General features: G+C 43.1%; 6 protein-coding genes across 13 annotated transcripts; 2 read left to right on the top strand and 4 right to left on the bottom strand.

The window, feature by feature from the left end:
* Nucleotides 1-5,331: 5,331 nt before the first annotated feature.
* LOC141019667 (integrin alpha-3-like) lies at nt 5,332-35,588 on the bottom strand. The gene is given in 27 exon segments (XM_073494651.1): nt 5,332-6,559; nt 8,303-8,428; nt 8,570-8,668; nt 8,939-9,049; nt 9,451-9,588; nt 12,599-12,775; nt 12,847-12,949; nt 13,035-13,112; nt 13,206-13,285; nt 13,453-13,558; nt 13,774-13,968; nt 14,901-14,998; nt 17,812-17,955; nt 19,119-19,255; nt 23,320-23,387; nt 23,536-23,613; nt 24,694-24,827; nt 24,904-24,992; nt 25,186-25,379; nt 25,489-25,642; nt 25,737-25,796; nt 26,156-26,248; nt 26,346-26,452; nt 26,529-26,665; nt 27,423-27,508; nt 29,998-30,125; nt 35,431-35,588. Coding segments are annotated over 27 exon segments (3,264 nt in total). The 3' UTR covers nt 5,332-6,373.
* An 11,836-nt stretch (nt 35,589-47,424) lies between these two features.
* Nucleotides 47,425-56,887, bottom strand: LOC141019505 (globoside alpha-1,3-N-acetylgalactosaminyltransferase 1-like). Of its 7 annotated transcripts, none has more exons than XM_073494449.1 (11): nt 56,805-56,887; nt 55,735-55,893; nt 55,199-55,231; nt 54,921-54,962; nt 53,451-53,501; nt 53,187-53,219; nt 52,966-53,100; nt 52,751-52,883; nt 51,922-52,114; nt 50,434-50,653; nt 47,425-50,341 (listed from the first exon to the last, which is right to left on the bottom strand). In XM_073494449.1, the coding sequence occupies exons 2-11, from the start codon at nt 55,791-55,793 to the stop codon at nt 50,200-50,202; spliced, it is 1,041 nt and encodes a 346-aa protein (XP_073350550.1). In that variant the 5' UTR covers nt 55,794-55,893; nt 56,805-56,887; the 3' UTR covers nt 47,425-50,199. The 7 variants fall into 7 exon arrangements, with proteins under 7 accessions (XP_073350550.1, XP_073350544.1, XP_073350546.1 ...); XM_073494443.1 differs by lacking the exon at nt 56,805-56,887 and adding an exon at nt 55,980-56,765; XM_073494445.1 differs by lacking the exon at nt 56,805-56,887 and adding an exon at nt 56,022-56,765.
* A 2,061-nt stretch (nt 56,888-58,948) lies between these two features.
* LOC141020024 (interferon a3-like) lies at nt 58,949-61,236 on the top strand. Its single transcript, XM_073495058.1, has 5 exons — nt 58,949-59,071; nt 59,928-60,002; nt 60,347-60,499; nt 60,951-61,028; nt 61,117-61,236. The coding sequence occupies exons 1-5, from the start codon at nt 58,949-58,951 to the stop codon at nt 61,234-61,236; spliced, it is 549 nt and encodes a 182-aa protein (XP_073351159.1).
* An 8,011-nt stretch (nt 61,237-69,247) lies between these two features.
* ifnphi2 (interferon phi 2) lies at nt 69,248-71,333 on the top strand. The gene is made up of 5 exons (XM_073495056.1): nt 69,248-69,376; nt 69,730-69,822; nt 69,929-70,081; nt 70,410-70,481; nt 71,181-71,333. The coding sequence occupies exons 1-5, from the start codon at nt 69,248-69,250 to the stop codon at nt 71,331-71,333; spliced, it is 600 nt and encodes a 199-aa protein (XP_073351157.1).
* Nucleotides 71,334-76,024: 4,691 nt separating this feature from the next.
* On the bottom strand, nt 76,025-78,921 carry syngr1a (synaptogyrin 1a). Its single transcript, XM_073494836.1, has 4 exons — nt 78,662-78,921; nt 77,655-77,892; nt 77,431-77,576; nt 76,025-76,541 (listed from the first exon to the last, which is right to left on the bottom strand). Exons 1-4 carry the CDS (start codon nt 78,761-78,763, stop codon nt 76,452-76,454), a joined length of 576 nt encoding a protein of 191 aa, XP_073350937.1. The 5' UTR covers nt 78,764-78,921; the 3' UTR covers nt 76,025-76,451.
* Nucleotides 78,922-79,568: 647 nt separating this feature from the next.
* Nucleotides 79,569-110,768, bottom strand: itga2b (integrin, alpha 2b). 2 transcript variants are annotated; one of them, XM_073494683.1, is made up of 32 exons: nt 110,692-110,768; nt 110,279-110,367; nt 101,045-101,175; nt 100,751-100,851; nt 100,001-100,166; nt 99,778-99,827; nt 99,441-99,486; nt 99,070-99,189; nt 98,647-98,691; nt 98,514-98,557; nt 98,219-98,284; nt 92,352-92,404; nt 92,157-92,229; nt 91,744-91,879; nt 90,813-90,998; nt 90,648-90,693; nt 90,471-90,572; nt 87,555-87,610; nt 87,314-87,465; nt 87,075-87,188; nt 86,901-86,968; nt 86,196-86,331; nt 85,994-86,086; nt 85,807-85,886; nt 85,242-85,322; nt 85,025-85,130; nt 81,759-81,914; nt 80,983-81,069; nt 80,752-80,871; nt 80,573-80,674; nt 80,309-80,431; nt 79,569-80,117 (listed from the first exon to the last, which is right to left on the bottom strand). In XM_073494683.1, exons 2-32 carry the CDS (start codon nt 110,284-110,286, stop codon nt 80,040-80,042), a joined length of 2,925 nt encoding a protein of 974 aa, XP_073350784.1. In that variant the 5' UTR covers nt 110,287-110,367; nt 110,692-110,768; the 3' UTR covers nt 79,569-80,039. The 2 variants fall into 2 exon arrangements, with proteins under 2 accessions (XP_073350784.1, XP_073350783.1); XM_073494682.1 differs by lacking the exons at nt 110,279-110,367; nt 110,692-110,768 and adding an exon at nt 102,038-102,233.
* Between the last annotated feature and the right edge of the window lie 9,232 nt (nt 110,769-120,000).

The following is a 120,000-nucleotide window of genomic DNA, read 5'->3' as shown; positions in this document are numbered from 1 at the left end:
CCTGTTTCAGTCCCCTAACCTAACCCTAACCCTAACCCATACCCTTTACCTAACCCTAACCCTAACCCTAACCCCCTAACCCTAACCCTAACCCCCTAACCCTAACCCTAACCCCTAACCCTAACCCTAACCCTAACCCTAACCCACCCTAACCCTAACCCTAACCCTAACCCTAACCACTTCCCTTTCCCTAACCCTAACCACTTCCCCTTCCCTAACCCTAACCACTTCCCTTTCCCTAACCCTAACCCTAACCCTTCCCCTTCCCTAACCCTAACCACTCCCCCTTCCCTAACCCTAACCCTAACCACTCTCCCTTCCCTAACCCTAACCACTCTCCCTTCCCTAACCCTAACCACTCCCCCTTCCCTAACCCTAACCACTTCCCTTTCCCTAACCCTAACCACTCCCCCTTCCCTAACCCTAACCCTAACCACTCCCCCTTCCCTAACCCTAACCACTCTCCCTTCCCTAACCCTAACCACTCTCCCTTCCCTAACCCTAACCACTCCCCCTTCCCTCATCCTAACCACTCCCCTACCCCTATAAGATATAAGGGATCTATAAATACATTAATTTTAATAATAAAAAAATAATTCATAAATACAATAAATATATTTTATTTACTAACATTAAAAGTCCTATTCAATAAATATAGTTGAGAAAATTTAAATACATAGGGGAATGGTTGATTAAGACATTTATACTTACCATAAAAATATACAATAATAAAAACAATACTTACCTTAAATTAATTACAACAATTAATAATATACTTACCTTTAAAAACTAATCCATAATATACTTACCTGTATTAAATCCATTAACCTTTAAAACCTAAAAAAACCAATTCAGAGTTAAGCTTGAATTAAAATTTCACAAGACAAACAGAGGGTATAAAAGGGAGGAGCTCCAGCAAGAGCTCATAACTCACCTGGACTCCGAGCTGATCACATCGCTCTCCAGCTATCCAACAAAAAGAGTAGAAAATTAGTTTTTTGTGTGTCATTGGCCTGAGGAAGACCCAGAGAGGGTCGAAACGTTGCCGACACACCTTCCTTATTTGTTTAATATTAAAATAGATTTTTATTTTCTTATTTATTTTCTAAAAAACAATTATTGGACACTCACCAGATGAGTGAATTCAATGATGACTGGACCCTGGTCCAACGGGGTGGTCGACGCCGGCCGGCGCGCCAACCGTATCAGGCTGAGAGAGGAGGGTGGACGGAGAGAGCAGCCCCCGTTTCCTTCCGGAGATGGGATGATTTCCCAGTCTCCAGAGACTGGAGACGGGATCAGTTCCCCGCCCCTAACCCCTAACCCTAACCCTAACCCTAACCCTAACCCTAATTGTGGCCTAACCCTAACCCTAATTGACCCCAGCCCCATTTGTGGCTCTAACCCTAACCCTAACCCTAACCCTAATTTGATTCTCACCCCTAACCCTAATCCCAAACCCTGACCTTAACCCGCAAATTGACCCTAGGAGGTCGGACAACCCTAACACGGTTACGATAAGGATTCCGTATATAGCCCACAGAGAGGCAAAAAGAATATATACGAGGTACGTAAGGATAATTTCATCGCCGGTTATTGGTAAAGGATGGAGGATAGGCAGTGGAGTAGGGAAATGAAGAGGGAAAAGGAACATGGGAAATAAGGATTAAGGACTAAATTAATTATGAATATATAATAAATATATAAATATAAATATTTACATATAAGTTAAGAACAACTATATAAAAACAATTAAGTTAACACTAAGTTAAAAACAACTATATTAAAAACAAGAAAGTTCATAGGAAGGGATAACACTAAGTTAAACATAACAATTTAAAAACAAGTCAGTTCATTAAGGGAGAGTATAAAAGGGAGAAAGACAAGCAGATCATTCAGTTTGGCGTTAGACTTCGGAGGAGCAACATCTCCCCAGCTAATTGGAACAAGGGATACTTACCTGTATGTCGTGGCTTATGCCTGAAGAAGTCCAAGTAGGACGAAACGTCGCGAGCGCCACCTAGAGGACATACAGAACAAAAACAATAAGGTTAACCAACTCAAGTATGGGAGGGAATTATAAAAAACAATAAAAGCCAAACAATAAAAACCAAAAAAATGGAAAAATATAAAAAACTAAAAAAATAGAAAAATATAAAAACACAAAATATTGTTACAGCGGTACTTATACTTTATATAAACTTTATTTTATGATAATTATATCTAACCTAGAACAACTATAAATATTATTATATAAATACACCGCGATCAACCTAAATAAAGAAGATGGGGATGGGGGAGTGGCCTGTCTGTAGGGCGGAGAGTGCATTTACTGGGTCTGGAACCACGTAAGTGGAGCCCAGGTCAGTCCCCTCACCTAACCCTAACCTAACCCCCCTAACCCTAACCCTAAACAACTATATAAAAACAATTAAGTTTATATTAAGTTAAAAACAACTATTCTAAAAACAAGCAAGTTCATTAAAAGGGACAACACTAAGTTAAAAACAAGTTTATGAAGGGAGAGTATAAAAGGGAGAAAGACAAGCAGATCACTCAGTTTGGCGTTAGACTTCAGAGGAGCAACATCTCCCCAGCTAATTGGAAAAAGGGATACTTACCTGTATGTCGTGGCTTATGCCTGAAGAAGTCCAAGTAGGACGAAACGTCGCGAGCGCCACCTAGAGGACATACAGAAGAAAAACAATAAGGTTAACCAACTCAAATATGGGAGGGAATTATAAAAAACAATAAAAGCCAAACAACAAAAACAAAAAAAAGGGAAAAATATATAAAAACTAAAAAAATAGAAAAATATAAAAACACAAAATATTGTTTTAGCGGTGTATACTTGATATAAATTTTATTTTATGATAAATATATCTACCCTAGAAAAACTATAAATATTACTACTTAAATACACCACGCTCAAACCTAAATAGAAGAAGATGGGGACGGGGGTGTGGCCTGTCTGTAGGGTGGAGAGTGCACCCACTGGGACCACGTAAGTGGAACCCAGGTCAGTCCCCTTACCTAACCCCTAACCCTAATCCTAACCCTGCCTCCCATCCCTCTGGCACCTTCCTGTCAAAAGATATTCATCAAAAATGTCTTGCACCGGGGTGCACTCCTGCTAAAACCTCTTATCCTGGAGCTCTCGGCTACAACCAGCAGCACAGGTGATGCGAGACCTGAGGAGACAAGCTGCAGCACCTATGCTGCCTCGTCTGCCTGTCTTTGCCCCCTCCTGTGGCGGCCCAGGAGCACTGCAAAGAGCGACGCACTTAGTTTTTGTCGGTGGAAAACCGCTACTGCGAGCAGCACAGGCGATGTCTGTCTGTCTGTATGTGTCTCTGCAAGTCAGTCTGTCTGTCTGTCTGTCTTACCCCCTAACCCCTAACCCTAACTTGTTCTTCTCAGTTCAGATGTAACACTTTACACGGTCTTGTGACACGAGCCAGTTAAATATATCAGGGATGTTTCAGCACAAACACACAAAAGTACAGAAAATATTTTATAATGCCTCTAAATAATATTTATTAAGTAACACAGCCAGTCATTTAACTTTATCATAGATATTTTTCCAAAGGAAATAATATTAAATGCCTGCCTGCCTGCCATAAGCTAAAAACATCTCTGTTGAGCCGAGCCATCAAACCTCCCCGGTCTCTTCACGCACCCCCAGTGAGCTGCAGGCTGCAGAGATGAGGCACAAAAGGTTAGCTAAACAAGCTAGGCTAATCTCTACAGACTTGTGCACCATGGACAGGGGAAAATCACAGACGACAGGACAGGTTGCGGCACAGAATATTGAGGATCAGGTGACTTCAGGCCTCAACAGAGCCTGAAGGAAAGGGAGGAAAAGTAATAATGTTGTAATCATCTTGCCTTCATAGAGCTGCAATAAAGTCTTCAATGGTTACTTGTGTATTTGCCTTTTACTCGGTACATTGTTTCACCACAAAAAAAAAACTCTATGAACAACTGGTTAAATACTCACCTGTCCTGAACACCAGGGCTGGATTCAGGAGGCACCTACCAGCTCAATCCAGCAGGGGTCATCCTTTCACCATCAATGAGTTTTTTCACCTCCGATCCTGCTCTCCTAAGGCATCACAGGCCAGTCTGCACGCCTAAAAAACAAAAACAGAAAAACAAATCCTGTACAGTTCATGTGGTGTGACAGTTCTAACTTTGAATATACCTACTATCTTTGTGTTCTACAGGCACTAAATGACACAGTTACACCTATGCACAATCCAATGGCACTCTATAGTACTATGGGGAGTGTGGGTACGCGCAACCATATGCAGGCATCTGTGCCAGCGCACTGGACCAACACCTCTGGCAACTTAAGAATCATTCTTTCACACCTAACCCCTTGGCCTGGGCTGTGATTTTCTGTCTGTTACCTGTTTAACAAACATTGACACATTGATATTCTGATTGTGAAATCTTCATTTAATAACCCACAATGTGATTATGGTGTCTTCTGAACACTGGAAACTATCTTTTAAGCTACATGTTTCAGGGAAAACTACAATGATGTTACATATGAAACCCGACATTAAATAAGAGAAATGACAAACACTTCTATAGTTTGTCTGTGTTGCAGTCTCCAGTATGTAGGAGAAACAGCTAAAACTTTATTAACAAGACTCAACAACACATATACAATATCAGGGATCAGGTCACAGGTCTACAGAGATGTGCACTGGGGTGAGTGGGGGGGAGACAGGAGAGTTTATGGGTAAAGAAATGGTTCCTATAGAAATTTATTTACCTAAAAAGAGAAAAGATTGAATCAGGTATTGTGCATTTTAACATTACAGCCACAGATCATATCTTCACATGTAACTTGTTTTTTCGAACATCACATCGGGTGTTTTTCGTTATGCCAACATGTCTCCTCGCTTCCCTCACATCTCGTTTGGAAAAACTTCAGGTTTTCTCTTACAATTCTTGATTCTGTCACCACAAACACAGCTTGTTAAAAATATCCAAGGTTTCTCACTTCAACATGTTGAAATGCCGCCTCATCAGTGGTCTCTGGCCTAGTTGCGATGCCATCACCACCCTCTCCACCTCCTGACATTAAAGTCAACTCATACACGTTATCGGAATGTGATATGACATATATTGTACAAATGTCGTTCTGGTAAATATGACATGTTAAATGTCAACATTTTATCTTGGCGAGTTGATTGGCGGAAGCAAGAATTAGCATAAAGACAAGCACTCATAAATCTTACAAATGTGAAACAACAGATTTCATTTACACACAACACAGTCTGTCCCTGAACACATCATGGCAGGTAAAGCACACACCAGTTCACTATCAAAAAATACTTTAATATCTTCAACACACAGGAAAACATACAAACAGTTCACCACAGTGATGATGACCCACATCCACGAGACTGAAAGATGCTGCTTTCAAGTGATGTCAGAAACATCACAACTATATAAAAACACCTCAGAAAAGTCAGGCAAAGGACACATGAAACAGTTTTCCAAATGCATCACTCTTACTGACAAACTTTTTAGAGGGGGAACACTGAGTTAACAAGGAATCCTTGAAGGCCACATTTAATCGTGACATCACAACACATTAAAGCTGTCAACATTGACCGCTATTTTGTTTTTAAAGGAGCATTCGACTTTTTTCATTCTCAGATTGATTTCTTTCCTCAGACAGCTGATGATCACAGTACATGTTGTGTTTCCACCGTCCACATTAAATCTGATCTGAACTGACAGAACGTGTTTATATGAAGACAGTTTCTTTAATCATTTCTTTTAAATAATTCACAACACTGACTCCTGACATCACTTCAAACAAATTGTCCATATAATTAATGGCTTTATATATGACGTCACTCAGACACCAGCAGGATGCTGGGAAATGCTTTTCACACAGGAAATCATACAGATATGAAAACGCACATTAAAAACAAAATATTACAAATACAGATTAAACAACATGTTTTGTTTACACATGAATAATAATCTGCGGTTTACAACTAAACACAGCTGTCAGCTGAAAACCTTCTGTCTCCAGATTTCTGTTCTGAATTGAGTGTAAACATTTTAAGAGCTTTTCACAGCCCACACACAGTCAGGCAGTTTTGTGGTCTGGTTCGGTCCGGGATGTGTTGGCACTGTCTGGCCAGGTCTGGTTGAACATGTGGCATTCCAGTCTGGTCCAACTCTGAATTTTTAAGTCTGGCTTTGGCAAAGTTCAGGACGTCTTGGTCCGGTACAAGATGTGTTGGTCCAGTTCAGAAAGTGTTGATCTGGTTTGGTCTGGTCTAGGAAATTTTGGTCCAGTTCGGTCAGGTTCATCATGTGTTTCTTGTATCCCATCCGTCTCTCAGTGTGTCTCACTCCAGGAGGTGACCCAGTGTTTTGGGGACTTCCGGTTCCTGGACGAGGAAAGATCGTCCTGGATTAAGAAACCGTCAGTGTCCGTATACTGCTGCTGCTCGTCCTTACCCAGAATCCTCCCCTGGTGGAGCGCTGCGGCTTGCCACGCCCTTCGGTGCACAAAGAAGCCACACTGCAGACAAAATACAGAAACCTCATATGTCCAACACAGCAGCAGGAAGGGAAGACACGTTTATATTTACTGTGACGTCGCTCCGTGTTTTCTGTATTTGTAACTGATTCTGTTTTTAACATGTTAGCTCTGTAGATGCTAACATCAGTCTGTCACTCTGATGTGAAAAGTGTACTCAGATGTTCATGTTCCCCTGAGAATGAACTGTAATAACTCTGGTGATCCCCTGACTTCTCATCTAGCGCCATCATCGGGTCAACATATGGGCATTATCCATCAGAAGGGAAACATCACATCCGGGACATTACATGTTGAAAACCGTCCCCTCAGGCAGACTCAGAATGATTTGCACACGGACTGACGGACTAAGAAACGGCTTCTTCCCCAAAGCTGTGGACAAACTTGTGAAACCATAACCTCGTCTCTCAAACAGACAATAACGGCTAAACGTTTAACGCCTCTTGCGCAATTACTTATTCATTCACTCTATTCATTCATTTCAGAAGGCTGTTGAATGGGATTTCTACAAACAGTTTCGTTGTGCTCTATTCTAACATGTTCATGTGTCCAATACTTTAGTTTATGACCAAACACCTGCAGAACTGCTGACATCACATCAGCCTCAGCCGGACTTTGTTTACTGAGAGTTAGCTAACGGTAGCATGCTAGCATGAAAAACCTAGATGGTGGTAAACATTATGCCTGCTAAACATCAGCTTGTTAACATTGTTAGCCTGTAAAGTCAAACAGGTGATGCTGTGATCATACAGTCACTTTACACAATGTTCAGCTTTCAACGTATGACTGAACTTCTTCAGCCTGAGGGGGATTTTCACAATAAAAGCTGTCTGTATCATGAAGACATATCAAAGCAAAAATCAACATATTAATCATTAAAGTAATACTGATCACAGATATAAATATATCAACAAACACAGAGGAATAAAGATAAATTGAGTTATTGATTAACTGATCGATCAGATGCAGGAAGAGTCAGAAGAAAAGCTGGAAAGAAGGAAGTAAAGAAGTTTGTCAAAGTGAAGGCCCTTCCCCTCTGACTGAAAAACAGTCAGTAAACTGTCATTACAGCAGGGCTGTTTGGCAGCAGTGTGCCCAGCCTCAGAGTAAGTAAACAGTCAGTAAACAGCCGGTCCTTACCGCAGGGCTCTCTGGCAGCAGTGTGCCCTGTCTCAGAGTCTGTATAAAGTCAGTAAACAGTCAGTAAACAGCTGGTCCTTACAGCAGGGCTATCTGGCAGCAGTGTGCCCTGTCTCAGAGTCAGTATACAGTCAGTAAACACTCAGTAAACAGCCGGTCCCTCTGGCAGCAGTTTGCCCTGCCTCAGAGTCAGGAAACAGTCAGTAAACAGCCGGTCCTTACAGCAGGGCTGTCTGGCAGCAGTGTGCCCAGCCTCAGAGCTCCTCGTCCAGCCTGTCGTTCTCAGACGGCTGGCTCTTCATGTGGGCTTTCTGGGTCTTTGGCTGGTACAGTTCTCTGGCACTGGCTCTCCTGAAGAAACCACACTGAATAGCAGGGGGTGACACAACGGCACTTTACCAACCAGGAGGTGATGATGACATTACTAATAAATTATGCTATGGTGACGAGGAAGCAGTGCATTATAATAAAGCAACTTCAGTGGATATCAGTCCGCAGCAGAAACTACAGGCATTGATAAAACAAAAGTCTTCAGTTGACTTTTCTGTCGCGTGATGTCTGTCTCTATGTTACAGCTCAGGTTACCTTCCAGAGCAGCAGGCAGATCAGAGCCAGCAGTAACACTCCAGCCAGGACAGACACCACAATGATCCACAGGGGGGCACTAGAGTCCAACCACTGCCCCGGGTCAGGATAAATGTGGATCTCAATCTGCAGAGAAGAGTACTGCAATTTAGGAACTAACACAGGAAACTACAATCACTCCCATTTTCATCTCTAGTAAGAACAGATATGTCATCATGTTGTGTTGAAGTCTGCAGCCTGTAGGGAGCGCTATCAGCAGTTTCTTACCTCTGTGCTGTGAGAGTCCATGTTGATGGTCTGTTTGTTAGTCTGTAGCTTCAGAGTAGCCCGGCCTCGAACCAACACACTCCTTGCATCACTGTAGTCCTGAAACACACGGGCAAGATCCGATTTAAAGAAGTAATAAATCAATAATATCCGTCTTTTTAGCTGCTGAATGCTTCGCTGTGTCAACCAACTGGTCTCTAACTGTGTCTGTCTGCTGTTGTGTGCTGGGGGTTTGTCAGAAAACAACTGGAAACACTGATACTGAACTAAACAGGAAATGTGAAGCCAAACCAAAACTAGGAGCTAAAAGGCTGAAAAGCTTCAGCGATGGAAACAGTTGTTTTCTAAGTTAATTAAAAATGTTTGTACCTCGATCATGGTGGAGTTCCACAGTCTGGCTCTGACAGTCAGAGTGGCTGAGTTGTTCATGTTGAGTAGCGGACACTCGAACGTCACACAGTTAGCCCCGTGCACACAATCCTTCACAAACAAACGCACACATTTGTTCTTGTGAGGACCATCATTTAAAGCCCCTGACTCAAAACAGAATCTCATTTTAAATCAAGTCCCAACCTTTAAACAGCTCTTTGAAGAAGTAAAGACAACAAAATGTCCTGATTTTACAAAAATGTTTTTACTTTCCTCAAATGTCCTAACTTTGTTAAAAGGTCCTCTTTAAGACAGTCACACACTAAAACATGACAGATCACATCAGCAAAAGCCAAGTATTTTTACACAGAACAAAAGGTTGTGTCTTGAATGGGAGTCTTTTTTACAGATCTATTAAAATAAGTTTGTTTTATCCCTCAGAGCGCCCCCTGTTGGTGGCTGCAGGATTGCAATAACAACAGACGCTCCTGCAGACTTAAGTGTGTTTGTACCAGAGTGTAGGACTTCTTCTTCTGTCCCTGCCGGTGGAGGACAGGTAGAGGTGTTTCTCTCTGCTCCTCCGTCTTCCCCTTTGCCTCCTCCTCCAGACTCCTCCTTTTCTTCTTCTTCTCCTCCACCTCTTTTGAGACCTAAGCAAACAGGAAGAGTAAATGATTAACAGAATAGTCAGTCAAGCAGTTCAGGATGAAATTTATGAGCTCAAAGATAGTTTAAACAGTGGCAGGAGAAGTGTCTCTGTTGTGACAAACGGACTGTCATTAACAATTTTACAAAAAATTTATTAAAAATATTATTTTGAAGTCACTATCAATTAGAGGTGTCATGAATTCAATTCTAAATTTAAATTTAAATGATTGAAATCAAAATGGTGTTTGAGATGTTGGGTGTATTTTATTTTCTAGAGTTTTTTTTTGCTAGAATTTAGTCATTTAGTGTACAGCACATGAGGGGGTCAGCTACCAAAGAGGTCAGATTAACTCAGTTTTGTTCTATTTTAACAAGACAATAAAATAGTTGAAAACATGCCTGTCAATAATTATTGTGGGAATTGTGTACATTTTTGCTGTACATGAAAAAAAGGTGCACAAGAGGACCTGCTACTACATATTAACCCTGTCACTAACGATCAAGAAGTTTCTGAATCACAGATTTTCAAAGAGCACAGATTCGGTTTTATTGCCCATTTTACTGATCTGAACAACAATGGCACTCAGTAGAGCAGTTACCGCCGCCAAGAATCAACAGTCCCCTTTTCTTCTCAATCATAGATACCAGCCACCTAAAATACCTAATTTTTTTCCATCAAAATCCATGCATTTCCCCGCCGAGAAATTAATGAAAATGTGGAAAGTCACCCTATCTCACAGGCACTTACATTATAGACAGTAGGCGATTTGAGGGGGGACGAGGGGGGGTGCCGTCCCCCTTGTTAGCAAAATTACCAAAAAGCATCCCCCTTGTTAATCTGCCATCACTCCCCATCCCCTAGTAGCAGAAAGTGTGTTACAAATCACAAGCGGCCACGATCGACGGCGCACAGCGGAGTCAAGCCGAGCACAGCCGCTTTGCGTTCCGGCTGATTGTATAAAAACGAAAAATGACCAGATCAACGAAATCTGAGCAAGTCAACAAAAGCGGGCGGGTAAAAGGCTCCGCTTCTGAAACGTTCCCGCTGGGTTCTCTTTATACATTCATGGTATGATGCCGTGCGGAGGGCGGAACAAAACCTGGAGCAGACGCGACGTCATAGAGCAGCTTCCGGTGGATTCCCAGCGTCTCTCATGTAAAGGAGGAGCACAACAAGTTTGCTTGTTCTAAACTAAAATGTGACTTTCTGTAAGCGTTTTCAGTGCCTGTTCAGAACATGGTGGCTTGTGTTCTGTTGGTAATTGTCATGTTTGTGCTGGTTTACAGTTTAACCCTCTAGGCGCCAGAGTTTATTTAGGAAAATATTCCGTTTGGATTTTAAGATTTCAAAAGGCTGTAGCTTGGAAGTGGTGAGAGATAAATCCATAGTGTAAATGAGAAAAATATTCATAATGACCTAAAGTTTGTGATGGGAGTAAATTTAATCATCTAATTTGCATATTGTTACGTCACCAGGTGACTGAATGTAACTTTAAGTAAAACTGATTTTTGAACATATTTACACAGAAAAAAAATATTTGTATTGTCATCTCATCCTCAAAATAAAGGAACAGGAGTTTGATTGGAGTAAATTTACTAATCTAATTTGTATGTCACCAGGTAAAATTCAGTAAAACGGAATTCTGAACATATTTACACAGTAGATTTTTTTTCATTTCATTTCATTTTTTCATAGATTTTTTTCATCCTCTCATCCTCAGAGTAAATGAACAGGAATCTGATAGGAGTAAATTTCCTAATCTAACTTGTAAAAAGAAAAGAAAACTCTCGCCGTGATCAGTGTGTGTTGCTTGTGTGACAGTGTGTGCAGCTGCAGCATCGTCAGTCACTCGTCTCTGACGAGCGATCAGCAAAGATCTGTGCAAGCACCTCATCCGCACTGTAAAGTCTTTTGGGCATTTTGTTTTTTATTACAAAAATCGCTATCTGTCTCTCGATCTGTCCAGCACACTTCTGCCACCGCTCCGCGGCTCTCTCCTCTCCCACTCTGCCGTTTAGCCGCTGCCGCTCTGACAGCTGGTGTCAGGTTTCAAACTTTTTTTTCTCAGGTATTTTGCATAGAAACACACCCACAAATGACATCAGGATTGAAGCTGAATCTATTGGCCATCTAGCGGTAGCAAGCAGTAACAGCACAAGGCAGTAGATTTAAAGATATGGGCTGTTTTATTCAGCAATGTTGCCTGTCGCAATAATGCGACTTTGGCGCCTAGAGGGTTAACCATTAGTGAGGTAGCTGTTACATTTCCTGACACCAGCTGTTTTATCCCCTGTTGAAGCGCACTCTGCTGGACAAACTATGTCATTACACCAATTTTAAATTACCCCAAATATATTTTTTTGCATTATAGTTTTTAAATATGATACCGATATCATATCGGTGCATATCGGACAATATATACACCGATACTGATATATCTGTGATAGGCTAATATTGAATATAAAATCATCCAACCGATGAATCGGTCAGGCTCTAATATTTTGCACAATGTTCATTTTGTGTCCTTCAAGGAATTCAGATGGTAAAAAATTCCAAGGGGTCATGTAACTTAAAATGACCCTGCTTGTAGTGTATTGTGAGAAACATGAGAAAACCCTGCCTGAATAAACTCAGTCCACTGCGTACAGTTTAAAGGTGTATTTACTCATTACTTTAATACAGTTATGAAAAGACAATTGTAGTAGGGAGAGAAGGAAGATAACTGGATCAAATGGAATTGTAGAATTAGAAAAGTCACAGTTATGGTTAAGGCGTCAACAATGTCCTTTGGGAGGCGTACATACGTGTGTCAGGGCAGGGTGGTGCTCCCATTGAGCCATCCCCCCTGTTAAAATTTAACAAATCACCTAGTGATTATAGAAGCTCTTATTCTGTCAGACAAGATACTTCAGTTAAAGATTCTGATTGGAATAACTTTTCTTCTGAAATGTGTGTGCCTAGGACATTTATTTTGAAAGGAGTCAATGTGAGGCAGATGTTGCAATAAATACCATGAGGCCAAGGGGATTGATGATGTTGCTGGGCAGGGCACAGTGACGCTCTGATGTGCCATTCACTTGGATATCGGTCAGGTATAGCAGCCACTTCCCGCTGGACACTTCCATCGGCCAATCAAACTCCACCTGCATGTTGGCTTGGCGACCCAGTGGCTTCCCTTTGATGTGCACCTATCAGACGAGGTAAAGGGTTAACACCTGGTCTGTTTACACTCTGAGGAGTCAGATTGAATTAAGACAACCTGCAGGGTGAAGAGAAGCAGACTGCCGACATCCTCCGTCTTCTTCATGGCTGACTCACCAATCACATGACCACTGAAGGAAGCAGGGCCTGGCGGATTGATTCTATCAGGACACAGGGAGAGAGGTGTGGTCATCAGGTAAAAGGTCAGAGGTCAACAATAAAGCTGTTACACAGTATGTTACTCACAGAGTGAGAGATGCCTGCAGTGAATATTCCACCAACATGGACACAGAACGCGGAAACAGATCAAACTGCTCACTGAGCCTGAAGACACACAGAGCCACAAGTCAGCAGCTGCATGTGTGTGAGTGAGTGTGTGTGTGTGTGTGTGTGTGTGTGTGTGTGTGTGTGTCGTACGTGGACAGCTGCAGCACAGACTGAATCTCTTTGGTGTGTAAACTGATCTCAGATGGCTGAAATATGATCAACACCTGAACCTGAAATATAGACAGAGACACAGGAACAGACAGAGTCTCAGCAGGAGTATTACAGTAGACACAGTAATACGCACTACAGAAACTGGTACTCGCAGTACTACAGTACACACAGTAATAAACAATACATAAAACCGTATTCGAAGTATTGTAGTGCCGACAGTCTGTACCTCCTGGTTGCTTTTGAAAGGGTTTCCCAGCTCACATAGAAGATCAGTGTCCTTGACAAAACACTCCACCCTCGCATGGACATCACCCTGAAGCACAAACACAGGACTAACTGGAGGAGGACCTGGTCAAAGTTGAGTCCCAAGTCTCAAGTTGGTCAGTCAAGTCCAAGTCTCATGCATACTGTAACATATAGTGTCCCTTGAGTCTCAGTCCTTGTTTCTTCTCTACCTACATGCTCATAAACTTAAGTCACAGCGTCAATATTCCCTTCTATGCAGACAAAACTCTTCTCTAAATCATCATTGTCTTTGTTCCCTAACTCCTAAAACACCTAAAGCTTCACTACCTGTGTTCGGACTCCAGAGTATATGAGTAATGGTGGGATGCTAATGTTCAAAACAGCATTGTGCGCATCCTCTGCTGGTCGGCCCGGTGATGGTGTGTTACTGACGTTCACCTCCAGAAACAATCGGTTAATACTACCACTGTAGTACAACACCTGCCTGTCCTTCTGCCTGGAAACACACAAAAATACACAAATTACAACATGACCAATGAGATGAGAGATGATACATTGGCCTGTTTACGCTATGAAACTTTTGTGATGTAAAAGAGTGTGACTCATCTATTAAACCAGCCGTGACTGCAGAGGTAACTGTCTGAAATTTTTCAGTCTTTAAAAGATCCAAATCTCCAGTCAAGACCCAAGTCCTTCAGGATGAGTCAAAGTCAAGTTCAAAATAAAGTCAGATGTCTGGTCTCAATTCCCTAAAGACAGCCATTCATGCTTGTGCTTCCAGTTACCCAGATTCAAGTAAAAATGCATGTCAAATAGTCAAGTTTTAGCGATCTGTTTTCCTTACTATGGGAGGTTTATTATATTTTGGTTCATCTCACATGCATTCCTGTCTCATATACACCCTGCTCCAATCCCAATCCTATTTTACCTTCTTTTAAAAATGACGATGACGCAGAAATACTAGATGGCACAGTGTTACAGGGAAGTGGTCAGATGGTTCTGTTAGAACTGGCTTTGTTTAGTTTGTCTTCTTTGTCTTTTTACTTTGTAAATCTGGTGAAACCCCTGCTTCTTGCCACAACCTCTGGTCAATTAATTCCTGGAAAGAACTCTAACCTATGACTCCCACAATGATATATACATCAAATGGACTGCATTTGGTTTAGTGCTACGTGCTACCCAAGTACCACTGGAAAGGAAAGTCCAAGTTAAGTCTCAGGTCCTTTAGGGTAAGTGTAAATCAAGTCTCAGGTCAAGTTGTCAAGTTCATGTGGGTGGGACTTGAGCATATTCATGTGACAAAATTCAACATTTGCTCATATCAAAAAAGTTGTGCTAATATTAGCTCAAATTAATGAATCATGTCATCCGTGGAGGCAGTGTTAGAATTAGAAATCACCCTTAAATTCAGCAGAGGAATTTACTCACATGGGGAAAGGGTTCTGGTTGTCATCTGTGAACTGGGCGTTAATCTGCAGGTTACTCTGGCAATGGTTATCAGAACCACAGGCCTTCTGGATGTGGATCTGACGGATGATGAAATTAAACTTCAGACAGGGAATGTTCAAACAGTTCTCCTTAGTTCTCAAAGTTGTTCTCAGGAGTTTTTCTGCAGGCTCTGCTTGTTTCTTAGCTTGATTTGGATTCGTACTGACCCGGCTTCAGACTCAGGAATTGAATCTAATGCAAATTCAAATTTAGAGCCCACTTAACATTTTGTGGGGTCCAGGTTCTGATGGGTGATAGTCAAAAGTCAAAAGTTTGGACACACCTTCTCAGTCAATGGTTTTTCTTTATTTTTTGGGGTTAGAGTTACACATTAAGAAGGCCAGAAATTACACAAATTAACTCTTGACAAGGCACAGCTGTTACTTGAAAACCATTCCAGGTGACGACCTCATGAGTCTGATTGAGAGAATGCCAAGAGTGTGCAAAGCTGTCATCAAAGCAAAAGGTGGCTACTTTGAAGAATATAAAATATAAATCTTATTCTGGTTTGTTTAACACTTTTTGGTTTACTGCATAATTCCATATGTGTTCCTTCATAGTTTGGATGTGTTCAGTATTGATCTACAATGTAGAAAATAATAAAAATAAAGAAAAAATATTGAATGGGAAGGTCTGTTCAAACTTTTGACTGGTAGTGTATATGCCTATTACTTTAGCTATAAACTGAGTTCTACCGGACTTGGGTTCTGATGTGTTCTGTGGATTTTATTTTATTTTATTTAACATTTTTTCAGTTTATTTGGTTTCACATCTTCACAACAATTCCATATTCATCTTTAGATATGTCCTTTCATAGAGTGAAAGATTTTTTCAGTTTTTTAACACAAAACAAAACAGACAGAACACGGGGTGTCTTGAGTTTGAGAAAATGAATAAAATATAGACAAGTTATAAAGAGATGAACAAACTTTTCTTTTTTCAACAAAAGAAGGGCGTTGCAGGGAAATATATATTTTCCACTTTATCCAAATTTAAAAAGCCTGCCAACTCCTCTCCAGCTAGTTTAAAATGACGAAGCCTCTTGGATGAGAGGTGAAACGTCTTCAAGGAACTGAAACAAGTCCAGTTGCCTACAACACAGCACCTAGATTTACCATGATGTGGATGACTGAGAATCTTCATTGACTGAGCAGGTGTAATAAAAAATCTACAAATACTGTTCCAGCCAAACACCCTCCATGTAATTGAGCCCGATATCCTCCAGTGAAATTCACAATATTCCTTCCAAACTTCTTCTAAAATACAACTGTTAGTTTCCCTCTCCAATTTTTGTTTTATATGGTGGAGCTTGTTAATTTAATCTCCTGAAGAGTCCTGTAAAGTCTTGAAATTACTTTAAGCCCTGAATCTGTTTTCTAGGCACTAATAAGTACCTTCAATAAGATATTTTCAAATGCCCTTTGACTCTGCAACATAAGGCTGTTTATATGGTGACGTGAAGAAATCTAAAAAACTCACTATTATTTAATCCGTGTCGTCTTTTCAGTGCCTGAAAGTCACTCAGTGTCCCCCGATTGAAAAAGGTACAATATGAGGAGAGGCATCGATGAGCCCGTCCCTTGTAACTTGTGTGTAGTTTGTTTGGGATAAAATCGAGGTCATGGGGCCAACAATTCAGAATCTTAATCTTTTCAAACAGACAATTTTTGTTAATAACATTTAGCCAAGTTTTCAGAGATAAATTAATCCATTTATTACCCGTTGCCCTTAAATTCTTAATAAGTCTTTCATCCCCTAAGCGAGCCTGAATTGGATCAGCTCCAGACATTTTCTCTTCAATTTTTTTCCATCTCGCCTGGTCATGACGATTGCACCAACAAAACAAAATCATCAGTTGGTCCGATATATAATAGTCTTTCAGGCAGGGGAGTGTAAGTCCTCCCTTGTGTTATGTCAGTTGAAGAGTTTGAAATCTTATCCTTGTTTGTTTCCCTGCCAGATGTATCTAGATAATAATTTATCCGATTCATTGAGTTGTTTATCTGTTATTTCAATTGGAACAGTCTGAAACAAATATAGCACCCAAGGCAATACATTCATTTTTACCGACTCTATCCGTGACTCAAAACTTAATACTGGGATTAAATTCCACCTCCTTACGTCTTCCTCTATCTTTATGGCTTAACAAGTTAAAATTTAAATCATACACATTGGTTAGCTCTTTAGGGATGTTTACTGATATTTAATAATGATCCAGATCCCAATTTAATATGATCTTGGAGCTGATGATGTGGCTAGGTCTATAATTGAAATATAGTATTTGGGACTTTAAAATATTTGATTTGTATCCTGATACAGAGCTGAAGCCGTCTAAAAATGACAACAATTTCAAAACTGAAAACTCTGGGTGAGACAAGGAGACTAAAACGTCGTCCACAAATAAGGAACTTTTGTGTTCTTGGCCGAGCATTGTAATGCCTGACAAAAATTGCAAACAGTTAAGGACTTAGTGGACGGACCTGTCTGGTCCCTCTTTCCAGGCAAAATGAGTTTGACACTGCTCCGTTTATTTTTACTCTTGCCTTTGGGTTATTATATAAGGCTTTAATAGTTTTAATAAAGGTCTGATGAAATTCTAATTTTCCAAATACACTACATAATAATTCCTAACTAACTAGATCAAATGCCTTTTCTGCGGGTTCTATGGATTTTGGACTGTGTTCTGGCCTGGGTCTGATTGGTTCAAATGGGTTCTGATCTGGGCTCTGATGGGATCACTGGTTTTTACCTTGATTTTGTGGGTTTTGACCCATTTTGTGAATTATGACATGGGTTTTGATGGGTTTAGACCGGGGGTTCTGTGGGTTGACCCAGTTCTATGGGTTCTGACCTGGGTTCTGATGGGTCGGGGTGTCTGGCTCAGCACAGGGAGACGTTTGAGGTCCTGAACAGCGTTTCTTTTCTTAGGAAGCTTCTCAAACAGAGAGACGTTCAGGGAGAACACCAAAGGTTCCACTTTGTTTCGGATTGGACTCTGTAGAACACAAACACACAGAACACAACCTCAGCAACACCTTTAACACGGGTAACTATTCTACCCTTCCCTCAGTCCATGGTTGTTGTCTGTCATTTGATCCATTGATGGCAGCTCGTCAGGGCATCAGATGACTACAGAGTTTCTCCGAATGCAGCACAGTGACAGTTTTCACGTGTCTCAGCTGTTAACAGCATTAGGACACACAATGACGACTTCACTTAAAGAAGAACATAAATGTGACTAAACACTGAGGGTGGAACATGATCTCTGTGCAGATTTCAGGTCTCTGCAGGCTGATTTAAATTAAGTGAAAAGAGCTGCTGCCTGAAGAGAAATCAGACTGAAAGCAGAAGCATGATCTGGAGAATGACCTGCAGGAATGTGAAGTAAACAGGATTTACAGTTAATGGATTAAAAACATCAGGCCTGATGTGACATGTCTGAAACACAATGTCAGTGTCACAGGATATTCACTGAGTCATCTGCGGGCAGAACCACTAACATGTACTGATAAGACATAAACGAAGACATGACAGGACGAGCCCAGAACATTGTGTGAACTTTAACTCAACTTACACAACTCAATAATGTATCTGCATGTAGACCAACTGAAAGCTCAACGTGCACCTATGCTCTTTAAAGCAACAGTCAAAGGTCCTCCTGTTCTCTGAACACTGTAAAAAGCCAAACTTTTGCCCTCAGATGCTGTCAGCAGTTTGTTACAGAAACTTGAACACTGATGGAGAAGCAGGATGTAAACTGTCAGACTGATTAGAAGAACCAGTCAGTCTTATCTCACACAGCAGAACTTCCTTTAATTAAAATATCTCAAACTCTCAGGAAACTTTTGCATCTTCATCAATAAAAATGTGAAACAACTGCCTGTCTTGCAATGTTAAAGAAAGAAAAAAAAAATCCTGGATCCGTCTCTTTATCTGGATCAACACCAAAAGTTAATGGGGTCTATTCTGGGCCAGAGCCCATCCTCCATCCAAGTTTCATTACACCCCAACCAACCAACCAACCAACCAACAAACAAACCAACAAACAGATCAAAAAACAAAAAATAAACATTGAACTATGAATGTGGCTGTCATTAACACTGTAACCTGTAGGCGGCGCTAACAGGATGTCAGACTGTTATCTGTTTAATGTCTCACCAGCAGTCCCACTCTCAGGGTTTGACAGTGTTTCTTTGGCAGCGACAGGTAACCAGAGTAAACACTCTGACCGTTGTCCTGGAAACGGAGGCGGGACTTGAGGCTGGTGACATCAGCAGCTACAGTGAGGTGGACAGCTGACAGACAGACAGACAGAGAGACGGAGAGACGGAGAGACAGACAGACGGAGAGACAGAGACATACAGACAGACAGAGAGACAGAGACATACAGACAGACATACAGAGAGACAGAGACATACAGACAGACAGACAGACATAGAGATGGAGAGACAGACAGACGGAGAGACGGAGAGACAGACAGACGGAGAGACAGACAGACAGACAGACAGATGGAGAGACAGAGAGACAGACAGAGAGACAGACAGACAGACAGAGACATACAGAGAGACAGAGACAGACAGACAGACAGACAGAGAGACAGAGACATACAGACAGACATACAGAGAGACAGAGACATACAGACAGACAGACAGACATAGAGATGGAGAGACAGACAGACGGAGAGACAGACAGAGACAGACAGACAGATGGAGAGACAGACAGACAGAGACAGACAGACACACAGACAGACAGACAGATGGAGAGACAGAGAGACAGACAGATGGAGTGACAGACAGAGACACAGACAGACAGACAGATGGAGAGACAGAGAGACAGACAGATGGAGAGACAGAGAGACAGACAGATGGAGTGACAGACAGAGACAGAGAGACAGACAGACAGACAGAGAGAAAGACAGATGGAGAGACAGAGAGACAGACAGACAGACAGACAGAGACAGACAGAGACATACAGAGAGAAAGAGACACACAGACAGACAGACAGACAGAGACAGACAGAGAGAAAGAGACACACAGACAGACAGACAGACAGGTGAACAACACACAGTAACAATATATTTTTAAATGTCAACATCACATTTATCTCCAAATGTAGACTTAATGTGTAAAAGTGCAGTTTTAGGAGAATATGACATCATCACAGTTCAAACATGAAGTCACAAAATGAGCTAGAACAGGAAAACACACAACGAGTTTATTAACACAGTAAGTGTATTATTATTTTTACATATTTCTGGATCAAACATGATCAGATCTGAAAAACTGCTTCTTTCTCAATGTTTTATACTTAATAAACATCAAATTGTTCAGTTTATTTATGTTTATTTCAGTAAGACTCGAGGCGTTAACGGGGCATCTGGAGGTCAATTTATACTTTCAACAATATTGTACAATGTTATTAATGCAGATGAATGTTGATATTAGTTGAAAGTATGATGTTGTGATGAGTCATGATAAACACTTTGTTGTCTGTTGTTTCTTTGTGTTTTAACTTGTTATGATTTTAATCTGCTGTTTATATATTTTGTGTGTGTGTGTGTGTGTGTGTGTGTGTGTTTGTGCGGAGGTTTGGTGTCATAGTAACAGTGTGTCCTTGTCTCTGATTGGACAAATTAATGAGACACAACCGGGATACACACACATACAGCTCCCCAATGATGTGTGTGTGTGTGTGTTTGTCTCAGATGTAATAATATCAGTTTCTGTAATGTGATTTATCATTCAGAGAAACACAGAAGACAAGGACACAAGGACACACAAGGACACATTATGCCGTTATCTGGTGTGTGTGTGTGCACCTGTGTGTGTGTGTGTATGTGTGTGTGCGCCTGTGTGCCCATTTGTCACTTAGCTAATTAACAGCAGTCATTAATTGACAGTTTTGTCCTGTCAATCAATCAAACTGGACAAATTAGCTGAGCGCGCGCGCACACACACACACACACACACACACACACACACACACACAGAGGAAGCTATTAATGATAATGGCTCCTGACAATAAACAGACTCGTTAGCATGTGTGCTCATAAACAGTCCATCTGTCAGGTTAGCGACAGAAGCTAACAGAAGCTAACAGGCTGCAATGTTTTTGGACTCGGAGACACTGAGACATGGGGTGTTTTTTATTAGTAGAGAGAGAGAGAGCGAGTGTGTGTGTGTGTGTGTGTGTGTGTGTGTGTGTGTGCTTAATATGTCAGTAACTATCAGCTCTGTGAGGTTGTACAAGCAACATGCTAACATCAGCATGCTAACAATGCTAACACAGTGATGGTTATGGTTTGTTCCAGTTTTAACTGGAGCTCCCCCTGAAGTCAGACAGACAGTCGGACGCACCTCACCAACCTGGGACTCTAAAACTTTGGTGCTCGGCCGGGTGTTGGTGGTTTTCCAGGATGCAGCTTCAGTGAACTCTGTGACCGTCTCAACCCGTTGCACGTTGTGTTTCTATAATTTGTGTATTTGACCTCATCTATGTGTATGGAAGGTGATAATCTGCCTTGTACGATCACTTGGGTGGTTTTATGGGGGGATTTCTGTTAGAAAATATATATTTTTGAAAATGACTTCTGTGTGGGTGACCAAAGTTTGTGTCCCGTGTGTGAAGCGTTTTACTATATAAGACTCAGTGAATTTATTGTTTCAGGTATTAAAAGCAGGGTTTCTGCAGGTTTGAACAAGTCAAATTTAAGATTTTTTAAGACCTTTTTAAGACCATTTTGAACTAAATTTAAGAACTACACAAAGTACGAAACAGTAAGGAAAAATAAAGTCCCAGAATTACTTTCAAAAATAACTAAATTTATTGCCATTCACAGAGCAACTCAAACAATGAAGAATGGAGTGAGTGTGTGTCAGGGTTATTATAGTTTTTAAATTTCATTAGTTTTTATTTTAATTTGGTTTTTCAGCTTGCTTTTTATTTCAGTTTAGTTTTAATTAATTTAAGAAGTGATTAATAGTTTTAGTTCAGTTTTTATCTAGGAATTTAACCTAATTTAGTTAACTCTAATAACCCACACTTTTTTAAAAAACTGCACACACACACACACCGCACACACGGTATTCAAAATCTAAACCACCTCAGCTTTCAACGTCGGAGTTGAAACGAAGATGGTTTGAATGTTGCTCGACTGCGAGACGGCAGAGGCGGCGCAGAGTTCGGGTCGAGCAGAACTGGACGAACTTAGACCGGGAACTGGTGACAAAGGCGTACAAAAGCGTGTGATAGCGTGACTTCACTGGAGACTTTAAGAAGCTAACTGGTATTTATCCGATTTTGTGTGTGACACCAGCGCTTTCACACCAAATGTGCCCAATTTGAGGGTCCTCTTGTAGAGCGTACACTGCGCTTCAGATTCATTATTATGCAGCTTTTAACCAACTGAATTCTGGTTGTTCAAGCCAACACATTAAATTTACACTTTCCCATAGTGTGGCAGATTCCGCAGTCGAAGTCTTTCTGGAACTGGCGTGTGCGGCGATAAATTCCGACCGGGCTGTTGGCAAAATGCCACTTACGTTCCTGGATACTTCAGAAAGAAGTACAACACACAGAGCTAACCGTGAATCTCACCAACACATTTCCCAAAAACAAAAAAACAAAAAAGGCGATGACGGAAGCAGTAAATGAACGTTCATATTTAAGACCTAACTAAATGTCATTTAAGATCTACATGCAATATATGGACGTATTTAAGACTTTTTAAGGCCTAAAATGGAGATTGTCAAATTTTAGACTTTTTAAGACCCCGCGGAAACCCCGCAAAAGTAAATGTCCATGTTTAGTTAACGTTAGTTAAGTTTAGGCAATAAAAGTACTCCGTTAGCTTTGGGAGAAGACCATGTCTGGATTAAATTAATAAGTCAGAGTTCACAGCAATGATCAACAAAAATAAAAATCATCTGTGTTTGACGTTATAAGTGACGAGACGCCCAGTGTGAGTTAATGTTAATGCACATCAGACACACCACACTCAGCTGATGCGAATGTCCTTAATTCTGCAGGTATTTGGTCATAAATCAAAGTATTGGACACATTAATATGGAAAGTGGACTCTAAAGCTGAACTATATACAGGACACACATTTTATTTCTGTGTGGACATTCAGTCCAATGAGAATAGCTCGCCTGGCGCATATGTGCCGAGTCACAGCTGAACCTGTTTGCAGGTGAAGGTCTTTTATAACGGAGCTCTGTGAGGAAAATGATTTTTGGGCCGCAGGAGAATATCTAGCTGCATCAGCATTGTCATGAGGACATGATGTCAGAATATTGAGTATTTAGAAAATGATCTGTCAGAAATAAAAAGCTGAGTGGAAAATCAGCTGTTCACTCACTGATGTTGTCTCTGTCGCTCTTCTCTCCGGCGCTGAATATGTACGAGAAACACACCTCCACCTGGATACTGACACACACACACACACACACACACACACACACACCACACACACACACACACACACACACACACACAAACACACAGACACACACAGACAGAGTGAATCAGCCTGTCAGCTGTTAGCTGTTAGCATGTTACCAGGGCTGAATCTCACCAGAAGTCACAGCTGTTTGGGTCGACAATGTCCGGAGAAACTTTGAGAGTTTTATTGATGTGAACGACTGGACGAGTTCTGAGGAAACAATCAATCAATCAATCAATATGAAACAGTAAAACATGTTTAAGCACTGCAACAGTAAGAATGAAGTCAGTGTCAGAACAAACAAACAGGTTCATGTGAGCAGAACTGGACAGTTAACTGAGAGTAAACAGTTAGTTGTGGTTATAGTTAGTATGACAGTCGATACTAGAGTTTAGTTTTGGTGATACAAATAAAAAGAGAAAACTTGAAATGGACACACTGGTCGTTACAGATCATTACGTACTGGTAGTTTGGACTTGCTGGTAGTAACTGGTAGTAAATATCTAAGTAAACTTAATTTCAGTAGCTCAGTATCTTTACAGCTACAGATTCACAGAAAATACTAAACCATGAAATACAGCAAGAATTTCAGGAAGTGGCTAAACATGAAGAAATAAAATATAAATAGAACATAAAATCACATAAAACCATATAACCACCTGTATAAATGTCTGACGGATGTTGGTTTATACTTTACATCTGAGATGGCAGCATGTGAGGACGCAGCAGCTTTTTGTTTTTTTGGTTAGTTATCAACTGAAGGCACAACATTCATTCCCCAAAGATTACCAGTGTAGCAGGACAAGCTGCTAACACATTCGATCATTAATGCCCATGACACAGAGGAATCTAACCACCTGCTGCTTGATTTTAAAGAGACGTGACTGGACAGCACCACTCCGGACCGCCCGGTCCACTGATCCAACAGTACAGCAGCGTCTGGCAAGAAGATCAGTGATGGCCGTTGGATTTAAGTCGCTGTTTTGTTGCACAGTGACGATAAAGACCTGAATCTTGAATCTTGACAGTTTCTTAAAAGTGGCTCACTGACTAACATCATGATGTCATCAGTTCTGAGGAGTCTCCCCGCAGAATAAAAGGTTAACAGCTGCATGATTACAGCAGCCAGCACAATCTTAAACTGAATTTGAGTTATCAGTAGATCAGAGATGTGTTCACATGAACCGTGTAATCGGACCAAACTGTTTTCTATGATTTAAATAAAGATTTAAAACTTGAACACTCAACTGTCAACACAGACAGGTGATGTGCTTGGAGGGTTTGAGGTACCTGAGCAGAGCGATGGTGTCGTCCAGAGAGCCGACCAGCAGGTCTGGATATTTGTTCCCATCAACATCCAGACCTCCAGACAGAGAGTACCCGAAAGTCCTGAACCCAGGAGAGACCGCACGGCCCAGGATCACCTGCAGAGAGACAGAGGGGAGTCACAGGTGTGACCTACGGCTGACCGTCATCATACAGGTGTGTTCAGTGTCAGACCTGGCTCGGTTCTGTAGAGACCCCCTCACTGCTGCCGCTCCAGATCATTACACTTCCTGTTTCATGGAACGGAGCCCCGACTGCAAAGTCTGACACAAAGAGATCAGAGTCTTCATCACACATCAGAGTCTACATCACACATCAGAGTCTTCATCATACATCAGAGTCTTCATCATACATCAGAGTCTACATCACACATCAGAGTCTTCATCATACATCAGAGTCTTCATCACACATCAGACTTTTCATCACTTCATCCTCAGTGTTTTATCGTGTCCTCACCCTGGAAGCCATCTTGGTTGAGGTCTCCGGCGGCGGTCACAGACATACCGAAGGCCGACCCGGCCGGTCCTCTCAGTACCACACTGGGCTGAGAATCAAACCGACCTCCTGCATTCATGTAGACATAAACTGCCCCGCCCACCTCCTGCTGACGATGGAAGTAAAAAGGAGCGCCCACCAGCAGGTCGTTCCACCTGCAGCAGGAATTTAACCAATAAATGTGACCGTGTTTTATTCAGATTTTAGGATCTCGCTGTGAGAAGCCTATTTTCTGATTGGGTGTGAGCTGTGTGTCTTTGTTACCCGTCGTTGTTGAGGTCGGTGGTTGCCACGGCGTTACCGAAGTACGAGCCCGTCTGCTCACCGCGCAGAGTCTGCTGAATCATCAGTTTATCAGAGCGTTTGACCGCCAACAGCACAGAACCACGAGCATCGTCTTTACTGTCCTTTGGAGCTCCTGTTCATCAAAACATTGATCAATACATCAATCAATACGTCAGTCAGTCAATCAAAAGATCAATAGATCTGTTCAATACTTTACAGTCCATCACCTGTTACTATGGTTTCATCTTCCTGAAAGAGGAGGCGACGAGCCTGAGTGAGTGAATATCCTGCACACACACACACGCACACACACAGTTCATGTTATTTAACTCTACATTAGTTTCCTTTTAGTGATAATAATAATAATAATAATAATAATACATTTAGTCTCCATTCAGAGAGCTGAATGAGCTGTTAGCCCCTCCTGTCTGCAGTGTACTCATGAATGTAATAGATTACTTTGATACTAACTTAACTTGAAAACACGAAGATTCTCAGATCAGAGATAATGATGTCATCAGGAAGTGACGTACCACTGAATCACATCAACATGTTTCATGATTGATTGATTGATTGATTGATTGATTGATTGATTGTGTTTCATGCCTTCACTCAGTCAGGAATCTGACATAAAGGGACAGTTCACCTATGTAAATGTTCCTGCGCTGCAGGTTGGGGAAGGAGCTCCTCCTGGTGTCAAAGAGGACGTCTGGATTCATCCAGGAGACGTGGACGTTACCTACAACACACACACACACACACACACACACACACACATATAAATAATCAGAAGAACAGATGTCGTCTCAGAGAGAAGAGGTGATAAACAGTCTCACCTTGCCATTCGAAGCTTCCAGGTGAGCCGACAATGACTTCAGTCTGAGTGATGGAGGCAGAGATCCCCATGTTACACATGACCTGACTGCGGACATCACCCAGGTGACTAAACACACACAGAAACACAGGTCAACTGACAGGAAACACCATGTGTCATGTGACCTGCGTGTCATGTGACTCACCTGCAGGGCTGGTCGAGGTTCTGCCAGTCGATGTCTGTGTCGTTGTACTGCAGGTCGTTTCCACGGAGATAACAGTGGCCAATCATATGTCTGAGTTTGAACGCTCCGTAGAGTTTAACGAAACGATGACCACACGTCTGGAAGGAGAGAGGAGTGACGAGAGCTAGTAAGTTAATTGGTTATACTTAGTTAGTTCGTTGGCTAGTTAGTTAGTTAGTTAGTGGGCTAATTAGTTAGGTAGTTGGTTGGTTGGTTGGTAGGTATGTAAGTTGGCTAATTAGTTAACTAATCCATTAGTTAATTTGCGTATTAGTTAGTAAACAAATATATTCAGTAGTCATTAATAAATCAGATTAATTAAACAGTCAGTTTGGTAGTTGGGAGGGTAAGTTGACATTCAGTGCGCTAGACAACTGGTAAGTCAGTGAGTCAGTTAGCCAGTAACTAATGAGCTGATCAGATTAACCAACTAGTTGTTTAGCTGTGCAATCAGTCAATTAGTCAGCCAGTTACAATTAATTATTTAGTTACTTATTTAGTCAACATAGTTAACCAGTCAGATATTTAGGAAATTAAGTCAGTCAGTCAGTCTTAGTTTGGTTAGTTTAATCACTTAGTCAGACAATTTTGGTATCAATTGAAATAGTTAGGCATAATAACTGATTTAGTTAATTGTTTAGTCAGTTGTTCTGTAGTTAATAACGAGTTGAGCAAGTTAAGTAAGGTAATTAGTTATTTACTCATTGGATTAGTAAATTGGGTCACCGATCGACTGTGTGTGTTCAGGTATCTCTACAGTTAACATAAATGGTGAACTGAGCCTTTAAAATCAAGATCTACATTAATGATTGAAAATAGAGACAGCTTGATGAGCCAATGAGAAAACAGACTCACCAGGACCCGCCCCCCAGGTCGACCCTGGCTGGCTACTGAGACACCCAACCACATGTCCTCAATCAGGTCCTCAGACAGGTTCACGTCTGAAACAGAGAGGAGAGGTGACGGACACTAAACTGGATTACAGCCACTCAGACAGCAGCTGCCACGTCTCACTGAGGAGTGGACTACCCATGATGCACCAGGAGAGATACGATCACAGATCAGCTCGTGAAGCACAGAAATGTTTTATGTGAATATAATAACAGTGACTGAGCAGATCTGTTACTGGTAATACTGCATAAAGTACCAGTACTGTACTGTAGTACTGATAATATACTACTAGTACTGCACATATAGAGTACCAGTACTGTACTGTACTGTACTGTACTGTAGTAATATGTAAAGTATTTACACTACCGTTTAAAAGTTTGGGGTCACTTAGAAATGTCCTTATTTTTTAAAGAAAACCACTGTTTTTTTTCAAAGAAGATAACATTAAATTAATCAGAAATACAGTCTAGACATTGTTAATGTGGTAAATGACTATTCTAGCTGGAAACAACTGATTTTTAATGGAATATCTACATAGGTGTACAGACCCAGTGAGCAAAAAGTGGTCTAGATCACGTCTTTTAGACGTCATTTACGGACATCCAAGACGTCTAAAAGATGTCCCCTGGGGAGCCAGAATGAAAGTTTTTTATACGTCTTTTCTGGACGTTGTATAGACGTTTATATGTTGTTTACCAACTAATTCTGGCTGTCAGTGGACGTCCAGATCATAGCCAGTATGAACTTCTATTCTCAACTAATTCTGGATGTCAGTGGATGTCTAGATTATGGCCTGACTATTGACATGGCCAGGCCATGATCTGGACGTCCATTGACAGCCAGAATTAGTCGATAAATGACGTTGAGAAAAGACGTCCAGTCAGGCCATAATCTAGACATCCACTGACATCCAGAATTAGTTGAGAATAGATGTTCATACTGGCTATGATCTGGACGTCCACTGACAGCCAGAATTAATCGATAAACGATATATAAACGTCTGTACAACGTCCAGAAAAGACGTATAAAAAACTTTCATTCTTGCTCCCCAGAGGACGTCTTTTAGACGTCTTGGATGTCCATAAATGATGTCTAAAAGACGTGATCTAGACCACTTTTTGCTCACTGGGGAGACCCATTTCCAGCAACCATCACTCCTGTGTTCTAATGGTACATTGTGTTAGCTAATCGTGTTAAAAGGCTAATTGATGTGCAATTATGTTAGCACGGCTGAAAACTGTTGTGCTGATTAGAGAAGCTATAAAACTGGCCCTTCTTTGAGCTAGTTGAGTATCTCGAGCGTCAGCATTTGTGGGTTCGATTATTCTCTCAAAATGGCCAGAAAAAGAGAACTTTCTTCTGGAACTCGACAGTCTGTTCTTGTTCTGAGAAATGAAGGCTAGTCCATGTGAGAAATTGCCAAGAAACTGAAGATGTCCTACAACGGTGTGCACTACTCCCTTCAGAGAACAGCACAAACGGGCTCTAAGCAGAATAGAAAGAGAAGTGGGAGGCCCCGGTCAGAGGACAAGTACATTAGAGTCTCTAGTTTGAGAAATAGACGCCTCACAGCTCCTCAACTGGCAGCTTCATTAAATGGTAACCGCAAAACGCCAGTCTCAACGTCCACAGTGGAGAGGCGACCCCGGGATGCTGGCCTTCTAGGCAGTGTAGCAAAGAAAAAGCCATATCTGAGACTGGCCAATAAAAGGAAAAGGTTAAGATGGGCGAAAGAACACAGACATTGGACAGAGGAAGATTCAGGAAGAAAAGTGTTATGGACAGACACATCTAAGTTTGAGGTGTTTGGATCACACAGAAGAACATTTGTGAGACGCAGAACAAGTGAAAAGATGCTGGAGGAGTGCCTGACGCCATCTGTCAAGCATGGTGGAGGTAATGTGATGGTGTGGGGCTGCTTTGGTGCTGGTGAAGTGGGAGATTTGTACAAGGTAAAAGGGATTTTGAATAAGGGAGGCTATCACTCCATTTTGCAACACCATGCCATACCCTTTGGACAGCGCTTGATTGGAGCCAATTTCCTCCTACAACAGGACAATGACCCAAAGCACACCTCCAAACCATGCAAGAACTATTCAGGGAAGAAGCAGTCAGCTGGTATTCTGTCTGTGATGGAGTGGCCAGCGCAGTCACCAGATCTCAACCCTATTGAGCTGTTGTGGGAGCAGCTTGACCGTATGGTATATAAGGTTGCCCCCAAGTTTGAAAGACAAAATTGCAACCCTTGCAACTCATTTGATGAATAAAAGTGAGTTTTCATGGAAAACATGAAATTGTCTGGGTGACCCCAATCCTCAGAGATGTAGTGAAGTAGAAGTAAAACGTTAAATTAAATGGAGATACTCAAGTAGAGAAAAGTACCTCACATTTGTATTAGGTTAGGGTTACTTGAGTAAAGTACTTAGTTACTTTACACACGTTACAGGTCAATCTTACTGTGAAGATACGATATACTTTATTGTCCCTGTAGCGAAATTCGTCTTGGATTCAAGAGTGTGGCACTAGAGGTGAGTCTCACCTGGGTCAATGAGCTTCATCCTGCTGCAGTCTGAGTGGTCAGCAGTGATCTGACAGCTGTACACTCCTCCTGTTCGATTGGCTGGAACATTAGGCTCCGCCATCTCCCTGGGTGCTCCGACCAATAGCCTGTCAGGATGAGACAGGATCAGACAGGTGAGAAGGTGCGTTACCTTCAGAGTAAACTTTCTCCCTGGAATGCCTTGAAGGACTTGAAGCATCCTGGAACTCTTTCAAGGACTCCAGGACCTTTCTAAAGCAGCGTTTGGTTCAAACATTTAACTTCTTTTGTGAAGAGAACCCTCTGTTCTTCTGACGGTTCTGGAATAAATGAAGAGATGTGTGAAGGACGTCCAGGACACACACACACACACACACACACACAGACACAGACACAGACACACACACACACACACACACACACACAGACACAGACACAGACACACAGACACACACACAGACACACACAGACACACAGGACAATCTCACCCAATAATTGTCTGGACTAACTGGACTATCTGGATTATCTGGATTATCTGGACTAACTGGACTAACTGGACTATCTGGACTATCTGGATTATCTGGATTATCTGGACTAACTGGACTATCTGGATTATCTGGATTATCTGGATTATCTGGACTAACTGGACTAACTGGACTATCTGGACTATCTGGATTATCTGGATTATCTGGACTAACTGGACTATCTGGATTATCTGGATTATCTGGACTAACTGGACTAACTGGACTATCTGGATTATCTGGATTATCTGGACTAACTGGACTAACTGGATTATCTGGACTCCCCTGCAGATCGACACTCAATCCACACGGAGCTTTTAGACTTTTGTTCATTGCAGATTTAAATGCTGTAAAATGATATTTTAATGAGTTAATAAGTCTCCCCCCTCACACCAGACCTCTAACTGAACTGGACCGGACTGGACTGGACTAACTGGCCTGTGCTGGTCCCTGCTGAACTGGACTGGAAACACTGAAACAATGTGTGAAATGTGTCCAAACAGCTGAGAATTCGTTTAAAGTGTGTGTGTGTGTGTGTGTGTGTGTGTGTGTGTGTGTGTGTGTGTGTGTGTGTGTGTGTATAATGCTCTCTGAATGAGTTTCATTTCCTGTCACACACACACAGATGTGGGATCAGTGCTCCAGCTGAACACACAGCAGTTGATCCAGGTATCTGTGTGACCTCTGACCTCAGATCTGATCAGGTGTGTTACCATGGTGATGTTTGATCAGACGTCATGTGACCTGACAGACTGATATTAAAGCAACAGTTTGAACTCTTCAAGGACTCCTGGAACATCCTCAAGGACCACCCAACCTCCCAAGGAGCCCTCAACCCTTCCCTGTCATAATTATTGATCAGCTATTGATTTCCAACCAATCACAGAGAGAGACACCTGATGGGATGAGCCAATCAGAGGACACATTTACCTCTTGACGCCTTGAACTCCCAGAGGGAATGAGATTAATGTGTGTGTGTGTGTGTGTGTGTGTGTGTGTGTGTGTGTGTGGTCCATTAGCAGCCAATCCAATTAGAGAACATAAAGAGCCAGTCGTCATGGTGACTGTAGAGACAGAGAGCTGTGTGACCTCTGAGTGACCTCTACACTCTGGACCAGTGAGAGAGACTGTGAGGGGGAGACGAGGGAGATGGGTGAGTCAAAGACACTGTGACAGGTGAGACAGGTGGGACAAGTGAGACAGGTGAGACTGGTGGGAGAGGTGAGACAGGTGGGACAGGTGAGACAGGTGGGACATATTAGACAGCTGAGACAAGGACACTGTGACAGGTCAGACATGTGAGACTGGTGGGACAGATGAGACAGGTGAGACTGGTGGGACAGGTGAGACAGGTGGGACAGATAAGACAGGTGGGACAGGTGAGACAGGTGAGACAAGGACACTGTGACAGGTCACAGGACCTGAGGTGAACCTGAGGTCACCCTGAGGTCATGTGACCTGTCAGCATCAGTTACAGCAGCAGCTGCTCAGACTCTGAACACTGACGTCTGTCTCTGCTGACATGTCTCCGGGACCTGAACAAATCCCTCCAGGACTCCTGGAACAAACCCAACGACCTACAGAAAAGGTCCTTTCTAAAGATTCCTGTACCCTCCTCTCGAAGGCCTAACACTTTCTCAAGATTTCCCCAGTGGCTCCTGGAGTCTCCACAAGGACGCCAAGAAGTTATTCAAAGAGCCCTGGAACTAAACACTAAAGACTCTCTAAGCACGTGTTGAAGAACATCTACAACCTCCTTGACAACTCATCAAACCTCCTCCAGAACCACTTCGCACTTCAGCAAAGACTCCTGGAACTACTTTAAAGACCCCTTGAACCTCCACTTGGCTTTCAAGGACCACTCAATTTTTCTCAATAACCCTGAAACTTCCTCAATGACTCTTCGAAGCTCCTCCAGTTTCAGCCTCAGCCTCAGCTTCAGTTTCAGCTTCAGCCTCAGTTTCAGTTTCAGCTTCAGCCTCAGCCTCAGTTTCAGCCTCGGCTTCAGCCTCAGTTTCAGCTTCAGCCTCAGCTTCAGCCTCAGCTTCAGTTTCAGCTTCAGTTTCAGCTTCAGCCTCAGTTTCAGCTTCAGCTTCAGCCTCAGTTTCAGTTTCAGTTTCAGTTTCAGCTTCAGCCTCAGTTTCAGTTTCAGCTTCAGCCTCAGTTTCAGTTTCAGCTTCAGCCTCAGCCTCAGTTTCAGCCTCGGCTTCAGCCTCAGCCTCAGTTTCAGTTTCAGTTTCAGCTTCAGCCTCAGTTTCAGCTTCAGCTTCAGTCTCAGTTTCAGTTTCAGTTTCAGCTTCAGCCTCAGCCTCAGTTTCAGCCTCGGCTTCAGCCTCAGTTTCAGCTTCAGCCTCAGCTTCAGCCTCAGCTTCAGCTTCAGTTTCAGCTTCAGCCTCAGTTTCAGTTTCAGCTTCAGCTTCAGCTTCAGCCTCAGTTTCAGTTTCAGCTTCAGCTTCAGCTTCAGCCTCAGTTTCAGCTTCAGCTTCAGCTTCAGTCTCAGTTTCAGTTTCAGCTTCAGTCTCAGTTTCAGCCTTGGCTTCCTGCTGCAGCTGATGTTTTCTCAGACAGGAGAATCAAACACATTATTAACACTGGAGGGCATTCACCTGACTGAGTGTGTGTGTGTGTGTGTGTGTGTGTGTGTGTGTGTGTGTGTGTGTGTGCGTGCGCATGCACTGCAGTGTAATAATGTGTTGCATGAGGGGTTCTGTAGATGAAAAATACACTATTACCCGGTTACACAAGAGGAATTTACTCTGTCTCTCTCTCTCTCACACACACACACACACACACACACAAATAACCTGTGCCGTTGTTGTTGATGTCGTTCTCTCCATCTGTCTGTCTGTCTGTCTGTCTGTCTGTCTGTCTCAGCAAGCTTCTCAACAACTTTCATCAGATCAATAATAAATGAGCAGCATCGTCACGGTAACAGTGTGTGTGTTCACAGCTGGTGTGTGTGTGTGTGTGTGTGTGTGTCACCATCAGGCAGCGTGACAGGTCACATGATGTTAACAGGATTTAGATAAACGGACTTAGCATTCGTCTCAGCGATCAAAGGGTTTACAACACAGTCGGACATGTTGACGTGTTGACTGCAGGTTGGGAATTGAACCATTGACCGTCTGATTGGCGGACTCACATTACAGACTGAACACTGACTCAGATTAACAGACTCAACAGTGATTCAGATTACAGACTCAACACTGACTCAGATTAACAGACTCAACAGTGACTCAGATTAACAGACTCAACACTGATTCAGATTACAGACTCAACACTGACTCAGATTAACAGACTCGACACTGACTCAAAGCCCTAGGCCTCTGACTCAGGCCTCTGCTCGAAAATGACATGCCCATAATGAATAGAGTATATCTCTGCAACTGTATGGTCTATATGAATAATCTTGGTATCATAATAAAGGTAACACTTGTGAGATTTCTGAAAAGGTGTAAGCATTAGTATAGATGTTACTGGGTCAGAGTAAATGAAGAAGGAACACAGCATAAATGAAAGATTTCATTTCCGCCTAACAAAACTGTACACTTTTAGAGTAAATATCCCCTTTGAATCATGCAGTTGCAGCCCAAAACCTCCAGCAAATAATAGCAAAAAATCTGAACATTACCTGTGCCAAGACTGATGCTAATAAAGTAAAGCAGAGCAAAGTTAGAGAGGTTTTAGTAGAGACATTTTTCAGGCGGAAATTAGCCATTTGGGCACACCCATCTAAATACTGTTCTCAAAACTGTTTTGGCTTTGTTCTGAAAAATCAACCAGACCTACATACATTTTCCCATTGAAAGAAAACCATACAAAGGAACTGAAGTTTGACTCCAACTGGAGCAGAAATAGTCAAATCTGATGTAGAAAGTGAAGTGAAGTGTAGAAACTGTGCGCTCTGTGTTTTGGTGCGTAATGCCGGCGGAGCTGTCAATCACCCACGACAGGTTAGACGTTAGACATTTTGGGAATGCATTGGTCAATTTGGATGATTGACACCTCTATCGAACCGTCAGAGCCAATAGAATTGAGGTGCATTCTCCAAATCCATGACAACAAAAACTATCCGCCAGCTGATGGCCCTGGCTGAGGCTGTGGCTGAGGGGGTGGGGCAGATGGGGTGTATTTACTACTCTACTCCACACTATACCTGTCCTCCTGGAACCGAAGCCTTTCCTGAACTGTCAGGAATCATTTCAAAGTGACACAGACACATTGGATTAGCCGGTGGAGGCGGTGTAATGCACTTGAACACAATTTATAATCACAAAACAGCAAATGTAAGACATAATTCATGATTATGTCTGTATAAAGTGATGTTTATTTTTGCTCTTCTTCGGCTGCTGTTTCAGTGAGTTTGGGGCGTAGAGTGATGAGACTTATACAATTTGAATCTGCAGAGTCCCAGCTTTCATATGACATGCTGTTTGTATCGTTATCATGAAGTAGCGTAATCGCTAGCGCCAGTTTTGCGGGCATGCGCCGTTAGCGTGTTTTTTCTACGTGCTCATTTAGTTGCTTGGTGTCGGAATTGTGTTTCGATTAGGTGAAAATGGTTATCATGAGCTTTTAGCAGAGCTTCTCCCCGTTAAGTGGGTGTGCTGCATGAATATGTTGCTACATGGTTAGCATGCCCTTATATGGTGTGTGTTGCAACATGCGCAGCTGCCCCCGGTACCGGGGGCGCTCGGGTTCAAGAGGTTTACAGACTCAACACTGACTCAGATTAACAGGGTTAGGGTTAAATATAAGTTCTGGGCCAGCAGACTTGTAGAAATGATTTAAATCATCGTTAAAGTTTAGACTGAATAAAATATGCGCGTGTGTTCAGTTCAAAATGATCTGTCAGCCAATCAGAGAGCAGCACGTGTTTCAGACAGGTTGAGACAGACAGGTGTGTACTCACAGGTAGCTGTCTGTCTTCAGGTCCTGGTGCAGAGCCACAGACAGTCCAAACAGACTTCCGTCTCTGCCCATCTTCAGCACCGGGAACGATGTGTCGAGGTTCAATGCCACGCACACACCCACCCACACACTCAGCAGCACACACACACCTGTCGCCATGGAGATGCACACCTGAGAGGACGACAACAACAGGTGAGTGTCAGACGGGTCACAGTAAACTGAACTTGATGATAGACAACACTGTTGTGCAGCATTGATTGCTGATTGGCTGTTTGAGATCACGTGACCTGCTGATAAAGGCGATCCCACGCCTGACTGACTTCCTGTCGCTCTGCCCGCTGGCTCAGATAATAAAAAGTTATTCATCATTACGGAGCCGACAAATCATTGTTTAATTCTTTAAGATTATTTTTCATCTGGCAGACAAACGTTGGGCCTTCCTGGTTTAAGTGAAGGACGGTGTTCACATCAGCTGCTTTGACCTTTGACCGTTCCTGAGATATCGTCTTCACAAGAGTGGGACGGACAGATGACCTGACAACATGACGGCCCCGAACACGACTGTCACTGACAGGGAAGAATAAAAATAACAATAACTGCTGAGTATCTTCACTCAGGTTCTAACATAGTTTTGAAGTACTTGTACTGTACTTGAGTAATTTCTTCTGTACTTCCACTGCGTCACATTTACGTCCTCACAGTTAATGTTTGTGAGAACATGATGACAAAGTGAAGTTTATATAAAGAAGCTCATCTGCTGCAGTAACACTGAAGCTTCAGTCTGTAACAGCTGCAACCATCTTATTTTCATTCTCCACTGATCTGAACATTATTTCAATTATTTATCAAATCATTTGTTAAGTCTATAAAAAAGTTTGTCATAATTTCTCAGTCTTCAAATGTCTTATTTTGTTTCTTCATTTACTGTCAGAAATATCAAAGAAAAGCAGCAAATCATCACATTTAACGAGCTGGAAGCAGACGACCGGACGGATTCTGGGGACGGCTCGTTATTTTCAACCCTAAGGGTTCTGGGTCAGGGGTTAGGGGTTAACCCAGAAATACTCAAACGCTTCATGCGACTATGGTTCTGTCTGAAAAAAGACTTGCATTGTTTTTTCCCGGTGGCTGGAAGAAACCGTTATGATATATTTAATATAATTATTACAGGCCTTGGTCGACTGGTGTTATTATCTTCAGGCTCCAGTGAAACGTGTGTCGAACACAAAGACAGCAGAGCTTTGAAGAAGAACCATCAGAACACATTTCAACTCATTTTCTGCAGACGGACTGATCGATGAACCGACCAATCGCTGCAGCTCCATCACAAGTCATTTTGTACGATTAGTGAATCCACTGAAGTTAAAGATACTCGTGAGAGAAACACAAGTTCATGTGATGAAATCAGAAACGTGAAAGATACATTTGTTGATTCAGAAACATGAATAATTTGAGCTCAAATTAAAGAGTAGAAGAAGAAATTCAAACCTTTGTCTCTTCCTGTCGTTTGTAATAAAGATTGATTCAACGTTCCTCAGCAGGTCGTCGGTCTGATGTCTCCTCCGTCTGCTCACTGACTGATCCTCCTCTCTCTCTACTCCTCCTACAGGACTCTCCACCCTCCCCCCTCTCTCTCTCTCTCTCTCATTCTCATTCTTCAGTTGTGCTCGCTCGCCCTTAAATGAAATCATGTCTCTCTCTCTGTGTTAACCCGCCCACACACACACACACACACACAGGTCATAAATGGATTCAGGACATTCGGGCGTGCGAAGGCACCTTGATTGTCTCTCTCTCCACACACACACACGCGCTCCTGTTTCTAATGTGTGTGTGTGTGCGTGTGTGTGTGTGTGTGTGTGTGTGTGTGTGTGTGTGTGTGTGAAGGTGAATGTGAATGTTTGACTAATGTTATGAGGCCTGAACTCACACACGCGCATGCACACACACACACACACACACACACACACACACACACACACTTAGGGCTTATTTCAGCTTCCTGTATTTGTGATGACTTCCTCGTTTTACCCTTTATCTGATTTTCACACACACACGCACACACAGCTATACTCGAGGTAAAATGAAAGCGTGACGTGATCGTACGCAGACTACAGAGTTGACTGGAAGCATCTGAACAGTTTTGTGCTTCAGATTTAAATCTTTTTTTGACGCCACTCTTGAATCATTGAGAGGCAGCGAGCGACTTCAGAACTTCAACCTGTGAAGCCGACACAAAACAACTTGCACTTCCTCTATTGGCCACTTGAGGCTCCACAGTGAGTCAATCCCCATAAGGAATAAACACCCGGAGTCAGGGGTGGACTGGGACAAAAATACAGCTCTGGCATTTTCTGTCCAGACCAGCCCACTACATTATCAGCGGACACCACGTAGAAGTCCACAAATCTCGTGGCGTCCTTTCTCACACATACTACAAAGGAGAGTCATATTCCTTGATAGCAGTTAACAAATAAAGCACGTAGCTATGAACTCAAGGACTAGAACTGACAGCTATAGCAATCAACCAATCAATCTTTGTTCATTATAGTGTCAAATCACAACAGAAGTTATGTTATGACCAGGGGTGGGACGAGACTAACGGGAAGAACCCAAAACCAGAGACGGGGTGGAGTTTTTCTCACATCATTACTTACATTTGCACAACAGTTGGTGCATTTCTCAAAACAATTAGTACAAACTGCAAAACCTTGTTGATAACCTGCAAAAGCATGTCACATGCTCAAAATAGAGGTCATTCCTCAAAACCAAGTATTCCTATCAATGAAAGTGTGTGTGTGTCATAAAAAAAAGTCCTGACACCATCATTTATGAACAAGGTAGTCAAATGGCTTTGTCGTGTTTTCATTAGGACACTTTACTAGTGTTTCCCAATGCAAAAAAGCCAGATCTTTGTGACCTGAAAATGCTCAAGACTATACACTAACACTATACACAGCCATTTGAAAACTACAGTAAAAGTAACACATTTACACACAAATTATACCTATTAGATAGTTATCACCTCAGTAAACAATAAATTAATTGAAAGATTACAATAAATTCAATGGTAAATATTGCAAATTAAACTTATTATTTCCTACAGGTTTACTTGTGTTTTGTATCTCTGTTTACAGCTCATCAGGCCACGTGAATGTTTACTGTTGCTATGGCAACAAGAGACCGCTGACGTTAGCATCTGTTAGCTAGCTTAGCTAAATCATCTGAACAATAATAACCCATAATATCACAATTTGGCGTATTTGAACAAAATCAACCACAACTACCAACAGTCACAGCCCTTCAACTCTGGGCTGATGTGCTGCCACATGTTAGACTGTCAAAGTTCGAACAATAACGGCTTCAGTCCCTGAGGAGCTACGTTAGCATTAGCGGCAGCTACGTTAGCATTAGCGGCAGCTGCGTTAGCATTAGCGGCAGCTGCGTTAGCATTAGCGGCAGCTACGTTAGCATTAGCGGCAGCTGCGTTAGCATTAGCGGCAGCTGCGTTCATCAGTATGTTAGTGAGGTCACATCACATTGAATGTAAAAACGTCTTTTACTTTGTTTTGGACGTGTCTCAAACATTTAGCCGAGCCAGCCCCAGGCTGACGTTACTCACCCTGTCTGCCTCCACTCGCTCATCATCGACAGGTCCTCCTCCCTCGTCTCCCGGCGCAGCAGCACCTGTGGCTGCTGGCGGGTCGGTGTCACTGGTCCCGGCACCAAAAAGCTCCGTCAACTTCGCACATTTAGCAGCCTCCACCTCCAGAGACTTCAACTTTTTAATCGCTGTTTCTCAGCTGTTTCTTCCTCTTATCCATTTCAAGTAGCGACACAGTTTGGAAGACGCTCACTACCACTACACACTAACGGTACTACTGGCTCAGCAGCAGCCCGGCCCGCCCATCGAGGTCCCGCCCCCCTGGTTCGTGTCGTGATTGACAGCACTGTCAGCCCATGATTGATTGACAATGACAAACAATAGACCAATTATATGTGTCGATGCTGGGAACACACTGATAGCCCTCTATAGCCAATGGGAGGGAATTCAGAGAAGAAGAAAAAACAAAAAAACAAAAAAAAACATAGCGGACCGGACCGGACCGGCCCACATTGGGTCAACGGCCCACCGGGACGATGCCCGGTATGCCAGATGGCCAGTCCACCCCTGCCCGGAGTGGAGGAGAGCACAGAGTGAGTGAGTGAGTGAGTGAGTGAGTGAGTGAGTGAGTGAGTGAGTGAGTTAGTTAGTTAGTTAGTTAGTTAGTTAGTTAGTTAGTTAGTTAGTTTGTTTGTTTGTTTGTTTGTTTGTTTGTTTGTTTGTTTGTTTGTTTGCACATTATCAAAACTCAGTGGTTATTAATGCATCAATAATAATAATAATAATAATGAAAAACTGAACAGTGTTGATGTCAAACACGTCTCTGTTCTGTGTTCTGCTGAAGTTAGCATGCTAACCAGCTAGCTGCTAACAGCACTGTGTAGCTCAGAGGTGATAGTCTGACAGCCTGTAGTTTATAAAGCAGTCAGTTCACTCCTGAGTCGAACAAGTCGACAACATAAACTCACTAAATGTTTCTCTCTGTGACTGAACTCAGACAAGCTTCACTCAAACTGGACACAAACTGAACCACAGTCACCAGAACAGTGTTGGTTTGTCTCCACAGTCTGTTGGGAATTGATGGTAGGGCAGGGGTGGTTATTAGAAATTAATAATTATTGATAATAATTATTAAAATTAATAAAATAAAAATTCATTAAATACATTTTCAAATCGTTAAAACGGGGCACCACCCTGGAATCAGGGACCAATAACCAGACCAAAATTAGTCTCATAGAAGGGTTCACTTTAAATGTAAATATTTGTAAAATATTTACAATTAAAGGAACAATGAAGGAAATGAATCCAAGCACTGACCATCACAACCAGTAAATGCCACAAAACATATGCACAAAATAATCACAGAAAACTGCTATAGACTTTATTATTGTTAGCAAATTGATTAAATCAATAATATTTTCAATAAACAAAAATCAATCACTCAACCAAAGCAGCTAAACTAGAAAGTAAACTAAGACAAACTCAAGCACAAATAACAAACAAGCATGGGTGTGTGTGTGTGTGTGTATCAGAGAGACAAAGAAAGAGGAGCCAAGATGGCGGTTGTAGTCAAAGAAACAAGATGGCGGAGAGCCAAAATGGCGGTCACACTCTCTTGGAGGGTGACATCACGGAGTGTTACATTGAAAGGACTACAAAAATGGCCTAACCGGAATTGGGGAACTCAAAATAAAAATATCCTCCTTCTGCAAGTGGGGGGAAAGAGGCTGGTTGCACAGCATCTTTTCTGGATCCGGAGCGTGTTTGGTGAACACGGCGCAGTTTTGGCTCGTCTGGCGAGATGAAAGACTGCGGCCTAGGCGGGAAAAATCCAGGCATCTGTATGCTCCATTAGAGTAATAGTTGCTCAGGCGAAAACTGATGCTTCCAACAACTCTTGGACTGCGTTGAACTGGGTCTGACGCGTTCAGGTGCACTTGCAGACAATGGGAGATGGGAGTTTTCCAACCTGGGGGGCCTGTGACAAGCAGGCGCCACCTACTGGACATTAGGGTCAGTGCACTTTCCTTTGTTTAGCAGGCTTTGCTAGTGCAAGGAGACCGCATTTAAGCGTTGAGCTACACGCGGGCCGATCTGATGTCAGAACCATGTGGACAGTCCCAACAGTCACCTCTGGTTCTGTCCAAATGAATCCTCAGTGCACAGAGTAATGTGAAAAGTTCAGTCCAAGTCTGGTGTCCACACGGGTTCACTGGAGGTGAATACAGCTAGCAAAGAGCAGCAGTTGTCAGTTATTTTTGAGCTTCTGATTCAGGTCACATTTTACAGATTAACCTTTAAGGTTTTTTGGAGGAGTTTGTTTTCTGAGTCAGGCTGTGAGGAGGGACGAGGTCTTCGTCTGGACAGACATTGAAACACCTGAGGAACATCTGAAGTTGTGATTCTACATTAATAATCCCACAGATTACTGCAGGTCTTTATTGTGTACCTGTGAAAGTTGCTGTACCAAACTCCATTTAAAAAACTGACAAAAGCAGATTCTTTCAAAGACATATTTATAAAATATACTCGTGAGTTTGGCATGAATCCAGTCCATCAAACAACTTTTCTGTTAATAAATGTCAAGATTTGAATTTAATATATTTCTGACCGTCTGTACATGACAATGATTTTTGTCATGAATTAACTAATCAATATTAATTAACAAAGGGGATTGAGTTTGATCACAAAGTAACCCTGTGACCTGCTGTACACGCCACATTAATACACATTTACATTTTATTATATTATATATATATTTCTTTACTTCTGTTGTTCATCAGATCATTGTGGTGATTTTCTCCACACAAAACACACACATACACATACACATACACACACACGCACGTTATCTGATCCTGCTGTGGTCACGTCTACAAAAGTCAATCAGAGGCAACAGCCTGGAACAGACAAAGACGAACTGATCAAAGGCTTCTTGTCTCAAGCTGCACTTGAATGCATCACGAAAACGTTCAGAGATCAGACTGAGATAAAAACTTCCTGCAGCTGAAAACATGAAAACAACCTGCAGTGAATGAGTCTCTGATTGGCTGAGCTGAACAGCCAATATATATGTATATATATATATATATATATATATATATATATATATATATATATATATATATATTTCTACCTGTACATAATTGAACAACATATATCAACACTGTAAATAATATAATATAAATATACTTAAATATATATTTATATATTTATAATAGTCCGGACTTCTGAACACCTTTTAACTCACTGTTCTTTGTTGTTCTTGTTCCTTCTAGTTGAATGTTGTTATGTTTGTTTATGTTCATGTCTATGTCTATGTACATTGTGTGCGAAGAAAAAACCAAGTCAAATTCCTTGTTTGTGTTTCACATACTTGGCCAATAAAGCTGATTCTGATTCTGATTCTGATTCTGATTCTGATCAGAGAGCTTTCTGTCACACTGTTACCTGAAATTGTTATTGTGCCTGCAAACAACCTGCAAAGAGCCGGCAAACATCCTGCAAACTACCTGCAAACAACCTGCAAAGAGCCGACAAACATCCTGCAAACATCCTGCAAACAACCTGCAAACAGCCTGCAAACAGCCGACAAACAGCCGACAAACAACCTGCAAACAGCCGACAAACATCCTGCAAACTACCTGCAAACAACCTGCAAAGAGCCGACAAACATCCTGCAAACATCCTGCAAACAACCTGCAAACAACCTGCAAACAGCCTGCAAACAGCCGACAAACAGCCGACAAACAACCTGCAAACAGCCGACAAACATCCTGCAAACTACCTGCAAACAACCTGCAAAGAGCCGACAAACATCCTGCAAACATCCTGCAAACAACCTGCAAACAGCCTGCAAACAGCCGACAAACAGCCGACAAACAACCTGCAAACAGCCGACAAACATCCTGCAAACTACCTGCAAACAACCTGCAAAGAGCCGACAAACATCCTGCAAACATCCTGCAAACAACCTGCAAACAGCCTGCAAACAGCCGACAAACAGCCGACAAACAACCTGCAAACAGCCGACAAACATCCTGCAAACTACCTGCAAACAACCTGCAAAGAGCCGACAAACATCCTGCAAACATCCTGCAAACAACCTGCAAAGAGCCGACAAACATCCTGCAAACATCCTGCAAACAACCTGCAAACAGCCTGCAAACAGCTGACAAACAGCCGACAAACAACCTGCAAACATCCGACAAACATCCTGCAAACTACCTGCAAACAGCCGACAAACATCCTGCAAACAGCCTGCAAAGAGCCGACAAACATCCTGCAAACAACCTGCAAACAGCCGACAAACATCCTGCAAACAACCTGCAAACAGCCCGCAAAGAGCCGGCAAACATCCTGCAAATATCCTGCAAACAACCTGCAAACAGCCTGCAAAGACCGACAAACAGCCGACAAACAACCTGCAAACAACCTGCAAACAGCTGACAAACATCCTACAAACATCCTGCAAACAACCTGCAAACAACCTACAAACCCACCAAACAGCCTGCAAAAAACCTGCAAACAACCTGCAAACAGCCTGCAAACAACCTGCAAACAGCCTACAAATACCTTGCAGACAGCCTACAAACATCCTGCAAACATCCTGCACACCAACACTTCATCTCTTCTCCCCCACGCTGATGAAAGTCAGGTCCATAAAAACTGATCTGAACTGATGTTATTTACAGCCTCCAAATGCGGTCAAGCTTGAGCATGCTAACACTGTTAGCTAACACTGTTAGCTCAGCAGCTCCAGTGAAGACTTCATCCTAATAAAGGGTTAAATATCGTCTCCTCAGATCAGTGAAGCATCAGTGGAGAATACTGTGAAGCTCCAGAAATGGTTTGTGAACTACGAGACTTCACCTGACTTTCATCCACATGGAGGGAGGAGACGATGACTGGACTAGCCTTCTTCAGTGAGCTGTTCCTCAGGCTGACCTTCCTGACTGTTCAGTTAGTTAACTAGTTAAGCAGCAGTCTGAGCTGTGGCTGTACTCGAGTATTCGTGGATTACCAGATGTTACTGTATTGATAAGTGCTGCCCAGCAGGTTATAATCACAGACAGATCTGAGACTGAGTGCTTCTGTCTCTGACTGTAAATCACAAATAAACAACATTAATTCAGTTTGTCTGAAAGCTGGAGCAGCTGTTTTCCGTCTATCAGCTGTTTTGATCAGGACATGATGAGAGAAGAAGAAGAGAACATCATGTTTGAAGAATGAATGTGTATCTAGAATCATAAATCATCTCCAGTCTTCATTTGTTTTCAGAACTGACAGTATATCATCAGATGAAGCAGGAGATGCACAAGATGTTGGACATTTTATAATCGTAAAGAACGACTGGAGGCCTCCTGCCACAGCTGGACATCTCAAACATCAACAAGAAGAGATTGTCATTAGTTAGTTCTGTAGCTAAACCTCCGTTTCAGTCTTTCCAGGTGTGTAAAACCTGCAAGTGAACATATCTGTTCGCTACTTTTCTTTAGCATTGTTAGCTCGTCTGTTAGCCCGTACCGTAAAAGAAGAAGTGAAGAAGAAAACAACGCTCCATGGTCGCAAATCATAGTGACGTTGTTGTAAACCTGAACGATCAACACACAATACGTCATTTCTGCCTCGAGGAGTCAAAACAAACAGAAGACGTTTGCTGAGTGGAGGAATAAACACCTGGAGTCTCATCAGATTCTGATCCGGAGCCGTTCACCGACTGGAGGCGAGCTCAGAGATTATTTTGTAACTTCTGGGATTTAAAGTGGATTTATCTTTACTCCTGTTGATCAACCTGACTGCAGCAGTGATCCGGAGGTGACCTCCAGGTTCTGCACTGTTGACTGCTGACTGAAGCTGGAGGGGAAATGGACTTTACTTCATGAACGTAAGGTTACAGAGAGGAGAGGGAACAGAAGAGGGTCTGATAATGTGCAATTAATGAAACTATTTACAATTCAACTGTCGGGGAGACATGAAAGAATGTAACTCATTACATTTAATCAGTTTGCTTCAGTATTTCCATTTTACTCTACTTTGTTTCTACTCAACATCTCAGTGGCAAATATTTTACTTTTTACTCCATTACATTCGTCTGACAGCTTTAGTTACCAGCTACTTTTCAAATTACAATTTTTCATCACCTTTGTGTCCAGTGAAAACCCTGTATCTCCAGATGTGTTGATGTTGAATGTCTGTGATGAACTGAAGGATGAAGCTAAATAAACTCTTATAGACCATGATGCATTGCTGCAGATTAAAGCAGTCAACAGTATATAAGGAAGTTAAAATGAGCTCAACCTTAAACATCTACAGCAGTAAAATGACACCTTCAAAATCTTCTTTGTGGTGTCCATGCTGTCTCCACAGTAAGAGCTAATGAAGCTAATTCAATCAACAAAGTCAGGCAGAGACACAAAAATGCAATGAGTATTTTCATGGGAAGATTTTTAAGATGGCAACAATCAAATCAAATCAACGTCTGCAAGGATGAGCCCGCCTGTGGTCTCTGCCAAGTGGATCATCTGCGGGACAACATGGAGCGTCTCCTCAGAGTCCTGTCCCTGGGAAGGGACAGTCACACGAGTGAAGGAGACGAACACATGAGGGAAGGAGACGAACACATGAGGGAAGTTTTTTGCTCTGAATTGTGTCACATAATCACTTCCATTCATTTTCAGGCAGAAATGTGACGAAGAGTCGGTCAACAGACAGGGTGACAGACAGGGTGACAGACAGAGTGACAGACAGGAGGACAGACAGGGTAACAGACAGGGTAACAGACAGGAGGACAGACAGGGTGACAGACAGGAGGACAGACAGGGTGACAGACAGGGTAACAGACAGGAGGACAGACAGGGTGACAGACAGGGTAACAGACAGGGTAACAGACAGGAGGACAGACAGGGTGACAGACAGGGTAACAGACAGGAGGACAGACAGGGTGACAGACAGAGTGACAGACAGGAGGACAGACAGGGTAACAGATGTGGATGGAGCGGTATAGATGGAGATGTGGATGGAGCGGTGTGGATGGAGGTGTGGATGGAGCGGTGTAGATGGAGGTGTGGATGGAGCGGTGTGGATGGTGTAGATGGAGCGGTGTGGATGGAGCGGTGTAGATGGAGGTGTAGATGGAGCGGTGTGGATGGAGGTGTGGATGGAGCGGTGTAGATGGAGGTGTAGATGGAGCGGTGTGGATGGAGGTGTGGACGGAGCGGTGTGGATGGAGGTGTAGATGGAGGTGTAGATGGAGCGGTGTGGATGGAGCGGTGTGGATGGAGGTGTAGATGGAGGTGTAGATGGAGGTGTAGATGGAGCGGTGTGGATGGAGCGGTGTAGATGGAGGTGTAGATGGAGGTGTAGATGGAGCGGTGTGGATGGAGCGGTGTAGATGGAGGTGTAGATGGAGGTGTAGATGGAGCGGTGTGGATGGAGGTGTAGATGGAGGTGTAGATGGAGCGGTGTAGATGGAGCGGTGTAGATGGAGGTGTAGATGGAGCGGTGTGGACGGAGCCGTGTGGATGGAGCGGTGTGGATGGAGCTACTGATTCTACATCGTAGCTCAGCAGAACTGACTCACTGATAAAGTTAACGTTAACAACAATATTTGTGATAACTACGTCAGCTACTCAGGTGAAGCGAGGACAAACACATGAGAGCATTAAAGCTTCTCACACAACAACAACAACAACAAATCTGGTTTAACATTAACATCAACCCTCCAATCACAGCACGGCGAGCTGAGAGGACGGCAGGAGGGCGCTGCAGGCTTCGTTCGCATTACTGAGTATGTTACAGGAAACCGCTTGTATGTCACCGCTTTCTTTGTGTGGACATGAATTATTAGTGTGTGTGTGTGTTGATTCCTGTCGTGAGCAGACAGGAAGTCCCTCCTGCAGATAAAGAAGATAATTGGTTGAACAGGAAGACACTGGTGGAGGTTTGTCGTGTGATCAGTGAGATTATTATTGGATGTAATTAAACCAAAGGAAACACACAAAGTGTGTTTTCAGGAGGTTGTTATGACGACACACAGCTGTGAATGATTGAGTGACAGAGGAGGAGACAGCAGGCATCACAAACACGGTGCATGATGGGAAGTTAGTGTAAAGCTAATGATGTTTGTTGAAGTCAGGTCGTTGTGTGTGATTTGCTCATTAACATTCATATATATATTTCTTAATAACAGCATAATAAACATGTTTATTGTGCAACACATTAGTTTAACATTTTAATAAGTGCATAATAACAGATTTATTAACCTTCATAAGGGTTAGATCCAGTTACCTGCTACTACATGTATAATAAAAGGTGTTTTAATCTTAGGTTTAACAATCTCATTAAAGTCAAGTTGAACTCAACGTGTTTGTAATAACGATCACGAGGAGCTTCAAGTGTTAGACTTTATATTTCAGCTGCGAGGCTGAAAAACATAAATCAGAAAGCGAATCAGATGAAAATGATTAGATTGTTTCTTTACACGTCATGTGAACTCAGATGTATTATTACATTCAGATGTCTGAAATGTTTTATTTTTCAGTCTTCATCTGACTGGAGCAACTGTTGTAGTTTTCTGTTGTTCACCAGGTCTTCATCGTACAATCAAACATAGAATAATGTTGATAAAAACATGATTCTTAGCTCAGAAGAAAATGTGAAATCATTACTGAGGAGAGCAAGACAGGAAGTGATGTCAGAGGTTCAAACATCCCTGAGTTGATTAATGAAAGATGAATTTCAAAGAGCTGTTCCTGAACGTTACACAGAGAAACAAACAGATGGAAGTGGTTTTTATAAAAGTCTTCAGAGATGAAAAGAGGGACGGAATCACTGATCCTGATCATCAGAGCCGAACACGGTGTAACATACATCAACTGCAGTCGAACATACGTTATATAAACCTTTAATAAGATGTCAACGTGACCGTGGTTGTAGTTGTGATGTGACTCCTCCACCCACTGCAGCTGGAGCGACTTTTAAAATCATGTCATTGTAGTTTAGTTTTGGTTCTTGTTGACGGCCTTTGACTCAGAGAGACGCTGTGACAGGTCATTCTTCACATGACGTTAGCTCACACGCTAACTAATATTAGCTTGTTACACTCATCTAAAAGTCAGAGTGCAGTCGGCTTAACAGAAATCAACAGTGAGTTATTTCACTGACTAACGTAGTAAAGTTAACGTCACATACACACTAACTAACATAACTTAAGTTACCGGCCAGACGTAGTAATCTGAATCAAACCACACTGTGAGCGTACCATGAAGATCTGATTGGTCGTCTGCTGAAGTCCAAGACGTGTCGGGGAAAACACAACATCTACAAACAAAACGTGGTCTTTCTGCTTTCTTTGTGCCTTTTTAGCTTAGCTTAGCTAGCAAGCATCTCTCCACCTGTTTACTATCCATATTTACAGCATATTCAAATAATAATTAATTAATTTACAAGTTAATGTTTTGAACTACATCGAGTCATATGAATTTTCTGTTAAAAGCTAAGATGGCAGCCTTCTGCTCTGCTAAGCTAGTTAGCTTTAGCGGAACCAGATTTAGATACGTCTTTATTTAAGCTAGTTAACAAACAGAAGTACAGATATGTTTAAACTCTGTTTCTTAAACAAACAGCTGGAGAAAAGCAGATTGTGTTTTAGCTTCAGCTCAGGTTAACCTGAAGCCATCGCACTAGCTAGCTTTCACTTAGCCTTCCTGCTTTAGCTCGTCTTCTTTCTTCTCTGCTCTCGTGGAAATCACGTTTCTGTAGCGTGACAACATTTCACATCATGACACAGAACACAAGCCGTCTGAACCTGAGAGCCTGAGTCTGGACCGGACACAGGCTGCGTTCAAGAGCGTAAAAGGTTCTCTGTGGAACTCTTGTGTAGCGTCTAAGCAGGTCAATAGTTTATGTTCACAGACTCCATTTCTAAACTAAGGTAAGCTACTGTTGCTCTCTGTTAGCGGAGCGGAGAGAGGCCCTGAGACGAGGCACTCGGGAACATGAATGAAGTCACATCAGACTGACGCAGAAAGAAAAACACCGTAGGCTTTGTAGGCAACAGAGAGAGATGGGGAAGGTCTCATTTTCACATCACGTTACAATCTGCTCACAATGAGCCAATAAAAAAGTGTTTGATTAATTACATAGAGCCCCAGAGTGATGGCAGAGTGTAGGTCACCTGAGTTGTGTACGTCATTAGAAAACAATCAGCGCTGAGATTAAAACTGAAGTAAGACGTCCGACTGGAAACTGATCCACTCACTCCACCGTCTGATGCCGTTTTTCCATCGCATCGGCCGGCCTGGTTCTACTCGGTTTGACTTGGCGCGGCAGGGATTTGCATTTCTACTACGACTGGTCTACCTGTTGGAAGGTGTGTCTTAAACCAATGACACGCTTGTCCTACAAATACGTTTCATTTCCTATAACTCCTTCAAAAGCCCCCCATTATTTGGTCATTTAAGTCAGGTCAGCAGTAACTGAACACGACTCCTGAACCAGCTGAAAGTAAACAAGAAACGATAAAACACAGCCGATGTTTGAAAGAACAAACAGGACGAGAGAAACTAAAGAGATTCAGTTAGAAACTACAAAAGTACTGAGTATTGATTTGAGGGGGAGGCGGGTGCTCATCACGGGTTGGCCACAGTCGTGAGACGTCACCGCAGCCCGTTTTTTAGGCGGGACGGGCCTGGCTTGGCCCTATTCCGGAGCAGGTCCATCTCCGGCGCGGGTCGGCTCAGCTCGGCGCAGTAAAACTGGTGATGGAAAAACAAACCAGCACAGCTCGGTTTGACCTGGCGCGGCCAAAAGTGCTGGTGGAAAAACAGCATGACAGATGTTGTGAGTGAGGCCTCATTCAGACAGCAGCAGGAGTTAAAGTTCACAACATGACGTCACACAACAACCAAATGACACTCACACCGCCGCACATCGCTCAGCGCCGGTCTGAATGAGGCCTCCAACAAGAGATGCACATGCTCAGTAGGGGTGATGCTACTTTGACTAAAGGTCCTGAGTGTTCAGACCTGAAGATTCAGACAGAAGACGAGGTGCTTTGTGGAAAAGTTCAGTCTAGTCGGGTCCAGTCCAGTCCAGTCCAGTGCAGTCAAGTCCGGTCCGATCCGATCCGGTCCAGTCCGGTCCGGTCTAGTCCAGTCCGGACTCTCAGACGTTGGGTCTGATCTCAGCGTAGTTCTTGACGACTCCAGAGAATCTGATGATGTGAATCTCAGGCTCTCTGGACTTGAAGTCCTGCCACAGGTACTCAGGTGACAACACCTTACTGGGTTTGTTGATCCACATGTACCTGAACCAACAGGAAGTACAGTCATCAGAACACAGCAAGGGTCAGCATCTGTTCAGGTGACTGCGTTTACCTGTTCAGGCGACTGCGTTTACCTGTTCAGGTGACTCTCCTCCTGCCAGGCAGCCTCGATGTTCTCCTTGGCGTCAGCCTCGAAGTTTTTGCGGCAGGTTTTGGCGAGCAGGTGTACTTCCTGTACCAGGCCTCCAAACGCCCCCCCGCAGTAGTAGAAGTCGCCCTCACCTGGGGCCAGGTAGGCTCTGGACTCAGGCCTCCGCTCGTAGGGGAACCTGCTGCGGTCATCTTTGTAGTAACCTGCACACACAGGTAGAAAACAACAAACCTTAACATGAGGTCAGATCACACACTTCACCTGGACAGCTAGAGCCGTGAGCACATTACAGTCATCTGACAGTGAGTATCCCTCCGCCTCAGAATATAGTCCCAGGAAACAGAAGTTCCTGGTTACCTGCTGACATTCAGAACAGTTTTAATTAATAGAGAGCTTCACAGATTAAGTATCTTTGTAGCTAACTGAAGTTAGCATCACTCTGGTTCTGTGGGATTATCACAGAAAATAATCTGTGTCAAACACAAGTTTCTGATCCTTCCAGGTTCTGTTCATCCAGATAATCTCCACAGATGAACTCCACTCTGATGTTTGAAGTGTAAATTAAATGTGTAGCAGTAAAAAGCTAATGCTAGGCTACAAACAGACGACATCACGGTCACATGACTTAAACGTCTCCACCACTGAGCGTCTTACTGCACAATTACTATCCAGGTTTTCTATAAACTGATCAATGTACGAGTTGTAAAGTCAGTCAGAACAGTGTGTAACTAAAGTGGGCCTGTAAAGACGGACTAGTGAGTAGATGAGTCTCCGTGTTCGCTGTGAGGACGTTTAATGTCCCTGACAACCTCTGTAGTCTCATTTAGACACTTGTTAGCCATTTTGAGTAGATCTCTTCAGCCTGTGTTCACAACAGACTTCAGGCAACAAAACATCGATCGAGATGAGGAAACTGGAAGTGCAAAAATGCAAAAACATATTTCAGGGTTTAGGACTCATTCCTGCTGCTACCTGGCAGCTAAGCTAGCCAGAAACTTTACTGAAGACAGACGCAGGTGTTGTTCCTGTCGCTGCGTTAGCATCCCAACAGACTTCTGCAGCAGCTCAAAGTGAGAAACAGAATACGACCAGATCAGCGGCCTGCAGTAAAGCAGAAACCTTCACTGTGAGGTAACAACAGAAAGACTTCCTCATGAGGACGGTCCTTTACTTGATTCATCTTCTGACAACGCTTCATGGAAAGATTCAACACAAGCTCGTATAAAGACGTGTGTGAGGACAGGCTGCAGAGACACTGGACTGACGTTATATCCAGCAGACACTTCCTGGAGCTGTTGCCTGATCTGATGAGGTCACTTTGGGATGTAGATGTTGGCTCTATTTGAACCATCTGAACATCTGTGACAGTCGTATTGACACCAGCAGGTGGCAGCAGACACGCTGACGGTAGTTAGAGGCAGACTGGATCAGGACGGTGGACTCTGCTGGAGGTCCAGCATCATGTACTGACCTGGATGTATGACGGCAACCAGTCCGCCCAGCGACTCGCTGCCCCAGCGACCGTGGAACTTGGAGTCCACGTCCAGACAGAAGATGTAGTCGGTGTTATGAAGCTCCTCCTCGATCAGCAGCTGGATGAGCTCCATCCGTCGAGCTGAGATCTCCTGCCAACGCTTCGAGCTGGGCACAGCCCGCACTGTCAGCTGGACCAGGAAGAGGAAGAGGAAGAGGAGGAGGAGAAGGAGGGAGAGGAAGAGAGGGAGGACAAGGAAGAGGAAGAGGAGGAGGAGGGAGAGGAAGAGGAGGAAGAGGAAGAGAAGGAATAGGAGGGAGAGGAAGAGGAAGAGGGGAGGACAAGGAAGAGGAGGGAGAGGAAGAGGAGGAAGAGGAAGGAGAGGATGAGTAAGAGGGGGATGAGGAGGAAGAGGAAGAAAGGGAGGACAAGGAAGAGGAGGAAGAAGAGGATGAGGAAGAGGCAGAAGGGGAAGAAAAGGAAGAAGAGGAGGAAGAGAAGGAAGAGGAGGAGGGGAGGGAAGAGGAAGTGGAAGAGGAGGAGGAGGAGGAGGAGGAGGAAGAAGAGGAGCAGGAAGAGGAAGAGGTTATTAAACATCCAGAACAACAGCTGCTCTTATGACTAAAACATGGACGACAGTTAATTTCTCCAGAAGGTGGATGAATTTAAAAATGATGCTTTTACTTCTTCTGATTTCACCTGAACTGACTTTTGTTCAGTAACGACGATCACCTGTCTGATTTCACCTGAACTGACTTTTGTTCAGTAACGACGATCACCTGTCTGATTTCACCTGAACTGACTTTTGTTCAGTAACGACGATCACCTGTCTGCCGGCGGCCATCTTGACTTGGGGCACCTCCTTCGTCCGGTCGGTGAACACGTACACGTGCACGTTGAAACCAACGAAAAAGTGCTGCTCTGCTGTCTCCAGGAAGTTTTTCAGGAACATGATGTACCTGTCCAGAAGGTCAAAGGTCATACCATAAATGCTGCATTTAGGGTGGTATGGAAACCACAGCGTTGTGATGTCATACTTACTTTCCAACAGCGAACACGGTGACTGCCACGCTGATGTTCTGAGGCTTATAGATGCTGTCGAGTAGAACCGGGTTAAAGGTTCCCTCCCAGACCACAGGAGCCAACCAGGGCGTCACCGACACCACGTCGCTACGACTATGAGCAGAGATACAGAGTGACATCATCAAACACATGTCGTCAACAACAACAAACAACAACAAACATCAGTGAGTGATACTCACCCGTGCTCGATGCTCGGCTGTTTGTACTGCAGACTGAAACACAAACAGTTTCCTCATCACAACACAAATAAACAAACAGTCTGTTACCACTGTTAGCTCTGTTACCACTGTTAGCTCTGTTACCACTGTTAGCTCTGTTAGCTCTGTTAGCTCTGTTACCACTGTTATCACTGTTAGCTCTGTTAGCTCTGTTAGCTCTGTTACCACTGTTAGCTCTGTTAGCTCTGTTAGCTCTGTGATGATGGAGATGACGCATATACTCACTGGTCAGGAGACACCAGGTGGAAGCTGCGACTCTCATGGACTTCAGCAAATCTGCAGGACACACACACACACACACACACACACACACCCACACACACACATTTTGTGACACTTAATAATTAATTATTAAAACGATTGTTTTCTCCTGACAGTCTGGTCTGTATCATTTTCTCATTCCAGGTTCTCCAGGACACCTGGAAACAGTTTCAGTCATCAGTGATTGGCTGAATCTGTTTTTGGGGCCAGTTTCATTGATTGATGAGAAGAACGAGACAGTGAACCCAAAAATCAGAGAACTGCTCGTCTGATGGATCGTCCACAAAACTGTTGTTTGTGTGTGTTGTTGTTTGCGTGTGTTGTTGTTTGCGTGTGTTGTTGTTTGCGTGTGTTGTTGTTTGCGTGTGTTGTTGTTTGTGTGTCTTCACCGTTGTGTCTCTGACATTAGTAAAGCTCTCGGTATATTCAGTAAGATATCAGTGTCTACATTGTAGTTCTCCACATCTGCCACCAGGTGATCACACCTGAACCTGAACCAGAACCAGAACCTGAGCCTGTGTGGCTGATGGACTGAGGACAGGATGTGTTTGAACAGTCAGTCAGAATTCTTCTGTTTTCAGTTGTTCACAGATTCACTTTAACAGTTTGAGTGAAAAACGTCTCAGTTGGTCCTTCATGACCTCCAGCTGCACGGACTCCACAAGTGAGTGTAAAACCTGCTGACTCATGTTATCCAGCATGATGTGACAGTGTTGTCACAGAGCTTCTAGTGAGGTCACAGAGCTTCTCGCGAGGTCACAGAGCTTCTCGCGAGGTCACAGAGCTTCTCGCGAGGTCACAGAGCTTCTAGTGTCGTCACAGAGCTTCTAGTGTCGTCACAGAGCTTGGACACTGATTATAGATGGTTGAATATGAAACTAAGCTTCCATCAGAGCTCAGGTGACTTCACTGAACAAACAGAAGTCACGTGTCATGTGACATGTGTGTTCCTGTAGAGGACTGTTTGTTCGTTTGTTTGTACAGGTGGAGACACATCAGGTCGGTCCTGTTCTGATCCTGACAGCCTCAGACCAGATAATGATCCAAGAGTCTGAGCTGTCATCAGGAACTCACTGAGGAGTTCTGCATCACTGAAAACCCACAGCAGGAATGTGCTGGTGGCACCTCCTGTTGACTCATTAATGGCCTCCACCCTTTAAACACACCGGAGTACAAACAGCCTCCACAGTCTGAAGACGGAACGAGGAAACTGTCCCAACACTGATGTGACTCGTACAGATTTAAAAATGTTTAATGACGGGTTTTAAATTGTATGTTAATACACTGAGGTACAGCTGTAGGGGTTCAGGTGAGCAGGTGAATGGGTGAACAGGTAAACAGGTGAGCAGGTAAAAGCTGCTCTGTGTGAAGGTCAGTGAGCTGATAAACCTTTCAGTCAACACCCAGGGCAGAGACAGTGTTCGTGTTACTGACCGGAAGTCAGCTGTTATCTCCTCTCGCTCCACGGACATGAATCTGAAACACACACACACACACACACACACACACACACACACACACACACACACACACACACACAAACAGTTATACCATCTCTGTGTGAGGACTACAGCTGTAGTTTTATCATTTATATCAGGGTTGTGTTTCCTCCTGTATGTATTCAACAGCAGCACTGCTACTATGCTTAATGATTAGGGTGTGTGTGTGTGTGTGTGTGTGTGTGTGTGTGTGTGTGTGTGTGTGTGTGTTACCTGTGGGACTGGTAGATGTAGCAGTACAGAACTCTGTGGATTCAAATAGAAACAATCAATCAATCAGTGAGCATCAATCAGAGGAGGTAATCAGAGTGAAGACGACTCAACACATTTCTTTAATTGTCAGTTTTTAAAAAAATGGGATTAAACAGACGCAATAAGACGAAACAAAGACGTAAGAAGACGTAAACAGACAGAGAGGGAGGCTGGAATGGGGAGAAAAGGCGTGTTAGTGTCTCGTATCTGCAGGGATTTTCTTGTTTTCTCACTTTGTTGCTGCTCGGGACGCTTTACCAACCCAACATGTGGCTGTTTGACGTCCTGGGAATGAGACTCAACTATCAACTATCTTTGTGGTGCGTTCAGGAACAGCTGGGACAAATCCTACTGACTCTACCTTTAACTTTAATAGTCTTTGAATTATATTAATAGGACATTACTATTGTAGTAGTATTTGTATCATTAGTAGTAGTATTTGTAGTAGTACTAGTAGTATTAGTAGTAGTATCTGCAGTATTAGTACACAGACTCACCCCAGCAGCAGCACTGACAGCAGGATCACCGTCACAGTTTTACTGTTGAACATGAACATCTCAATCCTGATCCTTAATCCACAGTCTATGTTAGTCCTGGTCCTGGTCCTGGTCCTGGTCCAGTCTGTGGTGGATCAGAGAGACTGTGACACACACGTGCTGTGGAGGAGAGCAGTGTGTGTTTCAGGATGCAGAACGAGCAGCAGGATGTACAGAGAGAGAGAAAGAGGGTGTGGTTTAACTACCACTGGTCCAGTCCAGCACGGTGGTCTGCAGGGTCGCCTCACCTGAGCTCAACCTGCTGACTCATCACCTGTTCTGTTCCTGTCATCAACGCTGTTAATATAAAGCAGCTGCTGATCAGATCGATCTGTACATCAGTAACTGTGTGACGTCAGAGGCCGAAACAACTAATACACAATCAATCCCTGATCAAACATCCTCAGTGTGAGATGATCAATACACGTCAACACCGTCCGGACACCAGCTGTCCGTTAACTGTTCCCTCTGCAGCTCTCTGTACCAGACTCCATAGAGAAAACAGAGGATTAAAGGATCGAGGTGAGCACAGTCTCCAGCTGATTTAAAACCTGCTGCTTCATTAAAAAACCCAGCTCACCTCCACCTGACGATACGGTCCAGCTGTGTGACGTCACACTGCCAAACACCCATCAATAACTGATTATCGATCCACTAGACGACTTCTTACGTGCTGACTGGAGTTATTTCCGCGTTACGCGCGAGCCCCGATCCGACCCCGCCTGCCAGTCAACTCCCCGAACACCGCGAGGCAACCGGAAATAGGCCGGACCCGTTACCGAAGGAGAGACACGAAGACAGACAGACAGACAACAGATCAAACATCAGAGACTAACGGGGTTCACGTGCGACTCCCTCCCAGCGCGCGCCCACACGGCTCTCTCAAACAGGAAGTGTTTCAGGAGGCTCTCGTGCAGCTTTTACCGTTAAATCCACAAACCACCACAATATCCTGTCTGTCTGTGTCTGTCTGTCTGTCTGTCGGTGTGCTCACTTCCTGGGCCTCTCTGACTCCGCCCCCTGCCCCTCACCTCCACAGGTACAGCTGTTCAGGTGAGACGAGTTCCTCAGTAATAGATTACAATCAGGAGTCAAACACTCAACATGGAGGAAGAGTCAGCATGAAGAGGGTGAAGAACTCTCAGCTGATGTGATGTGATGTCATTTCCTGCTCTATATGAAACAAACCCGTCCATCACTGAGACAAAACAAACACTCCATGTTTCTACTCAAAGACAGAAAGAAGTTCATGTAGAACATTTGCTGAATTCACAAGAAGGAACAAATAAGTCAGAATCTGTCAGAGACAGAGTTTCACACAGTTTATAAAGTGTCTCCAACTCAACAACTCACTAAACTGACACATTTGTTAAGGGAGTCTGGGGACAAAGAAGTCGCCTGTACTGGTTACTGTTTACTGTACTATTGTTTCTTTACAACACAACTAGAAATAATCAGGTGATGAATAAACTTAAAACTAAAAAGCTGATTTAAAATGTAAAATGATGATCTTCTGAAAATGTATTCTGAGGTGAGTCAATGAACAAAGTAACATTTAAAATACTGTGAAGATGAAGCGACATTTAAACAACCAGAACCAGTTTGGATCATTTTGTGTGCAGCAGCAGCAGAACTGACAGGAAGCCGGAGGTCACGGGCCGGTGGTTGGACACAGGTCAGTACCTCTGCCTCTGAGCACAGCTTCAACACACTTCCTCAGAAGAAGGTGAAGGAATGTGACGTTCAGATAAATAATATGGTTCAACATCACATTCTGCTCTCTGACATGTGGAAACAGCTCCACAGCTTTTGTTTCTCTTGAGGAATCATATTAACATCAGAGCTGATTCCAGCTGAGCTGCACAGTCTGAACCCGTCTCCGTCTCTGGGCTGATTGACGTGTCATGGTTTGGTTTTAACTCAGCAGATTAATGTGTTCAGAGGAACCTCACTGTTAACAACTGGAAACAAACCAAAGCAGATTTTTGAGCTGTTTCTATCAAGTGTGAGGAGAGACAGGAATCTCATGTCCTGCCAGTTCCTGTGAACATTGGTGTGGACAGAACAGATCAGAACTTTATTAACACAATCACAGTGGACAGAACTTTATTAACAACCTTCTTGTACTTTCACTGACACTTTTTACAAGGAAACAGCTTCATGTTTTGATTTAATGCTGAATTTACAAGAAGGCTCCGATGATTTAGAATCTGTCGTTCACAGACTTTGATTTGGTTGAGTTATATTGATATGAAGCTGATAATCATCACGAACAATCAGTGTGTTTATTGATCTGCTGACATCATCAACGGCAGTTCCCTTTACAACCAGAAAGTGAAAACGAGGCTGATGTCAGCTGTTTGGAGAACAGGAAACAGATGAAAAGCTGCTTTCAGAATAAAAGCATAACATAGTTGATGGACATTGTATATGTGATCTGTGATCACAAACACCCCCCCCCCACAAACACACACACACACGCACCCACACAGACACGCACGCACCCACCCACATACACAGTAAAAATGATCTCTGCTGTTCTGTTGGTGAAGAGAAGAACTGCGGGCTTTTATTTTGTAGAGCTGTGTGTGACTTCATGTGGGGCAGCTGCTTTGGAAAATGAAAGTGAAGGGACTTCACACACACACACACACACACACACACACACACATACACACACAGAATGAATTCTGTCAGAATTCATTTTAAAGGCTCGTTCTGCAGTTTTGACTCTAAAGGTGTTAAAACATGATAAAAAATAAATATGTTCCCACGGTCAGTCATAATCATGAAATAATAATTATTTATGTGGGTTATTTATCAAAATGTTTTTGTTCTTCAATAAATGATCTTAAACTGACCTGACATCAGCTGAAAATCACTGAGTGAGCCAAATGTAAGAAACACTCTTCAAACACGTCCTGACACAAACTACACTAATATCAAAGTACTTTTACCACAACTCTGAGGTACTTTTACCTCCATGATATTCTTGTACTGTGGAGTTCAGTGTGGAAAGTGAGAGTGGAAACACTGCGGGACTTTTCTCTGCTCTGTTTTCTGTTTCCTGTCTGGAATAAAAAGAGCTGAACACAGATCAGCAGCATGTTGGACACACTGACCCACAGCAGAGCAGCATCATCATCATCTGATCATCATCATCATCATCATCATCATGTTCAGCTGGACCAGCCTGCTCCTCGTCCTCTGCAGCAGCTTAACTCCTGTCCTCTGCTGTGATTGGCTTACACAGTACGCTCACCTGAGCAGGACCTCTCTGAAACACATCCGCCTCATGGTGAGTCCACATACACTCACACCAGGTCCTGGAAGAGACTCCAGGAGTCCAGGCGGAGACTCCAGGAGTCCTTGAAGGTGTTTGAGGGGTAGTTGAAGAGGTTCAGTGGGTTTTGAAAGAGTTTCTTGAATATGTGCTAAGAGTCTCTGTGAGGTCCTTGAGGAGCTCCAAATGTTTCTCCAGGAGGTGTCATGTGTCAGTGAATAATAACTATATTCACATAAATATAAAATAAACTGTAAATGTTGACATATGTGGACAGATATCAAAGTAAACATGTTTGTGTATAACAGGAATTAAATGTGTATATGTATATGTGAGAACAGCTGATGTTCATAAAGTGAGACAAGCAGATAAAGAAAGTTTCAGATTAGAAGTCAGTGAAACAGGACGAATGATTAAAGACAATAACACACTGCTGCTCATGTGACTGTTAAAAACTATGAAGTGGCCCTTTAAAGCTGCTGCGGGCTTGTTAGTGACATCTAGTGGAGTTTTAACAAAGTACAACAGCAGCAAGCATCTGTCACATCTGAGACAACGAGGACTGATAAGAAAATGATCAGATCACAGAGAAAATGTCAATATAAGATAAACTCTACATGTTTACATGTATAGACAAATTCATTCAGGAAACATTTGCACACACAGAATTGATATTATTCAGTATTTTGTCAGATTTGTTTACATAATGTTATTTCAAAAATGTTTGTAGGTAAGAAAAATTATTGCAAGAGTTCGGTATTGATCGTTGAACGTTTTTACTTATTCAGTTCCTCCTTCATGTAGACCAGTGGAACCACTTCAGTTTCCAGCAGTTTGTGGTATATTGAAGTGTCATCTGTTGTTGTTTCAGGGTGGTCAGCTGACTGATCAGGAGAGTCCAGTTCCCTTTCCAGACAAACTCTACAGACGGATACAGAGGGATAAGGTAACCAATCAATCAATCAATCAATCAATCAATCAGTCAGTCAGTCAGTCAGTCAGTCAATCTGACACTTCAGCACTTTCACTTCAGCTGTATTCAGTGTTTGGTTGTCTCCGGCTTCACTTGAACTCCTTTCAGTGAAGTGTTTGAGCTGCAGACTGTCAGCAGTGAGCTCACTGACTTTCCCTTCAGATCATTTCTGTTGTTCAGGTCCTTTATTATTCTTCACATGTTCACACCGACACACTTCAGGACACATTTACATGCAAACACATCAACTGATGACATCAGCTCTATCAGCCAATCAGAAAGCTAGAATTCACTCCTGTCTCCCTCTCTCTCTCCAGGTGGAGTCTCAGTTGGTTTTCATCAGAGACAGTCTGGAGCTGATTTCTGATCTCTATCACCATGACAACCTGTCCTCCGCTACCTGGGATACCGTCGAGACCGAACACTTCCTGACGGTCATCGACCGCCAGATAGACGGACTCAACACCTGTGTGAGTAGACAGACAGACGGACGCTTCAACTCCTTTGACCACTTCAGCTCATGTGTTTCAGTCAACAGTTCAACTGTTTTCTTTCAGTTGTCAGACTTGTCACATCAACTCCTTTCAGGACTTCAACTAACGTTTATATAACGTTCAGCACCTCTCAGCAGTTTGACTTCAACAAACACTGAAACTCAGCATCTGTCAGTGTTTCTGCTTCAGCTGCCACTTCAGCTCCTCTCAGTGTTTCTGCTTCAGCTGCCACTTCAGCTCCTCTCAGTGTTTCTGCTTCAGCTGCCACTTCAGCTCCTCTCAGTGTTTCTGCTTCAGCTGCCACTTCAGCTTCTCAGTATTTCTGCTTCAGCTGCCACTTCAACTCCTCTTAGTGTTTCCGCTTCGTTTCCTTTAATGTGTTGAAGCGAACACAGAGAAACAATCTGCACTGTGTTTCTGTCTGCAGGTGTCGACTAACAGCTCAGCAGACAGCAGACTGAGGAAGTACTACAGGAGGCTGGAGACATGTACTGTGTACCACACTGTGAGTACAAGTACTGCTGTAGTACTCGCTGTATCACTGTGTGTACTGGCTGAAAGTAGTAGTACTGACTGTAGTTGTGTGTGTACAGGGTGGTAGTACTGCGTCCTGGGAGCTGATCCGGAAGGAAACTAAACTGCACCTGGACCGGTTGTACCTGCTGGTGGCGTCCATCAGGAGGCGCTCTGCAAAGACTCAGCAGCAGCTCTGACACGTCTCATCCATGAGTCTGATTCTGTTTCTCTGTGAGAGACAAACTCTGCTCCACGAGACACTTATTGATCTGTGATCATGTTTCTATTGATGATCTCATCCTATTTATTTATTTATTTATTTATTTATTTATTTATTTATTGAACAGTTTGTATTTATTGATGTGCAGCTAGAAATCAGAAAGTATCTTGTTAACGATGTTATGATGAACTGATGATAACTTGTTTTTTTTTACTGCTGATTATATAAATACATGAAGCTGATAATAATATTTGTGTACTTCCACTGATTTACTTGAACTACCTTAAGTATTTTTATGAAAACCTTTCCAATGAAGACCAACAAAATGACTTCAGAGACTCAAAAATATAGCTGTGATATGCTATGCTATGCTGTGTGCTATCTAGGCCCAGTTCAGCGTTACCAGTCTTTGAAGAAAAGCTGCTGATGGTTCCTTAGCTGATGAGCCAAGCAGGAGAAGGTTGTGATCTCAATGTTGAACGGTACAGTTCTTGCTGTGCATTGTCTGATGAAAGACCGCGGACGGAGGAAACTGGTCACTCCTTTCCTTTGCAGGGATAGCAACTCAGTGCTAACTTGCTTTGTGTTCCCTGGATTGTGGAGTTAGCTGGTAAGCTTTGTGTTGCAGCTGCTGGCACTAACTGAGCTGGAATAGCAGGACCTTGTGTCGCTGCAGTGGGGAGAAGTTCTTTGGGCCTGCTGGAAATGCAGCTGACAGCTCTCAGGAGAAGAGCTGGGGGCCCAGAAGAATCCAGGAGGTGGAGAAGAGAGAGAACAAAGCAAGGAGCTGGAGTTTTGACTGTCTGCTCAGTGGGGGGTCTGTCACCCTGACCAATAGCAGCCTAAAGCTGCATCTCTTGGCAGTCTTTGCATCAAGGTGTGAAGACTGGGGATTTCTGGGGAACTGAGTTCAGTTCAGAGTCCATTTTGAAATCCAAAATGAATGACTTCATCTGTGGGTCCCTACAACAGCATCCTCATTTGTATTATGAAACACAACTGGATGAAGGAATATCAACAGAAAATACAGAAATAAATAAGTTTGTGGAATGAACAAGGGAAAAAATACAAACAGACATATAATTGACGTCACATACACAATTTCCTCCATGTGCGTGGATCAATAAAGTATTTCTGATGATTCTCATTCTGATAAATAAATCAATAAATATAATGCAAATTAAATGTGAAAGTGAATTTATACATAATTAATACATACAAAAGTCACAAAACAAAAGAGACATATGATGGCCACAGAGACAGAAATCAAGTCAAAGACACAGAAATCAGCTACAAAGAGCCAGATATCAGCTACAAAGACACAGAAATCAGCCACAAAGACACAGAAATCAGCCACAAAGACACAGAAATCAGCTACAAAGAGATAGATATCAGCTACAAAGAGACAGAAATCAGCTACAAAGAGCCAGAAATCAGCTACAAAGACACAGAAATCAGCTACAAAGAGACAAATATAAACTACAAAGAGACAGATATCAGCTACAAAGACACAGAAATCAGCTACAAAGAGACAGAAATCAGCTACAAAGAGACAGAAATCAGCTACAAAGAGACAGAAATCAGCTACAGAGAGACAGAAATCAAGTCAAAGACACAGATATCAGCTACAAAGAGACAGATATCAGCTACAAAGACACAGAAATCAGCTACAAAGACACAGATATCAGCTACAAAGAGACAGATATCAGCTACAAAGACACAGAAATCAGCTACAAAGAGACACATCAGCTACAAAGAGACAGATATAAACTACAAAGAGACAGAAATCAGCTACAAAGACACAGAAATCAAGACCACTCCAGTTTATTGTCCAGCACAACACCCAGGTCTTTGTTTGAGTCCACAATGTCAACATCTTTCACACCAATGCAGACTGGAGAGGGCGAGGGCTGGTTCCTCCTGAAGTCCACCACCATCTCTTTCGCCTTCACCACGTTCAGCTGCAGGTGGTTCTCCCCACACCACTTAACAAAACTGTCGGCTAGGTCCCTGAACTCACCCTCCCTCCTGCCCTCTACACGCCCCACAATGGCCATGTCATCAGAGAATTTCTGCAGATGACACGACTCAGTGCGGTACTTAAAGTCTGCAGTGTAGCTGGTGAAGAGGAAGGGAGACAGCACAGTTCTGTAATCTCACAAACTGCGGTCTGCCTGTCAGATAGTCATCGACCCATGTGACGAGCGGAGAATCCACCTGCATGTTCTCCAGTTTGGCCTTCAGCAGCCTGGGCTGGATGGTCTTGAAGGCGCTGGAGAAGTCAAAGAACATGACGCGGAGTAGGCTTCCTGCAGCAGGTATATGATTGCATCATCGACCCCAACATGGGGCTGATATGCAAACTGTAGGGGATCCTGTGATGGGCACACTAGGGGTCTGAGGTGAGCTAGAATTAGTCTCTCTATGACCTTCATGATGTGAGAGGTCAGTGTGACCAGCCTGTAGTCATGCTCGTTGTTCATTTCCTTCAGCTGCTCCTCCACCTTTCCTCTGGAAGCCGGTTATCTCTCTCATCCCACTCCATACGTCCCTGGTGTTGTTGTTCTCCAGTTTGTGTTCCAGTTTTCTCCTGTAGTTGTCCTTACTCTCCCTGATGCTGTGTTTAAGTTCTCTTTGAACATGCTTGAGTTCTGCTCGGTCCGCTGACCTAAAGGCCCTCAAATCAGCTCAAAGAGACAGAAATCAGCTACAAAGACACAGAAATCAGCTACAAAGAGCCAGATATCAGCTACAAAGACACAGAAATCAGCTACAAAGACACAGAAATCAGCCACAAAGACACAGAAATCAGCTACAAAGAGACAGAAATCAGCTACAAAGACACAGAAATCAGCTACAAAGACACAGAAATCAGCCACAAAGACACAGAAATCAGCTACAAAGACACAGAAATCAGCTACAAAGAGCCAGAAATCAGCTACAAAGAGCCAGATATCAGCTACAAAGACACAGAAATCAGCTACAAAGACACAGAAATCAGCTACAAAGAGACAGAAATCAGCTCAAAGAGACAGAAAGAGGAATATTTTCCATATGTGTGTACAGGTAGGCCTATAAGTATCTAATAACATGTCCATGGCTGAGGTACAACCAGCAGATATTTATTATTATTTCACGTTAGCACTGAATCGATCATGTAACTGTGATGTTGAAACATGTTCATAGATATTTTAACGATGTGACTCTTGATTATTTAACGGTGGAAAATGTGCTGACGCAGCTGATTAACTGACGAGCCTGCAGGCACTTTGGTTTCATCATTTGTCCTGAAAGTGGAAACTGAATGAGGAGGACTTTCCTTCTCTACATTTCTCTACAAACAGCAGCTGACAGTCATTCAGACTGAAGTTGTAGAAGGAGTTACGTGGTTTCCTTCCTGTTGTCACAGTCAGATCCTCGACTCGCTCATCCGTCCTTCTTTCTGTTCTGTCTAAATGTAAACTGAGCCTCCACTTCCTGCCTCGGTCCGTCTCAAACTCAGTGCCGTCTTTCTTTTCTCCCCTCTCTCTGTTGACTCTTCTCTGTAAATGTAAACTGAAGATTTCGGGGGTTAAACCGCATCCTGAATGAGTCTGAATGTGTGACGACAGTTTACTTTGATTCATACAGAAACATGAAGATATGCAAAGTGGAATCGAACACGCGAGAGTTCTCGGCTCCTTACGATGAAATAATGGGGAAAAGTTCATGAGACAGCATCTGAATCTGAATCAGCACAATCTGTCCGTCCACTGTTTCCAACCGCTGCTGTTCACCCTGTATGAAGTGGACCTGGTGTCAGCACCTCATCAAGGAAGAGATTTTAAAAATATATAAGAATATATGATAAGATATAAGAATGTCAGATTCTTTTATTTATCTTTAGTTTTCTGAGACGTGAAAACAAAAAACTTAAAAAAAGTAAAGTTGAGGAAAACAATCATGAATTGAAGCTTCTGAACAATAATTTTCTTCTTTCTCTGACCCTTCAGTTGATCTCTTGGCCCGTTTAAAGGTCCAAGTTTTAGGTGCTTTTATCCCTTAAAATCCACCTTAAACTGAGCAGATTACTGATAAAGTCTCCCTGAATTAAAACAATAAAATCCCTGAATGAAACCATGAGGTTAACCTCCAAATGTTTCCCTAAAAGCTCCAGTGTTGTTAAATTATAAGCAGATTTCACTCTTGATAACTTTGTAACATTTTCCTGCAGGAAACTATATTACAGTCTTTACATGTTTCCATTCATTTCTCCCTAATCCTAAAATTAACAATCTGAACACTTTTTAATTGTAAAGTGTATTGAGAACATGCCGTATGGTGATCATGCTCTTTAAATAAAATTGATTGATTAATTGAAATTAGGCGTCCACTTACTTTTGGCCATATAGTGTATTTTAGCAATGATGAGGTCTGAGGGAAATTAACTGAAACTGAACTCTATCTGGCCAAAACTATATGGACACGGTTTGTCCCTAACTCCATATAAATGAATACAGTAGCTGGGTTCAGGTGTCTAGATACTTTTGGACATTTGGTGTATTTTCCTCCTGAAACAATCCAGATTATTTTTTTTGTTGGTTTGTTCTTGTTGTTTGTTTGTTCTTGTGTCACTGTGTGGTTTTGTGTTAACAGTCATCGTAAGATGCCTCGGAGGGGGAGGGGAGGGGAGGGGAAGGGTGAGGGGTGAGGAAAGCGGGTGAGGTTAGGGTTGAAAGGGGAAATTTCCAATTTTTTTGCTTTGATTTTGCTTTGAAGACATCAGAGTTTCAGTTTCTGGAGCTTCATTTAAAAGCCGACGTGACAGAGACAATCACCAGAACCACAAGAACCAGCTGCCACAGGGACCAGAACCAGAACCAGAGGGGCCAGAACCTTCAGCACCTCCAGGACTTTCAAGACTTCCAGGACTTCACTGCGGCTCATCGGGTGAGTTTATTTCATCCGTTCATGTTTTTGATGCAGAAGATTTAAGTTTATATAAATTATAATATCGAGGAAACAAACAGGAAATATTTATATATATTATATATTATATATATATGTAATATATATATTATATATATGTTATATTGTTTGTTTTTATTTTTCTTAATTTTTAAATTTATCAGGACAACAAATATTTAAAACATATTTATGTTTATTTTTTGTTTATTTGTGTTTTTCGGAGCTGGAAAGTAACTAAGTAGCCCACAGTAACTCGAGTATTTTACTTGAGTACAGATTTGAGGTAGAGTCTTTTTACTCCATTACATTTACTCCATTACATTTACTGGACAGCTTCAGTTACTAGTTTACTCAACAGTTAGTACAAGTGCAGCTGTAACGATCAGTCCATTCGTTGATTACTGATCAACTCTGTTTCCTGTAAAAACAATCAATACTTTTACTGACAATACTTCAACTACATTTTCCTGATGATACTTTGACTGAAGAAACATTTTCAGTGCAGGACTTTAACTTGTAACAGAGTATTTTTGTGATATTAGTAGTTTTAGTAAAGGATGTGAGTACCACCAACTAAATACTTGTATTATATTCTTATATATATTGTGCTGTCGTCTATAAACTTATCTAGTAACTAAAGCTGTCAGAAAAATGTAGTGAAGTAAAAATATTTTCTACTATAAAATACAAGTACCTCAAAACTGCACTGAAGTACAGTCCTCAAGTAAAAGTACTTTGAATAACTACATTTTCCTGATGATACTTTTAATGACGAAACATTTTCAGTGCAGGACTTTAACTTTAATTTTTGTGATATTAGTACTTTTACTGAAGTACAGAGTTTGAATACTTCCAGCCAGAGGTTGTACAAATACTCAATTACAACTAAAAGTTAATGAAATAAAAAAATAGAAAAAAATATAGATATTTTCATATAATTGTATGTTTATCATGATAACAAAATGTTTGGTAGTTTAATCTGTAACATTTAATTTATTATTCACAGGTTTGTTTGTAAAATCTATTCTGAAAAGTAACTAGTAACTAAAATTGTTAGATAAATGTCTCCAAACTGAATATATTTAATGCTTTAACTACATTTTACTGATTCTACTCAAATTCAGGACTTTTACTTGAGTATTTTTAAAGTGTGGTATCAGTACTTTTACTGTAGTAAAGTATCCGAGTACTTCCTCCATTTCTCTTGTTTCTGTCGTAACTCGTCAAACAGCTTCTTTCTGATCACGTTAACGTTTTCTGAGAACTGATGACACCAGTTCACCGGCTGCTTTTAAACTTCATGTTCATCAACATGTACACACACAATCAAATGTCATAAATAAATAAATGAATAAATAAATAAACACGTTACATTTGAAGCTTGATGACGACAGCTCACAGTTACCGCTAACATGTTTCCTACGCGTCGAATTTCCTCGTTCACCGCGGTCAGAAACGTCGAGTGTTGCAGCTCCGGTGGAAACTTTCGTCACATCGAGGCGACGAACAGAAAATCTGACGAACAACAGAAACAAGTTTTGTTTCAGCTCACAGAGAAAAGTTTGGAATCACTGATCTGTTTCACTCTCACTCGTTTTCATTGGACGTGACGTCACATTAACTTTCACGTAAAGTCTCACTTTTTTGTGTTTCACAGCTCTGAAATGAAACTTAAGTCTGAACGTTTCCATCTGAGACACTTTGAGTTAATATGACAGACAGAACGTCACATGACGCCGTGTGCTGCAGGTCAGACGTCGTCTCTGACTGAGCCGGCCAACAGAAACACGGTTCTGACTCGGTATATCAAACTCATGTTCAACAGGGTTTATTCTTTATTTGTTTTAGTTTTGATGTATGAAAACTTGAGAAAATGATTCTTTTTAGTTAAAAACTGTGAAATCATTTTTGTCTGCAGGACAAACGAGGTGGAGATGATGAGTCACTGCGTTCACTGTGACACTCATTCTCACTTTTCCTCCGCTCAGTGAACACATCACTGTTATGGTGTGTCCAGGGTTCGTTTCTCCTCCACATCAGAATAAAACTACAACAGGCCTGTTGAACAGTGACATCATCACATTATGACTCTCATGGTTTTTGTGGTTTTTTAAAGAATCATCGAGGATTCATCCAGAAACATCAGTTCAGTTTGAAGATTCACTGATCGTACTTGAACTGAACATTCGAAAAATATAAATATATTAAACAGGAGAGATTCATTTATAATAATAATAATAATTCACAAAAATACTTCATCAATCAGCTTTTTAATCACATTTGAACAAACACTTATGGAGTCTGTAGCTCCATTATAATTACAATAAATTATCATATTGCAGATACACCACACAATGACACTATAGTATACATACTGCATATGTACACATAATATATAGGCATAGTTTAAATCTGCTGCAGCCACCAACAACAATAATAATAATAATAAATCAATACATCTGAGATAAAATCAAACTATTCTCATAACTGATCATATTCAGATTATTCAAACATTTGAAGATAAATTGATTCAATTCACTGATTTCAAAATATTTGTCATAATTAAAAGTTCATCAGTGTTTCTTTGAAATCAGACGTCAGTTTTTATTTAAACTTCATGTTTGTTTCTGTCAGAAGAAATAAACGGTTTCACTCTCCTCTGAGAGGATTGTGTACCTGAATGAACCTGCAGTGACTCACCTGTCCTGGTCCAGGTCTCTGCTGCTGTAGTCTGGATCAGACTCTCTGTGGTTTGATGACTCACACAGGTACACGGCCTCTGATTGGCTGATTGGTCCTGACAGCTAGCCAATCTGCTGTTCTCTGTTCCAGGTTACCTGAACTCCCCTACGGTGCACACAGCACACCTGAAGCATCTCAGTCCAGCTCTGACCAGGACCAAAACCAGGGGAAAAGACCACCTGAAGAACTTCATCTTAAACTGACGTCTGTTTCAGAACCTCAGGACCAGAAGAACCGGGACCAGATCCATCAAGACCAGCCGAAGATCACCTGAAACAAAAACCATCAGAACCAGAACCATGACGCTGTCTTCAGTCCTCTTAGTCCTCCTGCAGATCTGCAGCCTCCAGCTGATGCTGGTTGCCATGCCGACCTGTCCATTGGAGGGGGACCTGGTCCAGCGGGCCCACCATCTGCTCCGAGACCTGGTACGACCTTTTACTTTGAAACAGAACGCTGACTAATGTCAACTGACACTTTAACTGCTAACAGCGTCACATATAACTGACACTTTAACTGCTAACGGCGTTCATATATAACCCATCCTGTCTATAGAGATGAACTTTCATTTTAACGCTTCATCTTCACGCAAAATTTTAACAGAAAAGTCGACTTCTGTGCTGTTCTATTTCAGAACAGCACGCTCACTTTATCTGTAAGTCTTTGTGTAGCTTAGCATTAGCTTATATTAGCTTCATCAGTATCTTTCCACATGCAGCTCAGCATTAGCTTCTAGTTGTGTTGTCGATAAAGCGTGGACTGTTTCCTGTCTGTCCTGTAGGGGGGGTCATTTCCTGTCCACTGCCGGCCGTACAACGCCAACATCTCCTTCCCAGGCTCCGCCCTCCCTGCTGCCACAGCCAATCACCCTGAGGTAATCTTCTGACCTCAGCTGATCTCTCAGCCAATCATTGACCTGCTTTTCTGCTCAAACTGTGGTGCACTGGTAAAAAGACTCACCTCTGATTGGTTCTTTGCAGTGCCGCCAGGTATTATGGGTAGTGTATGAGTCACTGCAGGAGGCGGGGCCAATGTTCGACGATGAGGAGTTACCTGCTGGAGTTACCTGGGACAGAAAGACGGTCCGTGATTTCAGAATGGTACAGGACCGACTGGGGGAGGACGGCAGCTGTGTGAGTACCTGAACACCTGTCTGTCTGTCTGTCTGTCTGTCTGTCTGCCTGAACACCTGTCTGTCTGTCTGAACACCTGTCTGTCTGAACACCGGGGTGTCAGTCTGTCTCGGTTCCAGGGCGGCCATTCCGAACGTTCACTTTCATGTTTCGGAATGGCAGCCCTTAATTATTTTTGAAAAAAGGGCGCCATTCCGAACCTGAAAAAAGGTCTACCTTCGGAAATTTTCGGACCGTCGGAATGGCGGTCCTTCGGAATGGGGGTCGCCCCCCGTCTGTCTCTACACCTGTCTATCTCTCTCTCTCTCTGACCTGTCTCTCTCTCCAGTTGTCAGGTGTTGACTCTTCAGGTGTGTTATCTCCATACTTCAGTAACGTGACGGCTGTCCTCCAGCAGCAGGTAAACTCAGACACTCTGTCCGTCTCTACAGCTGTCTGTCTGTCTGTCTGTCTGTTTCTACAGCTGTCTGTCTGTCAGATGTGAATAAAGTTTTAAACATTTGAACTGAGCTAACATGATGAACAGATGAAGAAACAACAGTGTTGACGTCAAACACGTCTCTGTTCTGTGTTCTGCTGAAATTTGCATGCTAACCAGCAAGCTGCTACCAGCACTCTGTAGCTCAGAGGTGACAGTCTGATCGTCTCGTACTTATTTAGTCAACAAAATTAACTCAAGTCCAGAAAGGAAATATTCAGACATCTGTTTTCTTTACTAAACAGAAGAATCCACCGTCTGAAGTCAAGTTTGTCTCTTTGACTGAACTGAGACGAGCTTCATCTCCTCGTTAACTTATTGTAAATAAATCTTCAGTTTGCAGAGTAAGATGTGATAATATTCCAGCTCTACACGCCACTTAGCTCCACAAGCTAGCATGCTGACAGCAGCTAATCACTAAAGAGTAGCAGCAGTTAATGGTTATACTGCCCCCTGTAGGTTTGGAGCTTCCTTTGAATTCTGGGTTTTTATTTACATCACTATTAAAATGTGAATTTAATCGTCAACATGAATTTATTATTCAAATGTTTCCTCAAATCAATCATTAAAAATGACGCTCTGGTCGCTACTTGACACACTTCCTGTCTGTGTGTCACTCAGGATGGCGCCACCTGCGGACTGATGGCTCTGAGGAGAGATCTGCTCAAGGTCCTACAGTCCGCCCTGCATCAACACCGCACCTGTTTCACCTGGAGGAACACCACAGAGGACACAAGACCACGCCTACTGAGGAAGAGAAGCCACGCCCACTGAGTCAAAGAGACCACGCCCACTGAGGACACGAGACCATGCAAGGATTTCTATCATGCTTATTGGCCACATTTATTTATTTAACTATTTATTTTTATATTTATTTGTAACTTATTGAGGAAGTTTTTGATATTTATTTATGTTATTTATATTTTGATAACTCAGTTTATTTATTTATTTGTATTTTACTTTCTAATTTAAATTCTGTTGGACATTTTTAGGGCCCGAGCAGGAAACCTGCGAGGTCCCTATTGTTTCTGTAGTGATTATTATTCTTTTTTTTATTTTTCTTTGTCCCAAATGATCGCATTTTTCACTGCCTGAACATACCCCAAACCTCACCAAACTTGGAATATAGATCAGACCTGGCGAAAAATGTTATAATCTGTTGTCATTGTGAATTTTCACCACTAGGTGGCGCCATAATCAAGGAAAGTGCGTTTTGGCTAATAACTCAAAAAACCTTACATCCACGCGTTCACTGAATTGTGCTGAATCTCCTGATATAGGCCACGCCCATTACCATTTTTTTTTCACAAATTCGCAAAATGTCACAAACCTGCTTTTTCGAACTCCTCCCAGGCAATTTCTCAGATTTGCACCAAACTTTGCACACAGCATCTGTGGACCCTCCTGACAAAAATTTGTTAAAAGAATTGTGATAGTCCAAAGAATAGTCAAGTTATTAAATAACAACTTCCTGTAGATTCGGGTCAAACACACAGTTCTTCATATCTCCACCAAATATAGTCCGATTAACACAAAACTTTTTTGATTTGTGTTCCATGCCCACATGAGGGTCTCTGCAAAATTCGGTGCATATCCACCAATAGGTGGCGCTTTTATTGCTACATGACGAAATGACAGGTTGACTGCCTTCACTTTCATTTCCTCAATGGAAGTTGTTGCATGAAGAAGCCCCGAAATCAGCATGTCACAACAGCAGCATGTCACAACAGCAGCATGTCACAACAGCAGCATGCCCCGACGTGCGTGGACTGCGAGGGCCCGTTCATCGCTGCTTGTAGCTTTAATTTATTTTTGTGTTTCAATGTCTCAGTGTTCATTTTTCATCCCATTAAAGCATCAAGAAACGTTTCTGACAGTTTGAACTTTACTTTAAAACACACACACACACACACACCTCTGAACTTACTTCTGTCAAACAACAAAGATGTTATGATAAATCAGTGTTTTTGTGAATGGACTCTTTTGGGTTTGAGCAGAACAACTTATAACAGCTGTTTGTGGTTAAACTCTTTAATCCCATCAGACATTCAGAGGAACCATCTGGGTCTGTCAGCGCTGAAAACACTTTGACGATGCACAATCATCCACATTGAATCCTATTTCATGGCGGTCCATCTCAAACTGAACTGATTTAGAAAAAATATTCTCTTTAACATCAGAACAGGACAGGACAGGACAGGACAGGACAGGACAGAACAGAACAGAACAGAACAGAACAGGACAGGACAGGACAGGACAGAACCATCTTCAACTTCTTATCAGACAAGATTTAAAACTGTAAATTAAAGATTTGACTGAACAACATGATGACTGTAAATAAAGTGCAAAAGATCCAAGAGTCAAACTGTCAACACACTGACTCAGTCTGACTCACTCACTCACACACACAGAGCTATTTTTAATCCATAAATACCACAGAGATCAATCACAGTTCATTCATGACTCAGCTGTCGTCTCATCACCTCGTTATTAAACTGACTCATTATCATTTCAACTGTCAGATGATTATGAGACTGTTTCTGTCTCAGTCTGAAGATCCGATCCGTCATTAACTCCACCTTTGTTCTGCAGTTCTCACATATCAGTGTTCAACCCAGAAACCCAGATCCACAAGTTTCCTCAAAGAAACGTTTCATCTGGTCGTCTGTGGATTCAGGAGAGAGTCAGAGGACGAGCACGGAAGTCAGAGGACTTGTCAACATTACCTCGTCTGAGATTATGAAGACAACAAGGGGAGGGGGAGTGACACGCAGCAAGGAGCCCCAGGCCGGGACTCGAACCCAGGCACGCTGCGGCAAGGACAGGGCCTCTGTGCATGGGACACCTGCTCTACCAACTGAGCTAAACGGTCTTGGACAGTGTGCAGGTTTTTAGTGTTCTGTATCAGCTCTTTGGTTTCGTTTTAATAACTATTATGAGTTCTTTAATGAGTCGTCTGTCAGTCCAAGGTAAGTGAGACAAAATGCTCAAATCATCTCTGAGCTGTCCGATCAATAAAGCCATAAAAAGGCCCCAAAACTTCTTCAACTTAATGTGTAAATGAGGCGTCACAGACGATGAAAAACCAAACTGACTTCTGACGTTTACTGACTTTATTATGAGACGAAGAAACACAGAAACAAACTGAACAAACTAAACTAGTTGAGATAGAAAACAGCTGCAGCAGCCCTGTGTTAATACAGAGTGTGTGTGTGTGTGTGTGTGTGTGTTAATACAGAGTGTGTGTGTGTGTGTGTGTGTGTGTTAATACAGAGTGTGTGTGTGTGTGTGTGTGTTAATACAGAGTGTGTGTGTGTGTGTGTGTGTGTGTGTTAATACAGAGTGTGTGTGTGTGTGTGTGTGTTAATACAGAGTGTGTGTGTGTGTGTGTATGTTTTAATACAGAGTGTGTGTGTGTGTGTTAATACAGGGTGTGTGTGTGTGTTTTAATAGAGTGTGTGTGTGTGCGTGTGTATGTTAATAGTGTGTGTATGTGTGTTAATACAGTGTGTGTGTGTGTGTGTGTGTTAATAGAGTGCGTGTGTATGTGTTAATACAGAGTGTGTGTTTAGTTCCCTCCTCCGACCAGCAGGAGGAGCTGTGATACAGAATGATGACGAGGACACTCCAGCCAATCACTGTCCAGTTTGTTAAGTCAGGTGACTAAACTGAACAACTAACCCTAACCCTCTACATGATGAGGCGTTCCTCCATGTTACTCTGGTCCATGAACGCATCACCATGACTGATTATTAACAATGTTCACTAAGCCCCGCCCCTCTACTCCTCAGTGGGCAGGACCTCCTCCAGAGCTTCCTGTTGGTTCGGGTCAACGTAGTCCTGATTGAAGGTGACAGAATCAGTTCCCAGTTTAAACCTGTGGATGGCCAGTAGACACTGAGCAGCCTGCACACACACACACACACACACACACACACACACACACACACACACACACACACACCAGCGTTCAAATCAGAGAACTTTATTAACACTGAAGTCATCAAACATCACCTGATGAAGAAGAATAACGTTGTTTTTCTCCGTCAGTTAAAGGACAATTATTTATTTTATTTATTTATTAATGGTTTAATTGATCTGAGTCAGAATAACGTGTATTTGTTTTATCATTGATAACTCAAAGTTTAAATATAACAGACTGTTCATGATCTCTTGTTCTCATGAAGCTGACTCAACGAACAATGAGCCTCATGTCAGATTCATATTTAATAAATCTGTCAGATCGATCAGTTTTGTCAGAAACAAATAAAACAACCTAACATCCAGTTAACATTCAGCAGCTCGGTGGACAGTCAGCATGTATTTGTATCAGTGTGTTGTGTGATGAACCTGCACGTCCAAACACACCTGGATGTGACTCACCTGTCAGGCGTGAAGGAAACACGCTCACTGACACATTTAAGCTCAAAATTTGAGAAATAATTATTTAGTGTGCCCAGAAAAGTTTAAATATTAAACTTCAACTTGGAGCAAAAACAAAAGTGTTTCTTTATTTATTGAGTATGTCAACGTATGTGTATACAGGTCAGTCAGTGTGTGTGTGTGTGTATACAGGTCAGTCAGTGTGTGTGTGTGTGTGTGTGTATACAGGTCAGTCAGTGTGTGTGTAAACAGGTCAGTCAGTGTGTGTGTGTGTATACAGGTCAGTGTGTGTGTGTGTGTATACAGGTCAGTCAGTGTGTGTGTGTGTGTGTGTGTATACAGGTCAGTCAGTGTGTGTGTGTGTATACAGGTCAGTCTACATGTGTGTATACAGGTCAGTCAGTGTGTGTGTGTGTGTGTGTGTGTATACAGGTCAGTCAGTGTGTGTGTGTGTGTGTGTGTATACAGGTCAGTCAGTGTGTGTGTGTACAGGTCAGTCAGTGTGTGTGTGTACAGGTCAGTCAGTGTGTGTGTGTGTATACAGGTCAGTGTGTGTGTGTGTGTACAGGTCAGTGTGTGTGTGTGTACAGGTCAGTGTGTGTGTAAACAGGTCAGTCAGTGTGTGTGTGTACAGGTCAGTGTGTGTGTATACAGGTCAGTCAGTGTGTGTGTGTGTATACAGGTCAGTCAGTGTGTGTGTGTGTGTGTGTGTGTATACAGGTCAGTCAGTGTGTGTGTGTACAGGTCAGTCAGTGTGTGTGTGTACAGGTCAGTCAGTGTGTGTGTGTGTATACAGGTCAGTGTGTGTGTGTGTGTACAGGTCAGTGTGTGTGTAAACAGGTCAGTCAGTGTGTGTGTGTACAGGTCAGTGTGTGTGTAAACAGGTCAGTCAGTGTGTGTGTGTGTATACAGGTCAGTGTGTGTGTGTGTGTACAGGTCAGTGTGTGTGTGTGTACAGGTCAGTGTGTGTGTGTGTGTATACAGGTCAGTGTGTGTGTGTGTGTACAGGTCAGTGTGTGTGTGTGTGTATACAGGTCAGTGTGTGTGTGTGTGTACAGGTCAGTGTGTGTGTGTATACAGGTCAGTGTGTGTGTAAACAGGTCAGTCTACGTGTCAGCAGAGTTCATTAACTCTTCATTTACAACTTTAATGTCTGACAGCTCGTCACACAGTCATCATTACATCATCGTCATCAATCAGCATGTATGATGACATCATCTTACACATCATGACATCACTGTAATTATAATAATAAAAATAACAACAACAACAACACAAACATTTATGAATCAGCTGCGACACATCTGAGGAAGAAAACAACCTTGTCACCATGGCAACAGGAAGGCACTTGGGATGACAGGCGCTTATAGCAGCCAATCAGAGTTCAGACTGAACTGACAAGGAGACAGGAAGCAAAAAAGGACTCATCTGTGATTGGCTGAGGGACAGAGGTGACATTAGGGTGTGTGTGTGTGTGTGTGTGTGTGTGTGTGTGTGTGTGTGTGTGTGTCAGGCGAGAGGTGGGCTGAACAGTTTGTTGTATTCTTCTTCAAACGAGACTCTCTTCAGACGCTCCAACGATAGCAGAGTGAGACCTCCCTACACACAACATATCACACACAAGCACAAAAGAAGACAGCATCATGTTTATTACATGTGACATGTATGTAGTTTAAAGTCACAGAAACAGACGACATGTACGGCAGCCTGGAGGGGACATGTTTGTTGGTAGAGGACATGTACGGCAGCCTGGAGGGGACATGTTTGTTGGTACAGGACATGTACGGCAGCCTGGAGGGGACATGTTTGTTAGTAGAGGACATGTACGGCAGCCTGGAGGGGACATGTTTGTTAGTAGAGGACATGTACGGCAGCCTGGAGGGGACATGTTTGTTAGTAGAGGACATGTACGGCAGCCTGGAGGGGACATGTTTGTTGGTAGAGGACATGTACGGCAGCCTGGAGGGGACATGTTTGTTAGTAGAGGACATGTACGGCAGCCTGGAGGGGACATGTTTGTTAGTAGAGGACATGTACGGCAGCCTGGAGGGGACATGTTTGTTGGTAGAGGACATGTACGGCAGCCTGGAGGGGACATGTTTGTTGGTAGAGGACATGTACGGCAGCCTGGAGGGGACATGTTTGTTAGTAGAGGACATGTACGGCAGCCTGGAGGGGACATGTTTGTTAGTAGAGGACATGTACGGCAGCCTGGAGGGGACATGTTTGTTAGTAGAGGACATGTACGGCAGCCTGGAGGGGACATGTTTGTTGGTAGAGGACATGTACGGCAGCCTGGAGGGGACATGTTTGTTAGTAGAGGACATGTACGGCAGCCTGGAGGGGACATGTTTGTTAGTAGAGGACATGTACGGCAGCCTGGAGGGGACATGTTTGTTAGTAGAGGACATGTACGGCAGCCTGGAGGGGACATGTTTGTTAGTAGAGGCTGTCTTGTGATGTCAGCTTATGCAGCTCAGGTACGTACCCAGGTGAAGACGGAGAAGAAGGAGAAGACGATGGTGGCTCTGGCGGCATCGGCTCCTTCGTTCAGAGGGTTGTCATCCTCTTTAGAAACCTGCCACTGATTGGCCAGAAAACAGAAGCCAACGAACCAGACCAGAGACCAGAGCGCTGCAGAGAGTCGAGTTACACGCGGTTACTGAACGCAGCGACAGGTAAAGGCAACAGAACCAGGAGGCGGAGTCTCACCTGACACCCCGATGTCGGCCATGACGGCCTTCTTCCTGTCCTTCACACCGCTGATCTGAGGGAAGTACACGTCCAGCGCCAGGAAGGCAATGCAGCAGAGGAAACACAGCGTTCCCATGGAGACAGCATAGTTACAGGCGATCTGGTTGCGGTTGAAGATGCAGAACTCTTCGACCTCTTCTGGACGGTTAACGTAACCCTCGTTAGCGACGCAGCCGAGGATCACTATGGAGAAGAGCTGGAAACAGAGAGGAGACGGCAGCTAGCTCAGTGATAACAGACACGTTCATTCTCAGTACAAGAAGCTAGATGCTAACATGGAGGAGTAGAATCAGTGTGGCTCTGGTTTGGCTCTGATGCATGTAATCTGCAAAGTAACTTGTAACTAAAGTTATCAAATGAATGTAGTGGAGTAAAAAGTACAGTATTTGTCCCCAAAGTAGCAGAAAATGGAAATACTAAGTACAAGTACCTCAAATTGTATTAAAATACAGTAGTTGAGTAAATGTACTCAGTTACATTCCATCACTACAAATAAAGTTTTATTTAAACTGTAAACTGTAAACGGTCCAATCAGAGCAGCCGAGTCAAACACTGAGGTTTTGTTTGAGGAGTCTTGTGTTGAGCCTCAGGAATGTTAACACCAGTCTCATGACACACACACACACACACACACACACACACACACACACCAGATAACACAGATTAATGTTAACTCAAGTTAAACCACAACTGACCCAAAACATGAACTGAGCTTCAGAACCAGAACACTGACCTCTGATCAACTGCAGTGACCACAAACACAAACATGACTGACTGACTGAACCAGCAGGTCAACAAAACACATGACTGATTAGCATAACCCTGGCTGGCTAATGTGTTAGCAGTTAGCCAGCTTACTTGTGAAATGTAGCTACGTCACACCTGGACTCACCTGTGTGACCCCTCGGTGACTTGTAGAATTTTGTGATGTCATCATGACATCATGATGACATCATCAGACTCACCCAGCAGAGGACCCTGACCACAGTCTGAGGCTGTCTGAAGAAGGTCAATGGGTCGAAAGCTCCGCCTGCCTTCCCTGCCCCGTACGCCTGGAAACCGTCCATCCACACCACTTCCTGTTCCTACACCAGTCAGGACCAGTACAGACCACTTCAGCCCAGTTCAGCCTACTTTAACCCTCCACCTCCACCTCCTTGCTCAATCCAGTTAGATTCTGATCCAAAGTTGGCCCCAGCCCAGTTAGTCTGGTTTGGTCCAGTTTGGTCCTGGAGTGTCTCTGGTCCTGTCCTGGTCCCGGTGCTCTCTCCTTCTTCTTCTTCTGCTCTTTTATAAACTGTAATCTGCTCTAATCCTCCTCATCCCCCCTGAGAGTCTGAAGGGGTTTAATACCCTCAGCCAAGTCTCACAGGCTGTGGTCCGCCTCCAGCAGCTACACCAATCACCTGCTACTATTTCCCTATTTTCCTCCAATCAGGGTGAAGGAGGTGGAGTTATTCTGCCTGAGAGGCATCACTCTTCTTTCCTCTCTGACAGTTTTATTATTTTGATTCTTTATTTTATTTTTTTATTCAAAATTAAATCTCAGTGTGTTCATCTCTAATCACTAATGTTATTGATTATTGAGATTTATAATTAGACTTGATTAATAAACTGACTGTTTACTAAATTAAACAGACTTTACATGGATTGATGCAAAACAGTCACTTCCTGTCAGAGCACAGAATGACTGACAGCGCTAACATAGCATGCTAACATAGAGTCTTTATCCTGAACAGGTGAGACTTCAGTCAGAAAACATGATGCAGGTAAACTGTGTGTGTGGGGGGGGGGGGGGGGGGGCATTAAATGTTGATATGAATCATCACAATAAAACAGCTGTAAATATTAAAGTTATAACAAACACAAACATGATGTCATCTCCTCCTGTTTATTACCTGCACAACCACACCTGACACATTTTACTCAAATTCATCTTTCGACCAGTTCGTTGTTTTTTCACATTTTTAAAATATTTTAATTATTATTTTGAAAAATACTCTGACAGTAAACAAACAAAGGACTTTGTAGCAGTTAAGACAGTATTAATAAACGTTATTAATAAAGTGTATCAATATAGTTTATTAATAAACTATATTGATACACTTTATTAATAAAGTTTATCAATAAACTATTATACTAAACTTAATAAATGAACTATATTAATAAACAAGTGTTGAACAGAAGTTTAAACATGTTTTAATGATACTTTTCATCATCAACGTTCAAAACCATCTGATCACATCAGTAAAGTTATTGTTGAATACAAGTCATTAATATTTGTTATCAGATAAATCAAACATCAGAAACATGTGACCTGAGTGTCATTCAGTCATGTGACTGTCACTGCTCTTCATCTTCATCTTCATCATCTTCATCATCATCATCAGTGGGGGGGCGAGTACGGTTAAAGAAACCCAGCTACACACACACACACACACACACACACACACACACACACACACACACACACACACACGTTAATTAACTGTAAATACATTATTTTATCAAGTGTCATTAAGCATTAATTAATGTTTTATTAACTAAAGATAAGTGTTTCTGATACAATCGATGGTCTGATCAATACATTTATTGATTTTATCGATTGTTACCTTCCAGAAGATGATACTGAGCATGCTCAGGAGGAGGAGTCCAGAGACGACTGATAGGACGATGTAGCCAATAGGAATGTTTTTCTCTCCATCAGGAGGCCGCCACGACACACTGAGCTGAGTCTGCACACACATGCACACACACACACACACACACACACACACACACACACACACGCACACACACATTGTAGACTAGAGTTCAGTTGTTGATCTGTGTGTGTGTGTGTGTGTGTGTGTGTGTGTGTGTGTGCGCGCACACACCTGTGTGTGTCCACTTGGCAGCAGCAGCAGCTGCACCTTTGATGACGCGTTGATGACATCATAGGAGGCAGAGGAGACGAGTTCATAGTTCAGGTAGGGAGTCTGTACAAAGAGACAGGAGGTGAGTGTGTGTGTGTGTGTGTGTGTGTGTGTGTGTGTGTGTGTGTGTGTGTGTGTACCTGTGCAAGTGTGTGTGTCCACAGCCTGGCTGATATTCGGATGACAGCACTGAAGCTCCGCCCCAACGCTGTGACATCACACACAAACCTGATACAACTCGTGTCACTGCTGCTGCAGTTCTACACACACACACACACACACACACACACACACACACACACAAAGATTATTTTAATTCAAGCTCATTATAATGATAAATATAATAAAATAATGTGTTTGTGTTTATTTACCACATGAACAGTTTGACTGTGTGAGTTTGTCTCCTCCTGCTGGATCAACTGAGAAGCTACAGACACTCTGGACGAGTTACCAAGCAGCTGCAGACAGACAGGTCAGAGAGACAGACAGGTCAGAGAGACAGACAAACAGACAGACAGGTCAGCGGGACAGACAGACAGGTCAGAGAGACAGACAAACAGACAGACAGGTCAGAGGGACAGACAGACAGGTCAGAGAGACAGACAAACAGACAGACAGGTCAGAGGGACAGACAGACAGGTCAGAGGGACAGACAGGTCAGAGAGACAGACAAACAGACAGACAGGTCAGCGGGAAAGACAGACAGGTCAGAGAGACAGACAAACAGACAGACAGGTCAGCGGGACAGACAGACAGGTCAGAGAGACAGACAAACAGACAGACAGGTCAGAGGGACAGACAGACAGGTCAGAGAGACAGACAGACAGACGACAAACAGGTCAGAGAGACAGACAGACAGACAGACAAACAGGTCAGAAGAGACAGACAGACAGACAGACAGACAGGTCAGAGGGACAGACAGACAGGTCAGAGAGACAGACAGACAGGTCAGAGGGACAGACAGACATGTCAGAGAGACAGACAGACAGAGACACAGACAGACAGACACGTCAGAGAGACAAACAGACAGACAGACAGACAGACAGGTCAGAGGGACAGACAGACAGAGACACAGACAGACAGACACGTCAGAGAGACAGACAGATCAGAGAGACAGACAGGTCAGACAGACAGACAGGTTCTCGACCTTGAAGGGGTCTAACTGCGATGCATTCAGGGTCCTGCAGCTCAGTGATTCTTCTGAGGCGTTGGAGAAGACGTAGAGCAGGAAGTGATGTCGCCAGGTGATGGGGAAGTCCACTGTCAGCCGGGCGTTGACTGCACTGGGACCCTGGTTCCTCAGCTACACACCGATATCATCAATATCATCAATATTATCAATATCAGATATATTATTAATATCATCAGTCGGATCAATATACTAAATGACATCACTTCTGCAGTGACATTCAGGTTAGCATGTAGCATCTTAGCAGTGCTAAGTGATAAATTAGCAACAAGTTAGCATTACTCATCTTCCTGATTGTTATCAATGGGTACAGCTTGTTATTGATCATCTGATCTCAACTGTGTGGTAAGAACTGTGTTTCTCATGGGGAGGACATGGACAGTTTAACAGGCTGCATCACAGACTACATAAACTTCTGTGTTGATAACACTGTACCCACCAGGACTGTACAAACAACAAACCCTGGATTAATCCTGACATAAAGGCTCTCCTGAGGGAGAAAAAGAGGGCCTTTAGGTCAGACAACAAGGACGAGCTGAAGGCTGTGCAGAGGGAGCTGAGGAAGAAGATCCGAGAGGGGAAGAACAGCTACAGGAGGAAGATGGAGGTTCAGCTGCAGCAGAGTAACATCAGTGGAGTCTGGAAAAGCCTTAAAACCATCTCAGGGCTGAGGAAACCAGACTCCCAGGCTGCCGGGGATCAGACGTGTGTGAACGACCTGAACCTATTCTTCAATAGGTTTGACCAGACACCCACCCCTCCCCCGGCCCAGTCATCTCTGCTGACCCCACCACCTCTTCTACCCCCCCTGTTTACAGCCCCATTCTCACCTCTACCTCCCTTTCCACTGCATTCATGTTGCAGACTCCCTCCACTGCCCCCCCTGAAATTCACACACCTCCCCCACCCGACACTCAGCCCCCCTGCTCCAATCTGTCCCTCTCCACTATCCAGGTGAGGAACGAACTGAGGAAGATGAAGGTGAAGAAGGCTACGGGTCCAGACGGGATCAGCTCCAGGCTCCTCAAGTCCTGTGCAGACACCACACAGCCTGCACTTCTGGGGGACAAGCTGGAGCTCGCAGGGGTGGACCAACACCTCACGTCCTGGATCCTTGACTACCTCACCAACCGGCCACAGTATGTGAGGACTCGGGACTGTGTGTCGGACACAGTCGTCTGCAGTACGGGGGCCCCACAGGGAACAGTCCTGGCCCCTTTCCTGTTCACCCTGTACACTGCAGACTTCTCCCACCAAACACCCCACAGCCATCTACAAAAGTTCTCTGACGACTCTGCTATCGTCGGCCTCATCAGGGACGGGGATGACAGAGCCTACAGAGAACTTATTCAGGACTTCGTAGACTGGTGCCAGCAGAACCGCCTCCAGCTCAGCGCCGGGAAGACCAAAGAGCTGGTGGTGGATTTCTGGCACAGACAACCCTGCACACAGGTGAACATCCTGGGAACGGACATTGAGATGGTGACATCTTACAAGTACCTGGGAGTTCACCTGAACAATAAACTGGACTGGACTGATCACACTGCAGCAACATACAAGAAAGGTCAGAGCAGACTCCATCTGCTGAGGAAGCTCAGGTCCTTTGGGGTGCAGGGGGCACTCCTGAGGACTTTCTATGACTCTGTGGTGGCATCAGCCATTTTCTATGGAGTAGTCTGCTGGAGCAGTAGCATTTCAGCAGCAGGCAGGAGGAGACTTGAAAAAATTATGAAGAAGGCCAACTCCATCCTGGGACGCCCTCTTGACCCAGTGCAGGTGGTGGGAGAGAGCAGGATGATGGACAAGCTGTCATCGCTGCTGGTGAAGGAGTCCCACCCCCTGCAGGTCACTATCACTGCACTGAGCAGCTCCTTCAGCAACAGACTGATACACCCCAAGTGTGTGAAGTAGAGGTACTGCAGGTCCAAGTGTGTGAAGGAGAGGTATCACAGGTCCAAGTGTGTGAAGGAGAGGTATCACAGGTCCAAGTGTGTGAAGGAGAGGTACCGCAGGTCCAAGTGTGTGAAGGAGAGGTATCACAGGTCCAAGTGTGTGAAGGAGAGGTACCGCAGGTCCAAGTGTATGAAGGAGAGGTACCGCAGGTCCAAGTGTGTGAACGAGAGGTACCGCAGGTCCAAGTGTGTGAACGAGAGGTATCGCAGGTCCAAGTGTGTGAAGGAGAGGTACCGCAGGTCCAAGTGTGTGAAGGAGAGGTACCACAGGACCAAGTGTGTGAAGGAGAGGTACCGCAGGTCCAAGTGTGTGAAGGAGAGGTATCACAGGTCCAAGGTCCAAGTGTGTGAAGGAGAGGTATCGCAGGTCCAAGTGTGTGAAGGAGAGGTATCACAGGTCCAAGGTCCAAGTGTGTGAAGGAGAGGTATCACAGGTCCAAGTGTGTGAAGGAGAGGTATCGCAGGTCCAAGTGTGTGAAGGAGAGGTATCACAGGTCCAAGGTCCAAGTGTGTCAAGGAGAGGTATCACAGGTCCAAGTGTGTGAAGGAGAGGTATCACAGGTCCAAGGTCCAAGTGTGTGAAGGAGAGGTATCACAGGTCCAAGTGTGTGAAGGAGAGGTATCACAGGTCCAAGTGTGTGAAGGAGAGGTACCGCAGGTCCAAGTGTGTGAAGGAGAGGTATCACAGGTCCAAGTTTGTGAAGGAGAGGTATCACAGGTCCAAGTGTGTGAAGGAGAGGAATCACAGGTCCAAGTTTGTGAAGGAGAGGTATCACAGGTCCAAGTACCAAGTGTGTGAAGGAGAGGTATCATCAGGTATTCATTATTTATTAACAACAATACACTGCCACGCTGTTTACAATTACACTGTTTATATTGTACAATATTATGTATATACAATGTATACGAGTCAATTTCTATTTCTTATCCTTTTATTATATTGTTAATTTTTTACTATTATTATTGTTTATTGTAAGATTACTGTCCTTGGGCTGCTGTGACAGAAATTTCCCCCTTTTTTGGGACAAATAAAGGAATTCTGATTCTGATGTGATCAGGTGACAGAAGCAGCAGGTTAGACCACCAGGGGTCAGTGCATCCCCCTCCTGTCCTCCAGCAGACGACCCACACAGACTGGGCTACCTGTCTCACTACACCTGTCTGGTTCATGGTCCTTGGAGAAGGTCCAGATCCATGACTCTTAACAAGAGGGTTCACATTCATAGAGCTGATGAAGCCTCACCTGGGACCAGGTAAATGACCCCGCCTCACCTCGTACACATGTTCCACCATTGGACCCACTTCCTCTAAACTCCCAGGATGCTCTGCAGGCAGCCAATCAGGGAGAGGCAGGACAACTTCTGGAGGGGAGGAGCCGCTAGAATCACAAAGAGACATCATTCAGTCTGTAGATCAATCGCTCAATCGATCAGTCGACGTTTATTGATACTACAGAGATCATTGATTATTGATTGACAGATTGTTTTACCCTCTGATCTCCAACGATGCCTCAGCTTTCACCTGAACCTCCACTGAGACCTCGTTACTGCTGGAGTTCACTGAGTTCTTACTGAGAGACAGACAGATAGACAGACATACAGACTGTTTACATTCAATTTATGAAAGAAGAAACATTTTATTGATCTAAACATGTCACATTTTACAAATACACTAAACAGTAACCAATATAGGCGACTTTTTTGTCCCCAGACTCCCTTAACAAATGTGTCAGTTTAGTGAGTTGTTGAGTTGGAGACACTTTATAAACTGTGTGAAACTCTGTCTCTGACTGATTCTGACTTATTTGTTCCTTCTTGTAAATTCAGCAAATGTTCTACATGAACTTCTTTCTGTCTTTGGGTCTGTTTGTCTGTTTGTCTCAGTGATGGACGGGTTTGTTTCATACAGAGCAGGAAGTGACATCACATCACAGGTGGTCACTCAAACGCAGGTTAATGTAGCTGTGAAGTGACAGACTGAAAGCTGATCACTGATTGATCCCTCAGGACGGAGGTGACAGCAGGTGTGACAGCAGGTGTGAACAGGTTCAGTACCTCCTGATTTTCAGGTTGAAGGTGATGTGACTCTCCACCTCCTCCAGATGGCCCACACTGAACAGAAGACCTGTCTGCAGCTGAGGGCAGAGAGACAGACAGTTATATTTATGTGTGTGTATGTCTTACTACTGATACTGATACTGATAACTGTGTGTGTTTGTGTGTTACAGTGTGTGTTTGTTACAGTGTGTCCTTGTCTCATGGGGTTGCCGAGGTCACAGGTCACAATGACAGTCTGATTCTCTTTCCTCTGAACACACACCAGTCTGTTAACACCCTGCAGACGACAAAGAGCACCGAATCAATATTGTCAACCTGTGTGTGTGTGTGTGTGTGTGTGTGTGCATGCGTGCCTGCGTGTGCATGTGCGTGTGTGCGTGCGTCACCTGACTGCTCTGGAAGTGTGTGTGTTCTGGGATTCGGACCACCAGCTCAGTTTCGTACGCTCCCTCACCGTCATTCTGTGCCGACACCGACAACAACACTGACTGATCCCCACCGACCAACACACTGTCTGACAGGCTAACACACACACACACACACACACACACACACACACACACAGAGTTCAATCAGTAGTAACAGTAGAGACAATCTGTGTTTATGGTGCGCTGCCTTGAGATGCTGATGCCTTTGTTATCATTGTCCCATGTGTTGTCTGTCCTGTTTGTGGACACTCAGTTTCCCTGTTGGGGGATTATTGAAGTCTTTCGTATCGTGTTGTCTCAGAGAGATGATGTCCACAACACACGAGGCACAGCAGCTTAATTTAATTAATTAGTTAGTTTCCTGACACATGGACAGACTGGATCCAAATCTGGTGATAATTAAAGTTCTGTGTTCAGGTTGGAGGAAAGCAGCTCCTGAAGAATCCTGAGCTCCATCAGAGCCATCTGAAAAGATTCATTTCATTTCCTCTGGAGAGTTTCCTCTGTCCTGTCCTGTCCTGTTTATAACTACAGCTTGTAGTTTTGATGCTTAAATGTGTCACAATATTTGTTAGCATTAGGATAACTGTTTATTGTTGTTTACTGGTGTGTGTGTGTGTGTGTGTGTGTGTGTGTGTGTGTGTGTGTGTGTTGTTGACTCACGGCTCAGCAGTCAGCTTCAGGTCAGGAACACAGATGTTGTCGTCTCCACAGTCCAGAATGATCCTGGTCTACACACACATACACTTATAAATATACCTGTAAGGTTAGGGTGTGTGTCTGTGTGTGTGTGTGTGTGTGTGTGTGTATGTGTGTGTGTGTGTGTGTCAGACTCACCTGTGCAGATGCATGTGTCTGTCCGTGCAGCAAAGCATGCTGGGTAGTGTTGAGGAGGCTGATGTTGACAGTGATGAAGATCGGACTCAACTTATCTCGAACATCCTCTTCAGACTGCACACACACACACACACACACACACACACACACACACACACACACACACACACACACACACACACACACAGGTGTGACTCTGATTTTCTTCTTCATGTGTTTTCGTTCTGTCACTCACTCACCCTCAAGTAGGCAGTCTGATTGATGCAGGCCACGCCCACCTCCCTCTGGACCATCAGTCTCATGGTCTCCTGCGGCTGGTTGGTCGACAGCAGCAGTGTCCGTCTTGCCATTGGCTGCTTCATCTTATCCAGCTGTAGCTCCACCCCCACGACTGCCTCGGCCAATCAGCAGGCAGACAGACAAAACAACCTGAGTATCCAAGTGTATACAAGTGAGAACAAACCTGTGAGGTGTGTTTACCTGTCTGCTGTGGGATTCTGTGACCAGACAGGTGGATGCACACCTGGGCAGCGAAACTGTGGAGAGGAAAGAATATGGAGCTAAATCGGGCTCAAATGTTTTGTACTTGAAAAGTAAAATTTGAAACTGAAATTTCAAGTTTTGATCTTGAATTTTGAAAAATACATCAACGTATTCAAAATAAAAATAAATGTACAAAAAGTTTTTTCAGGTTAAAAATAATTATGATCAACTCTGGTAATTCTTTTGAATAAATCATTTATTTTCATTTTTCACTTTCATATGTTTCGATATTTGGGATCCTATTTCTTTCAGTTGCATGTTTTATCTTTTCAGATTCAGATCTGAGTTTTTTTTCAGTTTCAAATCTTTTTCAGTTTCAGACTTTTGACCCTGATCTAGCGTGGGGGGCGTGGCATCAGCTGAGAGGGGCGTGGCATCATGACAGACAGCTTTTAACCAAAAGGCTACAGACCTTCCCCTATCATGTTGCCTTCAGGGAACGTAGGATCTAAAACAATTCAGCTACGCCACATGATTGGCAGTGAAAAAACTGCTGTCAGTGACAAACTTCCATTTGCACACCATGCACGAATATCCTGCACGGCTAAAACTGTTTTAATTTCCAAGGCTGTTTAGATGTGAGATGTGGAAGCTGTTTTAGACAGTACTGAGGACCAACTGTAGTACAGGAGCGACAATATCACGCCAGATTGTGCACAGACACCCACACTTTAAGTACTGAAATGTCCGATTTCCACGTAGCACTGTGAATGCCTCGCAGTGTCCGCTGGCAATGGCGTCCGGTTCTGCTGGCTCACCTGCTGGACCGAGCACACAGGTGAGAAAAGTAAGGTTGGGAAATCGTGATAAATATCAAAATGAGAGGTCGTTTTGTGGTTTTTGTTCTGTAGCCAGTGTTCGTTTACCGTTAACATAGCAACTGTTGCTAGGGTTCTTGTTTGTTAGCATCAAGCTTAATTCTTCTTTTGTTTATTATTTATTTTTCTGCCTGTTATCTCGCCTGTAATACATAAGCAGAGCATTGACATCTACACACACACACACACACACACACACACACACACACGAAGCTGGTGTAAGAATGTAAAGTTATGTTGTTTATTCCAGGATCAACTGAAAAGAGAATTTCTCCAGAGACTGCTGACCAAGGTTTCCCAGATCATGCAGAGATTGCCAGTTGATGTGCAGTACCTAAAGTTAGTCGTCAACCAGGAGATGGTGCTTTTAAGGTCACTGTCCTGCCAGGTTGAGATGCCACAGGATGTGATTGATGCTTTAACTGAACTGACAACTCTTGTCAATATGGAGGACAACTCAAATCTGACCCCCAGTCAGGTGCCTATGTTGTTGCAAGGAGAAATGGGACGGCTGAAATATGACGTGTCTCCACAACAACTACAGAGCCTGATAGAAATGTCTCTACCAGTGTCATCTATTGCAAAAGTTCTGGGTGTATCGGAGAGCACAGTAAAACGGTGCATGCATGATAATGGCCTTTCCATAAAGCAGTTCTACAGTAACATTACAGATGATGAACTGGACAATCTCTGCATGATCTGGGAAACCTTGGTCAGCAGTCTCTGGAGAAATTCTCTTTTCAGTTGATCCTGGAATAAACAACATAACTTTACATTCTTACACCAGCTTCGTGTGTGTGTGTGTGTGTGTGTGTGTGTGTGTGTGTGTGTAGATGTCAATGCTCTGCTTATGTATTACAGGCGAGATAACAGGCAGAAAAATAAATAATAAACAAAAGAAGAATTAAGCTTGATGCTAACAAACAAGAACCCTAGCAACAGTTGCTATGTTAACGGTAAACGAACACTGGCTACAGAACAAAAACCACAAAACGACCTCTCATTTTGATATTTATCACGATTTCCCAACCTTACTTTTCTCACCTGTGTGCTGGGTCCAGCAGGTGAGCCAGCAGAACCGGACGCCATTGCCAGCGGACACTGCGAGGCATTCACAGTGCTACGTGGAAATCGGACATGTCAGTACTTAAAGTGTGGGTGTCTGTGCACAATCTGGCGTGATATTGTCGCTCCTGTACTACAGTTGGTCCTCAGTACTGTCTAAAACAGCTTCCACATCTCACATCTAAACAGCCTTGGAAATTAAAACAGTTTTAGCCGTGCAGGATATTCGTGCATGGTGTGCAAATGGAAGTTTGTCACTGACAGCAGTTTTTTCACTGCCAATCATGTGGCGTAGCCGAATCGATTTAGATCCTACGTTCCCTGAAGGCAACATGATAGGGGAAGGTCTGTAGCCTTTTGGTTAAGCTGTCTGTCATGATGCCACGCCCCTCTCAGCTGATGCCACGCCCCCCACGCTAGATCAGGGTCAAAAGTCTGAAACTGAAAAAGATTTGAAACTGAAAAAAAACTCAGATCTGAATCTGAAAAGATAAAACATGCAACTGAAAGAAATAGGATCCCAAATATCGAAACATATGAAAGTGAAAAATGAAAATAAATGATTTATTCAAAAGAATTACCAGAGTTGATCATAATTATTTTTAACCTGAAAAAACTTTTTGTACATTTATTTTTATTTTGAATACGTTGATGTATTTTTCAAAATTCAAGATCAAAACTTGAAATTTCAGTTTCAAATTTTACTTTTTCAAGTACAAAACATTTGACCCCGATTTAGCTCCATAAAAGAACATTTACAGGGAAAAGAACACGTTAAGGCTGCCCGATCAGTCGGAGCAGCAGCTAGTCAGTTGCCTAGTTGGTGAGTTATTTAGTCGGTTGGTCAGTTAGTTTTACAGATATTATATAATATGTATCAGATATTCTGTCAATGCTATTTGTAAGCTGTGTTTGTTGTTCTGTTTCTGTACATGAGGCTCCTCACGTTAGTTATAACATAACTAGTTACCAGGTCACAGGTGTGTTTTCTCGTTGACACAGTTTGTCCTCTGGATTCAGGAAGTCTGGCAGCAGAGAGAGAGAAACTCTGGACCGGATCACTGCTTTGGATCTGAACACATGAAATCAACTCCAATCAATTCTTCTGTTAAACATTCGAGGATCAATACGATCGCCTTTCTCCTACCTGTAGAGGAAAGCTCGGTCTGCAGCCCACGCTCCAACCAGCAGGTCTACAACACACAGACATTGACAGTGACTACTGATCACTCATTACTGATCACTGACTATTGATCATTGATTACTAATTACTGATTACTGATCTGCACTGATGCATAACTTTTGAACATACCTGGGTATCCATTGTTGTCTATATCAGCCCCGCCTCTCAGAGTAAAGCCAAATGCCATTCTGTTGCTAGGCAATGGGCTATCAATCACCTGGCAGGGTGTGGCTGACAGACCATCAATGTTGCCCAGGTAAATAAACACCTGGCCCTGCCCACTGTCACCTGACCAGGGAGCCCCGACGGCGACATCTGTAGAGACAGTTGGATCGTTGTTTGGTGATTTGCTGGCCGTGTTAGCTACTGTCATTAGCCACATTAGCCACATTGGTAATGGATTTGCATTTCTTGAGCATTTTTCCACTCAAAGCACTTTACAACACTTATTAGTTCAACAAGTCACATTCACCCATTCACACACTGATGGCAGAGGCCACACTACCACGCAAGGTACGTCAGGCAGCCAAGATTTCCATCCAGCAACTGTCTGATTACTGGATGACCCACTCTACCTCCTGAGCTATAGCCACCCTGCATTAACTACATCAGCCACATTAGCTATGTTAGCCACATTAACTATATTAGCTACAATAACTACATTAGTTGCATTAGCCACATTAACTGTAGTAGCCACATTAGCCACATTAGCTATGTTAGCCACATTAACTACATTAGCTACAATAATTACATTAGCTGCATTAGCTACATTAACTGCAGTAGCCACATTAGCTATGTTAGCCACATTAGCCACATTAGCTATGTTAGCCACATTAACTACATTAGCTACAATAACTACATTAGCTGCATTAGCCACATTAACTGCATTAGCCACATTAGCTACATTAACTATATTAGCCACGTTAGCTACATAAGCCTCATGCTTGGCGGCAGTAGAGCTGCTAAGGATCATGTCAGCGGTTTGTCAGCCATTTTGGATTTCTCATCAGTTAACATTGGCTCAAATTCTCTAATATTCGCACTGTGTTAAACTGGTTACCGTGGTAACCGTCCATGTCCAGGTCACCCAGCACAGCAAGGGCGGAGCCAAACCGTCCATACAGAGAGAAGCCGATCAGTGATTGGTCAGGCTGGGAGGGGAAGGAGGAACCTCTTCTCTGCAGGTACAAAAGCACCTGGAAAATAATCAACAGTCTGAACACAAAGTGACGAGAAACAACATCAATGACATCAAAACACTTAATTTATCACGGACTGACTGATGCTGAAGGAGAGGAGAGGAAGACTCGTTCAGACTAGTACAGACTCGTTCTGACTAGAGTTATGGTTAGTTGTGACTGGTTCAGTCCAGTAGACAACAGGTCGGCTCTGATAGGAGAATAAACGGCGACCAACACCCTTACACCAACATCTGGAGTCATGTGACGGATCAACAACAGAGATGAACTCAACCTGTCCTCGCTCCTGCAGCTGCTCCATCACTTTGTCCATGAAGAGAGGAGCCCCGATCAACACGTCGTCTAGACTACAAACACACGCACACACACACACACACACACACACACACACACCAGAGTCACTCTGACATTAACACACAGTTAACGTTTCACGTGTTGACACACTGTCTGTCCCTCCGTCTGTCCTCACCCGTCACTGTTGACGTCAGCTACAGCCACACTGTGTCCAAAGTATGACGCCACCTACAGGAGACACCAGAGCATCACACTCACCTCCAAACTGTAGCAGGTAGATTCATGTTTCTTTTTTATTCTTTTTTTTTTTTTAAACACTTTATTTGTAGTTTTTTCAATTATCATACAAAACAATCATATTCTGTTTTACAAATAACCACAGAAAAACAATCCCGACAACAGACATAGACTGAACAAAACCAAAATCAACGTGACAAAATTCGTCACAGGAAAAAACAGGAGAGAAGAGCAAAAACAAAACAAAAAACACACAAAAAACAAAAGAGAACACACAAGACTAAACAACCACAACAAGTGCACCTAACACTTAATGTTACAGGATTGTTCAAGGGCAGGTGTAGTCACTCAGAGTTCCAGTTCCAGACCAGGTAAATTGTTCACATAGGTTATTAGAGGGTCCCAGGTTTTGTGGAATCTGCTGATGGAACCGTTGAGGGTACTTCTGATCTTTTCCATCTTAAGATTCTGCATAACGTCCCTAATCCAGTGGTGATGTGATGGAGGAATAGCAGCCTTCCACTTGAATAAAATTAAGCGTCTAGCTAGTAAGGAGGAAAAGGCAATGACCCTCTGTAAGTGAACAGGGGGAACAGATCCAGTTGGATCAGAAAACCAACCAAAAACAGCAACCAGAGGAGACGGTGAGACGTTATAAGCATAAGCATTAGAGATGACTTCAAAAAAGGATGACCAAAAAGGAAAAAGTTTCGGACAAGACCAGAACATATGATAGGAAGAAGCCGGGGTCTGTTTACATCTGTCACATAATGGGTCTACATTTGGAAATATTCTTGCTAACTTAGCTTTTGAGAAGTGTAATCTGTGCAACACTTTAAACTGTATTAAAGCATGTCTAGAACATATGGAAGAAGAGTGGATCCTAGTAAGAGCCTTATCCCATTCGTCATCAGACAGCTGGACCCCAAAGTCATTTTCCCACTGGTCTCGAATATGTGAAATAGAGAGGTTGCAGCTATCCATAATATGGGAATAAATAAATGATATTCTACTTTTATTCAGCCTATTAACCTTTAATAGGGAATCCAGACAGGATGGAGGGGGAAGAGTAGGAAAATTAGCAAACTTTTTACAAGTAAAATCTCTAATCTGCAAGTAACGCAAAAAATGATTATTGGTTAGGCCGAATTTTCTGGATAGCTGTTCAAAGCTAGCAAAAGTATTATTGACATACAGGTCCTCAATACTGCGAATACCCCTATCATACCAAGTTTTGAAACCACTGTCCAATAAAGATGGTTGAAATAAGTGATTACGTATTATTGGTGAGTGAATAGAAATACTCTGAATGCCCAGACATCTTTTGAACTGGTTCACGATACGTAAGGATTGAGTTACAATTATATTGTCTTTTATATTATTAACTAGTGGTGGTAGGGGAGCACAAAGTAAGGCAGGGAGTGAATGTGGGCTAGGGCTGTCACTTTTTCAAAAAATCAAGTTCGAACGAATTTGAAATGACACGCAATTTATTCGAATGAATTCGAATAAATCTCCGCCCCCCCCTATCATTCCAATCTTTTAACCATAGAGAGGTGGCATTAAAATTCGCAGCCCAATAGTACGTACACAAATTTGGAAGCGAAAGCCCACCAACACCTTTTGGTCTTTCCATAAATTCTTTTCTTATGCGAGCTGGTTTATTATTCCATATAAAGGAAGAAATCATTTGATTAAATGTCTTAAAAAAAGATTGTGGTATGAAAACAGGCAACGCTTGAAACAAATATAGAAACTTTGGCACAATATTCATCTTTACAGAGTTTGTTCTCCCGATGAGAGAGAGAGGCAAAACAGACCATCTTTTAATATCTTGTTTACACTGTTCCAATAGAGGAGTGAGGTTCCTTTTAAATAGACTGTAATACGATTTGGTGACTTTGACACCTAGATATGTAAAGGACTCGGCAGATAACTTAAATGGCAGATTGGGATATTCTCTAGCATTACTACTGATGGGGAAGTATTCACTTTTATTAAAATTTAGTTTATATCCAGATATATTTCCAAATTCCTGCAAGACTCTAAGAATTTCAGGGATAGATGTGATAGGGTTGGTGACATATAGTAATAAATCGTCTGCATAAAGCGAGACAGTGTGAGTTAGGCCACCACGTGAAATACCTTGTATCCTATTATTGCATCTGAGAGCTATAGCAAGTGGTTCTATAGCTAGAACGAAAAGCAACGGACTCACTGGATCCCCTTGCTTCGTCCCTCTGTGAAGAGGAAAGTACTCGGATGAGATGCCATTGGTATAAACTGAGGCAGTTGGGTCAGTGTAAATGAGCCTGATAAGTTGAATGAAGTTAGGGCCAAAACCAAACCCGCTAAGTGTATGAAAAAGATAATTCCACTCGACCCGATCAAACGCCTTTTCGGCATCGAGCGATATTACTGCTTCCGGGGACGGAGTGCTAGATTCAGTATAGATGATATTAAACAATCTTCTCAGGTTAAAGTAGGACTGTCTGCCCTGGACAAACCCAGTCTGGTCCTCCGAGATGATATGAGGAAGAATTGTTTCAAGCCGGAGTGCAATGACCTTTGAGAACACTTTACCGTCACAGTTTGTCAAGCTAATTGGCCTGTACGATGAGCAATCACGAGGGTCCTTATTCTTTTTTAATAACAATGTAATAGATGCCTGGCAAAGTGTAGGCGGAAGAATGCTATTCTCCAGTGCTTCTGCATAAACTGAGAGAAGAAGAGGGGCAAGTTTATCTTTGAATTTTTTATAAAAATCAGTTGGAAACCCATCCGGGCCGGGGGCTTTTCCACTCTGAAGGGACATTATCGCATTGTTAATTTCTTCCAGCGTCAAATTTTGTTCCAATCGCTCTTTAGAGTCAGAGTCAATTGTAGGAATGTTCAGAGTGGAAAAAAAAGAGTCAAATTGGTTATGATCTGGTGTTGAGTCTGAAGAATATAATTTAGAATAGAACTCTTTAAAGCAGTTGTTAATAGTCTGATGATCCTCTGTCGAGGACCCATCAGGTAGCATAATTTGCGAAATAATACGGGATGCCGCTCTTTGACGGAGTTGACTGGCTAATAACTTGGAAGGTTCATCCCCCTCTTCATAGAATCTACTACGGGATTTGAGGATGAGCCTCTCTGCGTGAGTGGTAGTTAAGAGATCAATTTCAGTTTGTAAGCCTACTCTCCTCCTAATCAGATCAGGGGTCGGAGAGGCAGCTATGAGTCCGTCCAGAGTCTTAATTTCTGAAGATAGCTCCTCTATATTCTTATATTTCATTTTCCTAATATGGGCAGAGCGGGAAATAATCTGCCCTCTGAGATATGCTTTAAGTGTTTCCCAAAGAGTTGAGGCTGAGATACCATCAGTCCTGTTTACCTGCAGAAAAAAATCTATTTGTTCTGTAATGAACTTTATAAAGTCTGAGTCTGCCAGCAGGAGTGTATCAAGCTGCCATGTCCGTTTTGTCCTCTGAATCGGAAGAGTTACTTTAATACTCACCGGGGCATGGTCAGAAATAATAATTGGGTCATATTTACAATCTGTGATAACACTTAGCAAATATGGGTCAACCAAAAAAAAATCTATCCTGGAGAATGACTTGTGTACATTAGAGTAATATGAATACTCCCTCTTGGTAGGGTGTTTAAATCTCCATGGGTCTATAAGTTTATGTATGTCCATGAACGATTGGATCGTTTGCACGGATTTAGATGGTCTTGGTACAGACTGGGAGGAGCGATCCCAGTTAGAATCCATTACTAGGTTATAATCCCCGGACATAATCAAGTGATGACTATCTAGATTAGGGATGGAGCTTAGCATCTTTTTAAAAAAATGATCATCATCAAAGTTCGGGCCGTAGATATTAACCAATACTAAGCGAAGTTGAAACAGCTCTCCCACAACCATCACATATCTGCCATTTGAATCCAAGATAGTGTTTGATACAATGAAGGGAATCTTTTTATGAATGAGTATAGCTACTCCCCTACTTTTACAGTTAAATTGCGAGTGAAACATTTGCCCTACCCACTCTTTGTGAATTTTTGACTGTTCTCGAATCGAAAGGTGGGTTTCCTGTAGGAATGCAATACCAACCCCGAGATGTTGTAAATGAGAGAGAACCCTTTTCCTTTTGATTGTCTGATTCAAACCTTTAACATTCCTGCTTATAATTTTCATGTCATCTTTACCTGGGACAAGATTTGAATTACCCTGTGCCATTAGAACCACTCAAATCAAAAATACCAGTGTCTACCCCATTTAGATGATGAAAAAGCCAAATAAGTGCACGAGCTGTATACAAAACAAATAACACATCAAAACTACGACATATAACACATAAACAAGCCTTAAAAAGGCTACCCCCCCCCCCCCCCAGAAAACTTCAAACTACTGCAAACCTGCATTTGCATGCCATCCGCAATATTGAATACATTTCTGAACCATTAATGAACCTTTCCAACAGTGTAGGCTATTAAATAACCTGTGATGTCCTTTCACATCGTTGAAACCATAATACCTATAGGGCGTTGAAAGTCAGTGTCACGAGATTGGCGGTGATCATAAAATAAATAAAAAGTAAAAAAATTAGGAGGGCATACATATGAAGCGTTGCGTGTGATGTGTACACACATTCACACAAAAGACGTCCATTGCCACATAAACAATATTAATAAAATAATACTGTGAAAGTAATTAAAAATAAATAAATAAAAAATAAAAAAATATTGTCAGTAATATTGACAGAATAACCATATCTGGTGATATCTCTCAATTAGTTATCTGCATTTTGACCCGATCATCAGCATTACCTCAGTCATCATCTTCTAGTGCGTGAAACGGAGCTTCCGTCATCAGCAGCGACATGTTTGTCGACAAAAGTCAGTGACGTCACAGGGTCGGTGACCTTCATGCGCCTCCCGTTGTGTGTAAACTGCAGAGTGGCTGGGTACCACTGGCCGAACCGGATCTTCGCGGCGTGGAGCTTCTTTGTGGACTCGGAGAAGGCTGCGCGTCGTTTGTTGGCATCTGGGCTGTGATCAGGAAAGATGTGAAGTCTTGATCCTTGTAAGAGAGCGAACCTGTCTGTCTGGCGTAGGATCAGCTCTTTAGTTTGAAAGTGGTGGAGTTTGACGATGAACGGCCGTGGTCTTTTGTCGCCACCTGTTGGTTTTGGGGCCAAACTTCTGTGAGCTCTGTCCACCGACGGAGGCTTCTCAAAACTGTCTTCCCCAAGCACATCAGTGAGCAGCCTGCTGATAAACTCTGATGGGCCCTCCGCGTCTTCTGGTATCCCCACAACACGTATATTCTGCCGTCTGGTGTAGTTTTATGCTACCTTCTCCTTCAAGGCATCGTTTTCCTTAGCCAGTGAAGTTTGGGAAGTTTCCTCTACATCAGTAATTCGTTGGCCATACACACTCAAAATCGAGTGCAGAGAGGCAATAGACGCCCGGCTTTCCTCCCGAAATGAGTTGACAGAGGTTTGCACAGCAGTAACTGCGTCAGCCAGCGCTTTCATATTGTTTGCATTCGCATCTGTATTTTCGCTAATGCTAACGGGGAGTCCGAGTCACCGCTCCCACTCTGCTGTTCAGCCGGTTTGGGAGGCATTTGTCCACTCGCGAGGTAATAAAGTCACTTAATTTATGTTTCCAACGAAGTTTGAACGGTTACAAGGTCCAAAATGTAGAAATTAAACAGCTTTCTGCAGGAGCTGTGGAAGACACGTCTACTCACTACTCATGCTCAAGCGCGCCCCCGGTAGATTCATGTTTCTGATGACATCACACTCTCACCTGAGCTCCATGGAAGCTGTGGGAGACTATCAGTGATCCTCTGCTCCGCCCATCGTAGATCAACACCTGTAACACACACACATATACATATACATATACATATATATATATATATATATATATATATATATGTATATATATATACATATACATATATATATATATATATATATATATATATATATATATATATATATATATATACATATATATATATATATATATATATTTATATATATATATATATGTACACACACTATATCAATTAAAAAATAAAATTAAAATAAAGTCTCACTCTGCCTGCTGTGTTTCTGTCATTTGGAACTCCGACCAGATAATCTGGAAACAAACGTACAATCAGTCACATATTTTTTCATTTTATCTTATCTTATCTTATCTTATCTTATCTTATCTTATCTTATCTTAACCTGGTGTGGAGTCTCCAGTCAGCTGACCACTGGCCACAGAGTAACCTGGCAGACAGACACACACAGAACTTCAGTCATTTTCCATCAGATTTTAGAGAAGTGAATTTTTCTCTCTTGTTGTCTGATTCTGTCACCTTCATCGTTCACCATCACTGCTGAGTTTGGTTGATACGTTCTTCAAAGGTAAACCAACAACTGATTAGCTAATTAGCCTTAAGCTAACACTGCCAGATGCTAATTGTAGCCAGTTAGCAAAGGTCATTGTCTGAGCTGAAAATGTGATAAAATCAGCTGGGGTTTGGTTGGTTTGGGGTCAGATGATGCTACAGAGGATCACAGTGTTCCCAGTGAATCCTGGGTAATGTATTCACAGTTGAAAGAAGTGGTGTCTTTCAAATTAAAAGCCCCCTCAGGTCTACTCACCACGGTAGAGGTCATAATCTCCTCTCTCATCTGATTGGCTGATGCCGGCTACATTAGGGACAGGATTTTTGCTCAGCCCACTGTCAATGATGTCACTCACTGCCACTGTGATGACCTGCCCTGAAATCAACATGGTGGTCATCAGTGGTGATGTTTATGTGCACGGTGATGCCAGCTGATGTCTGTTGTCATGGTAACAGCCTCGTGCAGTTCACATCAGACTGTCAGACTCACAAACTAGCATATCTCAGTGTATGACAACAGTAGTATGATGATGAGGCTGTGATGTCATAACTCATGTGGGCATCGGCCATGATTCCATATTTGGTGCCTGTAACGTCTGTCAGTGACCAGCAAGGGTCTCCACTCACCCTGGAAATAATAACTTCCTGGAGCTCCGAGCAGCAGCCGGCCTTCCTGCAACACACACACACACACACACACACACACACACACACACACACACACACACACACACACACAGCAGCTGTGAGTTCTGTCAGTAACTAGTTACACTGTAACTACATCAGATACTAAAACCGATTACTTGGTCTAACTAGTTTGGTCGTCAGTTGACCAGTCAAAAAGAGAGATCCATCGTCATGGTAACTGCCTCGTTGGTCTTGATGATAAACGTTGTTAAGTTAATGAAAAACAACAAACACTTCATCTGACACGTCCCTGTGACTCCGCCCACCACCACCTCACCTTGGTGATGTCAGCGCTGAAGCCGACCTCACAGTAGCGCTGGTCATTATCTAGGCAACGAGAGAGAGTAGACAAGATAATAGACAAGAAAAGGGAACATGAAGAGTCCCTGGAGGTTTGACCCAGACTGACTCAGCTGAGTGATGAGGTAAAACTGCCGGTAAACTGACTCAGGTGAGTGATGAGGTAAACCTGCAGGTAAACTGACTCAGGTGAGACTTACAGTTCTTCATGAGTTTGTAGGTGTCATCCATCATGATTCTTCTGCAGGGGGAGAAGGAGGTTGAGCTTCTTGTCCTCTGGTCCAATAGGAAGCAGTTCCCCACAGGTGTTTTCCCTGACTCCGCCCCTTGACTCTGAACGTTCCAATGAGAGAGCGGAGCACATGCCTGACAGGTAAACACAGTAAGTGACAGCTGATTACAAACTGTTTGACTATTGCATCATGGGATGGTTTTATTCTTCTTCTGTGGTGTGAATCAGAGTTTAGACATCATGTTGTTTGAGATCACAGAGACTGACACAGACAGGAAGTGTGCTGTCAATTACATCATGTATAGGTGCACAGGTATACAGGTGTTCAGGTATATAGGTGTTCAGGTATACAGGTGTTCAGGTATACAGGTGTTCAGGTATACAGGTGTTCGGGTGTACAGGTGTACAGGTGTACTGTAGTACAGGTACACAAGTGTAGAGTAGTACAGGTACACAGGTGTACAGTAGTACAGGTATACAGGTGTACAGGTGTACAGGTGTACTGTAGTACAGGTACACAAGTGTAGAGTAGTACAGGTACACAGGTGTACAAGTGTACAGGTGTACAGGTGTACAGGTACACAGGTATACAAGTGTACAGGTATACAGGTATAGAGGTATAGAGGTGTACAGGTATACAGGTGTGTTGTGTGTGTGGTGTGGTGTGGTGTGGTGTGGTGTGGTGTGGTGTGTGTGTGTGTTTGGTGTGTGCTCTCACCAGCAGATGTGTGTCGCTGACTGAACGAACTGAAGCTCCGAACCACTGATGACTCTTAAAGGTGTGAAAGAACAAACCAGAGCTGCTGTAGTCCTCATCACCTGAGACAGGTAGGACAGGTGAGACAGGTGAGACAGATGAGACAGATGAGACAGGTAGGACAGGTGTGACAGGAAGTTTTATCATCATCATCATCATCATCATCATCATCATCAGAGACAGGTGACGCTGATTAAACCTGATTGGACCAATCACTGAATCACTGATAAACAGATAGATAGATCAGAAACTCACCTTCCAGGTCAAAGTCGATGATGTCACAGGTCCCGCCTCCAGGTGACCAGGGGCAGAGAAAAACGCCCCCTCCCTCTGTCACTCCTGATTGGCTGGTGTTGGCTTTAGGAGCTCCAATGACAACAAAGAACCTGCAGAGGAACATTCACAGTGTAATATGAGCTGAACATTTAATGTCCTCAAGGACCACAGCACTTCTTCTTCAAAGACCTCTGAACTTTGTCAAGGACCTAAAGAACTTCTCCAAAGACCTCAGAACTTCTTCAAAGACCTCAGAACTTCTCCAAGGACCCAAAGAACTTCTCCAAGGACCTAAAGAACTTCTTCAAAGACCGGACCGAAAAAACTTCTCCAAGGACCGAAAGAACTTCTTCAAAGACCTCATACCTTCTTCAAAGACCTCAGAACTTCTCCAAGGACCCAAAGAACTTCTCCAAGGACCTAAAGAACTTCTCCAAAGACCTCAGAACTTCTTCAAAGACCTCAGAACTTCTCCAAGGACCCAAAGAACTTCTCCAAGGACCTAAAGAACTTCTTCAAAGACCGGACCGAAAAAACTTCTCCAAGGACCTAAAGAACTTCTTCAAAGACCTCATACCTTCTTCAAGGACCCAAAGAACTTCAACTTCTCAGAACTATTTTTTTTTCTGAAGGCGCTCTGGGTTTAGTTAAAGTTAATTAAGAGGTTAGTTAAAATCCTGAAGATGTTAACTAAAGGGTTAATTGAATGTTTTTTATGGTTAATTAAGGGTTGATTAAGGGTTGATTAAGGGTTAATTAAGGGTTGATTAAGGGTTAATTAAGGGTTGATTAAGGGTTGATTAAGGGTTAATTAAGGGTTGATTAAGGGTTAATTAAGGGTTGATTAAGGGTTGATTAAGGGTTAATTAAGGGTTGATTAAGGGTTAATTAAGGGTTGATTAAGGGTTGATTAAGGGTTAATTAAGGGTTGATTAAGGGTTAATTAAGGGTTGATTAAGGGTTGATTCCTACCTGTTGTTGGAGGCGTGAAAGTCGAGGGAGAATCCAAACAGACTTCCTGTCGGTCCGCTGAACATCACAGGTTCATCCAGCAGGCTCAGACACACACACACACTCACACACACACAGACCAACAAACACACACATCTGAACACACACATCACACCTGTCTGTCTATCTGTCCTACTGTCTGTCTGTCCGTCTGTCCGTCTGTGTGCAGACTGAAGTAGTTCTGAGTCTTCCTCATATATAAACCCCTCTGTGTGTGTGTGTGTGCGTGTGTGTGTGTGTGTGTGTGTGTTCGAGATGACTGACAGCTGTGTGTGTCAGTTGGTCCGCTCTGCTCGGCTGCTTCCTGTTGATTTGGAGCTAAAAATAAAAGCGTGTTATCTTTTTCTATTCTGAACTGTTGTGTTCATGTATTTGTGGTGTGTTCAGGGACGTCTCTCTTTGTCTGGTCATTTCTCTCTCACACACACACATACACACACATGTTATTTAGAACTGGAGAAGCCTCAAACTTTTATGGTTTCATTAAAACTGGTGTGCTGAGGTGAAGGAAAGAAACTGATCCCTTCTCCTGACATGAAAACACACCTGCCTCAAACACTCTACAATGACTTGCTGAGGGAGACAAGTTCTGATCACCAGCTGTGGTTGTAAAACACGTTCAGAGCTCGTTCATGTTCGTCCGTCTGACTGCTCAGTTAACGAAGACATGAGTGTTGTTGGAGTTCTCCTCTTCTCTTCAGACCTCCTTTAAACCCAACAACCTGCATGTTTTACTAATTACAACCAACTCAGTCTGATTCAGTCAGACAGGTGAACACTGATCATCAATCAATTTAGTTTCAGCTTCTTGTTTATATATGAAGTGAGAATCATCCACTGTCGACCAATCACAGGGAGTCTTCTTACCTGAGACGACCGTCAGATGGAGCCGAGTCATGAACTTTGGTTGGAGATGTACAAAATACACTCCAGCTTTATTTCAGCTGTTTGTCACATCATATAAACTGAAAAATACAAAAGTCCAGAAAGAGAAGCTGAACATCATGTCAAGCTGCTGTCACAGCGTCTCCACTTCCTTCAGACGGATCAGTACCAACAGGAAGTGATTCAGCACAGTGTCAGTCAGCCTCACCACACAGAGGTCAGCAGAGGTCAAACCACAGCCGCTGTACACTGATCTTATCAGCAGGAGCCAATCACTATCATCCAGAACATCCAGGAGCCAATCACTATCATCCAGAACATCCAGGAGCCAATCACTATCATCCAGAACATCCAGGAGCCAAAACATCTGGACTGCTTCACACACTCACACACACACTCACACACACACACACTCACACACACACTCACACACACACACACACACACACCGTCTCTGTTACTGCAGGTGTGACAGCGCCACATGTTGCTGTTTGTCTGTTAACACATACAGCTGTTTTAGCTCCGCCCACCAGTCTCCAGAGCACCGTGGCTGTAGCAACAGGTTGTTAAGGGCAGCAGCCAGACACGCCCCCAGAACAGGCCCCGCCCAGAACACCTGCTGAGGAACAGACCAATCAGAGTGCAGCCTGAGGGAGACAGTGTGTGTGTGTGTGTGTGTGTGTGTGTGTGTGTGTGTGTGTGTGTGTGTGTGTGTGTGTGTGTGTGTGTGTGTGTGTGAGAGAGAGTGTGTGAGTGAGAGAGTGAGAGAGAGAGAGTTCATTGTTTTCTACTATTTTCTTGATTTTACGAATTGTACCTTTAATGTTACTGTAATGTCATTATTACTCAACGCTTTGGCAACACTGTCTCTGCTACACTCAGAAAAACAAAAGTCACATTTTATTTAAAATATAAAAACTTTAAATATTAAATATTTACATTTTGTGTCACAGTTTCTCCGGATGTCCGACTTTAAAAGAAAACAGATCTTACAGCCACCAGGTGACCCAGACTGACGGCCAGACCGACGAGCAGAGGAGACGCCACCCCTGGCAGGGGGACGCCAACCGTCGCCAAGACAACAAGTACCAGCTGGAGGGTCGCCAATGTCTCCATGGCGACCGCCTGGTGGAGGTGGACCCCAGAGGAAACCTGAAGAGAAAATAATGAGGCCATCCTGCTCTCTGATTGGCTGTTCATCATGTTCTGCATGAAGCTCACCTGGTTGAGGACAGGTGTCACATGCAGCAGTGCAGCTGAGGCCACGCCCCCTAACAGCTGACCAATCACATACAGCGCTGCCCTCCACAGATGGAGCCTCAGGGTCAGAGCCATCGCTACAGTTACCGACGGGTTAAGGTGTACGACCCCGCCGACGCAGACTGCTGCCATGGCAACGGACAGCCCGAATACCAGCGCTACCTGGAGAGGACCGGCAGGTGAGACAGGTGAGAGGGGAGGAGCCGGGGGGCTCAGGTCGCTCTGGTTCCCCGCAGACCTCAGATCAAGTCCGGGTCTTCCAGCAGCTGGTGGCAGCATCAGGATAGCCGATTGGCTGCCAGACAGGAAGAGGGCGGTGCCTAAGAACTCCAGCAGGAAGTGATGTAAGCAGGACCGAGTGCAGACATCCGTCAGGATCAGACGCAGGTAACGAGAGACGAGCATCGTCACACCTGGAGTCACCAACACACGAGCGTCAACACGGCAAATACCTCCTCCTTCAGTCAGACTGCTGAGGGTTCAACGCCTCTGTATGTGTGTGTGTGTGTGTGTGTGTGTGTGTGTGTGTGTGTGTGTGTGTGTGTGTGTGTTTCTTCCTCCATTAACGTCGTCTCACATTTCTTCACTTTTGCCTGTCTCACTCCCTGTCTGTCTCTCTGTCTGTCTGCCTGTTGTGAGTTCGACAGAATACTTTACATTAGCTGTAAGACAGCAAACAACAATTGACACCAAGGGTGTGTGTGTGTGTGTGTGTGTGCGTGTGTGCGTGCGTGCGTGCGTGCGTGCGTGCGTGCGTGTCTGTAGATTTCAGCTCCTGTCACTCGTTGAATTACAGTACATTACTGTGGATTTCATAAAAAAGAACGTTGTCTGTCCCTCCCCTCCCGTCACTACACAGAAAGACAGACTGTGTGATATTTGTGTTAAGAGAGGTGAAGCAGCAGACAGCTCACAGCTACCTGTCACTCTGAGAGGCCACGCCCCCTAATGATGCATCACTTTAAGCCTTTATATAATGTAAAGCAGTGAGTTATATAAAAGTTGTGATGAAGAGAGAAACTCTACAGAAACCAGCTGTAAACATGTTTATTTCTGCTGTAAAGTTTAACACGGACTCTTACAGTTTTTTTCGATTGCTAAGACGCATTGGTCGAAACTGAAGAGACATGTTCAAAACTCTTAACACAGTCTGCAAAACAGAAATGCATGTGGGCTAAACTGTGTCTCACTTTTCATTGCTTTCAGACGAAGTGCATTCAGTGACCACAGTCACCGAAATGGATGAAGTCTTTTCTCATTCACTAGTTCACACCTGCAAAACACTAAGCTTTAACAGCACATTTTTCAAATGCTAACACACTTTGTTCAAAACACTTAAAAACACACTCAAAACAGAATGATAGGGGAAAAAACACGGGGAATTTCTGCTGCAGCCACATTGAAATCTATTGAAAATTATATTAAAATATTGACAATAAAAATAAATAAAACGAAGATGCAATTCCAAACAGCTGATGGTAGTTTTCAGCTGAAAACTGATTCAGGTGATCTGCGTTTGGCCTCATTAGAAAGCATATACAAAAGGAGTGGCTTCTGATTCTTTTTCCTGTGCAAGCAGGCGCTCTTGTTGATATGGTCATCGCAAACAATGCCATAAAGTTGAGGGAAATTCGGGACAGAGTGCTGGGAGACAACGCAACCTTTGCCAATGTGACCATCGTCAGCACTACAACAATTGCCAGAGTGCTTGAGAAGAATAAAGTTCGGATGAAGCAACTGTACAAAGTACCTTTCGAAAGGAATGGAGACGTGTCAAACAACTCCGTTATCAATATGTTCAGGTAAGATGTTTGTTCAGTGAGTTACCAAGTGGACATGTGTTTGTTGTGCTGTAAAACCATGAATGTCCTTTTTTCAGACGGTCATGGAGATGGAGGCCAGACCAATTCCACATGAATTGGTATACGTGGATGAAGCAGGATTCAACCTGGCAAAAACAAGACGATGAGGAAGAAATGTCATTGGGCAACATGCAACAGTTACAGTTTTTTTCAGTGACTAACAAGCGTTTGTCCAATCAGTTAACACATTTTCGAAGCTCTAAACACAATTAGCACAGCATCGGACTTCTGTGGCCATACCATTCACACATTTCATGTCGTTTTCACACAATATGCAGTCAGTGAACACATTTCCACAATGCTTACATTTTCTTAAGAGACACGCGATACCTCCCAACAAAATTATGGATTGTTTTTGTATTATTTACAAATGTTAACACACAACATGCCACAATAGCAAAAACAATACTCCAAACCTTAGATACAGTATAAAATCCTCTACTTCTGCACTGATATAAGTTCAAAAACAATATATCTCAGCTGATAATGAACTAGCAATTGAATAATTGACACACAGCTGATTTATGTGGGGTAAATTGGGCCAACTACAGCTGATTCCAATGATTTCAGCTGCATTGATAACTATAAAAGGAGGACTTTGAGGAGTGATTTCTCTTGGAAGCAGTAAAAAGAAAAACATTGTAATGTCTGGACGAGGAAGAGTACGAAGGAGAGGTGCAGGTGCAGTGAGAGGTGTAGTGAGGGGGGCAGGTGTAGGAGCAGGCCCAAGGAGAGGGCAAGGTAGGGGTATAAGAATGCGTGGTGGTGGCATTCCAAGGGCTACAAGAACGGTAGTCAGTGATGAAATTCGTGCCACTATCATTGACCATGTCATCAACCATGGTCTTTCACTAAGAGAGGCTGGTGAAAGAGTGCAGCCCAATGTGAGGCGGTCAACAGTTGCCTCCATTGTACGCATTTTTCGACAAACCAACAGGTATGTATTGCATTTTACATGGATTATTTGTATTCTCACTTGACATGTCAATACAGTAAGGCCATACAGAAACGCTAACATAGAATTTTTTGTCCCTCTAAAGGATGCAACGTCTTCCTCCCTCTGGGGGAAGAGGAAAGCTCCTCAATAATGATCAAGAGCTTGCCATTGTGGAAATGGTAGTTGCAAATAATGCAATAAAACTCCATGAACTGCAAACTCGGATTGTAGAAGACAATGACATGTTTGAAAATGTTGACAGTATCAGCCTCACAACAATTGCACGGACATTATCCAAACACAGAGTGCGGATGAAGCAGCTCTACACTGTTCCCTTTGAGAGGAATAGTGAAAGAGTCAAAGAGCTACGGCAACAATACATCCAGGTATAGTGAATATTCAATTCAATCTTCAATTCTAAAAGCTTTGCACTTTGCAAGCAGGTAACCTAGACAGTACAGCACTGTAATTGGTTACAGCATAGTATGGTGTACAGTAATGACATGATTTGCATTTGAAACTTTGTTTCAGAGAGTTATGGAATTGGAGGCCAACCAGGCACCTCATGAGTTCATCTACCTTGATGAGGTGGGATTCAATCTGGCCAAAAGGCGTCGTCGTGGACGAAATGTTATTGGACAAAGGGCCACAGCTGATGTGCCAGGACAGAGAGAGGCAAACATAACAATGTGTGCGGCGATTTCAAACGCAGGATTGCTGCTTCACAGATGTCAGGTTGGACCCTACAATACAGAGCGCCTCCTTGCCTTTCTTGATGATCTCCACCATCACCTCATCCCACAGCAGAATCAAGAAGGTGAAAACATGAGGACCTTTGTGATCATCTGGGACAATGTGGCATTCCATCATTCCCAAGCAATTACAGCATGGTTTGAAGCCCACCCAAGACTAGTGCGTCTGTTCCTTCCACCCTATTCACCTTTCCTCAACCCCATAGAGGAGTTCTTTTCTGCTTGGAGGTGGAAGGTTTATGACCATCAGCCACATGACCAGATGTCCCTCCTTGAAGCCATGGATGCTGGCTGCAGGGAAATCACAGCTGATAACTGCCAAGGGTGGATCCGTCATACTAAACGCTTTTATCCCAGGTGCATTGCCTTGGATAATATCAGATGCGATGTTGATGAAAACATGTGGCCTAACCCTGAAGACCGCAGAGATTAGATAATTACTTTAGAAATGTTGTGCTTTTATTATTTTGAGCTTTTTGCATTTTTTTTCTTTTTCAGAATGTTCTTTTGTGTTTCATGGATATTTTGTTCACTTTACTGTAAGCAGTACTGTAAAAGTGTTCTGTTCTATCCCACTGTAAACAGTACCTATATCTACTGTACCTCTTGTAGTAAACAGTAAATGAATAAAAAAATGATTTGGTTTTTAGTGGAATGCTTTTACATACAGTTCCCAACCAGGAAATTTAGTGTAGAAATGTTGTATTGCATGTTTTACATGCAAATATCTGTAAAACTGAAACAAACACAAGTCTATGCAGTAATATCAACAATAGCCAGTGTTTTGAAGCCTGGTGTACTTTGACTGACTGCATGTACCTTCTGAAGTGAAAACAAGTGTTATTCTTTGACAACATAATGTCATTGTGGGTCAGATTTCCAGTGTTTTGGTAAAGTTAGTTTGTACAGAGAAAGGTGTGTTCTATTTTGAAATGAAGAGTTAGTATATATTTAACAATATGTGTTTTTGAGAAGAAAATTATCCATTTGGCCAATTGTGCTTTGTAGGTGTGAGTCTGTGTTAAGAGTTTAGAAAAAGTATCAGAAGTATGGGTGAGTGCTTGTTAGCGACTGAAAAAAACTGTAATGTACCAGGCCAGAGAGGGGCAAATATAACAATGTGTGCAGCCCTCTCCAATGATGGTTTGCTTCTGCATAAACCTCTCATTGGGCCGTACAACACAGAGAGGCTCATTTCTTTTTTAGATGACCTCTATATTCAACTTGTTCCTGCAGGGGAAATGGGTCAAAGGGCAAGAAATACTACATTTGTTGTTGTGTGGGACAATGTGGCATTCCACCACTCTGCTGCAGTGACTGCATGGTTCACTGCACATCCAAGGATGTCTGTGCTGTTTTTGCCTCCATACTCGCCCTTCTTGAACCCTATTGAAGAATTTTTTTCAGCATGGAGGTGGAGGGTTTATGATCGCTCTCCACACAACCAGCTCTCCTTGCTGGATGCAATGAATGCTGGTTGTGGAGATATTTCTCCCGAAGCCTGCCAGGGATGGATCAGACATTCAAGAAGATTCTACCCTAGGTGCCTCGCCAGAGAAGATATAAGATGTGACGTCGAGGAAAACATGTGGCCGAATGCAGATGACAGGGTCTGAATATTACAGTATACATGTGTTGTTTTTTAGTTTTATCTGTCATTTGTATTCTACCCCTGGAATTCTGAGATTCTGCATTATTCTGTTTACGTAATCTTTATTTTTGTATGGTCCTGAAGTACTTATGCAAAAGCACAAATGTTCTTGAATAAGTCTCTGCATTCCTGATTCAGTGTTGTTGAAATATATTACATCATATATAATAATTTAGAACCATTAAAGTGCAAAAGATCCTATATAAAATACTGATTTACCTGACAAAAATCATTCAAACTTGAAATATAAGATGTATTTGATGTAATGTTCTTTGTTGTTAGTATTTTGTCGTTCCGTTTGTTAAGAGTGATTGTGTGTGTTTCCAAAGTGAGACAATGTGCTAGTGTTTTGTTGAATGAGCTTCTTTTGAGACAAGTATGAAGTGTTTTGTTGGTGAGACACACTTTTGGGCATGAGATTAACTGTTGAGCTGAGCTGCATGATGGAAATGCAGACTGTGTTAAGAGTTTTGAACATGTCGCTTCAGTTTCGACCAACGCGTCTTAGCAATCGAAAAAACTGTATTGACTCACTGTGGAGCCTCAAGTGGTCGTTAGAGGATATGCAGTTTGCGGTTCTTCAGTGTTGCTGCTTTCATTTGTTTCAGATTGTACGAGACACACAAACAGCAGCACATATGTTGATGTGTGAGGGTAGAGTTAGGGTGACTTGGTCGTCAAATACACACACACACAGACACAGACACACACAGTCCATCAGCAGTGTGTAACATTATATAGACTGATGTCTGCTTTCACAGAGGCTTATCTCTGTTACTGGAAACACAGGACAGTGTGTGTGTGTGTGTGTGTGTGTGTGTGTGTGTGTGTGTGTGTGTGTGTATGTATACTGACCTATACATGCTGACCTCCTGTCATCTCATCCACAGTGTCTGGTTTATATTTCTGTCCTCGGGTCAAAAACTGTGAACTGTCCCTTTAAGCTGAAGGTTACAGACAAAAAGAGACATTAAAACATTAAAACACGATCATTTACTTCCTGTTTCTGATAGTGGAACAACATCTTCACAATTAATAGATTATATAAAGTACATTTTCATTAATTAGTTTTTAACACAGAGTTCAGTTGAAAGTAAAAATGTTCTCATCTCGTTTTTTTGAACAAACAATCAGAGTGACAGAAGAAGAATCTGCAGAGTGATGATGTCAGCTGTGACCTCATCAACAACCTGAGCAAAGTAAAGTCCATGATCCAAAATCAGAAGAATCAAAGATAAATAAACTGACAACAAGAAGAAAAAACAAACCTGAGCGAAGTACAGAGCAGGAGGAAGATCAGCAAACACAGACCAGGTGACAAAGAGACAGAAAAGGACACTGAAACACACCTGAGATAATGAACCCATGAAACACACCTGAGATAATGAACCCATGAAACACACCTGAGATAATGAAACAGAGAAAGGGCAGGAAACACACAAAAACAGGAAGTGACACATGAGGAGAGACTCTCAAAATGTAACTGTAGCAGGTGATCAATAAATATTGATGCTCTGATGACAGACTGTAACAGCACTATGTTACAGCTGGGTTTCTATTGGCTGATGATGAACTCTGATGTCATGTGAGAGATCTCACCCAAACATCCACCAGCAGGTGGAGCTGATTCTCTGGTAGCTCAGATGATCGTGTCGTTCTGCAGGACGCGGCTGCTGAAAACTCAGAATGTTGACAACATCACAGCAGAACTGACCAATCAGTGAGAGACGTGCTCAGACCTGCTGTCTGTCTGCAGACCACAATGTGTCTGACATGTTGTTAGATATGAACATCTGAGAGCAGCCAGCTGGTTCTCCAAGAGTTCAAAATGAACATGACCTCAGAAAAACCTCCCTGCTGACTCCAGACTCTGAACATGTTTCACTGCCGACTGTAAAAACTGATCCTGAGCCTTTACACTGCCTTTGTGATGTTTGTGATGCAGTTCAAATTCTGTCCACCAGAGAGCAGCAGAGATACATTACATTAATACTCCTCCTCCTCCTCCTCTCTCCTCATCTCCTCTCTTCTCCTCTCTCCTCTCCTCCCTCCTCCTCTCTCCTCTCCTCCCTCCTCCTCTCCTCTCTCCTCCTCTCCTCTCTCCTCCCTCCTCCTCTCCTCCTCTCCTCTCTCCTCCTCTCCTCCCTCCTCCTCTCCTCTCTCCTCCTCCTCTCCTCCTCTCCTTTCCTCTCCCCTCTCCTCTCCTCCTCTCCTCCCTCCTCCTCTCTTCTCCTCTCTCCTCTCCTCTCTCCTCCTCTCCTCTCTCCTCCCTCCTCCTCTCTCCTCTCCTCTCTCCTCATCTCCTCTCTTCTCCTCTCTCCTCTCCTCCCTCCTCCTCCTCTCCTTTCCTCTCCTTTCCTCTCCCCTCTCCTCTCCTCCTCTCCTCCCTCCTCCTCTCCTCTCTCCTCCTCCTCTCCTCCTCTCCTTTCCTCTCCCCTCTCCTCTCCTCCTCTCCTCCCTCCTCCTCTCTTCTCCTCTCTCCTCTCCTCCTCTCCTCCCTCCTCCTCTCTTCTCCTCTCTCCTCTCCTCCCTTCTCCTCTCCTCCTCTCCTCTCTCCTCCTCTCCTCCCTCCTCCTCTCCTCTCTCCTCCTCCTCTCCTCCTCTCCTTTCCTCTCCCCTCTCCTCTCCTCTCTCCTCCTCCTCTCCTCCTCTCCTTTCCTCTCCCCTCTCCTCTCCTCCTCTCCTCCCTCCTCCTCTCCATTCACCTCCTCTCCTCTCTGATCAGGGAGGGCAGGTGGAGGAGAGGAATCATCCATCTTGTCTCCTGATCGATAATCAATCAACCCTACCATTTGATCCCATTACTGAGCTTACCTGAGTGTGTGTGTGTGTGTGTGTGTGTGTGTGTGTGTGTGTGTGTGTGTGTGTGTGTGTGTGTGTGTGTGTGTTGTGTAGACTTTAATTCTTCTGTTCGTGACGGCTGCATCTAAACAACCTGATTATAGTTAATGCTAACACTAATGCTAATGCTAACACTGAATACAGATGTTGAACCAGAGAACCGCCACTGAGAGATGAAACATTAAGGTGTGTGTTGTGTTTGTGAACGTCACACTGCAGGAACATTGAGGCCTGGACTACACAAATACGATATATTCCTAATCGCACATTTTTCTGTCCAATTGGGCCTCTCAACCACACGAACACGGCGATTTCACCCACATAAACGGAGATATTTTTAAACGGATAAAAAAGTGGAGAAATAAAAAAATATCCGATTGAGTGGATCCGTGTTAAACGGAGCTGGTGTTGACGCGATGATGTCAAGCGCCTAGCGACCAGCCGTTCACACATGTGCATTGAAGCAAACCGGTTGTCAACAACAATGGCCGACATGTACCGGGCTATCTATGTGTGCTTTGCACTTTTAGGTCTCATCTCAGCTCCACACATGAACGTAACGTTGTTGCATCAACTGCACTCCACCAGTACGCAAAGGCGTCCGCTGCGCCCAATATTACTGGATAGCCCGAAGCATCCATGGTTTAAAATCTGCCAGAAACGCCGGTTTTGGGTCAGACCGGCTCGGACCAGCAAATGGTGGGACAATTTCGTGGCAGGGGATGTGGTTGATGAGGAGTGGAAATTAAACTTTTGCATGTCCAGGGCATGGCTCGTTTCTTTGGCCGAGCTTCTTCGCCCTCATATAGAAGGGGAATCAACAGTAATGAGATCTCCAGTAGACGTATTGAAAAAGGTAGCCGTTCTTCTTCTGTGGTATTTTACATTTTGCTAATCGCCACCTATCGGCCGGGCATGGCATTGCAGGCTTCAGAGGCGATCGTTTTCAGTTTTGCCTCTTCGTATGGACAGAGATATTTCTGTGATGAGTTTTTTTAAAACAAGGACGAAAATATCCGCTTAAAAAAATATCCATATACGTGTAGTCCAGGCCTTAATGTTAACGTGCTAACTAGATAACATGCTAACTAGATAACATGCTATTAGCATATATTTGTAAAGATCACAGTTTTTTCCCGTGTCTGTGGGTTAGGGTTCAAATCTACAAACAGACTACAAAGACATTAAACAACATGACAACAACATGACGACAATGTGATCATGACATGACGACAACGTGTTGACAACATGACGACAACATGACGACAACGTGATCATGACATCACAACAACGTGATGACAACATGACGACAATGTAATCATGACATGACGACAACGTGATGACAACATGACGACAACATGACGACAACGTGATCATGACATGACAACAACGTGATGACAACATGACGACAACGTAATCATGACATGACGACAACATGACGACAACGTAATCATGACATGACGACAACATGACGACAACGTGATCATGACATGACGACAACATGACGACAACGTAATCATGACATGACGACAACGTGATGACAACGTGATGACAACATTACGACAACGTGATCATGACATGACAACAACGTGATCATGACATGACAACAACGTGATGACAACATGACGACAACGTAATCATGACATGACGACAACGTGATGACAACATGACGACAACATGACGACAACGTGATCATGACATGACAACAACGTGATGACAACATGACGACAACGTAATCATGACATGACAACAACGTGATGACAACATGACGACAACGTGATCATGACATGACAACAACGTGATGACAACATGACGACAACGTAATCATGACATGATGACAACATGACGACAACGTAATCATGACATGATGACAACATGACGACAACGTGATGACAACATGACGACAACATGACGACAACATGACGACAACGTGATCATGACATGACAACAACGTGATGACAACATGACAACAATGTAATCATGACATGACGACAACATGACGACAACGTGATCATGACATGACGACAACGTGATGACAACGTGATGACAACATGACGACAACGTGATCATGACATGACAACAACATGACGACAACATGACGACAACATGACGACAAACATGACGACAACATGATCATGACATGACGACAACGTGACGACAATGTGATCATGGCATGACGACAACGTGATGACAACGTGATGACGACAATATGACGACAATGTGATCGTGACATGACGACAACGTGATGACAACATGACGACAACATGACGACAACATGACGACAAACATGACGACAACGTGATCATGACATGACGACAACGTGACGACAATGTGATCATGGCATGACGACAACGTGATGACAACATGACGACAACATGATCATAACATGATGACAACATGACGACAACGTGATGACAACGTGATGACAACGTGATCATGACATGACGACAACGTGATGACAACATGACGACAACATGACGACAACATGACGACAAACATGACGACAACGTGATCATGACATGACGACAACGTGACGACAATGTGATCATGGCATGACGACAACGTGATGACAACATGACGACAACATGATCATAACATGATGACAACATGACGACAACGTGATGACAACGTGATGACAACGTGATCATGACATGACGACAACGTGACAACAACATGATCATAACATGACGACAACGTGATGACAACGTGATCATGACATGACGACAACGTGATGACAACGTGATCATAACATGATGACAACATGACGACAACGTGATGACAACGTGATGACAACGTGATCATGACATGACGACAACGTGATGACAACATGATGACAACATGATGACAACATGACGACAACGTGATGACAACATGATGACAACATGACGACAACGTGATGACAACATGACGACAACGTGATGACAACGTGACAACAACATGATCATAACATGACGACAACGTGACAACAACATGATCATAACATGATGACAACATGACGACAACGTGATGACAACGTGATGACAACGTGATCATGACATGACGACAACGTGATGACAACATGACGACAACGTGATCAGTGTAGATTTTTATTCTTTAGTGTGTTTCTGTTTCTATAAATCAGTTTTTATCACAGACATCATCACACTGATGATAAATAAATAATCAATAATCGATAGTTGTAGCTCCCTGGAATCTAATATTAGAGCCATCCATCCACCCACCCGCCCTCCCTCCCTCCCTCCCTCCCTCGCTCTCTGATTGGCTCGCGCTCTGCAGCATCCTCCTCACCGACAGCACGCGCTGCTCAGGTCTGTCACTTCCCGGTGTGGACCCGCAGTGAGGACCCGGACCAGGACAGAGCCGTGCTACCCGGGCAGACTGACTGACCCGGACCTGCTGTTTCCATCTCGGCTAGTGTTCTGTTCCGGTCCGCTGGTCCGGTATAGTGTTGGACCAGCTTTGCTCGGCTCGGCTCTCCTCTGTTGTGGATCCGTCCCGGCTCGGACCGACATGATGCGGGACTTAAACCGGGCCGGACCGAGCGGGACCAGGCTGTGAACGGAGGGACCGCTGCGTGCCAGAGCGCGCGCGACTGTGCGGATGAATGAGAGAGGATGAAGAAAGTCCTGAGTCAGGTAGGAGCGCGAGCACTGTGTGTGTGTGTGTGTGTGTGTGTGTGTGTGTGTGTGTGTGTGTGTGTGTGTGTTACTATGTGTGTGTGTGAGTGTTACTGTGTGTGTGTGTTACTATGTGTGTGTGTTACTGTGTTTGTTACTATGTGTGTGTGAGTGTTACTGTGTATGTGTGTTACTATGTGTGTGTGTTACTATGTGTGTGTGTGTGTGTGTGTGTGTGTGTGTTTTCTTCATCTTCATTCAGAAATATTAAAGATTGTCAGAACTAAAATGATTTTGTGTTTCGGACGTGATGACGTCACTGTGTCACGTTTTATTATTATTATTATTATTATAGATATAATTATAATAAAAATGTTTTCTGTCTTTAAATAACTTCAAATGAAAAATATAAACACCAGACCATTAAAAAAAATTAACTATACTCGTGACTGTTTAAAGACGATGAGGGTCGAGAGACATACACACTGAGTTACAGAGAGAGAGAGAGACATACACACTGAGTTACAGAGAGAGAGAGAGACATACACACTGAGTTACAGAGAGAGAGAGAGAGAGAGAGAGACATACACACTGAGTTACAGAGAGAGAGAGAGAGAGAGACATACACACTGAGTTACAGAGAGAGAGAGAGAGAGAGAGACATACACACTGAGTTACAGAGAGAGAGAGAGAGAGACATACACACTGAGTTACAGAGAGAGAGAGAGAGAGAGAGACATACACACTGAGTTACAGAGAGAGAGAGAGAGAGAGACATACACACTGAGTTACAGAGAGAGAGAGAGAGAGAGACATACACACTGAGTTACAGAGAGAGAGAGAGAGAGAGACATACACACTGAGTTACAGAGAGAGAGAGAGAGAGATATATTTAGGACTAAACATAACATCGACGGGAAATTTCAATCTGGCCATTAAAGATCTCCGAGATAAGGGCAGAAGAGCTTTCTGGACTATAAAAAAATCCTCAAACATAGACATACCTGTCAAAATCTGGATCAAAATATTCCAATCCATAATTGAACCAATTATATTATACGGCAGTGAAGTGTGGGGCCCTCTCATCAACCAAGACCTTGAAAAATGGGACAAACACCCAATCGAAAGCCTGCACACAGAGATCTGCAAAAGCATCCTCAAAGTCCACAGGAACTCCCCCAACAACGGATGCAGAGCTGAATTAGGCCAATTTCCCCTGTTAATTCGGATCCAAAAAAGAGCCATAAAATTCTACCAACACCTCAAAGCCAGCGAGCCCGGCTCCTACCACTACAAAGCCCTACAATGCCAAGAGGAGAGCAGAGACAGGAGTCCCCTCAGCCAGCTGGTCCACAGGCTCAGCTCCAACAGCACCGGGCACCAAGACCGCCCTCACACAATCCGGCCCCACCAAATTATAGCAAAAGAAAAAGACAATTACATCAACTATTGGACATCTACAACCAAAACCCAAAGCAAACTCCAATGCTATTTGGCCCTAAACAGACAATACACAATGGCAGAATACCTGAGCTCTGTAACCGACCCGAGACTGAGGAAAACGTTGACTATGTACAGACTCAGCAGCCATAACCTGGCCCTGGAGAGCGGCCGGCACAGACAGACGTGGCTGCCCAGAGAGGAGCGGCTGTGTCGGCTCTGTCCACACAGACAGGTGGAGACAGAGCAACACTTCCTGCTGCACTGTGACAAATACACCGATATCAGAACAAAACTTTACTACAAAATCACACACACAACCCCAAATTTTGACAAACTCCCAGACACAGAAAAAATACAATATTTACTGGGAGAGAAAAGTGCCGCTGCTGCAGATGCAGCAAGATATGTTAGTGCCTGCCACAGAAAAAGAGAAGCTGCAAACACCGGACATGATCTCCTCCACTTACCTGCACACTGATACGCACATACACACACACACACACACACACACACACACACACACACACACACACACACACACACTTTCCATTTTTATTTTTATTTATTTATTTTTTCTCTTTTCTTTTCTTCTTCTTTTCTTTTCTTTATTAATTTATTTGTTTTATTATTATCATTATTATCATTATTATTAATCATATATCTATTATTTATTCTGTAATTATTTACTGTGTCAACATTGTATATTGTGTTTTGTTGCTTTGGCAAAATTGCTTAAACTTTCATGCCAATAAAGCTCATTTGAAATTGAAATTGAAATTGAGAGAGAGAGACATACACACTGAGTTACAGAGAGAGAGAGAGAGAGAGACATACACACTGAGTTACAGAGAGAGAGAGAGAGAGAGAGACATACACACTGAGTTACAGAGAGAGAGAGAGAGACATACACACTGAGTTACAGAGAGAGAGAGAGAGAGAGACATACACACTGAGTTACAGAGAGAGAGAGAGAGAGAGACATACACACTGAGTTACAGAGAGAGAGAGAGAGACATACACACTGAGTTACAGAGAGAGAGAGAGAGAGAGACATACACACTGAGTTACAGAGAGAGAGAGAGAGAGAGAGACATACACACTGAGTTACAGAGAGAGAGAGAGAGACATACACACTGAGTTACAGAGAGAGAGAGAGAGAGAGAGACATACACACTGAGTTACAGAGAGAGAGAGAGAGAGACATACACACTGAGTTACAGAGAGAGAGAGAGAGACATACACACTGAGTTACAGAGAGAGAGAGAGAGAGACATACACACTGAGTTACAGAGAGAGAGAGAGAGAGAGAGAGAGACATACACACTGAGTTACAGAGAGAGAGAGAGACATACACACTGAGTTACAGAGAGAGAGAGAGACATACACACTGAGTTACAGAGAGAGAGAGAGACATACACACTGAGTTACAGAGAGAGAGAGAGAGACATACACACTGAGTTACAGAGAGAGAGAGAGAGAGAGACATACACACTGAGTTACAGAGAGAGAGAGAGAGAGAGAGACATACACACTGAGTTACAGAGAGAGAGAGAGAGATCAACCAAGACCTTGAAAAATGGGACAAACACCCAATCGAAAGCCTGCACACAGAGATCTGCAAAAGCATCCTCAAAGTCCACAGGAACTCCCCCAACAACGGATGCAGAGCTGAATTAGGCCAATTTCCCCTGTTAATTCGGATCCAAAAAAGAGCCATAAAATTCTACCAACACCTCAAAGCCAGCGAGCCCGGCTCCACCACTACAAAGCCCTACAATGCCAAGAGGAGAGCAGAGACAGGAGTCCCCTCAGCCAGCTGGTCCAGAGGCTCAGCTCCAACAGCACCGGGCACCAAGACCGCCCTCACACAATCCGGCCCCACCAAATTATAGCAAAAGAAAAAGACAATTACATCAACTATTGGACATCTACAACCAAAACCCAAAGCAAACTCCAATGCTATTTGGCCCTAAACAGACAATACACAATGGCAGAATACCTGAGCTCTGTAACCGACCCGAGACTGAGGAAAACGTTGACTATGTACAGACTCAGCAGCCATAACCTGGCCTTGGAGAGCGGCCGGCACAGACAGACGTGGCTGCCCAGAGAGGAGCGGCTGTGTCGGCTCTGTCCACACAGACAGGTGGAGACAGAGCAGCACTTCCTGCTGCACTGTGACAAATACACCGATATCAGAACAAAACTTTACAACAAAATCACACACACAACCCCAAATTTTGACAAACTCCCAGACACAGAAAAAATACAATATTTACTGGGAGAGAAAAGTGCCGCTGCTGCAGATGCAGCAAGATATGTTAGTGCCTGCCACAGAAAAAGAGAAGCTGCAAACACCGGACATGATCTCCTCCACTTACCTGCACACTGATACGCACATACACACACACACACACACACACACACACTTTCCATTTTTATTTTTATTTATTTATTTATTTATTTATTTTTTCTCTTTTCTTTTCTTCTTCTTTTCTTTTCTTTATTAATTTATTTGTTTTATTATTATCATTATTATCATTATTATTAATCATATATCTATTATTTATTCTGTAATTATTTACTGTGTCAACATTGTATATTGTGTTTTGTTGCTTTGGCAAAATTGCTTAAACTTTCATGCCAATAAAGCTCATTTGAAATTGAAATTGAAAT

Source organism: Pagrus major, chromosome 23, assembly GCF_040436345.1.
Source record: "Pagrus major chromosome 23, Pma_NU_1.0".
Taxonomy (NCBI): domain Eukaryota; kingdom Metazoa; phylum Chordata; class Actinopteri; order Spariformes; family Sparidae; genus Pagrus; species Pagrus major.
This window is presented reverse-complemented; position numbering and strand designations above follow the sequence as displayed.

Coding starts and splice junctions, on each gene's coding strand:
- LOC141020024 (XM_073495058.1), top strand. CDS start 58,949: ATGTTCAGCTGGACCAGCCTGCTCCTCGTCCTCTGCAGCAGCTTAACT. Junction 60,500..60,950: donor TAGACGGACTCAACACCTGT/GTGAGTAGACAG, acceptor TTCTGTCTGCAG/GTGTCGACTAACAGCTCAGC. Junction 61,029..61,116: donor CATGTACTGTGTACCACACT/GTGAGTACAAGT, acceptor GTGTGTGTACAG/GGTGGTAGTACTGCGTCCTG.
- ifnphi2 (XM_073495056.1), top strand. CDS start 69,248: ATGACGCTGTCTTCAGTCCTCTTAGTCCTCCTGCAGATCTGCAGCCTC. Junction 69,377..69,729: donor ACCATCTGCTCCGAGACCTG/GTACGACCTTTT, acceptor TCTGTCCTGTAG/GGGGGGTCATTTCCTGTCCA. Junction 69,823..69,928: donor CCACAGCCAATCACCCTGAG/GTAATCTTCTGA, acceptor GGTTCTTTGCAG/TGCCGCCAGGTATTATGGGT.
- LOC141019505 (XM_073494449.1), bottom strand. CDS start 55,793: ATGTTCATGTTCAACAGTAAAACTGTGACGGTGATCCTGCTGTCAGTG. Junction 55,232..55,734: donor CTGTCAGTGCTGCTGCTGGG/GTGAGTCTGTGT, acceptor TTGAATCCACAG/AGTTCTGTACTGCTACATCT. Junction 52,115..52,750: donor AGATGGCCGCCGGCAGACAG/GTGATCGTCGTT, acceptor TTCCTGGTCCAG/CTGACAGTGCGGGCTGTGCC.
- syngr1a (XM_073494836.1), bottom strand. CDS start 78,763: ATGGACGGTTTCCAGGCGTACGGGGCAGGGAAGGCAGGCGGAGCTTTC. Junction 77,893..78,661: donor TGGTCAGGGTCCTCTGCTGG/GTGAGTCTGATG, acceptor CTCTGTTTCCAG/CTCTTCTCCATAGTGATCCT. Junction 77,577..77,654: donor GGCCGACATCGGGGTGTCAG/GTGAGACTCCGC, acceptor GACTCTCTGCAG/CGCTCTGGTCTCTGGTCTGG.
- itga2b (XM_073494682.1), bottom strand. CDS start 102,186: ATGTGTGTGTTCAGATGTGTGTGTTTGTTGGTCTGTGTGTGTGTGAGT. Junction 99,487..99,777: donor TCAGCGCTGACATCACCAAG/GTGAGGTGGTGG, acceptor TGTGTGTTGCAG/GAAGGCCGGCTGCTGCTCGG. Junction 85,887..85,993: donor CCATGAGACAAGGACACACT/GTAACAAACACA, acceptor CTCTGCCCTCAG/CTGCAGACAGGTCTTCTGTT.